The following is a 111,420-nucleotide window of genomic DNA, read 5'->3' as shown; positions in this document are numbered from 1 at the left end:
GAGGGCTCCTGGCTGCAGGATACGGGGCCATTTTCACACACCCTTCTCCCAGCGCTTCCCTTTGGGTTTGCATTCACCACTGCAGCTGCCTGAAGCCGGGCGAGCGATGCGCCTTCTCTCTTGCAGAGAAAAGCAGGAAGGGTAAATAGATTTTTGCTGCTTTTGTGCTACCGGGCAAGTGTCCTTCACCTGAGCAGCGAGTGCTGTGAGCTGGGGCTCAGCTTGCAGGCTCCATGGCTTTGCCTCTGGCTCTCGGGCTTTCTTTTCTCAAAACCTGCTTGGAGATGAAAGTCCTGGCTCTCGGAGCGCAGGCAGGAGCAGGGGGTCCCTTTCCTCTCCAGGCTGACCACCAGCCTGCGGTTGGAATAAAAATAATAGCTTAAAGCTGCCAGGCTCGGCGGTGGGGAGAGGATGGCTAGGCATTAAGTTTCATGCTTTATTCACACTGCAGGCTTTTATAAAGGCAGTGTAAATCATGCAGGGCAGCTGTGGGCTCTTCAGACAGCATCGTTCAGGCTCTCAGACACATTGATCTGCGTGCTGGAAGCTGAACCTGTCCCCTTCGCCCTAACCCAAACCGCGGGGAGAGGCCTGGCAGATGAGGATGCCGAGATGCTGCGCTGCATATCAACTCTCCTCCACGTTTGTGGAGCGCTGGCTGCCTCCCCTGTGTACTAACCTATTTTTTTCTCAGTATTTTGGGCTTCAGCATTGTTATGGTAAGGTTTGCACAGCACAACGTGTTTTTTCCTCCAGTTGATTTTCTCTTATTAGCCCATTTTTCCTCTTGCCCTCATTCTGTTTTTCCCCACAGTACGCGAACACCGTTTGCTGAGAAACTGTGTCAGCCTTCCTCGTAATTAAGAGTCTGGCAGGAGCCAGCGCGACAGTCATTTTGGAGATGACGCTTCCAGTTTGGAGCTGACAGTAAGCTGGGGCGCTGCGGCAGGGGCTCGGTGCTGGGGATGAGGGGATGTTCTCCGGCTGAGCAGGGCAGGGGGACCCACGAAGATCCCGGCGCAGGAGGAGTGAGTACCCTGGGTGCATCTCAGCTGGGGAATTTAAACTGTCTGTGTCCCTTGAAAAGCAGCTCCAGGGATGGTTAAAGTCTGGATTATATCACAGGTTTAGCCCTTTGGGAGGGAATCTGCATGTGTGTGTATAGGACAGGAACAAATTGCAGTGGCCCTAAGTCAGCTGCGTCTCTCCAGCTCGGAAATAGTTGTAATGTTGGAAAGTAAGATGGAGAGCTCGACAATCAAATGGCCTAAAAAAGGGTAAATAGAAGTTATTCAATGGCACTCTGTAATTTGGCTTCAGACTCCGTAGTTGTGTTATTAGCAGGAAGGCTCAAAGCAAACAAAAGGAGACAGGGGCTGGGGATCTGCTTGCCTCAGGATTTTGAGGGTGCTAAAAGCTTAGAGGTTCAAAGAGCATTTTGCGGTAGAAAAACCCATCAGGGTCTGTGAAATCAAAGCAGCCATCCCTGGCTGAGAAAGCTGCAGGCTGCTGATCGCGGGAGGGTGAGAGCGAGTGTGCCGGGGAGGTACCCCAGGTGTCCGTCCTGCTCCTGTACCCCCTGCAAGGCGCTGGGATTTTGGTCCAGCGTGGTTGGCTGCCTGTGTGCTTTACGTGGACGGTTGAGGGATTTAATGTCGTGCCTTCTCACAGTTTCTAAACTGTCTGTTATATCCACAATTGTATCTCTTCTTCCGCTCCTGAGACAGAAGATGCTGTGGAAGGTGCTACCAGCCCTTGCTCAGAAGCAGCCTAGCAAGGTGTATGGGATCAAATGTCTTGTGTGGCTGAAGAAAACCCAGTGACTTTTTTTGATCTTTCTGATGACACTGCAAGGGAGACTAGGAAAACAAGTCGTGTGGTTCAGGAGCTCCAGCAGAACACAATAACATCCAACCAACCACATGCCAAAGCTGACCTCCTTCCTCTCCCCTCCCACCCCATCCATAGGTGTTTTCAGCGAGTGGCAAAGTAAAAATAAGGGCACACAAGGGCATTTTTTTTAAAAAAAACCTTCCTATGTGGTTTCTTCAGAACAGAATTCAGCATTTTCCCTCTCTAGTTGCTGTGTCAGATTTGCCTCTTGGGGGCAACCTCACCCCGCTCCAGTTGGGAGCGTGGCTTCTCTCGCTGCAAAGACAAAAGGGAGTTCAACGCGCTCGGGAGATGAGGACTCACTGCGCATCTCTCGCTGCCTTTGCATTATCAGGTCATTTTTGGCAATCGAGGTCATTATTTACTGAAAGGATTTAAGGAAAGTCGTCGAGGTTGACTCTTCGTAGCTTTTCAGAAATGATGCGATCGGTTCTTGAAGGTCCGTTTCCAGGCTTGGAGTCCTTCAAAGTTTTCCCTGCCCTGCTGTCCTTTGCAGAGGGGAGGGTGGCATGGAAGGACGTGTGTTTTGCGGCTCTAGTTTAATGGATAGTGCGTAAATCTGAGTGAGGAAGATTTACAGTGATCTCCCTGGTCGTCTTTTGCCCAGGATCCCTTGGACTATCACTAAGCCTATCAGCCCTGCGGTTGCTCTGACTGGTATATAGGGGAGGCAGCAAACTTACTGCTCCAGCTCCGTTTTAGCCCTGTGTTCCTGAGCAGGCATCTCATACAAACCCCGTCCATAAATAACCATTTGCATTTATTTAAAGGGCATTGAGGTATATGGTGGAATAAAGGGAGTATTATCCATGCTTCGTGCTGTGGTTCCTAATGGTACTTTACACACTGATATGACCTACAAAGCTTGTTGTTTCGTGCCTGCAGTGCTCTGATGTTCTTACCCTGAGGGTCAGAAATGACAAGAATAAACAATCATGACGGGTGTCTTGCAAATCCCCGCTCCCTCGCCTTGGAAGTGTCCTTGCAAGGGAGCAGCTCGGTGACATTGCTGGCACAGGCAGAGGGGGAGGCAGCGGGCTCGTCCAGCCACCGGAGGCAATCGGGGTGGCCTTCGCGTGAGATGCGGGGGCAGATCGATTTATCCGTATTCCTGTTTCACCTCCCTGAAGCGCAGGGATGCAGCTGGGGCTGGATAGGGAGGTTGGCCCCCGCCCAACGCACGCGGGAACCCTCGCAGGAAAACACCGGCGGAGGAGGCTGGAGCGAGCGGGGTTAACCACGGACCCTGGAGCTTTAGGGGGTAGCCAAAAGAGGGGTGCGGGACTCTGCAGCCTGTTTCTGCCCCGTGAAGGACTGAGTCAGCCCTGCTGGGAGAGCAGCTCCTGGCTCCAGCCAGCCTGGGTGCTCGGACGGCAGCGACCGCGCAGCTCATTAACCCTGCCCTCCGGCGCTCGCTCTGCTGGCTTTGACACTGTCCTTCTTAATAGCTCCCTCTTCTTGTCTTCTTTCTTCTTTTTTTTTTTTTAATAAAGGTAAATTAGCTGTATGGATATGCAGGAACATGAATCAAAGGAATTCAGCTGACTCTCAAACGTACCATTTGTACAGAGATGTGCTAAAGCACCAGGATGTGATGGATGCAGCCCGCTCAGAAAACACCTGAGGACAAAAACTGCTTGTAAGGCATCTCCCCGCAGCTTCCCAAAATCTGATTACGTGGCGGGAAGGTGGGGGGAAATCAAGCTTTGGAATACATTAACTCAGTTGAACGGTACAGGGAGACGGTACCAGCAAGAAGGAAATCAATTCCCGAAGGCTGCAGAGAAATTTCACTGACTTGGAGCTTCAGAGCAAGGTTGGCTACACTTACAAGAGTTATGTTTCCCCTGAAATATTTAACACCGGGCATCTGAAATGCTCCTTATGAGGAGATTTTAGAGGAACCTTGGGCTCATGCAATGCTTTCGATCGGTTAACCCAGAAGTTTGTGGGTTTTTTTTTTTTAAAACTCTGGCCTCCCTCACAGGGAAGCAAAAATTACCATGTAATGAATGCTGGGCTGCTTTTGGGACATGTGCTGATAGATCTGTTGTTAGGAGGGAGATGTTTCCATGGCAAAACCATCATCCTAAATGACACTGTAACTCAGCAGAGATGCGGCGGTGGCCCCAGGGACCATCTTCCCGGTCCATTCCGAGCATCCTTCTGGAAGAGGTGGGCGCGCGATGGCCAGGGGACTCAGGCAGCTCACGGTGATGCTCTCCGCACCGTGCCGCTGCTGCAGTGCCAGGGCTCTGCTGGGGAGGCTGTCAGCTCAGCGTTTTTCAGTCCTTTCCAACTTTAAAAGAAAACTACACCAAAAGGCAAGCTGGAAATAGCTCATTTTATCTCAGCAGACAAATAACTTGCTTTGAGCATCATTGTCACTCAGGCTAAATTACTTCTAGATGTTTTTAATGACTGGGTAACATTTTTCAGCTGCTGATTCTGCGGCACCCTGCTGGGGAAGAGTCCATCAGTAAAGACCAAGGACTTTGATATCGTGGTAGTTCTTCCTGACATTCGTTTGGCTTTATTATTTCATATGTGATTCCCTGCGGTAGAGATGTTTTCAGCTAAATCTACGGTTACAAGCTCTTTTCTTTGCATAAGGGGATCTGTTTCCAAATGGAGCTGAGAGACTGGCTATGCGTGGAGCAGTGGGAGGTCAGGGATGTAGAGGAGAAACTCTGGGAGATTGAAGGTGACAGTCCAAATCCTATCTGCGCTAAGGTTGACATTACCATAGGGCTGGAGGGATTTTAACCCGTCATTTGTTACCCCTACCTTTCATTTCACTTGCAATGCACGGCACAGAGAGCTGTGACTTGCAAAATGATCCCAATGGGGACACCATTTGCAACATCAGCCATGCTGGCCTCCCAGATCCCTCTTTCCGAGGCAGGCACAGCTTTCACATTTGTTCCCGAAGGCAGCTTTTAAGCCACTCGCCTTTGCCATCTCCGGGTTTTGCAGCACTTCTAGGAGATGTATTTTTAAATCCGAACTCATAAATTTTGGAAGCTCCTCTCCTTCCCCCACCCCCTCGCCCCTATCAAAGTGTCAGAGCCGAAGAAAAACCGTGAGAGTGATGGATGCGCCCGGCTCTGCTTGCCAGCGCTCTGTCTGTGCGTGGGGGGTTATTTACTGCGCTGCTCGGGCTGTTTCTTCTTCGGTGGCAGCGATGGCAGCATTGGTGTTTGGTGCCTGGGAAGGAGAGGCAGGCTGGCCACGGGTCAGCCGAGCTTTGGGCTGGAGCAGGCAGGGCTGGGGAGAAGTCACTTGGGCACGGGGGCTCAGATAGCCAAAAGGTGAAGCTGTGGGGATCCTGGCTGGCAGCTTGGCCCAGAGGGTGGGGGCTGGGGGCCGTTACACTCTCCTGGCTTTAGCGCTGGGGGGTGCGGGTTAGCTCACCCAAAAGGGCAGCTCTTAAAAGCCACCGGTATTGCCCCAGCCCCTGTGCGTCCCCAGGGCTGTGTGTTGCTGCTGTTGGCAGTGTGTGCCAGGGACCTGACCTGCCAGGCTGGGGAAAACGCAGGGGGCTGCAGAAACACAGGGGGAGACCCCCATGCTCCCCGGCCAGGCTGGAGCCTGTCTGCTTTTACTGGGAGCAGCTGGGATGGGCAGAGGGGTTGCCGATGTCCAGCCGAGCCAGCCACTTCTCCTAGGGCTGAAGCCACGCATCACCTCTGGGGCTGGAGCTGTCTGCCACCGTGGTCCTGCAGCCACCCTGGTCCTGCTCCTGCCCCAGAACTGGGATGAGACCCCTCGTTGGGCCCCGAAACGCCACCCTTGCCTCTCCCACGGCATTCCCAATGGCTGCTGGCGTTTGCCCCCCATGCTGCAGGAGCATCCCGAAGCAGCCCTGCCTGGTTGAAAGGCAGGTCAGGAGCCTGCCCTCCCGCAGTCTCGCCAGCCCTTCCCCGCAGGTGCGCTGCCGACAGATCCCGAGCCAGGGAGATGCTTTCCGCCAGCTCGGAGAGGTTTGCAGACGAGCAAACCAAACCCCGCCGGCTCCCCGTGCAAGTGCCTGTCCTCCATGAACTCCTGTGCGTCTCTCGCAGCTGGGCTTGTGGGAACAGATCGGAGGCTGCTGTGACTCAGCTGCTTCTCCCCTGAGAAAATCCGCCCTGGCACCATGCTAGGCTCCGCGGCTGGGGCTGCCGGCACCTGGCAGCCTTCATCAACAAATTGCCTTGGGCAAAACATCCCAATTTCCACTGCCAAACACTTACAGGGGAGAAATCCAGCATCTGATCTTGCGGGAAGTCCAGGCAGCAACTCTGCTGCTCTACTGAGCTGGGGGGAAAAGTACCATCCCTACCCGAAACCGAGCCCTGGGCTGGAGTGGCTGCAGCATGGGCTGGCTGTTCGGCTGCCTTCTGGCCTGCCCCTGCCTTTTTCCAGCTCGTTATAACTTTCTCAGACAAATTCTTCTGCAATTGTAATTTTCCTTGCTGGCTCTCAGCCCGAAGAAACAGTGGTTTGGAAAGTTTGCTCAATGACTCGAAGGGAAGAGGCTCCTGAGCCTTTCATGCTCTGTGCCCGCTGGAATATTTTTTTTTTCCCGGGGCTAATCTGTGGAGCATCACGCTTGGCTTGATGAGTCCATGACGCTCTCAAGAAACAAAGCCAAGCCTGGCGAGCGTGTGCTTAGCTGCTGGGAAGCCCTGAGTGCTGCCACCGGGCTCCAGGCATTGCCAGCGGCTCTTTCTGCTCCTCTGCTTCACACAACGCTGCTGGCCCGGAGCCTGGGCAGGCTGGTCCTGGGGCAGGCAGAGGGGACCACTGGGGTGATGGATGCTGGAGCAGTGGCACCGACCCTGTGGTGTGGGGCTGGGGTGCTCCCCACTGGGCTTTTCTTCCGCAGAGGCAGGCAAAGCGGCGATGCCGGTCTCGCAGCATGGTTAAGGGATGGAGGGGCCTGGAGAAAGGCTGGGTTGCTCGCTGTTGCTTTCTCATGTCAAAACGGAAAAGTACCTGGTTTTCCGTCGGTGGTTTTGACACTATAACATGCCTCTTGGCACAGTGCGGGCTGGCACAGCTTTAGCGTGAGTTTCACAACACTTTTGCAGGTTTCATAAATCCCCAACTCCTGGAGTGCTGTGATTTTGTAACTCCCACCTGGCTTTCAAACCTGTCTGGAGAGCAGCTTGAAACGGTCGGCTGCCTGCTGCCCCTTGGACCACAGAGGCTGGCAAACTAAATCCCAGATGCTGGGGTTTTATCTTGCTTTCCTTGCTCGGGGCGAGGGAAAGGCAGGCTGCAGGCACTGCTGGGGAGGAGCCAGACCTGCCCCGGGAAGCAGTTTCCTACCAAAGGCTGCAGATCCAGTCAGCCCCATGGGCTTGATAGGCACCGACACCCCATCAGCGCTGCAACCCCAAAACTGGGGGCTTCGTGCCACACTGTTGCCATGGTACTAGCGTATTTCTGATTTAATGCTGGCTGTTATTCGATCCTGCCAAGTTGTTTGTATATATGCCGCTGTGATCCATAATGAAACCTTCTTCCCGGCCAAACCTGGTTCCCAGCGGTGGGAGCAGGGGCACGCAGTGGTGGGGAGGGCAGGGGTCTCCTGCCAGCCACCTGGGACACTCCTGTGCATGGGGTATCCCCTATGGTCCTGGCCTGTGGGATGAACTTGAGAGGGGGCATGGAGGGGATGGAGTCTGGGGGCTGGCATGTGTCAGGGCTGCAGGCAGGGTGGGGGTCCCTTAGGACCCAGGGTGGCAGTGGGTGCTGAGCTACCACCCAACCAGACAACACTTCATCCCCAGCAGAGCCTGAGGCACAGGGGTGTCGTGCATTAAGCAACGTAATGTGCTGCAACGGGGTCCCCCACATCCCCCGCGGGAAGGCTGAAGGCTGGTGGCGCCTGGAGAAATGTCTCTTGCTGCGGGCCGGGCAGGGAGCTCCTGGCAGCGCTGCCGCCCCAGGCACTGAGCTGCAACCCGAGTGCATGTGGGTCACCGGCTCCCAGGCTCGGGGTGAGTGCAGCATGTGTGCTGGGAAAGCTGATCCGCGCTAATCCCATCAATATTTCACAGCGCTGTAGCCCTGTTATAATTCCTTGCGTCATCTGGGATGCCGGCTGGGAGGGGGGTGCAGTGCCAAGTGAAACATGAGAGCTGCCGTGGCTTCACCCCGGCCCCTTGGGCATCAAAGGGGCGAAAGGGGCCGGCCACGGGCGTTTCTGTCCACTGCCGTGAGTAGGGGTTATCTGGCAGAGACGGGCGAACCCGAACATGCCAGCTGAGCGTGGGCACCGTGGGCATGCGCCTGGCTTGGCCGTGTGCTGGAGCGGTGGGGCTGTGCCGTGACGGGCAGCTGCCAGCGCAGGCAAAGGGCAGCTGACCCTGATGTGGACGGGGCTGTCCCATGGGACAAACCCGCTCTGCCCAGTCCTCTCTCCGTGGGACACGGTGTTTAAGTGACAACAAGAAGAAATTAAACAGTAACCAGACTCTGGGCTGGTGATCAGGGCACTAAAGCGTTTCCTTTTCCTGAAGGCCTTTTGGATTAACGGGGAGAAGAGAGTATTAGGGATAAAATCTCCTTGCGTGGCCGTGGGGAGGGCGGTTTCCCAAGGCGCTGTGGCACGACCCGAAGGGCCCTCTGCAACGGGTCGTCCGGGGGGCTGCAGGGCTGCTCCGACGGGAAATTCCCCTTCCAGCGCCTGGGCTGAGGTTGGAGCACAAGCAAGGTTGGAGCAAGCTCTGCGGGGCAGAGGGTCGCAGGTGCGGGAGAGGGTCGGGTTTGGTTCTGCTCCTGCCTGCTGCTGCCTGCATCCCGCTCTGGCTCTTGGGAAAGCTGTGCAAATAAGAGCAAGGCCCTGGCCTTCAACCTCGCGGGGCCCTAAATTCCTTCAGATAATCTCACGGGGGCAGCAAAGCAGGAGAAGGCTCTGAAAATAGATCTGTTTCCAGCTGCTGATGACTCGTGTTAATTAATTAAAGCCTCGCAAGCTCAGGCCTGTAAATACGCAGTGCTGAATGCGCCAGGCTCTGCTCACTCTTTGCTCATGCACTAATTACCCCACTGCGAGGCCAGGAGCTAACGCAGCTCCAATTTGTGCCGGGTTCGGCTTGCAGCCACGTGGGAGGGCGCCTGCCTGCGCTGCCCGCACGGGCAGGGAGTATTGCTGCTGGATGGGATGTGTACAGCGCCCTGGAGAGGGAGGGAGCCTTGGGCAGCCCCATCCCATCCCTGGCACCCCCATCCCCAGTTCTCCCCATAACTGGCCCCACAGCCTCCAGCTGCACCTCTGCTAAGGCAGGGGATGGAGTTTGGAGCAGCTGCAGGGGACCGGCCGCCTCACAGCACCCGAACCCCCCAGCCCTGGGTAAGACAGGCTGGCCAAAATCATCCCTGCCTCGCAGACAGCGTCTGCTCCTTCAGCCTGCCCTCCTGCTGCCCGAGCAGCGCTCCGTGTCCGGCCGGGCAGGGCTGCGGGTCAGCCTGGCTCCCGGTGTGTGGGCATCCCACTTCCGCGGGGTGGGCGGAGAGGTGAGGCGAGGCGCGGCGAGGCGTGGAGGAGACGCTGGGGTTTTGCCCAAGGACAGGAGGAAACGGTAATTAGCCGCTGGAGCGTACAGGAGGTGAGGGAGGGAGGACGGGGAGCGCTGGAGGAGGTGGGTAGCGTCTCTGCTCTGCTCTCCCGGGGTCCCTGGGAGTGGGGACAGTGAACAGGCCCCGGCATCTCGTGCTGGGTGAGGGGATGGTGGCTGCTTGGTGAGCATGCGCGAGGGTGACAGGAGCAACCCCATCCGCAGGAGCACCCAGATGGGTCCCTCCTTGGCTGAGACCCGTCAGTGCGTGGGGACTGGGGGGATTCAAGCCTCTGCTGCTCTCCCTCCCACGCACAGTGTTTTTAGGAGGCAGGACCCTGGCACTTAGAGGCCCTGAGAGTGGTATGTCACCCTGCCCCTGTTGCCCTTCCCAGGTAAAAGGTCCAGGTGATGGGGAGGGCTCAGCTGGGGCTGACCCTCATCCCCGGATGATGTTGAGCAACTTCAGTGCAACCACTCAGCACTAACCCCTGCCGTGGGTCTGGCTCTGGGTCTGCAGGGTGTGGGGCCGGGGAGACCCTCGTCCCCTTCCTGGAGACCTCACCCCTTGTGGGGGGCAGGTGTGGAGCGGAGGGGATGAGCCAGCACCCGGGGGTGCCGGTGCTGGGACTGGGCACCACATGGCTTTGTAACCATGGGCTGGCAGCACCCGGCCACCCTGCCAGCTTTGGGAGCTGTAATCCGGCGTGTGCACGTACGGCATCTCCCCACCTCCTGCTCCAGCTGATTTCTAATTGCCCTAGATCCAACCTGCTGATTACATCCAGCGCTCGGGGTTTTGCTTTCGGGAGGCCTGCCGCCTCCTGCGAGAGGTGAGGAGGGAGGGTTGGCCAGGCACTGAAAGCTTGCGAAAGGAAAGCAAACACAGGCCTGAACCTGGCAGCTCCTGCCTGTGGGGAGGAGCCGCAGAAGCCACCCAGGACAAAAAGGCTCCACACGGGGCCCTAGAGAATCCATTGCCTGCCCATGTTTCCAAACAAGCTTCCACCATGGGTAAACGCAGACTAAATGGGGAGGCACGTGTTATAGGAGGGTGAAGATGGGGCACGGTGCCCCGGCCAGGTGTGCGATGCGGGATGTGAGGAACCTCAGTGGGGCACCGCGGCACGGCTGGGTGGCTGTGGTGTGATGACACCACCCGTGCTGTGTTGGCAGATGGGATGATGCTTATCTGCATTCGGTAACGCTTTTTTATAGTCACAAGCCCAAGTTACCAGCCCTTTGCCTCCCTGGCCTTGCAGAGGGCTTGAACACAGGCTCCTCTGCCAGGGGCCTCTTTGGGGCTGTATAACCCAAGCCGCCCGTGCTGAGCGACCCCCCCCAGCCCGCCCGATGTGCCGGGTGCTGACCATCCCTGGGCCGGGGGGGTTGCACGGCGGCGTCTCTGCCTGCCGTGGCTCTGCTGAGGGAAACGCTGCCACCCGCCTCCCCGCATTTGCTGGGGAGACCCAGCGCTGCCTGCGCCGGCAGGGGTACCCCGGCCCCGGCTCCCTTCCCTGCCGCTCCTGCCCTCCTCCTCCGCGGGACCCGTGCAGGCTGCCGGGTGGCCCCGCGCCGGGGCCGGGCACCGCGGCCTCCACCTCCGCGCACCGGAGCCTCCGCGCACCGGCGCGGCCGGCAGGGGGCGGTGCGGTGCGGGCGGCGCGGCTCGGCTCGGCTCGGCTCGGCTCGGTACGGCACGGCGGGGCCGCGCACAGCCGGGCTGCGCCGGGGCTGCGCTGCGCCGGGCCGTGCCGCGCTGCGCCGGGCCGTGCCGTGCCGCCCGCACCGCACCTGCTGCGCCGCCGAGCCGAGCAGCGCCGCACCGCACCAGGCAAGTGCCGGGGAGACGCGAGTGGGGACAGCCGCCGGGCGGGTGCTGGGTCCGGGTCGGGGTGCTGGGTCCGGGTCCGCAGGCAGGGCCGGGAAGGCTGGGTCTGGGCGCCGCGTCCACAGGCAGGATCCGGAAAGCTGGATCTGGTTGCGGGGTCCGGGTGCTGCGTGCACAGGCAGGGGCTGGGTGCTGAGTCCGCAGGGCAGGGTCGGGGGTGCTGGGTCTGAATGCTGAATCCGCAGGCAGCGTCGGGGGGGGTGGGTTTGGGGTGCTGGGTCTGGGTGCTGAGTCCACAGGCACGATTGGGGGTGCTGGGTCTGGGTGCTCGGGTGTTGGGTCTGGGTGCTGAGTCTACAGGCAGGATCTGGGGTGCTGGATCTGAGTGTTGACTCCCTTGGTAGGGCCTGGGGTGCTGGGTCTGGGTCTGCAGGCAGGGTTTGGGGTGCTGGATCTGGGTGCTGAGTCCACAGGCAGGATCTGGGGTGCTGGGTGCGGGTGCTGCATGCACAGACAGGGCCTGGGCACACAGGCAGGGTCTGGAGGAGGAGGAGCAGGGGTCTAACCTGCTGGGGTCGAAGTCCAGGGAATGATGCCTTGGGGGAAACAGGGGGGCAGAGCCTTGGAGTCAGGACGGAGAGGGGTTCAGGGGAGGTCTGGTGCAGGTGAGGATTTGGGGGTGACAAGCTGGAGGGGAGGTGGGGACATGCAGGATCTGGTGGCAGTGCAGGTAGCTTGCTTTGGGGACAGGTGTGGGGTGAGGTGGGGCTGGGGAACCTGGGCAGGAGTGATGGGGGGACATGCTGAGAGGATGAGGGAAGATGATGGTGGGAATTGCAGCCAGACAGGACACCAGCTCCTGGAGGGAGGGCTAGATACAGCCCCCTCCTTCCCCAGCAGATCGGGGGGATTGGGGGTCTGTGGGGATGGGCACTGCTGGCAGTATTTGGAGAGGCTGAGTATTACCTGGGGGCAGCTGGTGTTTCAGCCAGCTGGGACGAGATACTAAACCGATGCAGGTGGTGCAGTGCAATCCCTGCCTCCCCCTCGCTTCCCCTCGGGAGGCGGGGGGCCATGGGACGTGGCTTGTCTGAGCCCTGGCTCCTTGGGATTCATCTTAGGATGCATCACTGTGGGGGCTGCGGATGGTCCCAGGTGGAGGGGACCAGCTTGTGCTGGGGGCTTGTCTGCGTTGGGGTCGAGATTCATATCTGCTGATCCGAGGGTAGAAGAGACCTGCCGTGCAGCCAGGCAGCTCTGGGATTTGGGGCTCTCTTTGCTCTCCCCACCAGTACGCAGGGGGGCCAGTGGCTTGCGCCTGGCTTTTAAAACCAAGAGCATGAAGTGGGAGGGGGAACCATGAAAGGGCTCTTCAGGTGCCAAGAAAAACAGTCTCCAAAGACAAAGAGACTGCCCAAAATGGATGAGGAGTGCAGATTCCCTCAGAGGCAGGGAAATTATTAATAACAACGATGGCATTTTTTGTGCTAGTTGGCCTACCATGGCGGGAGGCTGCTTTGCCTCCCTCCGCGGCAGGCGCAGGCTGGGAGCCCCTGCCTGAACCCCGAACCCAGGTGGTACGGCCGCGGCGATGCTGCGCGCGTGTCCTGCGGGACACGTCTCTGCTTCATCTGGGTTTGGCCGGGCTCGCTCTGCCCGGAGGGACGAGGGGCAGGGAGCTGCCCCCCCAGCACGCCGCGATCCCTATCTTGACTTTATTTTTGTGTTGCAACCGGAGGGGAAAAAAAAAACCAAACCCCAACAACCCTTTCAGTTCCTGCAGATGAAGACTTTGTGTCCTAGACTTGTTCTCCCCCCCTGCTTTTTCCAACATCCATTTGAACCTTTCACCACTTTCCCCGCCAGGAATGCAGCGGGTTTGCCGGTGCCGGGAGGTTTATTCAGCAAATCTGGCAGGTCGTGTGCCGGGAAAAAGCATCCAGGTGTGCTCGGCAGGGCCGGCGAGGGGGGCGGCCGGCACCCCATGCAGGAGGGCAGCGGTGGGTGCGGTGGAGACACGGTGCCAGCCTCGCCTGGCTGCGTGCGGGGAATTTCCCTCCCTGCGCTTGCCCGCCGGCTCCGCTTGGCATCGTGATGGGACTTGTTGGGAAGCGGCTCATGTGATGAGCGGTTTGGTGAGGGGGAGCCAGTCCCAGGGCTCCCTCTCGGGGAGCAGGGGGACGACACCCCCAGAGTTTTTAAGTTCCGCTGCTGGGAAAGCCACCCCGGCAGTGGCCGGCTGCTGCTGCGGGTGTTGGGCGGGCGCCTGTTCCTGTTCAAAGGTGAGAGCTCCCGGCCCCGCTGGCGCTTCGGGAGGAAACGCTGCCGCCGCCGTCCCTCCCTGCCTGGCTGTGCCACCGCTCCTGGTGATTTACAAGCACGAGGGCTTTGCCATAGCAAGGTCATCACCAAACCCACCCCCTCCTTCTTCCCGGGGCCCGAGCTCCACCGCTCGGAGGCGAAGGAAGCCAAGGGTTTCAGGCACCGTCTTACCGACCGGCACGGGAGCCAGGATGCAGCTTGGCGATTCAGGTTGTGCTCTGGGTTGTGCTTTTCTTGTTGCTTAAAAGCTCCCCCCAGGTACAACATCACCTCCCATTACCTGATGGAGGGCTCTCATTTGCCTGTTGCAAAGCCCAGCCCGTGCAAATAAGGAGGGGAGCTGATTTTGGGGCAGCAAAGCCGGCGGTATGCAAACGGCTGTGGGAAAGGCCAGGTGCTACTGCCTTGCGCCGTGCAGTTTTGAACATGAAGTTGAATATCAAATTGAGTCTGACCCCAAATTTGAAGCTTTGTTGGAGGGAAAGCGAAGAAAACAAGAAGAGATTGTTAAAGCTGGAACCCATAAAACCGCTCCCGTCATCTGGTTTTGCTGGACTTTTGAAAAGAAAACAATTTATCTTTGGAATAAATAAAAGGGAGAGGGACAGACTTGCGGCAGAAAGCCCCGCGTTCACGCCAGGCGAGCTGGGTTGTGCTCCGGGCTTCCGAGGGGACCCCAGGTCGTGTGGGATTTCTGAGCCTCGGTTTCCCCTCAGGGAAGCCCCGCGCCACGCTGACAGTGGGAACCCCGGGCATTGCCAAGAAATGGCTTTGAAACTCAAACCTGGCTTTGGAAAGAAACTGGAAGACAAACCGGCTCTAAACAAACACCCGAGTTAATTCCTTGTCTTGCATTGTACGAGCCCAGTGAAATGAAACAAAGTGCAGCCACGGGGACGAGCAAATGGATTCAGATGCGTCAAAAAGCCCTGAAATCTGCTGGCTCTGAAATGTCCCTTTACATTTAGGGTTGGGATTTTTTCTCGTTTTCTTTCTAATTGTTCCTGGGAATTTAATTCTACAATTATTTTCCTGTTTCTGCCATGGAGACAATGTGCTTCAGCCACAAAGCCTTTGAAGGCTGAATTTGCAGATCGTATCCAGCGCTGAGCCACTTGGATGCGAACGCCCCCTCGCTGGGAAGCTTTGCTGTGACGTGGAGGGCTGTCCGTCCAGCTGTCCATCTGTCTGTCCGGTCCGCCGGCAAGCGGCGAAGCCTGGCCTGCTGCACCGGAGACAGGAAAGGATGGAAAATGTTGGGGTTTGGGGGTGATGTTGCTAGTGCCTCTTCCCCGCGATGGAGGAGGTGGGAGCCCCGGGGGTCTCCGCTGTGCTGCCCTGTGCACCGAGGGTCTGCACCCCACATCCTGGGGCTTGGCAGCCGCACTCTGCCTCCCCTGTGGCCTGGACGTGGGGGCGGGCTGGCGGAGGGGTGAAGTCAGAGTCAGGCCACCACGTCTCGGCATCCTCCGGTTTCACTTCCCGGTTCCTGCATGGCTCCTGCTGGGCTCTCAGGTGCTCCCGGGCTGCGGGGTCAGCCCATGGCTGCTGCCGTGGGGTTTCTGCAGGGGGAGACGTGCTGGGCGGGAAGCAAAAGCTGCAGGGACTGTGTCCTCACCGCCGTCTTGCAAGAGCCAAACAGCCTCCAGGATGCGGGGAATTGCTCCTTTGAGGGGAGATTTGCTGCCCTACCCGGGGGTGCTGGGTCTGGGCTGGCCGGGGCATCCCTTAGTGCTCCTGGTCCTGCTGCTGAGCTGCAAGGGTTTACCCTTTAGCCTCCCCTCCTTGCACCCTTCCCTCCCGGGCCAGCGCTGAGCAAGGCTTTTGGGGCGATGGAGCCAGGCAAGGAGCTGTTTTGACTGATAGCTGGCGTTGGTGGGTTTTCCATACGGATGGGGAGCGGAGGAGCTCTGTCCTGCCGTCCCAGGCACCGTGCTCTTGCTGTCTGCTTGCGGCGCTCCGGGAGCTGCTGGAGAGAAGCCATCCCCGTGCCTGGCAGGTGGCTGCAGGCAGGGGATGCCTGCCCATGGCACAGGCTGGAGCAGCTTTCCTTATTTTCTCAGTTGGGTTTTTTTGGGTGGGTTTGGATGGGAATGGCAGGAGAGCTCTCACAGGGACTTGGCAGTGAGCTCTGTCACTGCCTGGCAGCCCCTTTGAACCTCCTGCCCCGCATCAGACCTGACCTGACGGAGGAGAGGAACAAGTTCTTGTAAGAACAGTGAAAACAGGGAGCTGAGGAGAAGCTAAAATGCCCTGATCCCTGCAGCTGTGCAGGAGGACACGGCTGGTCCCTGCCCCTCGCTGGGAGGGCGGCATCCCCCGGGGGGGTGCTGCAGGGGGATGGAGATAAAGGCACGGTGCTGGGGGGCCAGCGGGGCAAATCTGTCAGAAATTGGGCTGTTATTAGTTTTATTGCTGACGGAGCAGCTTGTCTTTTCAGGGATGTTTAGATGTCGAGCGTGGTTTTGTTTAAAGAGAGCAACCAAAATAAACTCGGCGAGGGGCTCCCGGGAGGTCACTGTGCTCCTTCCCTCCCCGTCCCCAGCCTCCAAACCCGGCACGGATCCCCTCTTCCCTGAGGGCTTTCAGCACGTTAGCATTTTTTTCTTGCTGTTGTTGACAAAAATCCTGGCTGGTTGAGAAATATCCATGCGGCAGCACCAGCCCAGTCCCACGGGTCAAATCCTGCCTCTGCAAATCTCTGCCGGGAAGGGTGGCTCGTCCCGGGCTGGCCTTTGGGGATGCTACCAGGGAGGACCCATTGCAGGGCACCCCGGGCACGGGGTCATGAGCAGGCCCCTGTGATGGATGGACGGATGGACAGACACCATGGGCTTGAGGTGGACCTGATGTTTTATCGTTTGCTGGTTGGGCTCTGCAGCAGAAGCAAAGTGCTGGAAGTTCGTCAAGGGCTGAATTAAAGTTGCCTGGCAACCTCCATCCCTGCTCCTCTTCCCGCATCTCGCAGGATTTCCCACCCAAGGTCTGCCGGCTGCGGGGAAGGGGGGCCCGAAACGCACCATGCTCGCAGCCAGGCAGGGGCAGGCTCGCCTCTCGCTGGATGGCTCTTTTCCCGTAATTCCTTGGCTCGTTCCCACGCCTGGGAGCCGGGAGCTCTCCCCGCCTCATCCCCTGGGGCGGGCGCCTTCCCCCCCCCACGCCGGGAACGGGTCGGGCTGTTTTGGCTGAACCCGAGGGCAACTCGCGCGGGTCCCTGGGGAGGTAAAATGGTGCTGGGCCAGTGGGAACGCGGCTGGGGGAGCGAGCGGCGGGGGAGCCGAGGGGGCTGGGGGGGTCACATGCCGGGCTTGGCCCTGATGAGTAAAGCCGAATCGGCCGTGCGGGGCTTGGAGTGCTGGGCTGCGCTGCCATAAAAAAGCAAGACATAAACGGTGGCTCCTGGTGCAGTCCCTGCCGGGAGTTTTGTTAAGGCTGTTTTGCAACCCCGTAACCCAGGGGAGACCCGCTGGAAATCCTGGCCCCCGCTGGGAAGCCAGCAGGGCTTGCTTGTAGGAGTGCACGATGCCAAAGGGGGGGCAGCCCACGAGGAGGGGAGAAAGGTCCAGCAGCCATTCCGGGAGCCTGCTTGGGCTTTACTAGAGCAACCACAAGCTGTCCATGGAGCGGTGGGATGGGGAGGCATCCGATCCCGCCCTGCAAATCTCTGTCCCGCCATCCAGGATGGATGCTGGGGGTGAGCTGGAGAAGGGCTGCTCCGTCCCGGCGTTTCCATCCTTTCTCCTGAGTTCCCTTTAAATTAGAAAGACGGCATTGCTTTCTGGGTGTACCGCCGAGCAAACAGACACGAGGGGCCCATAAGACCCCGTCTGAGGTCCCTCCATATTTGCCAGCCCCACTGACAGTGCAGCTTCTCCGCACTGTGGCTTGTGGCCGGCTCTTGCTCCCAGGTTTTGCTGCCTCATGGCTTTGAGGACCACGGGGCAGCAGGAAGGGGCCACCGTGGCCAGCAGAAGTGCCCGGCACAGCGGCCATCGAGGGGTGCGGCAGCTTCATGGCATGGCTGGTTTCTTTGGCCGGATCCAGGGTGGTGAGACCTGCCGCCAGGAAATTCACTCATCAAAAGCTTTTTGTGCCTCCAGAGACGCTGGTCATGGGGATTTTAAGGAGGTGCCAACCGGGCCGGCTTGTTTGGGTGTGCTGTGCCGACTGACTGCCGGTGGGAGGTTGAGGCCGGCACAGTCACGCTCGCACAGCTTCCATCGTGACCCAGTAAACCCAGTCAGACCTGACCGGGGCTCGCTCGCTCACTCGCTCCCCTGCGCGCTCACGCACGCCTGCACGCCTCCGTCGCCCCGCTGCTTTCCTGGCGTTCCCTGGGGACCAGCAAACCTGTCCCGCCGGCAGGAGCTGATGCCTGGCTCTGGCTCGCCCGGCTCCATGCTGGGAGCCATTGCTGCATCCCACGGGAGCCCCGGTGGCCGGCGGTAGGAGGGTGGGCTTTGGCCCCTGTGGGTGTTGCACGTTGTGATTAGAGCAGCTGGTTCCTGGCTTCGCCCCCTCTCGGGGAGGCCCCCCACGGCCGGGTCCTGCCTCCACCATCCTTCTCCTTCAGTGTCGCTGGCCGGGGTGGGAGCTGGGGCCATATTTTGGGTCCTATGTCGGCCCTCCCTGTGCTGGGAAGTAGGTGAGGCACCAAGGGGCTTGGGAGCTCGCTCCTGGGGATGGGATGGGCTTTTCTGGGTAGTTTTTCATCGGAGCTGCTGCCACTTTTCAGCCTCTTCCTCTCCCCCTTTTGTCTCCCTCCCCCGGAGGAGGCTCCCTGTGGCATTTCCCCTCCCGGCTTTTCCCCGTTTCCCATGGAAGAGCTGGGCTTGAGCAAACCAACCGCCCCCAGCCCAACCGGCGGGTCCCACAGACCGAGACCCCCTCTGCCTCCCGCCCTCGCCTTCACCCGGAGCTTTGAACTTGCACCCTGCCCAGGGGGGGATGATGGGTTTGGGGGGATTTGGTGTGGCTGCAGCCTGGGGTGATGATCTGAACGGGGCCAAGGATGGTTTCAGTTCCTTCTTGCTTTTTCTCCCCCACCCTAGGTATGAAAAATAAAAATAAAAAGAGAAGCTCGGAGCAGCCCTTCCCTTCGAGTAAAATATTAACTGGCTCTTACAGCTAACTGATTAAATGTCCTTTAGGACAAAGTTACATCTGATCTTGGGTGAGGAGCCTTTGGAAATGGATGTAGCTGCTCCCCTGGGAAAAGCAGAGGAGCCCGGCCCCGGCAGCAGGGGTGGCTGCTCCCCCCTGCCCCTGCCCGGCTGGGAACCCTGCACAGCCCCACAGCTTCATTTATTTTTATTTTTTCCCCCCTGTGCTGGCTCAGTGCTCACGCTGGTTAAATGTTAGCCGGGGTTGGCTGGCAGCGCGGCGCTTGCCCTGCGATAAGCACCATCCCTGCCTCCCTGCCCAGCCGCGCTCCCGGCTCCAATCCCCGTCGCACCCAGAGCTGGGCAGTAGGCAAAGTTCAGGGCTTGTTTGTTCGCGGGAGATAAGATGAGGATGCTTGGCAGCATGCAGGCAGCTCTCGGGGCTGTTACTCATTTATTAGAGATCGTTGTTTGCCTTGTCGTAAGAAGGTTTCTCCTCCCCTCTGCTTTCCCAGCCCAGGTGCACGGTAGCTCTTGTGGCTTGTGTGTGATTCTGGGCTCGTGTCCCCACACGGAGGCCTGGGGAAGGGTCCCCGCAGCTGCCGGGGTGGCCCCGGTCATGCTGGCGGGATGGAAAGGGGTCAGCATGGGGCTGGCCGGAGCGCTTTCGCATGCTTTGGTGCTCCAGATGTGACCCTGCCACTTGCATTGCCCAAAAAGCTTGGGTGAGTTTGGCTTGTGCCAGACATGGTGCCACCAAAGCAACTTGTTTCCCGTTGACCTCCATCCCCACTCACCCGCTTTGCATCGCCCTGCCAGGCCCATCGCTCGCGGACAGACCCTCGGTCCGGACAGGGCTTGTCCTGGGAACAGGAGTTCCTTGGAGGGAGGATGCTCCAGGTCGCCATCCTCAGCTCCCCAGGGAGTTCAGTCCTGCAGGCAGCACCCTGCCTGCTCCCGGGGTTGGGTGCTGTACGGGTGCTCTGCGCTGGGCCGGCACCTGGGGGACAGTGAGGCAGGAGGGAGCAGGGGGGGACATCTCCCCTCTGCCCCATTCCCCCATGCTCTGGGGCAGCGGCCAGTGCAGGCACGAGGTCTGGGTCTGAACCTCCCGCAAAGGAAACAGCGGTTTAATGCAGGCTCTAGGACTATGGCTGGATCCCACATCAGCCCCTCGCTTCTCCTTTTCAGCCCCAAAGCCCTTTTCATTTTCGTTTCACCCTCTGCCTGAGACCCGGCGAGGTATTTGCTTCAGGGAAACCGTCTGCAGCAAGCGTGTTTGAACAGCTTCTCTACAGGCCAGGTATTTGGTTTATATATATATAAAAAAAACCCTAAGCAAACATATAGGTACTGTTTGATTACGGGGAGCTCTCCTGGAGATACCCAGTTGTCTCCTTGCTCCTTAGTGCCTGCAAAAGGAACCGGTGGCTTTGCTCGATGCAGCCGGGAGAGGCAGGGGGTTATTCGGGAGGGATCGGATGCGTGAAAGCAAGAGCTGAGGTAGATGCTGAGTTTCAAGGCAGCTTGGGATGAAAGAGAAACTGGGGGGAAAACTGTTCTCGCTTGAAAAGACTTGATGAAGATGCCAAGTATGGGTTTTCCTTCACCCTGCGTTGCCGCGTGCCTGAAGCATCCTTCCCCACGCCTCTGTCCTCCGGAGTCTCGTCATTTCAGGAGAGGCAAAACTTTTGGGACAAGTATCTTGCTTGGCAGGAGATGGCCAGCTGTGCTTTTGGGGAGGAGCGGAGCCTTTGGGCTCCCCGGGAGCCCCCCACCGCCCGTCCTGCTGCAGCTGCTCTGGGGAGCTGGGGTGGGGGTACCCCAATGGGCCAAGAGACCTGCAGAGGGGCTTGGCCCTGAGCCCCGCTCTCTGCTTTTGGGGGTAAATGTGCCTGCTTTTCCTGTGTGAAAATGCAATGGGGGATCAGCTGGCTCTGCCGAAGCATAGCCTTTGGTCAGGGGGAGCTGCAGGAGGAGGTGGCTGGGAGTGAAGGAGGGAGGAGCCTGGAGCAGACCTGGAGGCAAATGAGCCTCCGAGCAACCGAACCCAGTGCTCAGCAAGCGACCGCTGCGATGGAGCGGATGCTGAGCAGGGGGATGCTGCGGAGGGTCACTCCGCTCAAACTCCCCTCCCTGCCCTGTGCTGGCTGCAGGCTCAATGCCTTGCACCGTGCCTCAGTTTCCCCTTTGGCAAATGAGGATTTGCTTTTCCCTGAAGCCGCCCCCGGGCTGAGGCCGTGCCCGGTCAAGCGTCCATGCGTGTGCGCAGCCGGCTCCTTTCCAAGCCCGCTTGCTCATGAGGTGCTGGGGACAGTGGGAGCATCTGACCCGGTGCTCTGTGTTTCAGGAGGGTTTGGCGGTCGGCCCTGTCCTGGGGAGCTGGGGAGCCCATCCCGAGGATCAGCTGTGCCGGCCCGGCAGCAGCGGGCTGGGCGGTTGCCCTCGCTGGGGGAGCGGGAAGATGAGCGGAGGCACAGCCCATCTCCTGACGGCTCTCTTCGTGGCGGCCGCGGCGGCAATGGGCTACCCATCACGGCGGTCTGCCACCGACCTGGATGCCACCCCCAGGACAACGGTCACCTTTGATGGTAAGGGGGTGTGGGTCCTGGTAGTGGCAGTGAGGTTTGGGATCTTGCCGGTAGCGGGTTTGGTGCATCGTGACTGCGTCCAGCCTTCGCCAGCCCCCGGAGCAGGGGGCTCAGCATGGGGGGGGTGGCTACAGGGGAACCTCCTGTCCACTGGGCTCCAGAAATTGGACCCCACGTGGCTGTCTGGCGTTGGGTGCCCGGTGTCGATATGCCCCAAGGGATGGAGCAGGGCAAAGGCATCTCCCCAAAAGCCGGGGGGGGACAAGGACGTGCGGGAAGCCAGCCTTGGCCAGCCCCTGGCCCTGCCCAGCAGCCCTTGGAGGGTGTGCTGAGCCGGGCATCACACCCGGGCTGGGCTCTCATGGCCCAAATAGTCAGCAGGGAGCTTTCTTCCATGATTTTCTCTAATTGCCACTGGGCTCTTGGCCTCCAGCCTCTGCGGTGTCAGCCAGCCCTGCAGTGTCATCGTGCCTTGGGCATCCACACGACTTCATTGACCTCAGTAGTGAAGCCCAGCTCAGCAGTTGACAGCGGGAGAGGGTTTCATTTGCAGCCGGGGTGCCCATTTCTCCCCAGGCAATGCCTCCTTTTGGAGGGCTCATTCCCTCCCCAGCTGCCCCCAGGGTCCCAAGCCCCATGGGACTTTCTCCTCCTGCGGTGGGAGGGTCTGACCCTGGCTTGGGGTCCCTCTGGCCAGGGCTGAGTCCCACCTCACACTTCTCAGCACCCCAAATTGGATGGTTTCTCTGGCTTGGTGGGCAGAGAGCACCCAGCCTCGCTGCAGAAGCCCTCCCCTTGCACGGCAGTTTTGGTTCAGGTTTTTTGCATCCTTCCTTTTGGGCTGGCTGGGTTTGGTTCGGAGCTGGGGTTGCTGCAGCGTGTTTTTGCTTCCTCCAGCAGTTCCCCAAAGAGCGTGGCAGGTCCATGCTGGGCATTGACGTTGCAGCTCCCACCCCTGAGCTGCCGTTTTAATTAGCAGGGAGAAATTTCCCCTGTGAGCCTGAGAGCGATTAGTGCCTTTCGTCTTCTACCAAACCTCCCCTCTTCCTTTCCTCCTGCCATAACTACTGGCACCCGGCACCACCTGCCTGATAACCTCGGCGGGTGCCTTCCCACCCGCTCCCGGCTCCATCCTCTGCCTTTTCCCTGGTGGCTCGCCCCGTGCCTGCCCCGGGGTCCTCCCTCAGCCCCCTGTTCCCTTTGCAGAGCTGTCGGGCGTCCGGCGCTTCAGCGCACGTGCCCTCAACTACAGCACCCTGCTGCTGGAGGACGACCGGGGCATCCTCTACGTGGGCGCCAGGGGAGCCATCTTCGCCCTCAACTCCAGTGACGTGGCTGACGGCTCCCACCGCACGGTGAGCCTGGCCTCTGCCTGCGGCCGGCTGGTTGTCCTCTCTTGTCCCGTGCTGCCTGGTCACTGCCTGAATCGTGGCCACTCTATCCCTGCTCATCCTCCCGCTCGCCATCTCAGGTCTTGCCTGGAGGTGCTGTCCCCAGGTCTGTCCCCAGGTCTGTCCCCAGGTCTGTCCCCAGGTCTGTCCCCAGGTCCCCTGTGGACGCCTGGTCCTTCTCCCCAGCCAGGCAGCGTGGGGACAGCGGTGGCAGATGTCCCCAAGCTCAGAGCTTCAGGGACACCCCAGCAGGACGAGGGGCAGGGGAAGTGTACCACTTTGCTCCCCCCGGGAAGGACACCCCAGAATCCTCCAGGCTCCTGCGGGTGCTCTGGGGTTTCTGCCCGCAGGTTGGGGTGTGGGACCGCTCTCGCCCCGGGCTGGGGGGTGCGGGCAGGGTGCCATCTCGTGCTCTGAGCAGCCATCCCCTCTCTAAATAAAAGAGAGGATTTTAGCATCTCTGACGGCTCTGGCAGAGGCTGGAGCCTGCAGTCACGGCGGGACCACGCAGTGATGGGGGATCACGCAGTGGCAGTAGCTCTTCCCCTTTCAGATCCACTGGGAAGCCGCCCCGGAGAAACAGATGGACTGCCTGCAGAAGGGCAAAAACAACAAGGTAGAGCCGGTGGGTGGGTGCTGGGTGCCGGGGGGGGGGCACTGCTTTCCCTGGCTTGTAACGCCTGTCCTCCCCCTCTGCAGACTGAGTGCTTCAACCACGTGCGGTTTCTGCAGAGGCTGAACAGCACCCACCTCTACGCCTGCGGGACCTACGCCTTCCACCCGCTCTGCACCGCCATCGTGAGTACCGCTCGGCCCCACAGCTGTCACCTGTCCCCTGCCACCATGTCACCCCAGGGTGGCGCAGCCCCCATCCTCTCCCACCACCTCCACCCGCAGCCCCACTCCCTTTCTGCCCCTGTCCCAGCCCCTCCCCAGCTCGGGGGGGAGGCGAGTGACCGCCAAGCTGGGGTGGGTTGGTTTGGGGACGCAGCCACCGTGACACAGACGCCGAAAGTCCCCACCCTGGTGCCGGGGCTGGACTCTGACCCCACAGCGAGATGGCGGGGGGTGACACGTGGGCTCAACGGGGCCAGCGGGGTGGGACATGCCAGCGCTGGAGCTGGTCCCCAGCCCCTGCTGTTGCAGGGTCCCTTCCCAAAGCAGGGGCTGCCGACTGGCTGGTGGCAAGTGTGCCCTGGGAGGGTGATGGTGGCAAGGCTGACTCAGTGGCCCCTTCCCAGGGATTTCCTGGGCAAGGCTGGGGGTCCCCGCGTGGCTGTAAGTCACGGCAGAGCAGCCGGGGGCAGCCACGTCCCCCGGCAGCAGGACTTTCACCCCCGTGTGGTGGCTCCTCAGTGACTCAGCTGCCCTTTGCCCACCTCCCTCCCTGTGCTGGGGGGCAAAGTGACCTGGGGCCATCTCCCCAGTGTGGCCGGGGAGCCCCGGAGGGGCCATGCCCATTCCCACGGCCGTGCCACCAGTCCGGTTTGGTCATCGCACGCCCTGGGAGTCAGGCGGAGGAGCCGCTGAGCTGGAAGGGCCCCGTCATTATTTGACGCACTTTGAACTGCAAACCCCAAAGAAAATAACTCCTGCCGTGACGGGGATGTCACCCAGAGGGACCCAGCCCGACTGGGCAGCGTCTGCCGGCCAGGCACAGCCAACTGTGCTGGCTGGCTCCTGCCCGGTGCCCACGCGATGCCAAAGTGGGGTGCCGGGGCTCCCCTTCCCCCCTGAGCCCTCTCCCCGCTCTTGGCTGGGGGCTCTGGCTGTCCCTGTGGTTTCTGACTACCTGGAAGGTGCTGAGGGGATTTGTCTTGCCTGGACAAGGGCACGGCCGTGGGCATCGCTTTGTCCCTGCTAGCAGCCTCTGCAGAGAGCCTGTGGCTGGCCTGGACAGGGTCTGTCCCCTCCTGTCTAACCTGGTCCCCTCTCCCCCTGAAGGATGCTGACAGGTTCACGTTGCCAACCCACTTTGAGGAAGGCAAGGAGAAGTGCCCGTATGACCCTGCCCGTGGCTACACCGGCCTCATCGTGGGTAAGCGGCACCTTTCCCAGGGCTGGTGGGGACATGCCGGGTGCCATCAACCCTGGCCCAATCCCCAGCGCCCCCACGGGGGGTCCCCAGACGAGTGGGCTCTGCGTGCGGGGGCCTTAGCAAGCCAGGACTTGGTCCTCCTCCTCCTCCTCCTTTTCTGCCTGGGGCACGGGGATGTTGGTGGCTTTTGGGGCTGTCCCCAGCGTGCGGGGCCATGCTGACGGGTGCCTGCCCTGCCTGCCCTGCCCAGACGGCGGCTTGTACACGGCCACGCGCTACGAGTTTCGGAGCCTCCCCGACATCCGGAGGAACCTGCACCAGCGGCCGCTGAAGACGGAGGAGTCCCCGCTGCACTGGCTGAACGGTGAGATGACCCCATCCCCCTCAGGGACCGGCGTCACGGGCCGTGGGACGCCATGCATCCCCTCAGGGAGCGTGGGGCAGGGGTGGGGGGTGGCCCTGGGGTCCTGTGTGGTTTGCTGTAAGAGGAAACCGAGGCAGGGAGGGATCCCCTGTCCCATGATGGGTCCCCAATCTCCATCTCTCGCTCCGCATCCCCCAGATGCCGAGTTTGTGGCCTCCGTGCTGGTCCGGGAGAGCAAGGACAGCCCCGTGGGTGACGATGACAAAATCTACTACTTCTTCATGGAGCGGGCGGGTGAGGAGACCACGTCCTTCTTTGACAAGAGCCAGGTGGCCCGAGTGGCCCGGGTGGCCCGTGTCTGCAAGGTAGGCATGTCTCCAGCCACAGGGAGCCGAGCGCTGCTGCTCCCCACGCCGGGGCTGCGTGCCTGCACCTTGGGGGAAACTGAGGCACGGGCAGAGGGGGACACACACCCCCACCAGCCTGTGCAGAAATGCTCCCTGCACCCTCCCAGAGCGACGTGGGCGGGAAGAAGATCCTGCAGCGCAAGTGGACGTCCTTCATGAAGGCGCGCCTGGTCTGCTACATCCCCTACTACGAGGTGCTGCGCAGCGTCTGCAGCCTGGACGGGGGTGGCTGGGCCAGCACCGTCTTCTACGCCGCCTTCACCCTCTCGGCGCAGTGGTGAGCGGGGCAGTGGCCAAAATGGCTGGGGCTAAAAGTCTGTGGTGTGGAGGGGCACTGGAGATGCTCAAGGGGACGCGCAGGCGGGCGCTGAGCACCCGGGGGTGCGTCGGTAGAGAGCACCCGTGTGTCTGCCCGGGCTCAGGCGCGGCTCTGCCCCCCAGGAGGACCATGGAGGCCTCGGCCGTGTGCCGCTACAGCATCTCGGCGGTGCAGCGCGCCTTTGAGGGGCCCTACATGGAGTACCAGGACTCGGCTCGCAAGTGGTCCCGCTACGATGGTGCGGTGCCCGAGCCCCGGCCCGGCTCCGTGAGTGCCTGGGGGTGCAGAGCAGGGGGAGTGTGGGGTGGCCGCATTCCCCCCTGACCCCCGTCTCCCCCGGGCAGTGCATCACGGACCGCTCCCGCAGGAAGGGCTACAACTCCTCGCAGGACCTGCCCAACAGCGTCCTGGACTTTGTCAAGCTGCACCCGCTCATGTTCGAGGAGGTGAAGCCGGCCGGCGGGGAGCCGCTGCTGGTGAAGAAGAGTGTGGCGTACAGCCGGCTGGCCGTGGACAGGGTGCGGGCCCTCGACGGCCGCTCCTACGATGTGCTCTTCATGGGGACGGGTGAGCGCGGGATGAGTTTGCTGGGTCTCTGCTGGGCAGAGGGGGACACCCCACACTCCCTCCTGACCCCCCGCTCTGCTCTGCAGGGGACGGCTGGATCCACAAGGCCGTGGTGGTGGGCTCCAGCATCCACATCGTGGAGGAGGTGCAGGTGTTCAGGGACCCGCAGCCCGTGGAGAGCCTGGTGATCTCCCACACCCAGGTGAGGGGTGGAAGAAGTGGGGGGACACCACACACGGGGCATGTTTGTGCTGCAAAGCTGCCATTGGGCTGTTTGGGGGATGGGTGGGACGTGACTCCTGGGTCGCCCCAGCTCGGGATATGTGCCAGAGCCCAGCGGGGCAGCCTGGGGAAAGGAACCTTGCCAGGTGCCAGCTGCAGCCGTCGGCACTGACTGGAGCTTGGGGGCCCTTCCCCGTGCGCCCCACCAAGGGAGAGCTGTGGTGTGGGGCTGGGATCTCTGGGCACCATGGGGCATCCCACAGCCCAGCCGCCCCGTGCCAGGGCAGCGCTGAGCCCGCCCTTTGCCCTCAGAGGAGCCTGTACGTGGGGGCAGCCAGCGGGATCCTGCAGGTGCCCCTGGCCTCCTGCGCCAGGTACGCCTCCTGCTACGACTGCATCCTCGCCCGGGATCCCTACTGCGCCTGGGACGGCAGGGCCTGCCGCGCCACCGCCACCACGGACAGGTAGGGACGGGCTGCCCGACCCCGGCGCGGTCCCCGCGAGCCGTCCACCTGCCCCATCCCGTCCTGTTGCACATCACCCCGTGGCACAGTCACCCCAGTGCCACCCCCGAGGGCTTGGCATCCGGCGGCGGGTCTGCCGGTGGCCGTGACCCCATAAGGGTGGGCTCAGCCGGGGCTGTACGGCTGAAGCCCCCCCCGTCTTGCAGCACAGGGCTGGTGCAGGACATTCAGAGCGGCAACGAGGGATGCCGGAGCAGCTCCGGGCGGGGTGAGTCTGCGCCGCCCCTCGGGACCGGAGGGGGTGCCGGTGTTGGGCGTCCCTTAGGGTGGCCGGGACGGGTGCGAGGCGGTGCGTGTCCCCGCAGGCTCCCTGCCGTGGAAGAACCGGACGGTGCTGCAGGGGGACGACGTGCTGCTGCCCTGCGACCAGCGCTCCAACCTGGCACGAGCTGTTTGGCTGCTGAACGGCAGCGAGGCGCCGGGCGCGGGGCAGGACCGGCTGCGCGTGGGGGTGGACGGGCTGCTGGTGACGGACACGCTGCCCCAGCACAGCGGCGCGTACCGCTGCTACGGGGAGGAGCGGGGTCTCCGGACGCTGCTGGCCGCCTACAGCCTCACCGTGCTGCCCGAGCTGCCCCGCGGCCCCACGGCCGCCCCCCGGCCCCACGCCGCCAGCCAGGCGGCCGGCGACATGAAGGTGGCTTACGTCTCTGCCATCGTCGCCTTGGTGGTGCTGTGCGCCGTGCTCAGCACCGTCCTCCTCTATGTGTCCTGCCTCGAGAAGCGCAAGGGCAAGTACGTCCTGGGGGAGCCGCGGCCAGCCAGTGTGGAGCTGCAGACTGTCTCGGCCAACTGCCTGCGCAAGGGCCGCCGGGAGGAGGAGGAGGAGGAGGAGGAAGAGCTCGCCTACCCCGACGGCTGCCTGCGGATCATCCCCGGCGAGGCGCCCACGGCTGCCACCTCCCCGGTCAAGGAGCTACCAGCTGCCATGCCCCCGCTGCCGCCGCCACCGCCGCTGCCGGCCGAGCTCACCAACGGCGTGGGGGCTCTGCCCAACGTCCTCCGCAAGATGAACGGCAACAGCTACATGCTGCTGCAGCAGCAGGAGGAGCCGCTGGCCTCGCCGCTCTACAGCGCGTCCTTCACCGAGGAGCTCAGCAAGATCCTGGAGAAGCGGAAACACACGCAGCTGGTGGAGAAGCTGGACGAGAGCTCCGTGTAGGGGCTGGGGAGGGGGTCCTGCCAGCGGGACCCTCCTCCCCTCCGGCCCCTTCTCCCACCCCCTGCCAGCAGTGTTACAAGACTCAGGCGAAACTACCTCCTGGATGGCAGAGCCGGGCCGGGCCCGGGCTTGGCCGTTCATTTGGCTTTTCACTCACTTTTGAGACTTGCTGTACAGAAAAAAAGAAAAGAATCTATTTAAATTTGGGAGCTCTATTTATGTATAAAAACCCACCGACGGCGGCCACGAGCTGCAGGCAGGAGCTGGCGCCTGGCTGAAGGTGGACACCGGGGGGAGGGAGAGTGTCTGTCTGTCTGTCTGTCCAGGCGTGAGAGAGAGATGCTGTTGTGGACGCGTGGACTCGGCCTGCCCCGCTGGGCGTCCCTCGGCGCACGGGAGCCAGACGGCTGCTGAGAGGTGGGTGAGGAGCAGGTGGGGGGCTGGGGGCTGCTGCACGGTACCTGTGCATCTCGCAGAGTGCGGGGTCCCTTCCCGGCGCAGGGCTGGGGGGGTTTCCCCAGCTCGCAGGCAGGAGAGGGGCCGTGGACACCTCTCGCATTGCGGGGGGTGGCCTCGGTGGCTGCCAGCCCCTGCCCGCTCTCCCACGTCTGCCCCCCCAGGATTTCCTCTTTGGGAGAGGACGATTCGGCGAGGGACGGAGCCGGGGCAAGGAGCCCACGTCCCCGAACGCCCCGGAGCAGCGGGTGGAGCGGCACGTGCCCTCTGTGAGGAGGCCCCAGGTGAAATGTGGGGCTGGGTGCCCTGGGGAGGTGGCACCCCCGGGGCCTCCGACCCTGACAGAGCTCTGCCCCCTCTCCCCAGGGCGCTGCAGGGGAAGAGCGGGATGCAGCAGCAGGCAGCAAGATGCACTGGCAGCAGGATGGGCAGCCACCGCCATGCCCTGCAGCGTGGCAAGGGACCAGCGCAGCACCCACATCCCCCCAGTGTCCACAGTGACCCCGTGGCCCCGGGCACCTGTTTCTGCCCTCCTGCGTGGTGCCCTTGGAGACCTGGGGTTCAGGAACAGCCCTGTCCCCCGTGGGACAACATGTGGGAGGGGAAACATCCTCACACAGCGAGGAGGAGGAGCCCTGGACAAGGGCCTGCCTCCCTCCAGGGCCTCCTGCTCTTCATGGCACTTTACAGGGGCAGCCACTGTCCCTGAATCCCCCCAACTACCTCTGCTCCTGCCGCCTCCTGGGGAATCCGAGGGACTGGGGTGACAAGAGCATCTCACATCCCAGAGACAGGGAGGTGACACCAGGGAAGCAAGGGAGGGACAGACTTGCTGGGGGGTGTGTCCTCCCCTCCGTGTTCCTTGCTGGCATCTCCAGGAGCAGGACATCGCCCGGAGCAGCCCTGCAGGGGCGGCAGGAGTGGGGGGCAGCCCCAGGGGTCCATAACGGGCTGGAGCCCAGGCCCTCCTGCCCCAGAAGAGCGAGACTTAGTGGGAAAAGGCAAGAGCCGGACGCCTGGGCTCTCCCATCCTGCCCCCACCCTTGTTTTTGCTGCAAGGGGAGAATGAGCCACCCCCAAGCACACCCTTCCCCCAAGGAGGGGCATCGCCCTCCGTGTCTGGCACCCCTCGTGCACAGCCCCCGTGCCCCCCGGCAATAAACGCGGCTCTGTCTGGATGTGGCGTGGCAGCATCTCTCTGCAGGCACGGGGCGGCGGGAGGAGAGATGGATGTGGAGGCGCAGGGCGGAGGCTTTATTGGGGCTGCAGGCGTGGGCCCCGGACAGTGAGGGCGGAGGGTTTGTTGGTGAGGGGGTGCCACTGGCCCTGGACACTGGGGTTGTTGGTGTGGAAGGGCTTGCGGATGCGGATGATGTCCAGGCCGGACTGGCGGGCCAGCTTGGTGGCCAGCTGCACGATCTCCTCGCTTGTCTTGCTGGCGATGAGCTCCTCCCGCACCGTCCCGTTCACTGCGGCAGAGCGGGGCGGTCAGGCCGGGGCCCCCTCCAACCCGCAGCCCCCCCTGGGGGGGGAGCCGGCCCCAGCACCGCCTGCCGCTGGGCGGAGGCAGCACAGAGCCGGGGCAGGGTGGGCCCCGTCCCCATCCTGCGCCCCCAACCCTCCCGCCCATCCCCCGCACTCACAGTACTCGGCCAGCAGCAGCGGGGCCGGGCCAGCGTGGGGGCTGATGTAGAGGACGACGTCGGGGTGCCGCCGGGCGAAGTCCAGCGCCGCCTCCTCCACGAACTGCCTGCGGGGGGGCGGGGGCCGTCAGCCCCAGCGGGGTCAGAGGGTGGAGGTCACCGTAGGCCCCGCCCCAGGGCAAAGGTCATAGGTGGGGTCACCTCCGCCCCAGTGCCCTGCCCACGGGAGGGGTCACAATGCAGAGATCGGGGGTCACAGTGCCACCTGCAGGTCAAAGGTCACCACCCAGCCTGCCCCTGCGCTGGGGGGTCGGAGATCAGGGGTCAGCACTGCCGCCTTCTAGTCCCTCCCCCATCGCATAAGAGGTCAGGGGTCACTCCCCGCCCCCCATCTCTGTGGGTCAGAGGTCAGCAGCACCTTCCCTATACAGACAGGTCAGAGGTCACCGCAGCTTCTCGTAAGCCCCTCCCCCCAGGCCAGAGGTCAGGGGTCACCAGGCCTCCCCCCCATCCCAGGCGGTCAGGGGCTGCGGGCGGCTGCCTCCGACGGTACCTGGCGCCGCGGGCGTCGGCCGCGGTAGGGCTGAAGAGGAGCTGGAGGCGCTGGAGCTGCCGCACGTAGCGGCCCACGCCGTTGTGCAGGACGGCCGCCAGGAACCGGCTAGGCGCCCCGCGGCCCGTCATGGCGCCGCCCTCACCCGGAACCGGAACGGCGCGGGGAGGGGAGAACATCCGCTTCCGGGCCCCGCCCGGAAGTGACGCGCTGAGCGCGGCGGCGGCGGGGTCAGGCAATGGCGGCGTCCGTGGAGCTCCACGTGAGGGGGGCGGCCTGAGCGGCGCCGGGCCGGGGGGGCCGCGGGGCCGCCGCCGATGTGGATCGGGCAGCGGCGCGGGCGGGTGCCGGGGCGGCCCGGGCGGAGGCGGGCGCGGGCAGGATGGCGGTGGTGCCCCTGCGGCCCTGCAGAGCCGCCGGCCGCCTCCTGCCGCTGCTCTGCGGGGGGGCGAGGAGCAAGGGAGCGTCGCTGAGCCCCGGGGTGCCGGGCCGCCTCACCCAGCGGCGCTACAAGAAGGACGTGCTGCCCTCCCCCGAGGGGCCCGTGCCCTCCGTCTCCATCACTGAGATCCGGCAGTACCTGCGCGCCCAGGGCATCCCCTTCCACGACGGGTACAGCTGCCTGCACACCCCCAGCCTCTTCACCGACGGCCGGCAGGACCAGCCACCGCCGCTGTCCGCCAGCGCCCCTTACACGCTTTTCATTGACAAGATGACGGGCAGCTTCTTGTGCACGGCCACCCTGGCCGAGGGCACCTGGCAGGACTTCCAGGCCAACGTGGAGCTGCGGCACCGCGGCATTCCCCGCCCCAGCTCGGGGGAGCCAGAGGAGGACACGCGACGGGCTCGCGAGGATGCCCGCTGCATCTGGGACCGGGCACTGCCGCTCTGGGAGCTGCTGGATGAGGATGAGACCAACAAGACCAAGGCCATGTTCGGTATCTCGCTGGTGACGGATGCCACCCTGAAACGCTTTGGGGTGCGTTATCTGAGGACTGCCAAGTCCCTCGTCTTCCCCTGGTTCAGTCCCCGCGATGCGACCCTGAAGGGCCTGAAGCTTGTGAGGGTGGAGAAGAAGGGGGATGCGATAGCTTACGTGGAAGAGACTTTACCTCGCTTCGATTCCTATCGCAATCTCTTTGGGCTGCCCCTGATCGGCCGCCGAGACACAGAGCTGGTCTTAACTGGGTGGGAGCTGGACGCCCTGGCCCTTCACCAAGCTACAGGGGTGGCCAGCCTGGCCCTGCCGCGGGGGTCCACCTGCCTGCCCCCCGCCCTCCTCCCCTACTTGGAGCAGTTCAAGCGCATCACGCTGTGGCTGGGTGAGGACCTGCGCTCCTGGGAAGCCGCCAAGCTCTTTGCCCGCAAGCTGAGCCTCAAGCGCTGCTCCCTGGTACGCCCCGGCGACCTGCAGCCCCGGCCCTTGGAGGCTCTCAACCAGGGTCTGAACCTCACCAAGATCCTGCGTGCCGCCCTCCCCGCCAGCCACAAATCCATCGTCTCCTTCCGGCAGCTGCGCGAGGAGGTGTTTGGGGAGCTGGTCAACACCGAGCAGGTGGCCGGCATCAAGTGGGCGCGCTTCCCTGAGCTCAACAAGCTCCTCAAAGGGCACCGCAGAGGGGAGCTCACCATCTTCACAGGTGATGGGCAAACGGCTGGTGGACAGGGGGAGCAGAGAGCTCTTTGGTGGCTTCACCCTCCTGGGGGTGACGCCTCATGAGTCTTCCTGGTCCCTTTCTGCTCATGGCTTCAGCTGAGCCTGTTGTGGCGGTGCGTGAGAGGCTGGGGTGTCTTCCTGGCTGCGGTGGGGCCAGGCGCGCCGGCGTGAGGATGGGCTCTCCTGGGGTGTCCCTTCCCCCTGCTCCCATCCGCTGCCTCTTGTCTGAGCCCTCTGTGCCCCCCCGCTGGCTGCCCAGCCCATCCCTGCACCCCGCAGGGACCCGCTGCCTGCTGGAGGTGACACATGTGTGCCCGGACACGCAGCCTGGCGTGACACACTGCTTGTTTATGGTGGTATCACTGTGGATGGGCCACTCTTAGTCCACTCCCCAGCGCTTCTACCTCTGAACAACCCCCTGGTGCGTCCAGGACAGGTCACGTCTTCTCCCCCAGCTAATTCCTCTCATCGTTGTCCTTGTGCCAGGCCCGACGGGCAGCGGGAAGACGACCTTTATCAGCGAGTACGCGCTGGACCTGTGCATGCAGGGGGTGTGCACGCTGTGGGGCAGCTTCGAGATCAACAACGTCCGCCTGGCCAAGATCATGCTGACGCAGTTTGCTGCCCAGCGCCTGGAGGACCAGCTGGAGCTGTACGACGAGTGGGCCGACCGCTTCGAGGACCTCCCGCTCTACTTCATGACCTTCCACGGCCAGCAGAACATCAAGTATGGTCCCACACCTTTGTCCCCGGTGGCGTTTACCCCTCACAGTGTGTTCTGCAGGGCCCCGGGGAGCCCGGGCTCTTCTCCTGCAGTGGGTTGTGGATTTGGGGCTGGCAGGAGGCACGCTGGGGCTGGTCGAGTCCTGGGATTGGCACGTGGGGACTGCGTGGCTCAACTGGCTGCATCCCTGCTGTTGCAGGGACTGTGACAGCCTCCTCCGCTGTGGGGATGAAGGGAGGAGACCTGTCCCTGTGCTAGTGGCTGGTCTAAAACCAGCTTCTGCCCCTGGCAGGATGTGTCCGCCCACACCCTGCTCACCTGGCAGCGCTGCTGTTCGCTGAGGAGGGAGGACAGGCACCTCCAGCTCCTTATATTCACCAGGCGCGGTGGTGCCTGCACGCATCCCCGTGCGCCCTGAGGGTCCCTGCGGGCTGGGGGAATCGCGGGACGGTGGGCAGGGGCTGTGTGGGCAGCAGCTGGGTCCTCCTGATCCAGCCGCCCTTACCGGTGGGGATGGGGCTGCCCCCATCCTGCGACGGAGGAGATGTGGAGGTGGGTTGTGCCCAGGGCCTGGTGGTCAGCGGCCAACTGCTGTTGGCACCAGCCTGGTGCCTCCCCGCTCTGCCTCTCCTGTCCCTGTGCCTGACTTAGCATCCCCATCCTTGCCTCTGCTCATCCCTGTGGCTGATCCTGCCTGATGCCGGTCTCCCCCCGCCCAGGACGGTGATTGACACCATGCAGCACGCCGTCTACATGTACGACATCACCCACGTGGTCGTCGACAACCTTCAGTTCATGATGGGACACGAGCACCTCTCTGTGGACAGGTAGCCCTTCTCCAAGCCGCCCCCTCCTTCCTCCACCACCCTTGTCGCTGGAGCTGGCCCTGTCGGGTGTCACAGCAGGAGCTGGGGACCCGCACAGGCTGTCCCCTTTAGTCCTGTCTGGCAGCCCTGTTTCATTAAAGGGCGATCACTGCCCTGGGGAGGAAGAGGTGGGAAAGGGTGAGCCGGTTACCGGAGATCCCTGTTGCGCCCCATCCCGTCACCCGCGTGGGCCCGGCTGCCCCATGGAGTGTGAGCCTGGACCCCGTGGTGTGGGGGCTGTGGGGCTGAACCTGGCAGCACCTGGCTGTGCCAGCCCCTCACCCCGTTCTTGCTGCCGTGGCAGGCTCGCTGCCCAGGACTACATTGTTGGTGCCTTCCGCAAGTTCGCCACGGACAACACCTGCCACATCACACTGGTCATCCATCCCCGCAAGGAGGATGATGAGAAGGAGCTGCAGACGGCCTCCATCTTCGGCTCCGCCAAGGTGAGCTGGGCCAGGGTGGCCCTTCCTGTCCCTCGGGCACAGTGTGTTCCCAGGAAGGGGCTGGGATATGTTGGGCAGCCGTCCCCAGCTCCCACCAGCATCCTGAGTCATCACTGGGGATCTGAAAGGTGCTGTGAGGGGCAGGATGTCCCCAGGACTGCTGTCACCTGCTGAAGATGTGCAGAGTCCCGATTTGGCCAGGCCTTGGTAGGGAGACATGGAGCAAACTCTTTGCCAGCTAAAGCTCTGTTGGGACTTTAGGTGCAGTTAAGTAATGCTCATTGACTGTGAGTGGGAGTAGTATGAGATAATTAAAGAAGGAGCCAGGGAGGGTGCAGGGATGGGCTCTCCGAGTGCTCCGGTCTCTGCTGTGATGCTGAATGACCCCGCAGTGGTGGGCAGGGGATGCTCTGTGAGTGTGCGCGGCCCTCCCGGGCTCCCTTGTTTCCCCAGGGCGTGCTGGGGCTTCAGCCCAAGCTGGGGTGTTCCGGGGGAAGACAAGGGGTTGGTGTCCGGGAGGCGCTGGAGTTGCCGTGGCCTGGGATGCCCCATAACAGGGCTCGAAGGAGCCGGGCAGGCAGCCCGTGATCACCTCCGAGCCCTGTGACTCTGGCTGCATCCCCAGCACCCTCCTGGAAATGTTTTCCTCCCCCCAGGCCAGCCAGGAGGCCGACAACGTCCTCATCCTGCAGGACCGTAAGCTGGTGACGGGGCCAGGGAAGCGCTACCTGCAGGTGTCCAAGAACCGCTTCGACGGGGATGTGGGCGTCTTCCCCCTGGAGTTCAGCAAGGCCTCGCTTACCTTCTCATCCTCCGGCAAAAGCAAGGTCAAGCTGAAGAAGATGAAGGAGGAGAAGGCACTTTTAGCCAAGAAAGCTCCGGAGGGAGGTTCGGGAGCCTCCAAAAAGCTGTGAGCCTGGCAGGTCTCTTCCTTGGTCCGTCAGGAGGGGTGGGGACTGGTGCTGGGAGCATGGGGCTGGGGTACGCCAGCCCCTCTCCCCTGGGGGCAGCCGCCACGTGCTGCTGTGGCCCTTTCTCCTCCTGCATGAACTCTTGGGTGCCAGCGCGGTGTCTCTGAGACGTGGGGCCACCGTGAGAGGGGGAGTGGGCTCATCCCAGAGAAGAGCGGCCAGGACGGGGTGCTTTGGCAAACGAGAGCTGCTCTGTACTGGTGCTGAGTGCTGGGAGCACGGGGGGGAACGGAGTCAGCGTGGGCTGGGTGAGGGGGGGCAGTGACCTGCAGCCCCGGGACTTGGGGATCTCTCAACCTGGGGCAGATCGTTAAATTATGGCTAAAATGGAGCCGAAATCCTGGGCTGTTGCTGGTGGGAGGGACTGTGCGGGGGGATTGTGCAGAGGGACGCCTGGCGGTAACCCCCCATCACGGGTGGAAGTCTCTGGGCTCAATCCTGGCTGGGATGGAGCCACGAGGGGAAGGTGGTGGAGGGAAGTGTGGGAGATTGCGGATGGCTCTTGCCCCAGAGCTGTGCGGACGTGGTGGGAGGGTGGGAGCTGGACCCCCGTGGTGTTGCTGCTCGCGGCGGGCTGAAGGCAGCGCTGGCGTCCTCCTGTGCTGGCGAGTGCGAGGTGGCGCTCGCTGGCTCTGCCCGCTCCGCTAACACCTGACCCAGCCCCCTTTGGTCAGGGTCTGCCCCGGCCCCTTCCTCCGGGGGCATCACCAGCAGTAAAACCTCAGGGGGAGCAGCCCTGCCTTGCTCCGCAGGGCTGGGGGGGGCAGCCACCCCCCTGCCCTCTGGGCTGCGGGCAGCAAATACTGTGACCTGGCCAGTCCTCGCCGTGGTCGGATGAGTCCACGGCCGGATCTTGGTCTAATCCCTTTGGGTTTTTTCCCTTCCTAGTTTTATTAAAGCATAAATGTGAGTGCCGTTTCTGTGCTGCTGGCCCTGTGACCAGGGGACCCTGGGGTGACCCCCAGAGGACTGGGGGGCTGCGGTGCCAGAGGAGGTCCCTGCTGCGCAGAGCATCCCGCCCCGGCCCTGGCACACGCGTTATTACCAGCCTCCGCGCCAGGCATAGTTTCAACCTGAGCCATAATGAGGGGACGGGGTGGGCGGGCAGTACACACCCAGCCCCGGGTTTCCGGGGTGCACCGGCTCTCCAGGGCCAGGAGGGCACCCTTGGGTGCTCTTGGCACAGATGTGAGCCCCCCGCCCAGGGCAGGCTGGGGGTGATGGCGGAGGAGGGCCCCGGGGAAGCGGAAGTAAGGCGGGGGGAGCCAGGCCCCCAGCACAACTGGGTCAGGGTTTGCATGGAGGCGTGGGTGGGGGCTGTGGGTGTCCCCCCTCAGCTCAAGGGCCCGGTCCGGATCCCTGGCACCCATTTCCCCCCGGTCTAGCCTGGGGCAGCTGCTGTCATGGGACTGTGGAGTGGAAGTGGGGCAGTGGGAAGCCTGGGACCTCGATGTCCCACCCATCCCTCGTTGGGGCTGGGAGGGGGTGATGGAGTGGAGCCTGAGGGGGGACCTTGAGCAATCCCAGACCCCTGTGGGGCAGGTGGGTACCCACGGCTTCCTGGGCTGCGGGTGGGTTGATGTGGGCTTTTCCTCTCTGTTTTCCCCCAATTTGTGGCTCTTGGAGAGCCAGGGGTGGCAATAGCTGCAACATCCCATGGCGGGACGGAGCCCCCCCCAGCCGCCTTGGCAGGGTGCTGGACTCCCCAGACAACTTTGGGGGGTCAAATCCTCGGGGGCGGCCTTCACCCCGTGGGTCTGGGGAGGGAGAACCCTAGGGGGGGGCTTGGCCGGAGCAATGAAGAGGATGAGCCCCCTGCCCCCTCAGACAGGGGGTCTCCCGGGATCGACGTGACTGGGGCTGTGCTGGGCGAGGGTGACCCACGCGGGGGCTAACCCCCCCCGCGGCTGCCCCACGCACCCCACAGCCCCCCGTATCCCCATCCCCTTCCCGCTCGGGGGGCGGGGCCTCGCGGGGCGGGGGCGGAGCCTGGCGGGGGCGGGGTCTCGGGGGGCGGGGCTGTAGCGGGGCGGGGCCTGGGGCGGGGCGGGGCGGCGGGGCGCGGTGCGGCGCGGGAGGGCGGCAGCGGGGCCGCGGTGAGTGCGGGGGCCGGGGCCGGGGGGTCCCGCGGGGCCGGGGGGGCTGCGGCGGCGCTGGGGGCGAGCCGTGGGGCGGCCGAGGCGCGGGGGTCCCGGGGGCCGCTTCGGGCTGGTGGTTTGGGGGCGCTTCGGGGGAGCCGCTGGCGCTTGGGGTGTTGGGGGGGCCGGGCCCCCGGGGGCCGCTTTGGGGGGGGTCCGGGGCGCTGTGGGGGGCTGAGGGGCAGCGGCGGCCCTGGGGCGCCGTGGGGCGCTTTGGGGGTGTTTCAGGGGCACTTTGGGGGTGTTCTGGGGATGCAGAGGCCCAGGGGCTCCATGGCGCACTTTGGGGGGTCGCGGGGCACTTTAGGGGTGCTTTAGGGGCACTCTGGGGGAGCTGTGGGGCAGTACAGGCCCAGGGGTCTCGTGGGGCACTTTGCGGGTGTTTTGGAGCACTTTTGGGGTGCTTTAGGGGCACTTTAGGGGAGCTGTGGGGCAACAGAGGCCCAGGGGTTCTGTGGGACACTTTGGGGGTGTTTTAGGGGCAGTTTGGGGGAGCAGTGGGGCTGCAGAAGCCCAGGGGCTCTGAGGCACTTTCGGGTGTCGTGGGGCACTTTGGGGGTGTTGTGGGACAGTACAGGCCACGGGGCTCCGTGGGGAACTTTGGGGGTGTCATGGGGAACTTTGGGGGTGTTTTAGGGCACTTTGGGGGAGCTGTGGGGCAGCGGGGGCTCAGGGGTGCCATGGGGTCGGGTGGGGTGGAAGCACCGTGGGGCAGGCTGCGCGCTGCGGGGCTCAGTGGGGCAGTGTGGGGTGGGGGGCGTGGGGCGGACAAGGGAGGCAGCATCACCCAGGGAGCCTCGGGATGGGGGGCGGGTAGAGAGGGGGCACAGCTAGGCACGGGGGGGTATCCACCCCACATGGGCCGGGTGCGTGGGGAGGGATGAGGGGCTGCTTCCCCCTAACCTGGGGGGGCCCTGAGCCGCTGCCGAGGCGCGGCGGTCCCTAGGGGCCCAAAGCACCCAGCAGCTCAGGGTAGGGGTCCGGTCGAGCAGGGGCCCAGCCTTCCCTTGCCATTTTGGGGTCGGAACGGTGGGATCCGGCTTCGCTGCACTCCAGCCGGAGCAGCTGGCGGTGACGCCGCCCCAGTTGCTGACTGGTTTTACTGGGTGGCTGGAGGGAGGTTTCACAGGGCGCTGGCAGCCGGCCGGGCGGCTGCCCACGCCCGCCCCGGGCGCTTGCCTGCCTGGGGCAGCGGTGGGACCCTCTCGGCGGGCTGAGGGGGCTTGCGGGAGTGAGAAGATGGAGTCCCTTCCCACCGCCTCCCAGCTGGGCCGCCGAGCACGGGGCCCTGGCGGTGGCCGCGTCCACTCCGAGGCTGTGCGGGGACCCGGCTGTCCCCAGGGGCGTCCCCCTGAGCCACACGTCCCGGGGGAGTTTCGGTGGGGTGGGGTGCTGCACCTTGCCTGGCTGCAGCTGGAGGGGACTGAGATGTCCCTTTGGGACAGGGGGCCCCATGTCCCTGCCCGGTCCCTGATCCCTGCTCCTGCCCCTCCAGCAGCGTCAGGTCCCCACAGGCGGCCGTTGTCCCCGCCACCCCTCCCGGTGTGGCCGCAGCCCTCCCTGGGTGCTGGGAGCAGCGTACCTGCCACCGGGCTCCCCTGCCACCCCCTGTGCCACGCTGGCATCGCCTTCCCCGGCTCTGCTGGCCAGGGGGCTTGGGCAGGGGCGGCTGTGGGGGGCACAGGGACCTCCGCTGCCGTTTGGCACCCTGACCTCCTCCTCTTTCTCCTTCCCGCTTCAGGGGCCGGCAGAGCCCTGTTTGCAGTGCGGGGGCCCGAGCGGACCGGACGGATGGGCAGCAGCTGGCGAGGTGAGCCGAGGCGGGGGTCACCCACCTTCCCATCTGGGGGAGTCACGGGCTCGGTGTGAGGTCACGGTGCCTGGGGATGGCACGTGCTGGTGGGGGCGACAGTGGCGGCGGGGCTGGCTCGCTGGCATCTCTCCCCTGCTCACCCCCCGCCCTGGGCGCTGGCAGCTGGATTGATTTCAGGTGACAGCTCGGCGGGCGAGACCATGCGGGCAGTGCCCCCCCCCCGCCCCCCCGCCCTGTGCCAGCTGCAGCCATGTGCGAGATCCGATGAGGCAGCGGGGGACGGATCCGGCCCGACGGCTGCCTCACGTCACACGGGCGTATGGTGTGGGTTGGGGTGGGGGAGCTGCAGTAGGGTACTGGCAGAGCCCCCCCCGGCTGGAGGTGGGGGTGCGGGGCAGGAACGAGGGGCACCCATGTGTCAGGGCTGGGAAAGAGCCTGGTGCCCGCATCCTGGACCAGCCGCCTGCCCTCTCCTCAGTGGAGGGGGTGGCCAGCGAGAGTTGAGTGGAGGGTGCCTGGGGCAGAGCCCCCTGTCCTGTGCTGCTCCACGTGGGCTCCAACCCACCTGCCTGGTACCCTGGTAGCAGAGGGGGCTGCGTGGTGCGGCCCCCCCATGCTGGTGGTGGGTCAGGGGAGAGACGCCCTGCCTGACTCCCCGGGCAGCGGGGCAGCACGGTGCCATTGGTGAGCGGATGGGCAGGGGCTGGCGGTTCTCTGGGGGACCCTGTGCCCTGCTGTGAATGGTTGGGGGTGGGGGGCACCCTCTGTGGGGTCACTGCAGAGAGGTGGGGGCTGGGGAAGTGCCTGTCCCCAGTGTGGGGGGCTGCCCCCCACTCTCCGTGGGGGCTGCGCTGGCGGGCGCCACGGGGCAGGCAGCGCCGTGGGGCAGGCAGGCGGGCAGGCTGCCCGGGAGCCGGCTCTCCGCAGGCCTCTCGGGATTCGTCTCCAGACCTGGCACACTTCCCACAACGGGGTCACGCCGGGGCATGGCGGGGGGCAGGACCGCATCGCCGCTGCCTCACGGTGCCATCGGCACCCCACAGCCCCTGGCACCCCCAGGCTGCTCCCCTGGGATGCTGAGCCCGGCTTGGGGGGTGCTCGTGCCACCCCCCTAGCTAATCCTGGTTTTATTCTGGTTCGTTTGGCATCTCCTTCTGCCTGCTTCCCCTCGGGCTGGCCCGCACCCACGAGATTGGGGATGGCAGACAGGGGTTCAGGGGTGCCCCGGAGATGCTGGCAGCTGGCGGGGCATGACCAGTGGTGCCCGCTGCTCTGACACCCTCTCTTCCTTGCCTGCAGGCTGCCCGCGCGCTCCTGCCCGCCGGGGGCCCCCCCGCCATGGCCATCGTGCAGACGCTGCCGGTGCCCCTCGAGGCTGCCGCTGAGGGGGCCGCGCAGCTCCGTGCCACCGCCCGCTCGCCCCCCGCCACCATGGGCAGCGTCGGCAGCCTCCTGCCCGGCCGGCCCCGCCACGACCGCGCTGGCCAGCCCTGCGATGGGGGGCCCCCCGCTGCCTCCTTCCGCAAGCAGGAGGGGCTGCTCCAGGCCACTCCCCGGGACCCCCTGTCCCCTGAGGAGCCCCATGCGGCCGTGTCCGGTGTCGCCTATGCCAATGGGGGCTTCTGCGGCGACTGGCTCGATGCCCCCTCTCCTGCCAGCCCCTGCAGCGACTCGGATGAGCCCCGTGATGACCGAGCTGCGAGTGGCCACCTCCAGGGGCCACCCCCCAAGCTCGTCCCTGTCTCTGGCAAGCTGGAGGAGGTGAGGCAGCGGGGTGGGTGGGTGCTGGGGTCTTGGCTTTGCTCCTTGTCCCACGCTGGGGCTGTTGGCTTGGGCATGTGAACTGGGACCACATGGCCACATTTTTGGTGTTCCTGGGGATGCGGTGGTCTCCGTGCGCTTGATGTCCCCTGGGTGCGTGTGGGAGCCCACCTGAGCACCCCATGGAGGGGGGATGGAGCGAGCAGCGACCGGCCCTTGTCTCCTCTCGGGTGCGAAGGCGCTGGGGCTGGGGGCCTCCCTTGGTTACTGCCACAGGCAGCCCCTCGGGAGGGCAGCAGGTTCCCCCTCAACCCCCTTCACTCTCCCCTCTTCCCCTGGCAGAACATGGAGAAGACCCTGATCCGCCCCATGGCCTTCAAGCCAGTGGTGCCCAAGCTCCGGAGCACCCAGCCAGGTGCGCGTCCGGGGCTGTCGGAGAGCCAGGTGAGCCTCACCCACTTGCTGGGTGCCGAGAAGCCCAGCTCCCTGAGCTGCCGTGCCAGCACCCTCTCGGACTCGGGGCGCAACTCCCTCTCCAGCCTGCCCACCTACAGCACGGGCTGCAGCCAGCACCCCGAGGCGGGTGCCTTGCCAGCCACCCCCCATGGTCCCCCCGACCCCCCGGGGGGCTGCCGCCCCTCCAACTCGGACAGCGGGCGCTCATCCTCCAGCAAGAGCACGGGCTCGCTGAGCGGCCGGGGCAGGCCCTCCTCGGAGAGCGGCTCCTGTGGGCGCTCGCCCCTGCCCGGCGAGGAGGCCATGCTGGTGCGGGAGCTGGAGGACAAGCTGCGGGAGAGGGAGGCCGAGCTGCAGCTCCTGCGTGACAGCCTGGACGAGAACGAGGTGGCCATCTGCCAGGTATGTCCTGTCCCTGTCCCCCTTGCCCTCCCTGGGGCACCTTGTGTGGATGTCCCCCCGGGTTGGAGGGCGGGGGAGCCCCTTTGCGAACCCGTGTATGGGGATACTTTTTTCTGTGGGTCTGGGAATGGGGATTTTCCCCTCTCGTGGGTGATCCTGTGTAGTCCCTGGGGCACCCTCGTATTGTCAGGGGGGCACTGAAGCACCCATTGACTGGGGTGCCTCGTCTTGGTGCACCTGGAGCTTCTCCCCGCTGATAGTGGGGCTGGGGGAGCCCTATAGACTCTGGGGGTGCTGACATGGGGGGACCAGCATGCCAAGGGATGGGGAGCACCACGACATCGCACCCCTCCTGGACCCCTCCTCTGCTTGGGGGCGGACATGCCGCCCCCCTGCCTGTGGGCAGAGGGTGCCCATCCTGGGGAGGGCAGCAGAAGTGGGGGGGTGCCATGCTGCCCCCCTCCAACGTGCCCCCCCCCCCAAGGTGTACGAGGAGAAGCAGCGGCGCTGCGAGCAGGAGCTGGAGGGGCTGCGGCAGCGCTGTGCGGCTCAGGCACGGCAAGCGGCCCAGGCGGCGCAGCGAGGGCAGCAGGTCCTGCAGCTCCAGGTGCTGCAGCTGCAGCAGGAGAAGAAGCAGCTGCAGGAGGACTTTGCCCAGCTGCTGCAGGAGCGGGAGCTGCTGGAGCGTCGCTGCGCCTCCTTCCAGCGCGAGCGCACCGAGATGGCACCCCGGCTGGAGGAGACCAAGTGGGAGGTGAGTTGCCCAACGGCACTAGGTGAGTTGCGGGGTGCAGGCTCCCGCTGGGGGGTCCCGGCCGGTGCCTGAGCCCCATTATCCCCGCAGGTGTGTCAGAAGTCGGGGGAGATCTCGCTGCTGAAGCAGCAGCTGAAGGAGGCGCAGGCGGAGCTGGCGCAGCGGGGTGCCGAGCTGCTGGGGCTGCGGGCTCAGCTGCGGGAGGCGCGGGCCCAGCTGCAGGTGGGTGAGCGGCGGGCGCAGGGGCTGCAAGAGGCCGCCCGCCTGAAGGCACTGGAGCTGGAGGTCTGCGCCAACGAACTGCAGCGCCGCAAGAGTGAGGCCGACCTCTTCCGCGCCAAAGCCGGCCGGCTCGAGCAGGAGGTGGCGGGGCTGCGGGAAGCGGCCCGCGGGCGATGCCCCCTGCCCAGCGAGGGATGCCCCCCAGCCGGCGAGGGTTGCCCCCCACCCGGCGAGGAGCCCCGGGGTGGCACGGGGCTGCGGCGGCAGCTGGAGCGGCTGCGGGCGGAGGTGGCACTGGAGCGGCGGCGCGGGCAGGAGCAGCGGGACGCCTTCGAGCAGGAACGTGGCACGTGGCAGGGCGAGAAGGAGCGGGTCATCCGCTACCAGAAGCAGCTGCAGTACAGCTACATCCAGATGTACCGCCGCAACCGGCGGCTCGAGCAGCGGCTCCAGCATCTCCGGCTCCAGGGCGAGGACCCCCCACCCGAGCCTTGCGACCCCCCCGGCCCCGACCCGTCCTTTGAGGAGATCACGGCCACCGAGATCTGAGACGCTGTCCGCCCTGACGCTGTGCTTGGCGGGTGGAGGGGGCCTCCAGCCCCTGGGATTTTGGGGGCTGTGGGGGATCCCTGCTCTCCCCCTGGCTCTGCAGAGACCACTGGCACTGGGAGGGGGCAGAGAGGACCGCAGGCGCTGCCCCCTCCCCAGCCTCAAGGTGTTGGGGTGAGGGTGTGTTGGCACCCACCGTGGCGGGGGGAGTGCCCATGAGATGTGGGGCCAGGTGGGTGCCGAGTCCCAGCCTCAGGGCCGCCCGCAGCTGGTTCCCGCTGATCCTCTTAGCGCCCTTGGGATTAGCAGCACTGGCTTCAGCCAGGGTCACCTTGGGCAGGGGGAGGGCTGGCTTGTCCCCTCCCTCTCATCCCTGCTGGCACTGTCACCCAGCCACTTCCAGAGGGGATGGCACATGCCCTGTCCCTGCCCGTGCCAGCCTACCCCCCCCGCCCTCCGTGTGTTTGTCAGGGGATTCGTTTCTGTGCCATTTTAAATAACTCTATTTTTATAGGATCTACCAAAACATATCACCCTCTCCCAGCTCACCCCCACCTGTCTGTGCCCCCCTCAGCCCTGCCACGGGGCAGCTTGCCCTCAGTGCCTTTCCCATGCCCTTGCCCCTGGCATTCCTCTGCTTCACTCGCCCCAGAAAAGCCTGGCCCATGCCCCTGTGATGCCCAGCCTGTCAGGGGAGAGGGGTGTGGTGCCGGGGGTGCCAGCTGGGGACACCCTGGGGACACTCCCGGGGTGGGCAGAGGTGGGGGGCCCAGCTGGGCACCCAGGTGGGGTCAAACCAAAGGAAAAGCCTGGCCGTGCCCAGCTCTGGCTTGGTCACCCCCGGCTCCAGGGGGGGGATTTCTGTACTTTATTTCAGTTGTGTCCCGTTCCCAGAGCCCGGCTCGCCCGTGTACCACCTGGAAACGCCCATTAAAAACAAGCCCCTGGCTGTGGTTTTTTTTCAGGGCTGCATCTATGTGTCTGGAGCGGGGTCGGGGCCGCATGCCCCCCTCCTGCATTGCCAGCATTGCCCCCCCTTGGGTCCTGCTGCAGGCAGTTCCTCCATGCCCATGGGGCGGCTCTGGCTCTCGTGCCCTTTGGCTGTACTGAGACCGGCCACAGCTCGGTGCAGGAATGAGCCATCCGTCTCCTCTGGACCGCGAGACAGCTCCTCAAAGGGAGGGTGCAGCATCACTCCGGGGGGGCTCCAGCCACCCGCACCACCAGCTCCATGGGCTCCTTGGCTTTGTTGCGGTAGGCCTGGCGGATGATGTCCACAGCCCGCTGGTGGGTGACGTTCTGCAGGCTCTCCCCGTCCACCGACACCAGCTCCTGCCCAGCCTGGCCCCAGCCAAAGAAGGCAGCAGGTGAAGTGCAAATGCTTTTGGGGTGCCAGGGGCTGCCAGCACCCAGCAGCACCACGGGATGGGGGTATCTGGATGCCTGCCCACCCGCTGGGATGCGCTGGGTCCCCCCCGAGGTCCCCCCATACCTTGAGGACGCCACTGAGGAAGGCGGCTCCCCCAGGAAAGATCTTCTCGATCTTCACCACCGGCTGCGCCCTCGACTCGATGCCGCCGGAGATGCTGATCCCTGCAAGGCAGCCGTGAGACCCTCACACCCGGGTAGGCTGAGCCCCCCACCCTCTCCGGGCACAGCATTGCCCTCCCCTGGGCAGCCATGCCTCTGTCCTGCCCTGTTTGGGTAGATCCTACAGGGATGAGGGCACTGGGCAGTGGCAGCTCCTCTTCTCCCCATCTTTTGGAAGAGTAGGTAGGGGCAGTGCTCGGGGTTTGCCCCCTGTCCCCTAAATGGGGTGCCCCTTGCCAAGGGTGTCCCACCCATCCCAGTGATGCTGGTGCTCCCCGCCCCATCCCCACCGTACCCCTGGGGCCCCACCCGCGTGCCACCCACCCAGCGAGTGCTTCAGCTTGGAGAGGGTGACAGTGAGCAGCCGGTACTCCTCCTCTTCTTCCTCCCTGCCAGCGTCCCCAGGGCCATTGGTGGCTGCCCCAGCCTCCGTCTCACCCCCTGGCCCCACAAAGAGGGGTGCGAGGCGGGGCCGTGCCCGCCGGGGCTTCCCCAGCATGTCAGCCCCTCCGTCGGGCACTGACCCAGGGGGCTTCTTGTGCCAGGTGGGCCGGGGGCTGCATGAGTGCCCACACCCCTCGCATGGGGGGGGCTCGGTCAGCAGCCAGTTGGGGGGCCGGGGGCTGGCGGCGGGCGGGGGGCGGCTGGCGCAGGTGTAGGCATCCACTGGCACGTCGGGGAGCGGGGTGTAGGTGTGGGGGTGAAGCCGTCGGGGGCTAGGGGAGGCCCGCGGCCGGGCTGGGCTCGCCTGCAGCCCCCCGGCTTCCTCCGGCTCTGGGGCCCCCGCCGGCTTCAGCAGGAACCCGCCCCGATAGTCTGCAACGAGAGGGGCTCAGGGATCTCCCCGGAACCCACAGCCCCTCTCCCTGGGACCCCTGCCACACAGGGGTCCCCCCAGGACCCCAAAGCCCTGAGACTTCCACCACCCAGGGACCCCCTCGGCACCAAGGGCCCCAGATCCTTCTCCTCCAGAGACACGCAGGCACCCCAGCTCCAACCCCTAGGACCTCTGACACCCAGGCACTCCCAGCACCCCAGCTCTCTCCAGGGACTCCAGGTCCCCCCACTCCAGCACCCAGGGTCCACAGATCCCGTTACCCCAGGACCTCCCAGCACCCAGCACCAGACCCCCCTCTCCCCTGGCACCCCGTGCACACAGCTCACCCCTCCTTGTCTCCCAGCTCCCCTTCTCCTTCCCCAAATTGCCCCCATACTCCCTCCACCACCGGGTGCCAGGCAGACCCCGTGGGGTGGCACTCACCAGGCACTGGTGTGATGAGGTGTCTCTTGGGGGGGACATCGTGGTGGGCCGGGCGGAGGGCAGGCGAGCGCACTGCGGGCAGGGAGAGCCAGCGGTCACCCCCTCCGGGTCTGTGCCCACCCCTGCCCACTGCCCCCCGACCCCAGACAGGTCCCCGGGGCGGCCCGGCTCTACCTGAGCGGCTCTTCAGGGCGTCGAAGGCTTCCAGCTCCAGGGGCATCACCATGCTGTCAAACCGGCCCAGGTCCGTGGTGGCCACCACGCTCCTGCCGGGGCAAAGAGGAGGGACAGGTTGTGGCCACTTCTGGGATGGAGCATGAGTGGGGTCGAAGAGCAAATGCAGCTCCAGCATCCCACCCCGCTGGGTGGTATTGGGGTACCCCCTGGCATCACCCACCTCACATCCCGCAACAGCAGGACCTTCTCAGGCCGGTCCAAGATGGCCAGCAGTGGCCGCACCAAATCCTCCACGCTGCCCTCGTGCAAGTACTGCAGGCACAAGAGGGATGTCAGCGGATGGGTGCACCCCTCGCACCTCAGTTTACCTCCCAGAGCTTAACGTGGGCACGTGGCGCTGGTTGTGGTGACCCTGGGATGCAGGACTGCCCAGGCACTGCCCTGCCTGCACCCTGCCCGCACCCTGCCCGCAGCGCCATACCCGGGAGCAGTGGCGGAGCACGGCCGTCACCTCGTCAGGGCTGAGGAGGCGTGCAGCGGTGTCCTGGATGTGCGGGAGCCGGGCCTCGGGCTCGCTGCCGTTGGGCTGCATGGCGGCGATGCCCGCGGGGCCCAGGATGCTGGCACGCTGGCTTTTCTCTGGGGAGCACAGCAAGAGGGGGTGGCCAGCGGGGCAGGGACAGCCCCGGGCACCCCACAAACCCCCCCACCCCAACGGCTTGCTCCACGCCAGAGTCAGACAGACACACGCAGCGCAGGGCTAGACGCATGCAGAGCCTGCCCTGCAGCCCCCCCCGGGCACACGGGCACCCCCGTTACCCCGCTTCAGGCTCCGGATGACAAACTTCTGCACAGCACCTACTGCAAGGGAGATGGAGAGGGGTGAGCACCCAGCGGCATCGCTGCCATCACCAAAATTGCATGCCCGAGGACCCCTTTTCCCCATGACCCCCTCATGCCAGGGGTGCCATAACGGGGCTGCGGCGCCCATGGAAGGGGGGGACTGGTCCCAGATTGGGTCCCTCTCCACCCTGTCCCCCAGCCCGGTACCTCTGTCCCCATCAGGGCGCCCCAGGGACTTGGCGCGTGCCCGGCGGTCGGAAGTGGGGGGCTCCTGGCTGGGGGGGGCCCAGCTCTGGCTGGTGGCACGGCCCCCCTTGAAGAAGAGGTTGACGAGGGTCTTGGAGCGGTGCAGCCCCGGGGGGGCACCCCGTGCCCCTTGTCCCTCCGGCTTTTCCTTCTTCCGCTTCTCCTCTGGGGACAGAGCAGGGGGCTGGAGTGAAGGGGCCAGGGGATGCCACCCCAAATGGCGCTTTGGGGCTGGGAAGGGGCCTGGGCTGGCAATCTGGCAGGGCAGGAGGCTACTGGGGGGCACTGACTGGAAGAGAGACCTGCTACGGGGTGCAGGGGCTCTCCAGGGGCCATGGGGCTGGGCTTTGGGGTGCCCTGCAAGCCCTGAGGACAGGGCTGGGGCTACGCAGGGCTATAGGCTGCCCAGGGCTGGCAGCCAGGGGTCCATATGGGGTGGGGGCTGTAGGGCGCCAGGGTAGGGGCCAGGGACTTGACTATAGGATGCCCAGGAGCAGGGGTGAGGTGTCCGTCTGGGTCAGGGGCTATAGGATGCCTGAGTTGGGGACAGGCTCCAGATGGGTCAGGGGCTGAGCTGTGGGACTCCCAGGGCTCGGGGTGCAGGGTTGGAGGGGTTCCCCAGGCCAGGGGTGAGTCCCACGTATGGGGCCATGCCCCGGTGCCTACCAGCAACAGTGAGGTCGCTCTGGGAGCGCGTGATGGGCTGCCGGGGCCGGCTCAGCGCCAGCAGCAGCGCCGTCTTGGGTGAATGGGCGAAGGTCCGGCGCGGGTGGGTGCCGGGGGGCTCACGGGCGCCCTGGCCCCGGATGGCTGTGTCCCGCAGCAGCTCGGGGGGACGCACCGTGCGCCGCGTCTCCGGCAGCCCCTCGGCAGCCGGCTCGGTCTGCATGGCCCGCTCGGCACGCTCCCGCGCCCAGCCCCGCCGCGGCCCGTCCTCTGTAGAGATGGCCACGTCCACGGTGCAGGCGGGGGGCCCCGGGGCGGCCGGCCCCAGCCCGTTCACTGCCCCTGGCGCTGGCCCCGAGGAGTAGGAGGAGATGGAGGAGCTGGTCTCCGAGGCCTGAGACAGCTGCTGCAGCTGCCCGTTGGTCACTGCAAAGGCACGGTGGGGACACAGGGTGACACGGGGAGCTCTGCATCCACCCTGAGGACAGGGGACATGGGGGGACCCATAGAGCCATGGGGACTGCAGAGCTGCTGGCAGTGACATGGGGAGCTCTGTGTCCCCTATAAGGGTCACAGGAGACATGGGGTCCCACAGAGTCATGGGGATCAGTGGGCTGCTGGCTATGGCATGGGGCTCTTCATGTCTCCTCCAAGGATGGGGGACAGGTAGGACCCTGCGAGGCCATGGGGACTGTGGGGATGCTGACCGTGGCACAGGGAGCTTCATGCCCCCTCCAAGGCCATGGGACCCCATGGCATGTGGACCTTCTCCCTCCCCACCGGGGCCAGATACCCCTTGCAAGGGGGTCCCAGCCCCTCCACGCCCCAGCCCAGTGTCCCTGCCAGTATCCGCGCGGCGCTGCCCTTACAGCGACTGAGCCAGCAGTACTCGGCCACCATCTCCTTGTACGCAGGGAACCGGCCGGTCTCCTAGGCACAGGGGGAGAGGACGTGGGGGTCAGTGCGCGCTGGCCGCCCTGGGCGAACCCGATCCGGTGCCAGCCATGAATAATACATCCCCCCCTCCCACCCGCCTGAAACCCAACCAGCCGGCAGCCGCACCAGCCCCACGGGCGCCAGGCTGAGCTGGGGCAGCGCCAGCGCAGGGACACACCGACCCCCCACCTCACCCGGGGGTCCCGCGGGGCCGGGCGCGGGTACCTTGATGGTTAGCATGATGTGGGTCTGCCCCTTGAGCACCTCCACTGCCTTGCTATGGCTTATGTCTTCGAACTTGACTCCGTTGGCTGCAAGGACTTGGTCTCCCACCCGAATGCCGTTCTGCTCCGCCAGCCCCCCGGGGTCCACCCTAGGGCAGCGAGGGGGGCAGGATGGGGCCGAGCCCTTGCCGGAGCCCTGCTCCTGCCCCACACCTCCGCCCGGGTGGCCCTGTGCCCCAGCACCCACGGTGGTGATGCCCACAGTCTTATGAGGGTTGGGGGCTCAGCCAGGGATGGGGTGCCGAGCCCCAGCGTGGGCATAGCCGGGATCGGGGCACCACGTCCCCTTCATGCCCCCCAGCGTAGCCGTACTTGGAGACATAGATGCCGAGGCCGAACTCCCTGCCGCCGCGGATGTTGAAGCCCAGGCAGTAGTCGTCGGAGGTGGTGTAGAGGTGGACGATGCGCCGCAGCCCGTCCTCAGAGCCGCTCTCTGACAGCGTCGAGCCACTTTTCTCCACCACCAGGCGCCTGTTCACCACGTCCACCCTAGAGCATGGGCACAGTGTTGGGGGGGACTAGGGAGTCTGGCTCTCATTTTCCAGTGGGATGGGATATTGGTGTCATCCAGCAGACGAGAGTGATGGGGATGGAGGATGGCGAGGATGGGGCTTGCACCCACCCTGCCTACTCCAGACCTTCCTATCCCACCCTGTGCCCCACCTTGGGCTCTTCCCACCTTCACTGGAGACCTCCAATGGCCCCCACCCTGGGGGTTCCCCAGGACCCCCCACCAAGCCTCCCCACCATGTCCGCCATGGAGCATGGAGCTGGGCTTTGGGATGCTGACACTGGGGACACCCTGCTCACCACGCCGTCTTCTCCTTGGAGAACTTGATGCCTGGCACACGGCCCATCCGCCGGACCACCATGCGGAGGCGGTTGTTGCCGGTGAGGACCTTGACAGCGCTGCTCATGGTGATGCTCTCCAGGCTCACGCTGTTCACCTCCGTGATCTTGTCACCAACACACAGCCCGGCCTGCTCTGCAAGGGGCACATGGCTCGGCTGGGCACTTGACCTGGCACTGATGACCTTGTTTGGCGTCCCCTCCCTAAATGTGTCCCAAACCTGATCCAAACCCCATGGGAACGGAGGTGGGGATGCCCAGCAATTGCACCGAGGCTGTGGCAGGCATGGGGGGCTTGTCACCTCGCTGTGGCTTGGGGATGGAGCTCAGAGCCATCAGCACAGGGCTGCCCACTCCTGTCCCCTGCCCTTCTCTGTGGGAAGCCTGAAAACCCCATGGCCAGAGGTGGCAGGGAGCAAATGGTGGCTTGCCACCATGAAGGGTGTCATTGCTGCTGTGGCACCATGTCACTGGGAGCTCCCCGAGAGAGTCTTGCTGGCACGTGCCTGTCCCCACCGGCGTCCCTCACCCTGTCCCACTTACCGGCAGCGCTGCCCTCCTCCACCTTGCTGACGAAGATGCCCAGCCCGTGCTCGGAGCCGCCACGGACGCTGAAGCCCAGCTTGCCGTCCACGCTCTTCTCCACCGTGATGGCGTTGATGATGTCGCTCTCATTGCTGCTGGCTGTGGGGATGGGACGTGTCACCCGGGCTGGGTGCGAGCAACAGCGGGGGGTGTGTCTCTCTTGCTGGGGATGTCCCCAGTCCCAGGACAACTCTTCCTGCCCCCAGACCCTGGGAACCCAGGCGTCCGCCCCCTGCCCTGGGTAGGGGAATGGGAGGGCACCCCACGCACCTTCGATGGGGGTGTTGATGAGGATGACGCGGCCCATGGGGGAGGTGGCGCGGCTGCCCCGGGTGGTCCCATTGAGCAGGCGGCTCTGCTTGCTGAGGAGGCAGCGGGGAGCCAGGCTGGCCTCGCTGCTGGAGCTCTGCGACCGGCTGCCCGCCGTCATCCCCGACAGCCCCACGTCCCAGCCCTGGGCCATGGCAGCGCTGGGCACCCCGGCGTCCTGGCGTCCGGCTCGGGGCTGGCTGCGTCCTCACGGGGCCGGGGCTGCCCGCCGGCCAGGGGGGGACATGGCATAGTCCAGCCGCACATGCCCGGGCTCGGGCACCGCTCCCTCTTAGCAGCGCGATGCCAGGGCCGGCTGGCGTGGGTGCTTGGCGCTGGCAGGATGGGTCCCGGGTGCAGTGGCACAGCCTGGGGGGACAAGAAGCTTCGTGACGCCCTCTCCAGCCCTGCCCCCTCCCGTCCTATAGCACCCGGGGGCCAAACTGCTGCGGGGCTCCTGGGTACCACCATGGGGGCAGCGGGCACAGGCTGCCCTGCCCTGGGGCAAGGATGCCTGGGTGCAAAGGGGCTGTGCCTGGCAGCGTAAATCCGGAATAGGGGGGTGCAAAGGGGCTTTGCCTGACAGCGTCAATCTGGAATAGGGGGGTGCAAAGGGGCTTTACCTGGCGGCGTAAATCCGGAAAAGCTCCGGAGAGGGGACACGGAGACTTCAGCTTTACGCCGGAGTGCAGGACCTACCCCCCGGCCCCCCCCGGGGGAGGCTTCACAGCAGGAGGGGGGGAGAGCCCCTCCGGATTTACACTGCCGGGAGCTGCCGTGGGGCAGGGGACGGGCCCGCTGCCCCCCGGGGCAGTTCCCGCGGGGATTTTCCAGGCGTGGGTGAAACGTCACCACGGGCCCCCCCCGCTTCGTCCCCCGCTCGCCCCAGCGTGACCTCAATAAATAAGTGATGGCCCCGGCCGGTGTCCCCGCCGCCTGCCAGCCCCCCCCCCGCGCCCCCCGCTGCCCTCCCAGCATCAGCCGGCGGTGCCCCCTCCTCGAAGGAGCGCTGGGGACCCCCCTACCGCCGTCCCTCCCCTCCGCCCCGTGCCGTCCTCACCTGTCCCCATGGTGCCACCTGCGAAGGAGACACCCGGCAGCGCGGGGGGGTGGAGAGGCCGGGGGGGGCAGCACCGCCTCCCGCCCCCCCCGCCCGCGGGGATTGGCTGCCCCTGCGGGACCGGCGAGGCCATCGGGCGCGGGAGTTGTCAATCAAGAGCGGCCAGGGCTGGCCTTGCAGCTGGTGGGGGGAGCCCTGCGTGTGTCCCCCCGCAACGGGCGCGGCGTGGTGGGGCTCGGGGGGGCGCGTCCCCCCGCGGGGCTGCGTGGGGCGAGGGATGTGGTGTCCCCCCCGAGCCCCTCCCTTAGCGCGGAGCGTCCCGGGCGCACAGAGGGGAAACTGAGGCACGGCCAGGGGAGGGGGCCTGTCGTCGTCCCCCGCTCACTCCGGTGATGCGAGCCGGTGTCCCCCCGCGTCCCCCTCCCCGGGGGGCATCGCCTCCGCCCCGGGCTGGCCGCGGCCCCCCGGCGGGGCCCGGCACCGCCGGCGCGAACCCGACACCGCGGCGGTTTCAGGTGATGCGCGGCGGCCGGGGGGGCTGCGGGGGGGCTGCGGCCGGGCGGCGGCGGCGGTGACCGGGGCGGGGGGCACCCCCCCGGGTTGAGGGCTGGGGGGGCACGGCCGGTGTGGGGACACGCACCCACACACATATACACCCCATGCACGCACACGTCCACGGCATGCGTGTTTATACCCCTGCGCACGCACACGCCTGCAAGCCCAGCCGTGCCGCCTGTGCGCACACTCACAGACACCCACGGAGCGCCGCTGCACGCGCAGCGGTGCACACGCGTGTACACGGCCCTGCTCACGCACACAAGCACAGCTGTGCACACCCGTGTGCCCGCACCACCCTACGCACAAGCAGATGCCCACTTCTGCAGAGGCGCTGCCGTGCACACACTCGCACGCAGTTGCCGTGCCACGCGTGAACACCAACGCGACACGTGTAAGCACAACGTTACAAGCACACGCACGCGTGGCACAGGCATCAAAAGCCGCGTGAGCCCGCGGATACACACGGCTGAAACGGGGACACCCTTGTTTGCACTGCCACGCGCAGAAACACGCACGTGAAAACACAAACGAGCACCCGAGTGAGCGAAAGCCGACGTGAACGCACACGCACGGACACAGACACGCATGTGAGCGCACACGCGCGCACCCACGTGAGCACACACGGGCACACCCACGTGAGCACGCGCGCCCACGCGCAAGTACCCCCGCGCACCCGCGCGCGCACCCCCGCGCGCAATCGAGGGGGGGCAGACGCCGCGTGCGGCTTGTCACGTACCGCCCCCCCCGCCGCCGGCCCGGTCCCGCGTAGCCCCCGCCGCCCCCCGCGCGGCGCCGCCCGGCTCCCCCCGCCGCGGGGCCGCCCCCCCGTGACGAGGCCGGACGTCAGCGCGCCGGGCGGGAGCGGAGCGGCGGCGGCGGCGCGGGCACGGCGGGCGCTGCCCGGGAAGCCGTGAGTGCGGGGGGAGCCCCTGGCCCGGGTCGTTGTGCTGGGGGGGTCACGCGTGGGGGGAGGGATGCTCGGCCCGGGGTGGGGGGGGAGCAGAGCCCCGCTTCTCGCGTGGAAGGGCAGGCGTGGAAATGGAGCTGTGCCGGGTGGGGATCTTCCGCCTTCCCGTGCCCTTCCTTCCCCCCCCACGAGTGGAAGCAGCGCTAGCCCCGAGGCGGCAGGTCCCCACCCCCCCATCCGTGGCCGGGTTGCCCTGCTGGGGTGGGGGGTCCCTAACTGTTCTGGTGGCTGGTAAGCCGGGTTGGGGGGCTGACAGATTGCAGGGTGAGGGGGGTGCAGTGGTGGAGTCACCCCACCCGGGAGCTGCCCCATCTGCTGGGTGGGCTCGGGGGTCCCCGCTCGGCTCCATTGCAAAGGAGTTCCCAGTCCCCCACCCGTGTCACCCCCAGGCTGGGGGAGCTCCAGAGCTGCCCCAGCAGGGATACGGCAGGGGGGACACAAAGGCACCGCATCCCACTTAACTGCCCCCCCCAGAAGATGCCACCGTCCCTCCCTGCCACAATCAACATCCGGGAGCCCCGCTGGGACCAGAGCACCTTCCAGGGCCGGGCCAAGCACTTCTTCATGGTGACCGACCCCCGAAACCTGCTGCTCTCGGGGGCCACACTGGAGGAGGCCCGCCGGGTGGTGGAGGACTACAGGTACCTGGGGGGGGGGGGTACCCCCAGCACCGCTCCCAGGCAGGATATGGCCTTGGGGCCAACCCCAGGAGTGGAAACGGGAGCGGTGCTGGCCCCCCCTGGCCAAAGCCAGCCCTCCAAATTGCCCTAAGGCATCTCCTAGCTGCCCCACTTGGGGTGGGGGACCAGGTAGGGCACGGGTACTGGCAGAGGGTCTCCCAATGGGTGCTACCCTTACCTGGCAGAGCAGGCACTGTACCCCCGGGGCTGACGGAGGACCAGCTTTGGCGGGCGAAGTACATCTATGACTCGGCTTTCCACCCCGACACGGGTGAGAAGATGCTCCTTGTAGGACGGATGTCCGCCCAGGTCCCCATGAACATGACCATCACTGGTTGCATGTTGACTTTCTACAGGTACCTGTCCCCTCCTCACCCCAGGGCTAGGACGGTGCCAAGGGTGGGGGGAACCCCTCCCCAGGCACCCTCCTGGCCCTGGAGTGAGAAGGGGACACATGTCCCATACGCCACAGTGCACCTGTGCCACAGGAGCATGGGTGGCATCCCCCGGTGCCACCAGCACCCTCCTGTCTCTGGTAGGACCACGCCGGCCGTGCTGTTCTGGCAGTGGGTCAACCAGTCCTTCAACGCCATCGTCAACTACACCAACCGCAGCGGGGATGCACCCATCACCCCCAGGTAAGCATCCCTCTGACCAGGTCCTCGGGGCACCCCAAAATGCCAGGCGGGTGCCTTGAATAGCTTCTTGAATAGCAGGGGGCTGTGAAATGGGACAATGGGGACCTGGTGCAGCCAGAGATGGACACCAGTGGGGCTGTCAGGGTTAGTGGTAGAGGAACCCAGGTGTCCTGATGCTATTGAAAGGCGTGCTGCCCCCTCCTTTGGGGGGGTGGTAGGATGGGGGGACCTTGGCTTATTGGTGTCACCTCCTGCTCTTGCAGCCAGCTGGGGACAGCCTATGTGAGTGCGACCACGGGGGCAGTTGTCACAGCACTGGGGCTCAAATCTCTCACCAAGGTAAGGTGGCCCTTACTGGGCACCGGGGCACCTGGCCTGGGCACCTGGACCCTCCCTGTCAGATCTCCCTGAGCTCTGAGCTAAGCAGGAGATTGCAGGGGAGAAAATGGAAGAAAGGGGTTTCCTGGGGGCACCCACACCAGGCAGCCCCTCTCCCCAGCAATGGCTCCAGAGATCCCTCCAGCCTCCCTCCAGCCCTGCTCAATCCCCAGCTGGATCCCTCCAGGCTTCTTTCACCCCTCAACCTCCCTCCAGGGCTGGGAGAGGACGTGGGACCCCCTGGACCCCCCTGGGCTGTGCAGCTTTCACTGGCTGGGCATTGCAGGGGAGGAGGGAACGGTTTTCCCCGGTGGGGCTGGGACTCACCAGAGTCTTGCAGGGGGATGGTGGCAGACCCGGGGACAGCCAGCTCTGCCCCCAGACCCCTCTGCTTGATGTGCTCCCTGCTTGCCCCCCCAGCACTTGCCAGCCATCATCGGCCGGTATGTGCCTTTCGCGGCCGTGGCTGCTGCCAACTGCATCAACATCCCACTGATGAGGCAGAGGTGAGCCCCTGGGCTGCGATGGGGTGCTCGGGCTCGTGTCGGGGTTCACCAGGCGCTGGTGGGGACGCGGTGAGCAGTGCCCTGGGCTTGCAGGGGTCTTCTTTCCTGGCCTTGCTGGCATCCCTTACTCTGGGGGGTTGGTTTGAGGGTACATCAGTTGCATCCCAAGGGGTTATCGGTTAAGCTGTGAACTCCCCATCCCCATCCAGTCCTGTTGAGGACCCCCCAAGTGTGAATGTGGGTCCAGCTGGGACCCCCCCGACTTACAATGCAGGCAGTGGATGAGAAATACAGGAGGATGCCAACCTCCCTTGGAGACGTGCCCCTGTGTTGTGTCCCTGCCCTGTCCCTTGATCCCCCCGCCCACCTGCCCTGGGGCCCCCTCACTCGCACTCTCCCTGCAGAGAGCTCAAGCTGGGGATCCCCGTCACGGATGAGAACGGGAACCGCCTGGGCGAGTCCACGGCTGCAGCCCAGAAGGCCATTTTCCAGGTGGTGGTGTCCCGCATTGGCATGGCAGCCCCAGCCATGGGTGAGTGTCCCCTCCTCCACCCATCTCTGGGGGCTGCAGCCGGACCCTGGCAGCGTGGGATGGGGTCCCATGGCTGGCGGGGGGCTGTGAGCACTGGGAGTTCATCTCCTTCCCCTCTGCCCCAGCCATCCCCCCTGTGATCATGAACGCGCTGGAGAAGAGAGCTTTCCTGAAGGTACTGGGTGGGAGGGTGGGCAGGGGGACACCCCCCTAGCTTGTCACAGTGCTGGCACCCCGCGGGGCTGGCACCCTGTCAGGGAACAGACACCTTCCCGCCCTGTCCGCCCCACTGACGTGCAGCCTCTCCCTGTCCCCGGCAGCGGTACCCGTACTTGAACGCTCCGCTGCAGGTCGGCCTGGTGGGACTCTGGTAAGTCACCCTCTGCTGACGGGCACTGCCGCCCCGGGCACAGACCAAGCCCGGGTATGGGGGGCAGTGCTGCTGGGGGGTCTGCTTGGCAGGGGAGGCGAGAGCCGTCCCAGAGCAACTCGGGGGGATGCTGGGGATCGGCCAGGCTGGTGCCCCCCCAGGCAGATGGGATGGGATATGAGGTCCTGGGGCCGGGAGCCGTTTTGCTCCATCTTGATGTCTCTCAAGCCTGCCATAGGCTCCTGCTCAGCGTTGGTGTTCCCCCACACTGATGGGGACAAGCTTTGCCCCACTTCAGGAGCCGAATGCAGAGTCTGGAGCTTGGAGAGGGCATCTCCTTACCCCTTTCCCGGCTGAGCACCTGGCACGGCTCTGGGCGCCTCCTTGCTGCTCTGGGGTCAGGCCATGGGTGGGAGCAGGTGATTTATGCAGCCCAGCTTCTCCCCTCCGTGTCTTTCCCTTGCAGCTTGGTGTTCGCCACCCCGCTGTGCTGCGCGCTCTTCCCGCAGAAAAGGTAAGGACGGGCACCTTGCCTCGTGTGTGGCTCCCGTGGGGCAGGGCATGGGGTGCAGGCGGGGGGTGCGTGCGCTCCTTGTGCTCTCTGACTCCTAAGAGATGCTTTTGCTCCTTCGAGCGGTCAGAGGCTTGAAACTGTGCACACACGTCCCTGTGCGCACGCAGCGGTGCAGACCCAAAGGTCTGTGCTGGGCCATGGGGACAACGTCCCCGTGGGGTGCAGGTGGGGAAGGGGTGGCAGCAGGTGGTTTTCCAACCTGAGGCCACTGGTGGGTGTCCCCTGTGCCTGTGTATCTGTATCCATGTCCTCTTGGCAGCTCGATGCCCGTGAGCCGCCTGGAGCCTGAAGTCCAAGCTCGGATCCGGGAGAAAGACCCGCAGCTGGAGACCGTCTACTTCAACAAAGGGCTCTGAACGGGGGGGCCCGGGGCGCCCAGGGCAGCTGAGGTGCGTGCTGCAGAGCCGCCGGGCCAGCGCATCGCTGCGCTTTGCCCCTTGGATCCCTTTGGGGCCTCCGCCGCTTTCCCTTGGCCATCATGTGTCCGTAGGTCCCAGGTGCTCAGCCCTGCTTCCCGGGATGCCCGCAGCCACCCGGCACTGCGCCGCCCCGCACCCTGTCCCCACGCCTGGGCTCAGTCCCACTCTGGGGACCTGCTGGCTGGCACCCCCGTGCACATCTCCCCTGCTCACCCTGCGTGTAGCTGCGTGCAGTGCACAGGGGAGCATGGGCAGCGGCACCAGGGACCTTGCGAGCGGGGATGTGGGGTGGGGAAGAAAATGGTGCTCCCCAGCTTTAGGAGGCAGCGGACAATCATGGCGATTGAGGGTTGAACCCCTCTGTGCCGAGCCCCCACTCTCATCTCCCGTGGTGCCAGGCATCTGTGTTCCCCAGCGGTTTGGCGGCTGGCCCCTGGGGATAGCAGAGTGGCTCCTGGAGAGGAAAACTTCACCCCCAAAAAAACAGGGGTGAGTGATTTCAAGTGCACACAGTGGCTCGAACCCGAGGGGGGCTCTCCCAGCCCGGGTGTGCGCTCTCAGCTCACCCTCGGCTCTCCTCTGGGCTGCTCCAGGGACTTAATCTGGCTTTCTGCTCCTTCCATCCCCACAGCAAATGGCACATTTTAATCCCAGCAGAGTCTCCCCCTTTTTATTCTCATTTTAATGCCATCTCTGTTCAAGGCTGGGCTCCCCCTGAGGGGTCACTGTACCCCCTCCTGGAGTGCTTGCTTTCAGGTGGACCGTCCCAAATAGCTTTAAGTGCACTGTGGTTTCCTCTAGTTATTTTTGATATACATATAATGTACCTATATGTACCAAATAATAAAAGGCAGGTTGTTTATACAAAACCAAAAGCAGAGAGAAGCGTGTTGCTTGCCAATTTGTATACGGTGGAAGGGGACTGCCATCAGGGTGAGGATGGGAGCAGGAGGGATGGGCAGGTTGGCTGCTGGGGTGCCCCTGAGCCCCCCAGGGCCGGATTCTGCTCCCCATTTTCTAGCCCGCTGCCTTTGCAGCGGTGCCGGCTGGCTCGGCCTGTGGTTAAGCTCATCCAGCTGTCCGGAGGGCTTTTTTTAGCACTGAGGGCTTTGTACCTCACCGCCACACAGAGGGCTTGGCTAAGCTGCTGCCCTGGATGCTGCTGGTTTGGAGAGACCGGAGCGTCCCCCCCGGCTCTGCCCATGCTCCCACCCCCTCTTGCAGCCCGCTCACAGGACAGTCTGCTTCAATCCTGGCCCCAGGCCTGCTCCTGCCTCTCCAGCGAGGATATTTTTATCCCGCTTTCTATGCACGGCTATCGGAGAGCTCGTCGCTGCTGTCACGGGACCCTGGCAAGCCTGCAGGCAGCGGCTGTGTCACTCACAGGCCAGGGCAGAGCGAAGGAACGACGGATATCAATGCAAGGAGAGGAGGGATGGAGGCAGCCACGCTCCGCAGAGCCCCTGCTCCGAGCTGGGACGGAGGAGCGAGAGTCGCTGCAAAGCCAAAGATGGGCAGATGCAGCAGCTGGCGAGATAAGGGCCAGGCAGCCCCGAGCCACTCTGTGCCGTAGCTTCCCTGGCGGGCAGTGGCTGGCAGGGGCCGGACAGGGGGGCTCCCCCTCCAGGGGCAGCCAGGAGGACACCTGCACCCAGCACTCACCCAGGGTAGGGGAGCGGATTGGGACAGGCGCATCAGGGATCCGTCCCCCTCCTTCTGCCGGCCCCGGCATATTGCAAATATCTCCCCTGAGCCAGCCATTGGCGGCTTATAAATAATGCAGCCCCTCGCTGCGCAATAAGGGCTTGTCAGTAGCTATTCTGCTCTCATAAATTAAAGATGAAAAGGTACAAGGCTCTTGCCAGAAAAATGAAGACAAATTTTTAATAGCTTGCCAAGACACAGGGAGATGGAGCGCTCGGGAAAAATGAATTACGTTTTTATTATGTGTTTTATTGTGGTGTAATTGAACGGGATTAGCTGAGAATACAATATATTTCCAGGGCAGTGCAAAGAAAACAAAAATAATGATGACACCTGCCCCCCCCCCCGCACCACCAGCCTGTGGGGGCAGACCCTCCGTGTGTGCACCGGCTGGGAGCGGGCCCTGAGCTACTGGCCGCCGCGAGAGGCAGAGATGGGGATGGAAGGGACACCGGAGGGGACAGGAGACTGGAGACACGGGGCTAAGGGTGGCTGGGTCTGGCCAGATGGCCAGGCAGGGTCTGGGCTCACCCCAAGAGCCCCCAGAGCTGTGGAGCCAGGGTGCAGGGCAGAGTGGCATGGCAGCACACGGCCGCACAAAGCCACTGGGTGCCCTTCGCCGGTCCCCCTGTCCCCAGCTGCTTTCATCCAATCCCTGAGATCTCCTTTGGTTTGTCCCTCACCCGCACAAGCTGGCACTGCTAGGCTGAGACCTGAAAAACTCAACTCTGGTGGGGAGCAGGTCTGGGGTGCTGCCCTGCAAACCAGCCACGCTGGCTGTTCTCTCCCAGAGTTGGCAGCACCACTGAGAGCCCACGGACCCCGTGACTTCACTGGGCTAGAGGGGACCTGTCCCCATGGGTCCTCTGATAGGGGAAGAGAGAAACTCACTCCGGCCAGTGAGTTTTGGGGGGTTTACAAGCCTGAAGGCGACACCGCTGCCTCTGCAGGGGAGCCAAGGATGCAGCAGTGGACGCAGGGGAGCAAGGATGCTTGGTCCCTTCCCGAGCCGGCTCATCCCAAAGGTCACAGGCCAGTCCCCGAAAGGCAGCATCTGGGTGTCCCCAGGGGTGCCAGGGGTGCTAGGCGGCGCTGGGCTGGGGACATCGATTGGTCGCTGGCATTTTTAATGAGCTGCCCGACCGCAAGCTTTAACCTTGCCCATAATGAGGGCGAGCGGCAGCAATTCCTACCACCACAGCCGGCTCCCCCAGCCTTAATGAGCTAATCAATACTTGTTCTCAGCTTAATTTCCAGCTAATTGCTCTTTAATGACGCCTGGAAATAGGCAGCCTCTTGCAGGGGGGGCAGGCAGGCTCCCCCTCCCCAGCGCCCGTCCCCGGTGGCAGGGGGTGCCGGGGCGCTGGCAGTGGGTCACCTTCCTTGGCTGTGTCCCAGCCCCCTGGTGCTGCTGGAGGCTGGGGAAAGGGAGGGTGGCAAAGGGGACAGCGGGCACAGGCATCATGCCACCAAGCTGGCAGCACCCTCTGGAGCACCCACCCCAGCTGGGCGACTGTGCAGCCCTGTGCACCCAGGACAGGCTTGAGCAGAGGGTCCCCACACCCCAGGAGGGTCCTGAAGCCCCTCAGGACACTACGTTGCGGTAGGGGTCCCCAGGGTAGGCTCATGGGAGGGGGGTTGTTTTGGGGTGCAGGGAGATGGGGGGGGACTGAGGTGGCCATGCATTGCTCCAGGATCTGCAGGCCCCAAGTTCAGAGTGTCACGGCAAGGAGACGGGGACGAGGCCAGCAGTGCCCTGGAGGTGGCAGCAGAGACCCCGCAGCCTGCTGCCTGCACCGCCTGCCTGCACCTCTCTGCCGGGCCAGCCCCTCAGTGCGGGGCGGTAGGGACGTTTAGGGGGTGCTCCTGTTTGCCGCGGAGTGAGGGGTGCGGGGGGAGCCTGGCATGTCGCGGGGCGGTGGGAACCGCGCTAACCCGGCCCCGAGGTGTCAAAGTTGGCATGGCCGTGTCAGCCGGGGGGGCCGGGCGGCGGGCAGAGCGGGGACAGCCCCGGGAATGCAGCCCCCGCCGCCCGTTTGGTTCCTGGCCCCGGATTATACGACCTGCTCTTGGACGGGGCTGATGGAAAAACCCCAACGAAAGCGGGGGGATTCCTGCGGGGAAGGAGCCGAGCTGCATCCAGCCCCGCCAAGCCCGGCCTGCGGCCGGGGACACCGCGGCAGCCTGGGGACCGGAGCATCCCTCGCCACCCGGCCACCGCTCCTCGGGGCCGGCCTGAGAGCCCCCTGTCCCTCCTGCTCACAGCTGCAACCATTTCCCCAAGAATTTGCTGACGGATTTGTTCTTGGGAGGAATTTGCTCTGGAAAAGCCTGGAGAAACCTGAGCCTGGCTGCTTCCCAGCGCGGGTCCTGCCTGGCACGCTGGCGGGAGGGACCGGCCTGCTGCCCGTCCCTTGTCCCTGTGGTGGACCCCCGGGACATGGCTAGGACCCCCGAGAGCTGCGTGGCCTTGGGGTGGGCTGGCTGGATCCTGGCTGTGTCAGGCTGCTCTGAACAGCAGGAAATAGAGAGGAGCAGTGGGTTTGAGCCGAAACGAGGGAGATTTGGTTTATTATCAGAATGAGACCCCCCATGGCCCCAGGCAGTGTGCTGGCAGCACCCCCTGTCCCAGCATCTCCCAGTGACATTTACTTCTGCCGTGACATAACGCATATTCCTGTCTCCACCAGCCCCGACACCGCCCGCCAACCCTCCCTGACATGACGTGCATTGAGTCACTTGGCCCAGAGCTTTTTTTCCAGGGTGGGTTTTTTCCTTGGCCTCGACTGCTGGAAGCCCCAGATCCCCGTGGGGTGGTCCATGAGATCAGCCCAGGGCCAGGGGAGGCGGTCAGTGGGGCCAGGAGCAGTGGGGCACCCCGGACTGGCTGTGACGACTCTGCCATCAGGGGCACATCCTGATGACAGAGCTCTGGAGGGATGCCATGGCTGTGGGTCTGCCGGGAGCATCCACAGACTCCTGGCTTCAATGGGACCATCACAGGCGGGGGAAATGGTGATGGGGAGCAGCCTGCCAGGGAGGGAGGAGGGGGCTTTGGTGCTTGAGGCTCGCTGCACCTTCAAAGCCCAATTTCAGGAGCTTCACTGGGCTTGGGGCAATTGAGGAGAAAGAAGGGATAACTGGCCAGCATGGGCCGGGAGCCGGGAATGTGATTTACCCCAGTGCCAGGCCACGCAGGGCTGCGACCACCCTTTTCCCCCCAAATCTGCTCCCAGAAACAGGAATTGCAAGCCCCGGGTGCAGTTGGGGGTCGCGCTGATTGAATTGAGGTGTGATTGAGCACAGCTCCTTGTTAAGCACAGGTTAGATCTTCCACCCCTCATTCATACTTGCTACTATTTATTAGCACATTCAATAGTCTCATTAAGCAGGAGGTTTAATTACCTGCCAGGGTTGAGCTCCATCTTGCTGCACTGTGCTGCCCATGGCTTCCAGGTGCTGGGCTGTGTTGCACCATGGCTGAAGCTTTCCCTGCTCAGATCTGTGGCTGGATTTCACCTCTGGCCAGGGGATCTCCACCTGGAGACGTGGCCTCTCCCCACCTTGCAAGTGGCAGATGCTGCAGTGATGTTCGGATGAATCCAGCCACCCAGAGGCCCATGGTAACCCTATGGGGACAGCGACACACCAGGCGCCCGGGCCATGGCACATGGAAGAAGGAGCCAGGGCTGGGGTCCTTGTGTGGGGAAAGACAGCAGCATCGGGGCCCGTCCCGCCTTGCCCCCCTGCCAAGGGCAAGAGAAGCAAGTAACCGGGGACCATCGCTGGCCCCACTTTTCAGCGGTGCCTGGGATTTAAGCTCTGCCTCTATTTCTGTGCCGGCCAGGAGCTATGTGGGCTGAAGGTGGCATCTGGCGCCAGGCTCGCCTCACTGCTTTGCCCCCTGTGTAGGGCAGAGGCAGGCGAGGGTGCGCTTGGTGCAGAGATGCCCAAATGCACAGGCGATGCCTCATCCCAAGGCGGGGAAGTGGGGCATGGCTCAGCACCCATGGCTGGGTCACCTATAGCCTGTCCCCTCTCTGCTGAGGCTGTGAACCAGCTCTGAGGGTGTGTGTAGGAAAACCTCAGCCCCCCTGACTTTTTCCCTGCTCCCAAAGCAGCTGCAGCCCCAGCTGCTCAGGGACTCATGGATGCGAGGCCCAAAAACTTGTGGCATGCTGGGACCGTGCTCGACGGGCCGGGCGAGGGGAGCTGGGGAGGGAGACAGCCCTGAGCCAAGGGGCTGGGGGCCATGGAGGGGGGAGCGGGAGGCGAGGCTGAAGGCAGAGCTGGCAGGAAACCCCCCTCTGCGGCGGAGGGCTGGAGGGGGGGTTTGGCCGGCAAAGGCGGATTCAAGGGGGACGAAGCCTGGCGCATTTTCCATCGTTAGCCACGGCCGGATTTGCAACGTGACCGAGCGAAAGCCCCGCAGCCCGGAACGAATTTGCAGGAGGGTGTTGGAAAGCAAAAGCAGATTTTTGCAGCGTGGTGAAGGAAACCAGATCCTCCAAGGGGTCCTGCAATGGCTTTGCTTTGCCTGAGCTTCACTGGGGAAGCAAATCCCACAAATTCCTTGCCTGGAGGAGGGGAGCGGGCTGTGGAATCCCCCGGCACAGAGGCGGGAGCAAGATGCAAATGCACAGTGTGTTTGTGCTGCAAAGGCACGCCCGGTCCCCTGTTCCTCGGAGCCAGGGAAACTGAGGCAGGGATCAGCAAGGCAGCTTGCTGGGGGGGCTCTGGAGCCGCAGCCCCGTGCATGTGGGTTTTGCACTGCTGTGGCGTGGAGCAGCCCCACCACTGCTCCCAACGGCTCTGCTCCAGCCAAGGTAATGCCATTGCTTGCACCCTAACATCCCCTTCGTACCTGGCTCCCGGGGGGGGGGGGTGAGTGCAAAAAACCCCCAGGAATTATCACCCTGTTTAATTACAGCAGCTGTTCAGTGTTTCAGCCTGTGTTTCCCACCCAAATTTCAGGTTGAGAGATGCTTTTGCCCGCTTCCCCAGTCATGCCCACCCCTGGCTTTTTCCCTCCCGTGCACTTGTCCCCGCGGACCCCTGCAAAGCTGGTCTCTGCCCCCCACACCGGTCCCCTCCTGCCCCATGGGTAGAGCTGAGCATCAGCCCAGGTCCCGACACACGGTGTCAGGGGGCTGGAGCGGCAGAGCCCCGGGGCTAGGGTGCAGGGATGCAGTGGGTGGCGGGACCCCGGCAGGGAAGGGGTGCCCGCCAGCCCGGGTCCCGGTCCAGGGATGGGCCGCGGGCCCGGAGAGGGGCGGGGGGACTCACGTTTCGCTGACATCACGGCGGGTGCCGGAGCAGCCGGGGCCAGCAGCCCCGCCGCCACGGCCGCTGCGCACCCGCGCCTGCCCGCCGCGGCCCCCCGACACCGCCGCTCCCCGGCACCGGCACCGGCACCTCCGGTAAGTAGCGGCTTACGGCGGGGTGGCTCCCGGGGGCCCCAGGGTACGCCGTGCCCCTTCCCGGGACTCAACCAGGACCCCAGCGCCTGCACCCCGGACTTGGGGAGCCAGAGACCAACTTTGCAGTTATCCCTCCCCTTCCCTGGCCATCCATCGGGGGCTGGAGCCTTGCTCCGTACAGCCCGGGGTAGGGGGGGGGGGGGGGCTCCAGCACCGGGACCCCCTGCCCTTTTCCACCCCTGGGGGCTCGGTGGTCTCCGGTAAACGGGTCAAGGCTTCGCAGTTTGTTATCCGGGGGGTGCACGTGTGTGTAACCCACCGACCTGGCCATCCCCATCACCCCACCCCAGCTCTGGGCTGCGTTAGCCCCGGAGGGGTGGGGGGTCTGCGGGGTGCAGCTGGGGGGGCTGCAGCCTGCCCTTCGGTGCTGTTCCCAGCAGGAGGGGAGGGGGCAGCCCGGCCGCCTGGGTCCCCTCCCCAGCTCCACTCACTCATGCTGGGTGGCCCTGGGGCAGAGGACTGTAAATTCACTCCATCTCAGGGAAGGCAACCAGGGTGTGACCGGGGGCCAGGGGGCTTTCACAAAGGGGTTCTTTTCATCATCACCCCCTCTGGGGACAGGCTCCGAGACCCCACGTGTCCCCCCAGCAGAGATGGGAAGCCCGGGGCAGATCAGCCTTTCTGCTTACCAGGGGTGGGGGGGTAACACAGGCTTGGGGTTTGGGGACAGGGACCCCGCTGTGCCGGTACAGGCTGACCACACTGCGCCTGCTGCCAGTCCACTGACTGCCCACTTGTGTGCTGAGTTCCCCCGTGCTCAGCCTGAGTTGCCTGTGTGATGACTGAGGGGATCACAAAGCTTTATTGGAGGCGAGTTTCTTCCCCGGCTCAGGCGGGTGGTGCCTAAAAAAAGGGGTTACGGCGCAGGGAGAGGAGGAGGACAAAAGCCAGGCGCGATCCGGAGCATCCTCCTGGCTCGGCTCCTCTCGGCTGGCTGCCTCCAGCGCGGAAAGAGCCCCTCATCTGCAGGATCAGCCGCTCCACTGCGCTTGTTTGGATGGTGAGGGAGGAAAACAGGGCTCGTGACTCTTGCAAAGCGATGGGGAAAGGAAAGGGGCACCTGGCTTGAGAGCGGCTTCCTGAGAGGAGACAAGGAGCAGGGTACAAGCCGGCTGAGCCATGAGGATGTAGAGCAGCCTGTCTGGCCACCTGCCAGCCCTGTGGCTCCCCAGGCCATAGTGGGGTCAGAGCAGGCTGTGCTCTGCCTGCTGGGCTGCCAGGGAAGAAGGATGAAACCTGGTGGGTCTGGGGGTCAGCAGCCCCATCCCACCGGAGGATGCTTAGCGTCTCAGGGCAGGAGCTGGTTGGGGAGCCCTAGAGTGGGAAAGACATGGCTGCAGGGCTGGGGGTGAGAGGGGCTGGGACCGACCCTCCCCTGCATATCATGCAGCGCTGCCGCTCAGGGCAAGCGAGCTGGGAGCCAGAGGGGTGGGAGACGCTCCCTGCACGGGTAACACATGTTCTCCCTCCTCGCAGGCCAGGATGGCTCCTCGGATCTAGCCAGGGAGGCCAGAGCAGTGCCGGAGATCCCTGTCCAAGTGATGGTGGGACCGGGATAGAGGAGCTGCTGCGAGAATGTCTGAAGCCAAGACCCTGAGCTCCTCTTGCCTCGTGCTTTCCTTGTTCTCCTTGCACTGGGCTTTGCTCCAGCTGGGCCAGGCTTTTCCCAGCACCTCTGACTACCTCCAGCGGGGCTGGCAGCGGCTGCTGGAGGAAGGGGAGGGCTGCACTGAGTGCCGGCCGGAGGAGTGCCCGGCGCCGCGCGGGTGCCTGGCTGGCACGGTGCGGGATGCCTGCGACTGCTGCTGGGAGTGTGCCAACCTGGAGGGACAAATCTGCGACCTGGACAACACCAACCACTTCTATGGCAAGTGCGGGGAGCACCTGGAGTGCCGGCTGGATGCCGGGGACCTGCGGCGCGGAGAGGTGCCAGAGCCCCAGTGCGCCTGCCTCTCCCGCCTGGCCCTCTGCGGCTCCGACGGCAAAACCTACGCCCAAATCTGCAGGTTCCTGGAGGTCGCCCATGCCCACCCCGACACCAACCTCACCGTGGCCCATGAGGGTCCCTGCGAGTCAGGTAGTACCCCAGGAATGGCTGTGCGGGCAACAGGATGGAGGCTTGTACCTATCGGGAAGGGACAAGCAAAGGAGTCTGGTTTAAATGTTTCACCTGGCAGCAAACCCACAGCATCCATGGCAGCACCAGAGGCTGGGTACAGAGTACCCACCCTCTGGGGTCCCTCTTCCCCTGTCCCCCCGGCTCTGCTGCTCCAGGGCAGCCCCTGCGGATCTGGAGCCCAGAGAGGTCTGGAAGCAGCTTTACCAAGTGGGAGCGGGGTTTAAGGGAAGCAGTAAATCCTGCTGGAGCAGATGGGGAAGTTCCAGGGAATTGTTAGTGAATTCTTGGCGGCAGTGCTGGGTTCACGCTGGCCCGGCGCTCCCGAGAATTGCGGCTGCCTCCTGCAAATAGAAACCTGGGTCGATTTGACTTGGCTGCACGGTTTCCGTCTCCTGTTTAAAACCCAGCGGGAGGCTGGGGGGGCCCGGCAGTGGTGGGGAGGCTGTGCCCCAGCCTGCCTAGTCCACACAGGTAGCTGTCACCACAGCCTGAGCAGCGTCAATGTTGACTTTATTTTCTGTAGATCATCATGTCCTTGAGTTTTTCCCCCAGGTATATTTGGAGGTGGAGGCCTTCCCTTGACCTCTGGCTCATGCTATGGGCCAGATCCTGGAGCAGGTGTGGGTAGGAAGAGTGGTCCTCCCTTCATCCCTCCAGGGAAGGGATGTGGGACCTGGAGGTATTGGCTTCATATAACAGTCGGGGACCTGACGGCTCCCTTAATTGCTGGCACGAGCCCAGTGCCAGAGCAGAGGCCTCGTTTCTCTGGAAGCACATCCACCTCGTCCATCCGCACCAGCCCCGGGCTGGATGAGTGCCCCTCGGCCTTCTCCCCCGCAGGAGGAGCGTGCTTCGATTGCGCAGGAGAGCTTTGTAGCGTTGCTGTTGTTGAACTGTACCGGCTGCCCGTGTGTCCCTGAGCATCACTGCGCAGGCGGGGAAAGCGAGGCCAGGAGGGATGGCAACTCCCCATGGGCCATGGGGGGCTGGGGAGGGAGCCCCCAGTCCCAGCTGCGAGGAGGGACAGTGTCCTGGGGCAAGGTGAGGGTCTGCTATGGGTGGGAGAGGAGAGGGGCATGTGGAGGGTCCCAGCATCTCTACATGAGCCAAATGCTGCCACCCTGGAGGAGACCAGACCAGGAGAGTCCATGGGACCTGCTGAGGGTCCATGGGACCTCTTCTGAGCCCATCCTACTCTCCTGTCCCCGCTCCCCAGAGCCCCAGATCACCTCTCCTCCCTACGACACGTGGAACATCACCGGGCAGGACGTCATCTTTGGCTGCGAGGTCTTTGCTTACCCCATGGCATCCATCGAGTGGAGGAAGGACGGCATGGAGATGCTGCTGCCTGGAGATGACCCCCACATCTCTGTCCAGGTGAGTGGTGTGCCTAGGGTGTTGGACACAGCCCCAGGGTGACCCAGGCCTTCCCAGAGCTCGTGTGTGACCTGAGGGTAGTCATCCTCTGGGGTGGCCAAGCCTCGGGATGAGAAGGGGTGACTGGAGCCTGCACATCGTGAGGACTGGCTGAGCCAGGACTGGTGTCTTGGTGGTAGGACCCATCAGCATAGCGCTCTCCTGCAATTTTCTCTAGTAGTTTTTGAACTTATGAGTATTTTTTAGGACCTGCAGAACCCTGCAGCAGGTAATTTCCCACCTCCCTGCCTTTAGTTTGTTCTGCCTGCTGGCTTCACTCGCAGCCCTACCGGCAGGGCTGGAGGAGAGGACCTCCCGAGGCCCCTTCCAGCCTGGGTTATCCTCTGCTCCCACCAGCAGACGCGGGCAGTCCTTGCCCTTTTCTGCCCGTCCCTTCGAGCAAGGCTGCCCTCCCAGAGCTGGCACACCCAGGGGTCAGCATCCTGCCCGCAGCCAGCCCCAAATATAGTGCCCAGCTGGGCATACCCAGCTATTAAGAGGGTGTGGGCAGAGGCACAGGGGCCGTGCACTGCAGCCAGGCACCGGCGGGAAGGAAACTGTGGTGGGATGGATGGGGGGGGCCAGGGGAGCAGCTGGGACCCAGCACCATTGCGGACCTTCCCCCCAAGCAGGGCTACCCTGCCTAGCTGGAGGAGGCTCTGCTGTCCTCCGCCCCCAGCCACCGCACCATAATAGCAGCCTGCAAACACAGCTGCAGCCCAGCTGGGTCAGGAAAAGGTTATTTCTTGCTGGGGACAAACAGAAAATAGCACGGTTGGTGCCAGAGCAGTCCTGGGACCTTGCTGCCTGCCGAAATGGAGGACTCGAGGCTCCTCTGAGCTATCCTGGGCTGGCTGTGCCCCTCGTGAAGCCCCCCGGCAGAGTTTGCAGGGTCCTGGTCCTCCCATGCTGCGTCTGCCTGTGCAGCTCGGCTGCTTCTCCCGCCCTGCCTCGTCCCATCCCCGCCTGTGCTGCTCCCCAGCGTGACCCCGAGCCCCCAAACCATCCCAGCTGCGTGCCTGCAGCACAGCTGCCCCCTTGCTTCAGCCACCCTGGCATCCACCCACCATTCGGGGACCACGGGGGCACTGGGGGCACAGCTGGGAGTCTGGGGCACGTCTGTGGGGTCCTGCCCAAAACAGGCCTCCCAGGCCTTCCCGGGGGCAAGAAGATGCCCATTCCCCCCACCTCCCCTGGGTAGTGGGGAAAAAGGGGGACCAGCATCCAGGGGGTCTGCGCCTGCCCCCAGAGTGGTACTTATGTGGGGGGACAAAGAGTTTCCCTGGGCTTGTATCCCCCTTCCCATCCATCCCAGCCCCACACAGGGCTTTCCTCACCCCAGGGCTAACCGAAATCCCCCCCTCTTGCAGTTCAGAGGCGGCCCCCAGAAATACGAAGTGACGGGCTGGCTCCAGATCCAGGGCGTGCGGGTGACGGATGAAGGCACCTACCGCTGCTTCGCCAGGAACAGGGTCGGGGAGGTGGTGGCATTAGCCAGCCTGACTGTCCTCACGCCGGGTAAGCACCACGTCCTTGTCCCCACGCTCTCAGGAGACGAGGGAGGGGATGTTTGGGCAGGGTGCTCCGGTATGGTGGGAGCTGCCGGTGCATAGGGCTGTGCTGGGTTTGGCTTTGGTCCTGGTGGGGAAGGGGACAGGCACTGGAGGGGGCAATGTCACATTGTCCCTGCGTTGCTGTTTCAGACCAGCTCAACCTGACGGGCTTTTCCCTGCCGAAGCCCCACACGACGCCCGAGGACTACGGGGAGAGTGAGGAGGACTATTACTAGCCTGGAGACGGGATGTCCAGCTGCAGAGATCACCTTGCCCACGGTGGCTGTTCCCGGGGGTCGGGGACATGTCTGGAGCAAGCACCCCTCAGCCCAAAACTCCTTCTCTGGACAGTCCTGGCACAGCAGCCTCTTTTTTGGGGGTGGGGGACATGGTGACACATCCCTTTGCTGGGGGTGTTTGGGGAGGGGACACTGGCTGGTTGGTGGCACAGGTTTGGGACTGGGGGAGTTCTGCCTGGGGCAGGGTGGGCCTGTCCTCTGGCACTGAGCAGGGACATGGTGGCAGGTGGGATGCTGCGGGGACAGCCACACTGTGTGTGACAAGGACTTGGTGCTGGGGGTGGAGGCAGACCCCCCCAGGAGAGGGAGGCCTGGGCAGGGGCATCTCAGCCCTGTGCAAAGCATTTTGTGGAAGCCAGAGCAGAGGGCTGGGACCTGGCTGTGACATCCAGTGTGTCACCCCCAGGGCCAATCTGTGTCCCCCAAGGCAGGGACAGCCAGGTTTCTCCCCAGGACCTGGGGAACTTGCTGCCGAAACATCCTTCTTTCCTGGTTTGTTTTTAACCAGAAAAGTAGTGATTTGAGGAAACCAGGCACTTGTGGTTTTCAGTGCTATCTTTGCTCCCCTGGACAACGTTGGCCCAGCCACCCGTGTGGTCAGAAACACTTTGGCCTTTTTCGACCGACTTTGTATTTTCCCTTCCAAGCAGCTCTTTACTTTGCCATTTCAGTTAATGTTAGTTAAAAATATACGCATAGGTCAAAGCTGACACAGACCCGGCAACTGTCCTGTATCCACAAGGATTATTCTGGGGGTGAGGGAGGGTGCGAGCACTGTGGATGCTACCTTGTCTGTTGTGGGAGTACTTGGGTTGAGGAGCCCTCCTGCCCATCCTGGTGCTCACAGCTGGTTCTGGCGTGGGTCCTGCCCCTCCCACCCCACATGGGGATGGGGCCCGCATGCATCCCCTGTGTGGTGGGGATGCATCAGGCTGGCTCTTTGCACCCCTATCAGTTTGGATCCCATTCCACCTCTGCCTGTCCTCATCCTGGCGTCCTGTGCCCCGTGGCACCAGGGTCTCCACCCAGGTGACCACAGCCCTGCCAGTGCGGAGGGGGCAGAGCAGCTCTGTGCCTGGCTGGGGAAGGACGGGGAGGCTCCCATTTCCACTGGAAATGCTCCATTTTTAAAGAAAACCCAGCTACCTCCGAGAGCTGGTGATGTAGAGCAAATCATCATTCTGGGGGAGGGTGGGAAAGAAGGCCAGAGCTGTGCTGTGCTGCTCCATGCCCAGAGAGGGTGGCAGGACCCCTTCCCGTGGGCATCCTGGGGCTGAGCTCCCACTCAAGGCAGGCTTTGTCCCCCCAGATCTGCAGCATTTAAAGGACTTTTGAGACTCAAAACCTCCCCGTGGACCAAACCACTCCTGATTACGCAGTCCCAGCTCCAGGGAGGTCCGGAGCTGTGGCAGGGAGCCAGACCCTGGGAGGAAGGAGTTGGCCTATCCCCAGGCAGGAGCAGGCAGGATGCGACGAGGCTGGTGGCTCGGACGCCACGCTGCTCTCCTTCCCTTGTTTTTTCTTTTCTTTTCTTCCTCTTTCTCTTGAGAGCTGGCTCAGACGATGCAATTACAGCGTTGAAACCTGAACAAGCAAATAAAAGGGATTTGTCTGGAGTTGGCAGCGGTGCAAAATTCCTGCAGCCGGTGAGGCTGGGCCAGCCCCAGTCCCTGTGCTGCAGCCTCACAGGGCACAGCTGGCAGCGCTGCCACCCTGCCTGCCTGCCTGCCTGCTGGGCTGCCTGTCCTCTCTGGCAGCAAACCCCTTCTCGGCTGGGGAAATGCAAAAGCTACCCGTACTTTAGTTTTTTCTTCCATCTAACAGTGTAGTAGCATCCTCCTGGGGCTGCTACATCAGTGTTGGAAGGTGTTTAGGAGAGACCAGGGACAGAAATGTGCTGTTGGCTTTTATTTTGCCTTTTTTGGGTGCAAAACCTGCTTTTGGATAAGCTGGGGTGTTTTCACCCTTCCTGATCCCCTCCTCGTTTCGCACACAAACTGGCTGGTGGAACTGGGCCACGCTCAGGCTGAGGCTGCTGTAGGGAAACCCGAGAGCATCCGGGCAGTCGAGAGCCGCTCCTGGGCTCCCCGCCGGTGCCTGGGGCTGGCCCCTGGCCAGGGCTGCCATGCCAACCCTCCCCAGGACCGGGCTTCCCCTGCCCACGCTGGCGCAAATCCAGGTCGCGCTGGGTGTGGGTGCAGCGCTAGGCTGGCTGGGGGGAGTCGAGTGGGTCGGACCCCCGTCCCTGGCTCTCCCTGTGCTCTGTGGGGTGATGCCCTGCCTGGGCACGAGTGGGCATCCACATTTTGGTCTCAGTCCTTGCCCCCCTCAGCTCTGCACCCAGTCCCTGTGGTACTCCCTGGGTATCTGGCAGGGGATGCTGTCGGCTCCCGCTCCTGCCCTGCAGGGAGGGCAGCGGGGACGTGGCGGCTGAGAGAAGAGGGAGCTTAAGCAAGAGCCCTTGGCCAAAATTAACAAAACTGGGGGCTGTCTCTCCTGGTTTGCCCAGATCCCAGTGCGGGAGAGAGCTGTCTGAGTTGCAGGCTGGCAGCTCAGCCAGTATTGGGGCTCCAACTCCCCCCAAGACAAGGGGCAGCAGAGCAGCCCCAGGGGCACGGAGGGGCCTGGTGTCCCCCCACCCCAGCTCCCAGCCTTGCCATTTCCAGCCACTTAAAAATTAAAGGAGCCAATATCGTTGCACGGCTGGAATCGGTCACTGCCACAGAGCTTAATTGAGGTTATTTGTTGGCTCTAAAAACGTTTTGTCAGCTCTGCCGCTGGCTGCTTGGATGCTTCCCGCAGCCCCTGCCCCACGGAGGGGGTCCCCCCGGGCTCTGCCGGCGGCAGATGCTCTGCTCGGCTCCGGGCACCTGGAGGGTCCTGGAGACCCAGCCAAACCTCGTCTGGTGTCAGTGTGGGGACAGAGATCGTGCCACAACAGTGTGCAGCACCGAACCCCTTCACCGACGGATTTTTGGGGTGGTTGCTTTCTGGAGGCGGCAGGGGCAGAAGGGCCCCAGCGGCTCCTGCCAGCCCAGCTGCCTGCGCTCAGAGCAGCAGTTCGGCCCAGATGTCGGGCTGACGTCAGGGACAGGGTCAGCTGGACCGGGAAGTGCTAACGTGGCCGCTGACCCTGGGCACGCACCGGCCCCAGCAGCTCCCGGGGTGAGCAGGGTGTGGGTACTTCCCCGGGCACCGGAGGTCGCTGTGAGGCTGGGGACAAAGAAAGGGGGGACTCGTCCTGCCAGCACCTGAAAGACCCTGAAGACACACGCTAATGGAGCCAAAACCGTGCGGTTAAAAAAACACCAGACCCCAGTCCCTGCGGGGACACGCACAGGGCCGGCACTGCCCTGCCACCGTCAAGTGTTTTGGCCACCCCCGTCGTGTACTTGCAGCTCTTCCCCCTGCTCCGGCCTCCAGTGCAGGGACACTGCACCCCTGGCGCCTCCCCCATCCTTGCCCCCCGCCAGCGCTGCCCAGAGCTCGCCTGGCAGCAGGCACCCCAAGCAGCCGCCAAGCCACAGGGTTTTGTGGTCTGCAGGGAAACCCCACCAGGTTCGGAAGATAGAGGTGAAGCACCAGTGAAAACACGCTGTCCCTGTCCTTCCCTGCCCTCGGGGGTGCCGGGACCTGTCCCCGGCCTGGGCCCGGGCAGGAGGCACATCTGCGCCTCCATCCCAGAGTCCAGATTTGGGCCACCGGCGCGATTAGCCGCTAAACAGTGCCATCTCCTGGCAAAGCCACCGGCCACGCCGAGCCCTGCCACCGTGTCGGGCGGCCGGCGAAGGTACATGGGGCCTTGGGCCCCCCTGGAGCACCCCGACCCCCCAAATCCAGCCCTGCCTGCTCCATGCCCTCCCCCTGCCCCTGGCAGCAGCTCTGCCTTGCTGGGAGGGGCAATGCCATCCCGAGGGATGCGGGTGCTAAACTGTCCCTCGGGATGCTCACGGGAGCCAGAGCACCCTCTTAACACTGGCTTTGGGTGGCTGTGCCAGGCACAGCTGGGATGGGGCAGAGCTTGGAGATGTTCAGCCACTGTCCTGGGGTGTGTGCTTTAAACCGGGGCTGCAAAAGGTTCAAAACACCTCTTGGCTGCCCTGCTGGTCCCCCTGTGCCGTGGGTGTCTCCCATGGGAGATGGATGGCTTCTGGCAGGGGTCTCGGCAAGCCTGAGCTGAAGGCTGGTCATGCCTGGATGGAAACTGGCAGCTCTGTAACCTCGCTCTGCTAACAGGTAAACTGAGGCACAGAGCAACCTGGGGAGCTCAACCAGAGCCAGGGAGACAAGCGGAGCAGAGTGGCCAGTTACACCCAAGACTTCTGTCCCCAGGCTGTCCTCATCCCTGGGAGGGTGGCATTTTCCCTTGTGCTCTCTGCACAGCACCTCTTTGCCCTGCTGTGCTGGTTCAGGGAGAAAATAAAAAGAGCAAGATCGCTTCCCTGCCTCCACCCAGCACTTACACCGTCTGATAAACAAAATGGAAATAAATCCTCCTGCGTTTGCAGCAAATAGGTCTCCACGGGGGGTTGCTTTCAATAATTCAAATGCCATTGCAGAGCAGAGCCCACGCCAATGGGTTTTAATAAACACAGCCGTAATGTGACATGCAATTTATTATTAAGCTTAAAACAGGAGGCAAAGAGTTTAATAAAAGCACCAGGTTCCCCGTATCAGTCACGGCAAGCGGGGGGATGCTGGTTGTGGGGGGATGCTGGCCGAGCTGGCTGCAGGGGTACGCAGAGCCAGGTTCGCTTTGCCACGCACTCCCCAAGCTGGGACCGCGGGGACCCTGGGGAGGGCACAGAGATGTGAGCCAGACCAGGGGAAAATGGGGATTACTGCACGGACAGGAGTAAGGCTTGAAACGCTGCCTGCTCCAGGCTGCTGCCTGCACCCTGCCTGCTGCATCCCTCACAGCCACCCAGCCACCTAGGGCATCTTGACAGAGCTCTGCCCTGGCATTGCCGCATGCTTGTGAGGGCAAATTAAAGCCTTGGTTTTAGTCCCTCTGCCCCAAGACTTTCTCACCCATATCTCTTCCTAACTCAGCTCCACCTGGGCAGCCCTGCCCTGCTCCACCCTCGCCGCCCCTGGGGCTGCCTTTAAAAGCAGGCAGAGGGGGCAGCTGAGCTCCTGGGGAGAGTGTGCCTGTGCCAGGTGAGGTGCTGCAGGGTGTGTGGGACAGGAGCTGGTGGCTGGTGCTGCAGCAAACGTGTGTGCTGTCCACTGGGCTGCATGGACGTCCCTTCAGGCCCTGGGTCTGCTCAAGGGCTGGTGACAGTTGCTCTGTGAGGAGGTGGCTCAGCTGAAGGATGGAGCTGGCTGTGAGGTAGCTACATCTGGAGGCACCTCTGTGCACAGATGAGGGGTGAAAGAGGTGGCAGCATCCCATGTTGATCACCTAGCAGGATCCTGGCACTGCTTTCTTGCTGTCCCTGCTGTGGGCTTCCCTGGGCACTTGAATGTTGACACTTCCCCCAGGGATGTGCCTTTTTTGCCTCCTCTGCTTGGTCTTGCATCCTAGCAGCACCCTTTCTGTTTGGGAAGGGTTCTGGCAAATGCCAGTACCTAATCCTTCAGAGACCAGCACCGCAGCTGGAAGAGGGGTGAGAGGTGGTGCGGGGACTGCCTATGCTGGTCCCCTATGGAAATGGGGTTTCTATGACTGTGCTGCACTCTGGCTTGGGGGAATGGCCTCAAGGAGAGGCAGTTCCCTGGATGCAAGCTTTGCTCTTGCTGTATTAGACAACAAAGAGTTCCTTCCCCACCAAGGCAGTGGGAGATGGGGGGGTTTGTGCCAGTGCAGCCAAGCAACAACCTGGGGCTGAGCCAGGGGCTCCAGGACACCTGCGGCTCCTTCCAGCAGAACAAGCAGCCTCCTATCTTAAGGAGGGCTTTCCAGCCAGATAAAGCCACGCAGGCAGCCTCCTTCTTCCAGCTTGGCTGAAGTGCTGGCAGGGCTGTGTGTGGGGCGGCTTTTGCAGGCTCTTTAGCTGGTGTTGACAGCAGAGGGTTCATGCTGGGATTGATGCTGGGTAACACCCTCCAGCTTCTCCCAGCACTGGTGCCTGGTGGAGCCTGTAAAAGGCTTTAACTTGATACTGCTTTTTTTTTCTCAGCTGTGTTTGCTGAAAGCTTCACTACCTCTGGCTTTAAAAGCCCAAGGCCTGCTGATGTGACTCTATGCCTGTCTGCTACCGAGGCTGCGAGTGGGATATTGAACCTGGATCCAGTGAAAGGACATGGTGTCTTGCCTGTCCCCTTGAGGTGACTATCCCTGAGCAGGGCCATCAGGAGTGGCACCAGACCAAGTAGGGCTGGAAGGCCCCCACAGCTCTCCATGTGAAGGAATGGGGGGGTCTCCTTGGAACACAGATCGTTTTTGGCCTTTATCCATGTTCAGCTGGGAGAAGGACCTACCCTTGGTGGTATGTGGAGATGATCCTGGTTATATCTCAGCTTGTGTACTCGTCTGATGTCCTGGGGCTGCTCCCTGTGCCCAGCACCACTCCCCTTCATCTGGGCTTTCCCCTCTGTGTGGGACTGGAGTGTGGGACCAGTGTTTGACCCCATGGAGAGAGGGGAATGAACTGGAGCGGGGAAATAACCTGTGCCTGGGCACAACCTGCGGAAAGCACAGGTACCCTTCAGAGAGCGCCTGGGGCGGGTTATCTCGGAAGCAAGGAGGTGCTCAGCAGGGACCTGCCTTATCAGAGCGCTGGTTGCTGTCTCTCCTCGCAGCCCTTTCTGCCCCGGGGCTGCTCTCTGTCACTTCTCTGCTCCGTAACAGCCGGAGGCAGGCGGAAATGGGAGCCCCTGTGCCTGGTCCCTGCCGGAGCGCACTGTTTCGGAAGTGGGGGGGTATCTGGCTTGCAATTACTGTGCCTTTGGCTTGGCAGGCCTGAAAGTGTGAGTGATGGGGGTCTCTGCAGATCAGCCCCTGAGCCCCAGCGGGCTGGGGAGTGCTCAGACCCATCAGCAACCCCCCTGGCTGCCTGGGCTCAGCTGTTTGGGAACGAGGGAGGGGAGCATGGGAGCAACTAGTGAACACCCCAAAAATTCACTTGGCCTACATCCAAAACATAGCCTGAGCCCTCCCTGTTAATAACCTCCCCCTCCCAGCCACAGCTGGGAGGAGAGGCAGAAGCAGCATCTCCTGTTCCCAACTGTCCTTCTTGCTTTGCAGCTGTGTGTTGCTCTATGTGGTGGAGGGCTGGGGCGGCTGTTCAGCATCTCTCCAGGGCATCTACTGGAGCCCATCCTTCCCTGCCGGGAGAGGTCAGGTAGGGAGGAAAAAAAAAACAGGAAAAAAAATCTGTTACTGCATCTTGACTGGGATCAGTGGGACCAAGAGGGTCTTGGGAGCCCTGGTCTGAGGTGTCCTGCAGGTAGAGCTGCAGCCAGTGGATTGAAGCCCCCATGTCTGAAGATAACAAACCATCAGCCACTGGGCTGCTGTGGTTGCAGGATGGGAGCGGCAGCTCCCCCACAAGCATTTTGGTGGGGGGAGCTCTGCTGCCTGTCCTGCCCAAGGACGGAGGAGCCAGAAATAAGTGCTGCTGATTCCAGCTCAACAGGGCTCACTTTAAACACAGGGAGAGGGCCAAAAGCACTGAGCACATTAGGATGGTGTCCTTGGGAGTCATCCCAAAGTCCAGCTCTCTCTCACCGGCAGCTTGCACTGGCCCTGGGGAAGGAAGGGTTAAGCTGCAGGCCTCGGCAAAGCAAGTGCTCTCCAAAGAAGCCAGCCAAGCTACCTAAATGCTGGCCTCCCCTCTGCCCCCACCCTTATCCATCTCTCTTATCGACCCTGGGCAAGAGCAGGGCATTTCCCCTCCTCGGCCTGACGAGGACCAGAGCTGCCGACAGGCGAAAGCCGGCGCTGGCCGCGTGCAGGACTCGGGGAGGCTGTGGTGTCCTGGCTGCGAGGTGGCCTCTGTAGCTGCAGGTCAGAGACGTGGAGGGGTGGTGTGGTCCACCATGGGGCTGGACCCACTGAGGGGGTCCCCTGTCCCTGGCTGTCCCATACAGGCTGTCTCATACCCCAGAGACCTCCAGAGGAACCTCATTTCTATAGTATGCATGTAACGAACTGCTGGATCTCAGCTCCTCTGGAGAGCAGGGCTCACATTGCAGGGGATGGCAGCTCTGGGCATTGATATCTGAGGGCATGGCAGCCTGGTTTGGGGTGGCATCATGCAGCCCAGGCAAACTGGGGCTCAGCTCTGCCTGTGCTGGGGATAGAGATGGGGGGGGTCCAAATAGGCCAGGTAGGGGTGTTTCACCCAGAGAGGGCTTGGAGTGAGCGAGGTGCCAGGGCATCTCCAGCAGCATAGTGAGCTCTGCCGACACGAGGCAGGCTTGGATGGGCTGTTTAATTAAATGTGAAGGGCTCTTGCACTTCACAAGCTGCAGCCCTCGCTGCAGCCTGAGCGACTTTGGGAAAGAGGACTTTTATTAAAAGAGAGAGAGAGACTCTGGCTCTGCCAGGCAGCCATCAAATGGCACATTTAATTGTCTCTGCTCGTTTAGCTGTCGTGTGGGGAGGGATGTGCTCTGAGCTCTCCAGCCTTCCCTATACATCCTCCCCGCAGGCACACGTGCTTGCCGGCATCCCGGGTGCTCCAGCTGCCCGCCAGGAGGGCTGGCACGGAGGAGGTGGGAGATGAGCCTCCATCCAAGGACAGCACTGGGGACTTGCCAGGGGCTGGGCAGAGCCCTGGCTTGCTCGGTGCTCTGATGGCCCAGCCTGCCTGGGGCTGAGCACTGGGGTTTGAAAGGGCTTGGGAAAGCAGCTGGGGAGATGGGAGACTCCTGGGGTCGTGGGAGCTGTCTGGAAGGCGGGGGGGAACTAAATGGCAGCTTAAAAGCATCTTCTCATTTATTCCCATGGTATAAATGAGGCAGAACACTTCTGGTTCTGAAGAGGCCATCCTACCCTGGTTGCAATGTGGCAACCTCAGTGTAAAAGCCACGGGGCAGGCTGGCAGCAGGTTAGGATAACTGTGCTACTCCTCTCCTCTAGGAACTTAGGTCCTTGGAAACATCTTCTGGGCTCTGCACCCCCCCTGCATTGGGAGCTGGCCTGTTCAGGGTGCACATGGAGGGAGAAAGGACCTCTGGGTATCTTTGCTTTAAACCTGCTGTCTTGCTGCTGGGCAATATGGAGGGATTGAACTTGGGTTCAGCTGCTGGTACCGAGCCCATCGTCCTGGGGGAGAGGTTGTTTGGCTGAGTGAGAGGAGATGCCCCTGGGGGGGAGTCACAGCCTTTCCCTTGGCTGTGCGGAAGCAGCCATGCCAAAGCTCACCATTTGGAAAGGGGGAAGAAAAAAAGATCAAGAGGGAGAGGAAATACAGGCTTTTATCAAAACCTCCTACTTCAAAGTTGTCCAGCTGAAGTGCTCCCCTTTGGTTTAATTTGAAGTGATGTTTCCTTCAGCAACTGCAGCTAAATGGCATCAAACGAGGCTGAAACGGCCGGAAAGCCTGGAAAGGAGAGGCACCATTTGGGAATGGCTTGAGGCAGACCTTCCCATTGGGGTCATCTGTGAAAGCCTTTCCGTGGGGATGAAAACTGCCAATGCTGGCATTTCTCATCCCTCAGCTCGTGGCATGGGATAAAAACCAAACCCTTTTGTGAGTGGGAACGGGGGTAATTTCCCATCCTGGGTGCCTGGGGGTGGCTCTACCCCTCTGAACCGGCTGCCGTGGCAGCGCTCATGAACAAGGGGAAGGCAGGAGATGGAGCCCTGCTTGCTGCTCTGCCCCGAGGAGCCAGCACATCTCCCAAACTTGCGGTTCCCAGCCTGCAGCCTCCCTGAAGCCAGATGCTGAGTGCTGCTTTGGCAGCTCCTCCACACAGACGAGAGCTAAACCAGATTGTGGGGAGCACAAGGGGAAGGGGCACAAATCCATCTTCCTGATGAACCCCTCCAAACCCTCCTGGAGTGGAAAAGGCCAGCCCCTGCTCCAGCTGCGTGGGGAATTCCTGCACGGGGGCAGCGGGGAAAACCAGCAACAGCGGGGCATGTGCTCCCCTGTCACAGCATCCCTTAACTACCAAAAAACCGCCTGGGAGGCAAAGCAGCTGGCTTTTCCTGGGAGAGCCCGGCATGCTCCTGTCTGCTATATAGGAGCTGATTTTCCCCATCTGGCTGGAAAATGGAGAGAAGTCACTTTGAAGGCAGCTGTGTCCTGTCCCCCCTGGGGACAGTGGGGCCTGGTGCCTCCTGGGCAGTGGGTCTGGTCACTGGGAGGACAAAGGTGGTCAAAACAGGCCAGCAAATCTGAGAGCTTCTCTGAAGAGAGGGACATGTCCCGGGAAACAAAGAAAGGTCATGGTCATCTCTTCCACCTCCAGCAGTGAAAGCAAGCTTTTAATGGCAATAACTACGCTAGCACTAAAGCCACTGGCCAGGGAGGAAAGCAAAGGACAAGTCATCTGGCACTGCACATGGAGGAGGGATGCTCAGAGCTATCTGCCTGCTAGGGACTGCTTGTAACAGCACCTCCAAATCTCCTTCCACCCAAAAGACTCTAGTGTTGTTCCAGCCAGAGGCTGCTTTACAGAATGAGACATCAGAGACCTGTGATGGTGGCAGAGCTGGGACCCTGATCCCAGGTTTTCTTGCATTAAATCTCAAGGGGGAGATGCTCAAATATGTGTCTGTGCTTGCAGTGATGGGAGCTCCATAGAGCAGAAGGCATCTGACCATGTGCTCTTTCTCATGCTCAATCTAAATCCTTGATGTTTGGGGAAAGGTCTCTGCCAATTTTACATGAAGTCTTGAAGCTGCACGAAGAGGCAAGGAGGGAAAAAAAAACCCTCTCCCATAAGAGTGGGGCAAAAGGAGCTGTAATTTCTCTTCTTCCAGTCCAGCAACCCCACGTCCCCCGCAGCAGATCCGTTCCAGCGCTGGTAGGGTTGCTGCTTTCTCAACTCTCCCCCCTCCTTGCCCCCTCCTCTGCCTCCCCCCGGCTCCGCTCCACGCGCTCCCAGCTGCTCTAGGATGATACAGGCGGGCGCAGAGTTCATGGGAGCCGTACCTGTGCTTTGTCTTCATCTGTCACCCCTCCTGACAGTCAGATCCATCTTAAACTGGGAGCGAGAGGGGAAGAGAAGGAAGCAATAATTAACCTCTGCGCAGGCCACTCCCGAAATGCTGCAGTCTGGTGATGCACGAGGAGACATCCCTGACACTTTTATTGCTACTCCAGCGCCGTGCTGCGTCTGTAGGAGGTGATTTGGTCAGGCTGGGATACCTGAGACTTTCATTATGGTTGAAGAGCCGCTGGCACCCGCAGCCCTTCCTCGCTGGGTGCGTTAGCAAGGGCTCCCCACCACCCTCACTTACGGAGCTGGGGGGCAAAGCTCGTTCGGGGTGGTTGCAGGCAGGCTGGGTCAGGGTTTTCATGGCACAGTCCTCGGGCGGGGTGTGTGTGTGTGTATGTTAGATTTAGGGATTCAAGTTGTCTCTGGTGTGAGTGGAATACAGGTGTACAGAAGCAGAGCTGGTAGTGTGGTCCGGGATGTGTAGACCCAGCCGCAGGGTGAGCTGTTGGTGAGCGCAGCCCCGGGGCCGGGATGTGCCTGAGGTCTAGGGCAGGACCTGGGTGTTACAGAGCCTGAGCTCCCATTACCCATGACGGATCCTTGGTGGCAACCCTGTCCTGGACTGGAAAGTTTCCTCCATGGGACATGAAGTGGGGAGAGGGGCTGGGGCCTTTTGGGCTCCCTCATGATGTTGTGCTGGACCATAATGTCACCTTGGCAAGGGACGGTGCTGGACATCCCCCTGGGTCCCTGCAGCTCCCTGCCCCAGGTGCCTGTGGGTCCCTGCGCTGGCACCCTTGGGGTGGGGTGGTCCCGCAGCCGCCTCCCAGTGACCCTGGGACAGCAGTGACACTGGCACAGCTAACAAAGTCAGCTACACACCTGCCTGCTCAGGACCTGCTAGCAAAGGAACCTGGCAATTAAAGCAGCATTAGTGGCCAAGCTCCGTGAGATGCAAAGACAACAGTTGTTCTTCTGAACCTGATGGAGCCCAGGGACAAACACAGTCTGATCCTGCATGGAAACCGGGAAAAGCTATCTAGGGGTTGGTGTCTGGCTTGGTTCTTTGCTCCTTGGTTCTTCTGCAGGATTGCTGGCTGTCAATCAGAGTGGTGACTGTGTTTCATTACATACCGATGCCCGTTCGACAGGTGTTGCAGCCTCATCTCGTACAAGCATGAGAGAAAACCAATGCCAAAAGCACTTGGCAGCCAAACCCTCGGTCGTGCTGATCCAAAGCAGCTCATGGTCAGGCTGGTGATGTATCAAACTCCTGGTCCTCCGTGCGGGTGTGTGGAGGCTGGGGAAGGACAGGGCAGCACTGGCCAGAGCTGGGGACCGGGTGTAGGGTCAGATCCTGGTGTGGAATGTGCTGTTGTGCAGTGTCTTGCAGTGCCCTGTACATGGAAGGTCCTCTATCTGGGTAGGAGAGCGGAAAGGGCTCCTTGGGATGTGTCTTTGGGATAGCACCAGCGTGTTGTGTTTGCCCATGAGATGGGTTGCAGCGGCTGTTCTTCCCCCAAAATGGTCCCAAGCAACAGGACTGTTAGCGGGCAGGAGCCCAGCATCAGGTCCCACTGTTGTCCCCAGGGTCTGCAGCAAGCGGTGGCCATCCAAGAGCTGTCAGCTTCCCGGGATGGAGGGTCGGTGGGTCAGTGCTATCTCCTGGGTGGGAGGATGGAGGTGCCACTGCAGCTGGCACAGGGAAGAGCCATGGTGGGACTTCAGGCCCAAAGAAAATGCCTTGTAGGGTCTGGTGGACTGACCTTATTAAAATGAGCGTGAGGGCCCCTGGTCACTTTGTGAGGAGGAATTACCAAGTGCCGAAGGACTGGCTCATGAAACTAAAAAAGGGAAAATGTGAATCTGGACCTGAGTTCAAACCAAGAAAAAAACCATTTAAAAATAAGATCCATTTTGTTTTCCAGTTGTTTTAGCAGTGAGGGGGGCTGAAATAAGCCCATTCACCAAGGTCAGAGGTGGCTTAGCCTGCTTTTGTTGTCTGCAGAGCAAAATGGGATCTCTTTCCATGTGTTTTTGTCATAAAGATGCTTTAAGCAAACCCGAGTTACAGCTGTCGGTGTTCGGAGGCAGGCTGATATAACCTGGCCTGGGTAGTTTCAGGGGCAACTGCAGAGGATCATAACACCTTTCCTAGTCTTGAATTCTCTAGCTGCAGCCTCAGTCCCGGCAGGTTTCTTACTCCATGTCCTGGCACCCATGTCTTATGAACTGTCAGCCCTATTGGTGTCTAAGGGGTCTATGAAAAGCCACCAAGAAAAGCAGAGGTGGCTTCTGCACAGGCCAGAATCTGGGGCAAATTCCTAGTGGGAGACAGTCTCTGCTTTAAAGAAAATACAATCTCCTCATGTAAGAAGCTGTTGCTCATATCAGTTGGAGATGGAGAAACTGTGGCATGGAGGATGAGACTGATTTTTTCCCAGCTGAGGCAGGGACCTGGTAGCAAGCCTTGAGATGACTCGAAGTCCCGTACAGCTTCCCTCTTCTAGCTGCAAAAGCATCCACCGGGAACAGGTCAGCAGACTGAGGAAAACCAGCCCCAGACTTTCCAGTTCAGCCTTCAAGGGGTAGTTTGCCAGGGGTAGAGGGGAAAAAGCTCCTGAACACCTGAAATGTCCTAACAGGCTGCAGATGAGGCCATGCACAAGTGCTGCCAGCTCCCTGGCTTTTGAGCGGCGGCAAGACTCGGCCTTTCCCTGCACAGATGGGGGTTTAATCAGGCGCAGTTTAAGCACATGGGTGTTCAGCACTAATCCAATTTCCCTCCATTCATTAGGGTGGTTATTCATCACTTGGGAATGATGAAAGGCTGTGAGTCCGCGTGGATGCTGGAGAGCAGCGGCGCTGCTTGATGCCGGCGTGTGTGAGCCCTTCCCTCGCTGCAGTACCAGACCGCCGGTGGGGATGGCAAGTGAGTTGGTGAATGATCCCAACCCCTTCACAACACCAAATGACAAGCTAGTGTTGCTCCACTGAGCTCTGGAGACCAAGTCATCTTAGGCTTGTCCAGTAATTGGATGGGAAACTGGCTGAACTGCCAGGTAACGCACGCAGATGGAGAGCTGCTGGGTTGGGAGAGGACTTGAAGGGATGGAAACTCGTGGCCCCGCTCTGCTCCACCAGACCCTTGCATTGCTCCTGAGGGTTGGTTACTGGGCAAAGCCAATCTCCCACTGCTCCATGAACCTATAAATCACTGTGTTCAACAAGCTGGACCCAACCCTACAGAGAAAGGCCACGATCCGTGAGAGCAGAGCTACGGGGAGGTGGGCAAAGGGATGGCCTGTGCGCCGGGCTGGGGCAGGGCTTGGGTATAACATCAGCTGGAACAGCCATGGCGGCGGCTGCACGGGGAAGGCAGCTGCTTTGGGTGCACGTTTGCTTCTTCCGAGGGTTTGGTAGATGCACTCCCACCTCTGCCACCCAGTGCCTGGGCAGATGGGTCAGGGGGCTGACAGAGCAGGTCCTGGCTGTGTCCTGGGATCCTGGCACCCAAAAAAAAGACAAGAGATGTGTCTCCCTCTGTCCCTTTCCCCCATACCTGGAACTCAACAGACCTTAAATTTCCAGACAAACAGCAAAGTTTGCACAAATGTCTAAGATGTTCACTCCCAACTCCTGTCTCCAGTGCAAATACTCTGGCCATTAAAGGCAAAAAAAGTAAATTACTCTCCATGGTTGGCGTAAATTTTGGTGTGAGGTGAATAAAAGGGGCTGCAACAATGGTACAGGAGGAATCAAAGGCTGTTGAGTGGATGCAAGTTTTTCCTTGCTGCATTTATTCCCCCGGTCCTAGTAAATGGCAGTCGGTAGCGTGGCTCATGGGAATAAGAATTACTACCCTGCCCCAGAGAGCTAAAGGGTAACTACCAATTAGCGGCTGGAGAGTTATTGGATAATTCTGATTATCATGAGGTGTCTGGGGAACTCCGGGTCATCACCACCGGGCACCTGGGCTGTGAGCAGGTATTTAACCGTGTTCCGGAGTAAACCAAAGTGATTTCCACGTCGTGGCCAGGGCTGGTCCTGCAGACCCCACTTAGGGGTCCCAGAGCAGAGCCTGGGAAGGGTGGGAGGTAAGAGCTGCTTACCACCCATGGAGCTGAGCTCCCGAGCTCCTGGCCAGTCCATCTGTCCATCCTGTGCCTTCCTTGGCTGGGAGCTGGGTACTAACGCATCTGAGATGCCCTTCCTGTGGACCTGGAAGCTGAACACACCTTTGGGACCCTGAAGGCGCCTTCAGGCTGCCTGCTGGCACGGGCTCTCCTTTGCCTGCCCACTTTCCCCCTTTTCTTTCCTCTCCTCTGCAGGATCCTTCCTCCAAAGCACTGATCCTTCAGGCCCACCACCTGAAACCCTCATTCATTCAGTCTCCAGCTCATGGCATCCTCCAAAAACCCCCTGGCATCCTCTCAGCCCCCTGCCTTCCCCAAGACCCTCTCCCCTCCCTCCGCAGCACCCCGCTTCCCAGACCCCAGCCGAGCAGCGAGGCGCTAACACCGGCACCCCTCTACCTTCCGAAAGGGGCTGGTGGTTGTGTTTGATGGGAGCAATCCATCTCCATCATTGTAATGACCGTTCCCATTAATCGGCCATAAACTAATAAAGTAAGCACTTTCCCCTCCATCCCCACCACCCCCCCAAACTTCATTAAGTCTTTAGTACATTAATATGTCTTACGTAGTGTCTGCTTTGGCCTCTGTTTGGGGTTTTTTGTTGTTTTTTTATTTCTTTTTTTTTTTTGCCAGGGGTAGCATGGGTTTACCTGATGATGTTATTCTCTGCAGCCCCGAGGAAGCTTTGACAGCCCAGGTCATCCCTACGGTGGCGGGAGCAACACACGTGCTGGCAGGGGTGGGGGGGGTGGAGGGAGGGAGGAATAAAAGATCCCGTACACCTCCAAATTAAATTTGTGATGCTTGGCATCAGATGGGCCCGCAGCCAGAGATTAATTCGACTGATCAAGTTATAAAGAGCGCTGAGGCGGGTAATCAATCTTGGAGCTGTCAGGCGAATCGGCAGCAGTATTAACCTGGCAGGACTCGCACACACACATACACACGCACACACGCAGAAGCCTTTTTAATTCCTTTCACATTGACTATTCTTTCCCAGGCCTGTTTATTTTGGAAGGGCTGGGGGCAGGCGGGGGGCTGCAGTGCTTTGCTCTCTCCTCCTCTGCCCCCGGCAGCGATAGCCCCATCCAAGCGGAGCATCGTTCTCCCCCTCTTGCACCCGCCACCTCCACGTGCGAAAGGGAAGCCCTTGGCCGTGAAGTTGGAAGCCTCTAGGGTCAGTTTTCCAAAGGACAATACCTGATTTTCTGCCTGATACTGAGAAGACTCAGGCTGGGTTTCCTCCTCTTCCCAGACCCGTGGTAGTGGCATTGATTTTCCCTGCTAGCCCCTGGGCTAGGACTGGCCCTGGGCTTGTGGTGCTCAGCCCAGGGCACACCCCGGGCAGGTACAGTCTCCATGTGTCCCTGGAGGATCGCAGAGCCATTGAGCCCTCCAGGTCAGCTGCAAACTGGAGCTTCTTGGAGGTGAGTCTGCACAGCCCATAGCAGATGAAGGCCAGGAGCTCTCTTTGGAGGTCTTCCTCGGGAATGGGGTGCAAATGAAGCAGCTTAGAAGTGGTGAGAGCTGGACAACTCCCTCTTTGCTCTGCCTTGGGAGTGACAACCCCACAGGCAGCAGAGGAGGGCTCTATCTGCATGGGCTGGAGACCCCTGTGCTGGCTGGTGCTGTGCAGAGACCTTGTCTGGTCCAGCCACAGAGGTGGATGGGGCAGGTCCTACAGGCTGAGGGTTGAGAGTCTAAAGAGTCTCAGATCAACTTCACAGAGAGAATAAGACTCGCAGGCGAGAGCAGGGGCAAGTCCAGCTGGGGACTCGGGAATGGGCTGTTTCAGGAGGGAGCTGAACTTTGGCTACTTGGAAAGACAACAGACAGAGCAGGAGCTTGGGGTGCTCAGCCAGCACTGTGGTGGGTCTGGAAGACCCCCAGTGCCCTGTGGAATCATTGGCTATAAATGTGCAGCCAGCTGCTGGCTATTCATAGCAAATCACCTGTAACATTAGGAGGCAGCGGGACCTCCTTACGTGAGAAGTATGGGATACCGTCCCCTGCTAACCCCCCTCTGGCTGGGGACATCTTCTCAGGGGATATAGTCAAGGAGCAATGTCTCCATGCAGAGGTCACTGCGAGCAATGACCAAAAGCTGTTGGGTTTTTTTTACCAGGCCAAATGCATGGTGCCCCATCTGGCATCCTGCAGGAGCTGGAAGGGGACCTGGCCAGGTAAACCAGCTCATACTGGCCTTAGCTTTGAACCCAAGGACTGAGCATGGCCCAAATGCCTGGGGACTGGGGGCTGGCTCTGCAGGGTCCTAATCCTGGTGACTGGTGGCCATGTGGACCCCATCCGAGTGTGAATGCTGGTTTAATGAAAAGGCTGTGGGTGCTTCACTGGCATGAGTCCTCCTTGTACCACAGTTCTTCTGGTTGTCCCAGCTGGCCAAGGGGCCGGGACCCCACGCTGAGCCCCTCTCTGAGGGCTCAGAGCTGTGATGCCCCATGGCCTGGGCAGGCTGGAGTTTTGCAGTGGCCCTGGAGTTCTTTCCAGTGCCAAAGCTGCAAGCCGTCAGCGTGACACAAGCAGGACACATGGCTTGGGCTGCTGGGAATGCCATGGCCTTTCCGGGATGCTCAAGTGGGTCCTTCCAGGCTGGAACAAACTGCGTGGGCGGCCGAGGGGTCTCTGAGAAATGCTCTGGGGTGGGAGCCAGCATCCCTGCGAGAGGAGTTGCTTTCCAAGCAAGGTCTCCTGGTCAAACATTTCAAAATCTTTTCGCTCCCACAGTTTCCCTGCACGTCCCCTTCAGGGGCTGTCAGTCAGGCCACGATGGCCCCGCTGCGAGCCAGGGCATCCAGCACGGCTGCAGCTTGCAGCCAGCTCCCATGTCTGTGCATTCAGCACTCACATGCATGCAAGGGTTGTGCCAAGAGCTGAGGAGGGGCAGCCGCCTTTGGGATGCTTGGAGTCGGTCCCCAAAGGGGGCAGAGGTTAGGGAAGGATTGCTGGATGACGTGCTTAGTGCCAGCACTCGTCCTCCATGTCCCTCCCTCTCCGAAGGGGATGCGGGGCTCCCCAGAGCCTCCTTGTGATGGCCAGTGTGTGCCCCAGGGATGTCCCCATCCTCCCTCGTGTCCCCCATAGAGCAGAGCAGAGGTGCTGGGACTGCTCTCGTCCCCCGTGCTGGGCAGGTGTCCTCTCCGCTCAGAGCATATGGCCGCAGCCATTCCCCCATCTCCTGTCCCTGTAGCCCCATTCCTGCCGTCCTGCAGAGCTCTGATTGATGCCACAGCTCCTTCCCCCGGACCCACCAACAAACACCTGTATCCTCCACCGGCTGCGCCGACCCCGCCAGCTCGCAGGGCTGCAGGCAAGAGGACCGCATCCCAGTGCCAAGCCGCTCCCGCTCAGCTCACGCCAGCCGATTTTGGAGCTGTTCAGTGCCAAAGTCTTCTTCAATTAATCTTCCCCCTCCCTGGCTCCCTCCCCTCCTTGCTGGGCCATGTCTTGGGGAGGATCCATCGATCTCAGAAGCGCCCAACAGAGCATCTGGAGCTCAGGCTAGGCTGCATTTCCCGGCACCTTCTCCAGGTTGCTGGGTACCAGCACGGATGCTGTCTTCATATTTGATGGGATTATTAGCACGGGGGGAGAAGGAGGGGGGAAAGAAACCACTAATTGATCTGGTAATAAAGTTAATAGAAGCTCTTATGAGCTTCCCCATTAAGAATAATTAAGGAAGGGTGAGTGAGGGGAGGAGAGTGAAGGGAAGTCCCCCGAGGCTGGGGCGGGCTGGCTTGCGGGGGTTTACAGAAGCCCTTCCACCCCACACCCTCTAACCTTGGCCTTCACCCCAAATCCTCTCCTGTCCCTGCTCCCGAGGTCCCAGGCAGGTCCGACTTCTCCAGCTGGGACTGGGGCAGCTGGGAGCGCAGGTCACTCTGGACCTGGGACGGATGAGGCTGGGGTCCTCCCTGTCGGTACCCAGGCAAGGCTGGGGTCCCATGGGAAGTTGGGAGGGATGGGGACTGGAGATGATGGGGGGCTTCTTCCAAAGATCTCCCAGCAAAAGGTGAGCACCAGTTTTTGTCGGGCTTTTCAGGGATGCCGGGGCTGCTCTGGCTCACCAGCTGGCTTGGCAGGAGCAGCATCCCTGTGCTGGGCTGTGGCCGCCGTGGACCCTCCAAGCTGGGAAGGGCCAGGAAGCATGCCAGGCTGGAGACAGGATGGCTGAGCTCTGGCATGGAGAAAAAAGCTATCCTCCAAGCACTTGGTAAACACAATTGTCAAAAGAAGAAAAGAGCAGCTCAGCGGGGTCAGGGGTTAATACGGACAGGGCTACTACTACAAACAGCAGGGAAAACAGGTGGGATTTCAGCGGCTGATAACAGGAGGCAGCGGGGACAGGCGTGTGGCGGGGCTGTGAGCCGGCGGAGGCGGGACCAGTCCGGCTGTGGGGCAAGGGGCTGCCAGGTAACTTGGGGGCAATGGAGAGTAAGTCCTCGCTCCTTCCCTGCCCATGGGACTGCAGGCAGCATGGCACAGGCTGCCCATGACATGCCCTCCCCGAACTCCCAGAGACACTATCCCCTACCTTCCCCACCTTGCAGAGCTCATTGTAGGTGTGTGCCCAGCTTGGTCGATGCTGCCAGCTACCAGCACTGAGCTGGATTTCAGGGAGCTGGATGGCATATGCCAAATAAACAAGGAATTCAGAGGATGAGCGCAATGCTGCAGGTCTGTCTGCAGCAAATAGCCATGTCCCAGCTGCCGGGCAGTAAGAGGACCCAGGGACCCTCAGCAGCGCTGGCCCCAGCCGCCTGCCCAGCCTTGAGATGGGGCTGGAGGCAGAAAGTAGGGACCTGCCTTCCCCTGCGGCTCTGCCCCGGCAGCAGCATGCAGGCAGCCCGGGCTCGCTCTGCCTGCGAGCTGCCCCAGAGAGGGGCAAACCCCCTGCCTGGCTCCCAGCTCCTCTGCCTGCTCCTGGCCGGCTCCCAGCCCATCCGTCTGCAACCAGCCGGGACATGCAGCCAGAGCCGGGCTGCAGGGCAGGCGGATGCAGGGTTGCTTTGAGTGGCAGGTGGATTTTGCCGTGAGCACTGAAATGCAGACGCCAAGCAGTGGGGCTGGACCGGCTCTGCGCGACACTCTCCCCCAGCCCAGACCCCTCCACGTCCCCCTGCCCTTGGCTTTGCAGCTTGGCTCTGACCCTCTCTGCCTATCCCTCGAGCACCCTGTGGATGCAGCACCGTGTCTGTGGGTCTCGGGGCAGCCCTGTTAACCAAACCCACACGTGGCATGGACTTCTGTCCACACAAAGGGTGGCTTCGTCGTCATGCAAGCAGCACGCCAGCCCTGAGACCCCCTGCCATGGGGAGAGACGGACTGACTTCTCCCACCGGTGGAATGCAAGGAGGAGCCTTGGCTGAGGAGGGGAACGTGGTGGGTGCAGCCTGGAGCACCCAACCCAGCCCAGGGCTGGCTGCATGGAGTGTCCATGGGAGCACAAAGCCTGCCCGCCTGCCCTGGTGCCCCCCAAGCGGTCGCAGTGGGCGATGCCGTCTGTGTTTGTTTGCTTTGAGAAAAGGAGTGAAACCAGATCCAGCTGTGCTGCTGTTTGCGGCGAGGCCCTGACCCAAACACGGGGGACACGGTAAACAGAGGCGGGAGGCCAGCACTCACCGGAGAGACTGTGTGCCTCCTGTGAGTGCCTTGGCCACAGGGAAGCGTCCCCATGCTGTGTCCCAGGGCACCCATCTCTGCCCCTCCTAGCCCCACCTGCAGCCCTCCTGTGTCATGTCTGGAGCAGAAAATCCCATTTGCTGGCGATTTTGTAGCATTGCCATGTGATGTGCTACTAACATGGGCATGAGGACCAGGCTGGTGGTGTGACCCTGGAGAGGTCCCTGGACTCTCTCACTGCTTCAGCCGATGTGACTGGCAGAGGGTCCCCGCGAGGAGGTTGGTGACATCTTAAAAGCTGCTGCAACACTAGCCGGTGGCTTGGGAACACCCATATGCTCTGCCAGGCCCTGGGGAGGGCAGCCGGGGCCAGCAGGCTCCAAATATTGATCATGGCTGGGATGCTCACAGAGCATCTTCCAAGCCCTGCTATCGCGGAGAGCCACGGCCAGATGTCACCGCTTTAAACACCCTGCGGGTGGAAAGAAGTGGCGCCTGCTCCTCGGAGCCCAAATAACCCTGATCACCCCCTGTGTCTGTCATCGCCTGTGGGTGATGGAGCCACTCATTGCCACAGCAGTCCGGGCATGTCCTGTGTGACCATGAATCACCTCTGCACGGGGGTGACATCCTTTCTCCCCTGCGAATAGGGGCTAGCTAATGGGGCTTGGGATCCTTTGTGGTAATCCCGAGCAATGATTTACATTTAATTAGCCAAATGAATATGAAAATAGACTCTGCCCAAGAGCCTACTAATAACTTTCTGAGTTAATGGCTTAGGCTAATACAACTCCTCCCTGGCAGATCGCTGTGCTGCACAGTGGGGAACAAGAGCCCGGCCAGGCTGCAGGGGCAGCTGGAGCCGCGTGTGCCACAGAGCGGGGCAGGGGCTTTGCCACCGAGAGGTCTGTGACCACAGCCTTTCCCCTTCTTTTTAATGGGTGCTGCAGGTCTAACATGATCGAGGTTCTCAAATATATAGTTATAGCCTAACCGCACTGAGATGGCTCAGCAGTGGCTTTCTTGGTCCTAAATTTGGTGTTGCGTTGGTTAGCAAGGTCTAAATCTGAATTTTTATTGAGGTCAACAATATGAGAGGAAAGAGTCAGGTATAACTACAGCAGAGAAATCAAACAGCAAAAACCAGTCACTATTCAGGGCCAGCCCAGAAGCTGGATTCAAACCGCATCACATTGCATCTGACACCTGTGAGCTTGGTAAGGGCTTGGCTATAAAACCCCCCAGAGCTTCCCCTCTCCAGGCCCTCCAGCAGATGCAGAAGCATCTCTGTAAGGCTCCTGGTCATCAGAAACAAATCAGTTGATACCTGCGGGGCACAGGAGGGATTCTGCCCCAAAAGAACAAAGCTCCCAGGCTAGCCTGGAAATAAGTGCGTTGCAAGAGGCAGCCCTGGATGAGGCGAAAAAGGGCATTTAGAGTCAGCTGTTACCAAGGAATTAAAATAACATTCAGTTTGTTAATTGATTAATGTTAATGAGTTATTAGTTAGTTAATTAATTAATTTTAATCAAGCCAGTATGTTGCCTTTTTAAATTATTTTTAAAATAGCCTCTGCACCCCGGGCTAGTCTGCTCCCAGGGCATCACAGGGCTGGCCTGATAAACCTGCAGACTCACGTGATGGACGTGACCTAAGAACCGGCTTTGATGGCTTTGCACTAAATCACAAATGCACGGAAATGTCAGAGTGTGCCTGATTTTCCTGTGTGTTTGGTTTCTTAACCTGTCTGAACCCCATTAAACCTGATTGAGGCTAATATGGGGCGGATCCACTCGAAATCTCTTGCAGTGGCCTGGGGTCTCCCCACTCAGTCTTGTCTCTGTTTGATTTCTTGCTGTCCGGGAGCCCCCCAGCATCTGTAATTGAATGTAAGGGCTTCTGTCCAGGCACTGCGTTAATCACTGCAACCTGGCGGAGCCCAGCCGATAGATCTCCCCAGCACGTAAAATAACTCATGTTAATCATTGCTTGTGATTTATCCTCTTCTCTGTCTCGTACATGAATTATTCAGGGTGGTGCTGGGGGAAGCTGGGGCAAGGAAAGCCATGAGAAAGTCCCGTGGCTGGTGCAGGCAGCCCCGCTCCCCCGGCTGGGAGGGCAGAGCGGGATGCGGTGGGGCTCTCCCTCCGGCCCTGCGCACGACCAGGCTGCAGGAGGTGCTTGGCTGGGGTCTTCGCTCTCACAGGGGCCACTGGAAATTAATTGCACGGTCGACAGCCATGTGTTGAACTCTCCGAGCATCTCCACCTGGGCTTCTCAGGACAGGCTCTCCTCCCATCTATCTTCGTGCTGGCTGCAGGGCTGTGTCCATCATTGGCGCCGCATTTGTTTTGCTGTGGGTATTTTTCTTTAGCCCCAATTACGCTCAGGCTTACACCAAAACAAACAAGCCCTGGGACGTGGAGGTACCTGGCTGGCTCAGACAGGCTGGTGCCGCTGCTGGCCCCAGGGCTGATAAAGGGCCCGCAGTGTCGCTGCGCTGGAGTCTGGGCTTGCCAAATGTGACATGGTTTCTCTTGACAATTAATCACTGGGGAGCGGGCGGCATCAATTAAGGGGTAATTGGCCTCATTTTAGGTCAGAGTTTCCGGTCTGGGCTCCTTTTGGCCCTCTCTGCTGCAGGGATGGGCATCTCCATCGCAGCGCCTGGATGCAAAGCCCTGAGGGAGCTGGCAGATGGAGGTGCGGGTTGATCCCCCAGTCATGGCAGCCGAGGGGGTTATTCCCCTGGGCAAGTGGGGATATTAGCAGCAAACCCCAAGATGGGGAAAATGGACCCAGCCGGGGTGAGGATGTGACCAGCCCCGCACTCATCACTGCCGTCTGTGCCCCAGCCAGGCTGGCAGCAGGTGTCCAGCCAGAGCCATGGGGTGTTTTGGGGCTGGACGCGTTCAGGGGTTCAGGTCCCTGCATGGCTCTGTGTGGGGGCAGAAGCAAGGGCTGCTGGCCTTGGATTTAGAGATGAACTGAGATGCCTCTAATGCCAGGAAGTGCAAATAGTTCTGGTCCACACTTGCTTTAAGGAAAGGCAGCAGTGAGGTGGCTGCTTGCAACACTTAGTGGGGAAACTGAGGCACTGAAGCAGTTTTCTTAAGACTGAAAAACCCCTGATGAAACAGGGCTCTCCCAGCCACCCGCGTGGCTTGGGGGGCAGCTCCCGGAGCATCCCCAGCCCTGTCCAGCGGAGCAGCCGGGTTGAAGGATGGAGATGCACATTTGCCTGCCCTCGGCAAGAGCCCTTCCCTCCGGCCCCGGACCACATCCCGCTGCAGCGTGGCTGCCCGGCGTCTCCGGTGAGCGCCGATCCGGGAGCTCCAAAAGAGTTCAGCGGAGAAGTACAGGATGGGAGAGTAATTCGATGCTCTGAGTGTCCAGAAGAGATCCTGCTAGAAATACCCATCTGACACGCTTCTTGAGATAAAGCAGGGGAGGCGGCTTTACTTTAGCTTATCGGACACATTTCCTCCAGAGAGATCTCCATCAGCTCAGGGAGGAAACTACTGAATTTTTGTGTTTTGGTGGCTTTTTTCCTTTTGAAATTTTTCAAGAGGAACAAAGATGGTTGGGAAAAAAATGTTTCACTTGGTCCTTTTATTTTGTTGGTGAGAAAGTTTTAAACTGGAAAGTTTTTGTCTCTGTTTTCTTTTAGTACCAGAAATAGAAGATTTTTTTTTTTTTTTTCCCCACAATTGAGATGAAGTAAAAAATACTGCCTGGAGAATGAGGTGGAAGAGAAATTTTCAAGCTGAAGAAGAACAAGTGACACGCTTGGAAAGCTGTATTTTTCATAATTATCCAATGGAGACAAAGCGAAGCACAAGCACAACATGGGAATTTACCCCACTACTTCAAAGCTGATTTAATGAAATTCCATTTTTCAGGGAAAGCAGCAGCTTGTCGGAAAGCATTTGCAGACATCTCCATCCCCAGAACCCAACCCCATCCCCGGGAGCCGACCCCCTGCCTGCAGCCCGGACCCTTTGCACGTGCTGGGGAGGTGCAAAAGGACATTGCGAATGCCCTCACCCTGTGAAGACCCGTGGGGGCTTTGCTTGGCCTCGCCTGCCATGCAATCTGCTTCACTCCCTGCATCTGCTGTCACCAGTCCTTGCTAGGCAGGTTTTGGGGTTTCAGTGTCCCCCAGCTCCCCCAGTCCTATTGCTGTGGGAGAGAAGTGGCTACCAGCCTGGTCCTCTTCCAGGGCCACACCCAGGCACCGGGGCTCCCAGCAGGGACCTCCCCTCCAGGGCGTCTCCTCCTGGGAATGTGGGGACCCCCATCTCCCCCACCTTCCAGCACCCCTCTGCCCCTCGCCAGCCCCAGATGTGCACGCAGTGGGGCACGAGAGCGGGACGCTGCGGTGCCAGGCAGGATGGCTGCTCGCCTGGCACAAGCCCAGGGAGCTGTCGTCTCACCGCTGCTGTGCTGCTAAGCATCAGGCATTCAGCATCAGTGCCCTAAAACCCCCCATCAGGGGATCCACCTTGCAAACTGCAAGCATGAGCAAATGTGTTGCAGTGCACCAGTGTCTCATAAAAACTTCTGGGAGCACATTAAGTACCAGTTTTGGTACGGCAGCATGCAGAGACGAGACCCTGGGGAGCACAGCCAGCCCTCAGGACCTGGAAGTCCCTTCATCCATTTGATCTTCCAGCTCCTCTTATCATGGTTTCTGAAAACTTTTACCACTTGCTAGCGTTTTGCGAGTGCCCCTTTGCACCCTTGGCCTGAGAAATGCAGCCCTGGGATCATGCTCTCCTCACTGATGTACCCTAGAACTGCTTTTATTCATTTTCCTTCAATTTTTTCCATTTTTTCCCCAAATCCCTGCTCTCTTTCAGTGAGAAGACACTTCTCCAGCCTCCCAGGTTTTCTGCTTTCATTTTCAGCCCTGTGTTAACCTGCCCCAGGCATCGCTGAACATGAGGTTTGAGTTTGTTGGTAGTCATGGGGCATTTCCCCACAGCCCTGGCGCTCAGGACCGTGATGGCCTCAGAGGCTCCTGTGTGCAACAGGCAGGGAAAACAGGCACTGGTCAGACAGCAGCCTGGAGGGAGGCATCAACAGGAGAAACAGCCATTGCTGTGGTGTGGGCAGGGCTGGGATGTGCTGGACCACCGGTGATCTGAGCCCCTTGCCAGCCTGGCAGCAGCATTAAGTCCTTGGAAAGTGAAGTTTCCAGGCTGTCATTGACCTTCAACGCCCAGCAGCGCTGGGTGTGTGGCCAGGGTGGGTAGTGTGTTAGTAGTTGATTGGGGTGGTGATGGATGGGCAAGGTGTTTGGGGCTCATTAATTTCCTGGCAGGAATCAGCTTGTCACATCCTATAACGCAATCAAAGTGGGAGCATGTCTCACTCAGGGAACACAGCGAGCACTCAACCGGCAGGCAGAGCACTGCCTTGCAGCATCCTCCAGCTGATAAAAACTCCCCACCACTGTGAGAGTTTAATCCTGCTAAATGCTGAGCACCTGGGGCATGGCTCAGCCTTGGCCCTATAACCCTCAGCAGGGGCAATGCTCCTGTTTGGCTGATTCCTCCAGGCTGCAGAGGGAAAGGTGGCTGTGCAGGGAATGCTAGAGCTCAGCTTCATGCTGCCTTGAAACCCCACCATCTCTGGGGTGCAGGCCTCCTGGGAAGCCTCTGCCCTGAAGTCTGGGTGGGCTGGAACCACAGCCTTCCATCCCCTGAGCTCGGCTGCAGCCAGGTTTGGGGCTTGCCTGGAGCAGGGGCTCGGCTGTTTGACAGGAGCGACCTCCCCGGGCCAGACATACACTGGGCGCAGCCAGGCTCCCCGGGGCATGTGCTGGGTTACAGCTGGCACTGCCACAGTCAGAGGATGCTGTGGGACAGGGCTGCGGTGGGGGGGTCAGGATGGATGAGCTTATGCTCCCTCCCAGCCTGAAACTCCCCAAATCCCCAACCTCCTCTCCAAGAAGCTGCTGCTTCCCGTCCTCCGAAGGAATGGGAGAGCACAGAAACAAAAATATTTAAAAAAAAAAAAAAAAAGCCCCTGTGGTGACAAACACGAGCAGCATGGCTCTGAGCCAAGGCACCGCTCACCCACCCTGGGGACAAGTTCAGGGGACGGGGGGTGGGGGGGGGACACGACACATGGCCCCTCTGGCCAGGCCTGTGGAGGGGGGAGGTTGGTTTTTCCGGCTGCAGCATTGTTCTGCGGGACCTGAATAAACAGCTGGCCTGGGGCACCCAGGCAAAGGGCACATTTCCCTCCCAGCACCCGGAGCCTTCAAGGAAACCCCTTTTGTCCCTGCCTTCGTCTGACCCTCAGAAACCACGTCCGCTCCTTGCAGCCAGCAGTCCCTGCAGCAGCGCTGCGGGTCCGTTCCTATTGGGAGAGGGTGGGACGGGGCTGTCCTCCGGCTCCTGCACAGACATCTGGTGCCTGGTCTCCTCTGAGAGTCAGGATCCCTCATCTGCTTCTTCAAAGCCCAAACCCTGCACAAGTGTGGATGTGCTTGAGAAGTAGTTTAATTTACCCTTTTAATATTAATATTACTCAATAGTAATTATTTGATAACTATTTAGTTATTAATACTGCTTGTTTGCTACTATCGAGTGCTTTGGTTTGATGTTACTTGCAGACAACAGGGGGCTGACGGCAGGCCCAGCCACCCCACAGCAAGCTGCAGCATCCCGAACGAGGGGAGAGATGCCAGGACTGGGACAGGACTGGGAAAACACCACTCCCTGGGCTTATGCAAGCAGACAAGATTTGAAACCTGCTGGTTTTGTGGCGAGCCATGGCTGAGAGGCTGTGGCTGCCCTACGGAGCTGCACCTCTGCTTTTGGGAGACTTTCTGTCTCTGAGCCACTCATCAGATACCCTGGGGGGTCCAGGGCTCAACTGGAACCCACCAGGCTCTCACATTCTGGGGATGCTCTAACAGCAGAGAGGGCACTGGGCAGGAGGAGTCTGCTGCTTGCGCTGGGCACAGAACCTGGAGCTGGCATGTTCCCCTGCTCAGCACGGGGCTCTGGCTTTGCCTGCTGAGCTTCTCACAGGTGCAGCAGCATCCGATGGCCCCAGGACAGGCCCTGGGTCACTCTGGGAGGGCAATGGCACAAGGACGCTGCAATGTCCAGGGACATTGATGTTCCACAGGGCAGTGAAGGACTTGATGCAACCAGTTCCAGAGACACCAGCAAGCAGGACCTGCCAGGTGATGTCAGGGATGTAACTTCCCCTACCATTCACAACTTTTAACCTAAGCATGTCAGTGCTTGGAAGCCTCTGCATCCCTCATTTACTCTATGCTGAATCAGACCTTGTCCCTGGGTAGGAAAGAGCAGCTGCCCGCCCAGCCTGCTTCCCTGTGCTGCACTGGTATTGCCTGGAGAACATGATGCTCTTCTCCCCGGCACAGGAATTGGGGAGCACAGGCTCCTGGCGAGGGAGCAGGTTAGCAGCCCGCTTTGTGTCTGTTATCCAACGCACTGAAAGGGCTGCAGATGAACTAAGTGAGGGACTAAGTAAATAAAGGATTGACCTTCCACCCTGGGGGCCAGAGGGCAGCTACAAACTAGTGCTAATGTGAAATAGAGAGGCAAACTTTGCAGGCTCTGGAGGAATTTGCGCTGGAAGCATCAAAGAAGGCAAAGGACTTGTGTATCACCCTGTTTGCATCAACACGGGGGTGATAGCCCTGCCACCCAGAGGACCAAGCTCTGGCCAGTGAGGGAGGCACAATGTCGGCTCAAGGGCTGAAGCAGGAAAGGGCTACAGGGAAATCCCTGAGTTGGAGGCTGCTCACACTTTCCGCGTGATGCTCTGTGGGCAGCTCGGCACAAGCTGCGTTTCCCACAGTGTCCTGCAAAGTCATGGTGGGGCTGCTGTGTGCCGTGCAGGTCGATGGACCTGGGAGCTGGTGCTTTTATGTTAATCTTGCACGTACTGGGACCGTGAACCACTGGAAAAACTTGGGCTGTGCAATACAGCGTTTTCAAAGGACTTTCTAAAAAGGGGCCACATCTAAATGTCTCTGGCTGGGCAACCAACATGTCCAGTTACTTTTGGCCATACACAAATGGGCACATGGCTGACAGTCATACAATAAAGGCAGAAGACCACGAGGGATGGACATGGCCACTGGAGAGAGGGAAAGACAAGAGGATAAAGCTTGGGGAGCTGGAGATCAGCAGAGGAGAGTTAAGGTTGGATGGGGGTATTTTGTTCTGGCTGAAAGAAGTTGGACCAAGGGATGATTTTTGTCGTTGCTTTTCTTGGTCTTGCATTGGCTAGGGAAAGAGGTGCAGCTCTGCCCGTTATTAATAGCTGGGGACACTTGGGCTGGCACAGAGCACTTCTGATGAGCCCCCAGGGCCCCTAGGGCTGGGTAATGCATGGCTGATAGCCAGGCAGTAATTCAGTCACAGGATCATGATAATGTGCACAAACCTCTCTAGGCCTGTTGCATTATGAAGTGCTGTGAGTGATTTACACCCTGTTAGCAGCTAACCGATCTGTGCCTTACCTACAGCACAACCGGACCCTCTGGGCTACAGCTCCACTTGCTATTTCAATTGATCCCTGGGAATGGCTCTTCCTCCCTTCTGACCGATGCCACAGTACTGCGCTTGCCTTCCCCCGGTGCAAAAAAAATCCCCAATCCCCCAAAGCACCCTGTTAAGAACTTCCACATCTCATTGAGCTGTTATTAATAGGGGGATTGTCTGGTGTCACAGCACAGGCATAAAATACATTAACATTATCACATAATCTTATTTAGCAAACACTTGTGTCGCTTCGCCCTTGGTAATTGCATTTGGGAGATGCAATATTTATGAAAGGGGAGAAGAAAATGTCTTGGCTCATCTCCTCTGAGCAGTAAAAGTCCTGGGGAAAAAAAAAGAAATATGCTGGGGAGATTGTGGAAGGCTGGGAAGGGGATGTCGGAGCTGCCGCTTCTCTCATAGCGAGTTCGGTGTTTGATGGGACTCTGTCTAAGCTTGAGCTTTGCCACTGAGCCGCTCCTGGAACTGGGTGAGGCTGGGCTATGGATCCGGGTTTTGCACGGGCTCTTCTTCCTGCACTAGGCTGTGTCGGACCCCAGAGCTCCCCTGGCACCTCTCTGCAACTACTGCTGCGAGCTCACTCGCTGCTTTGCGTTAGTTCTTGCTCCTAATTGCACCTGCAAGGCTCTCCCGGGGCTCACCTCCGAGGATGCTGCTCGCTAAGCACGGTGATTGATTAGGATTTCTCCTAGGACTGAACTCCACCCAACCAGCCCTGCATTTCTCTGTAGGACCTCACAGACCGATAGCAGGGTCTGAAGAGCAGAGTTTTGTCCTGGATACAGCATCCCCGACCCTGGGAGCTCAGGTCTGGGTGTGCATCTTTCCCCCCGTCTCTGAAGCTCCGGCTCCTGCCACTTCCAGTTTTGAGGGAGGTTTGCAGTGGGGTACGGGAAGTTGCTGGAAGTTGTCCGTGTTTCTCAGGGCGTGCTCAGAGCTCAGCTACAACAGCGATACGGAGGGAGATGTCTTGGAAGATTATTTTAGTGCCTCGGACAGCGCTATTCCCTCGGAGCCTTCAAGTCCGATTTGTCCCCAGAAATTAAAGCTCATTTCCCCACCTGCAACCTCCCACGTCCCTTCGTGCCCCCGGTGTCCATTGGTGACCCCACCGGCCAGTGAGGTACCGCGGGCTCTGCTGGTGTCCCGCAAGCTCCCGCTCCGCAAAGTCGCGGAGGGAGCAATGACGTGAAATAGCGGCTTTACACAAAACCCCGATCTCTCGGTACTGGAACTGGCAACTCAAAGCCTCTGGTGATGTGCATGGGACTGAAAAACCGGTGTCGCGTACTCTTCCCCCCGACTTTTGTTTACACACCCTGTTTAATTTGTTTGTTTTCTGTCGTGCTCTCTTCTTAAGCTGGTTTTCGGGATCCCACCCGGGCGATTAGAAACAGCGTCCGCAAAGCCTTTGGGATGGAGACGGCTCTGCCTTCTCCCCGTGCTTGCTCGGTGAAGTCCGGGAGGCTGTAGCACTGGAAATTACAACTAATTACAGGTGGAAAATACAATTAATACAATAGTGGAAAATGCAATTAATTAATTAAACTTAAAGTGTGGAGAATGCTATTTGCATAAATGGCCGATCTGTTTAAACCCGGATAATCCCTTGTACTCCCCATCCCCGGGGCATCGGTACTCCGGGCGGAACTCGCTTGGTGTTTTACCCCGCGGGGAGCGGGAGGAGTGGGGTGCGGTGCGGTGCGGTGGGGTGGGGTGGGCGGGTTGTGCCACGGGAGGAGGATTAGGGTTTGGAAACCCCGATCTTTCTATTTTTTAGATCTTTTTGTGTCACGGTTAGTCCCAGACACCCTCTGTTCCTGCGCACCCTCTGCGCTCCAAACGACGTGCGGCGAGATTTACAAGTGCCCTGCCAGAACTTGGATGTATTTCTGCCGCAGAAGGAAAAGCGTCTGAACCCGCCGGAGTCCCCTAACTTCGGGGATCGAGGGGACCCCGGGCAGGGCAAGGACTCGTCCCCGCAGCCGCCCACCTGTACGGCAGCTGCCTGCGGCGGGGGGGGGGGGGCGGCCCCGCCCTCCTCTCCGAAGGCTAATGCAAACAGCAGCAAATTAGATTTAAGTTTACCCATTGGTTCTGCCATAATTTGTATTTGCTTTTTGCGTGCTAATTAACCTCGGGGAGGAGAAGGGGAAAAAAAAAATCCACGAGGATTTACCGAGGAGGGTTTTGAGGTTTTTATAGCTAAGCCCGAAACAATGTTTGCAATAATTAAGACCATTATTATTGGATCTTCTTGTTCATTAGTGAAAGCTACTTTGTTAGCGGAGCCGGCAGGGCGTGCACGGGGTTTGCGGAGCTGCCTGCGCCCCTGCCCCCGAGGGCTGCTTTTAAGATGGGGGAAGACGGGGGGAGAAAGACACAAATCTGTTGGCAAAACAGGACTTTGTCTGATGGGGAAAGGCCCAGGGCTTGGAGCAGGCGGGAGACAAAAGCGGCCGCCGCTCCCCGGCGAGCGAACAAGCACGGCAGCTGCCGGCAGCCGGGGCCGGGGGCGGCAAGCAGCCCCCACGGGCGCGGAGGAGCCGCAGGATCGGGACGATATCACGACTGCCACCCTCTGTGTCGCGACAGGCCTGGCTGTCGCAGGGGCCAGCACTTCTCGGAGCGGGGGAGACCCAAGGGGAGGCGGCGGAGGGACGCGGGTGTCCAGCCCACGTCTGCTCCCTTACCGCACGACTATATTAACCGGCACGGGAGGTGTAATTAAGCTGGGAGTTAATAACGGGGCAGAGCCCCCGGTGTCCCCACTGCCGTCGGTGCCCCCGGGGGTGGCGGCCAGACGCCGTTCATTAGCGGGGCTGGTGCGGGGCGGGTGGCCAAGGGGACGGGGCTAATGGGATTACACGCATTTCTGCGCGGTGGAGAGAGGGGCTGGTGCCGCAGGACCAATAACTTATTGGCAGATGCTCCTCCGGCAACCGGCAACATTGAATATTCATGGGGCGCCGCCGGGCACTTCAGCCCCCACCGGCCACCAACCCGCTCCCTCCCCTCCCGCGGGTACCCCCGGCCGGGGGCCCCGGGAGGGATGAGAGCCCTGCGGCCTGTTGCACAGAGCTGGTCAGTCCCGAGGCAGCGGGAGGCGGGGAGGCAGCCGGGGGGGTGGTGGGTGCAGGCCAACCTGCCCTTCGGGGCTCCGCGGCACCCGCGTTGCGTGCGCCGCTAGGTGGGATGAGTTGTGAGCATTCTCTTCCCTCTCCTGAATCCATTTTCTCCAGGCAGCCAGCGGCTACAAGGAGGCGAGGGGGGAGTTTGCGGACTGCTCTAAATACTTATTTTTGGTAGATAACAACTGCCCCCGGGAGATGTCGTTGACAGAGAGCGGAGCCGGCCACGCTCCCCGCCCGGGTCCTGCTGCGCTCCCTCGGCCCTCCGCTCCTTCCCCGTCGCATTAACTCGTAGCTCCTCGGTCGTTTGTAACCATAAAGGGGAGAAATATTGTTGCGGGCGAAGTTCGTGCGATGCTGCGGCTCCTGCCCGCTCCCGCTGCGCCGGGCACTTTATACTCATTAAGTGCAGCGGTGCTAAGTCATTACTGTAATAAGGAGTTATGCTGAATACAAGGGGCCACGTTTCCAAAGCCATAAATTACAACTGTCAGTGCGTATTCGAGGGATCAACAGAGCTGGGAGTAATTATTTACAGCGTGCTTTATAGAGCAATTAAAAATTCCCCGAATGGTGTTAATTGCTTTTAATGCGCAGGAAGCGCGGCCCGCCTTTCCCGCGGACGCGGAGCCGGGGAAAAGTCGCTGCCGGCGGGCCGGGGGCTCCGGGGACTGTCCGTGTGGGGTGGGTCTCGGTGGGATATGCGGGAAACGAGATTCCGCGCTGGGAAGCCCTCACCGCCGCGGGAGGCCGGCTGTTTGATGCAAGGGTCGCCCTGCTTCGCTATCACCTACTGTCGCGACGTTTGCGACATAAGTCGGTGCGGCGGCAGCGCTGAGAGGCAGAGCCCCGACGGCAGCGGGGACGGCGTCCCCCGGCTCCGGGGAGCGGTGGGGGCTGCCCGGGGGGCCCTCCGGCGAGCTCCGGTGCGCAGCCCGGGCCCACATGGCCCCGCCCGGGCACCGGCTCCTCCGCCGTAATTGATTTCACAGGGGTCGGAGCGGGAGAGAAAGAGCTGCGGGAGGTGATGGATGTGCGGAGGGGTGAACAATCACCCGGGGCTGGGGGAGTCCCCAACTCAACGAATTAAACGAATTAAGAAGAGAGGAAGGGAAGGAGTCGGGGTGCACCCTTCTGCTGATGGGGTGGGGGTGTGTTTGCCGCCGTGCACCTGCCTGCGGCAGAGTCGCTCACCCTCCTTTTAGGAAAATGGGAGGATTTTACAGATTCCAGAAAGCGCTGCTCGAAGCGCAGGTTTCAGACTGAGCCCGGTGCGTTGTGCTGGGACCCTGCCAAGGTCCCAGACATGTCACTTTTGTCCCCGGTCCCTGCAGGAGGGCTTGTGTTTCACAGCAATCTCCCGGCCAGCAGCTGCGAGGCTGGGAGGCAGCTTGTGATGCCGAGCTCCCGGGAGCCCCGAGCCGTAGAGGAGCTCAGTGGCTAAAGGGAGCCCTGGAAAGCCAGCAAGACAGAAGAAACTGGGAGTGGAGGGTGGAGGTCAGGCCCTGGCTGGGCTGCCCTCTCTGCTAGCAGGAGGCAGATACACTGGATCAATGAGAGGACCTGAGAAAGGACCCCCAGGCCTTTGTGGGGAGCCTTATGCAGCATGAAAGGGCCCTCATCTCCATTGCCATCTCCTTGCACAGATACGCTAAGCCCCCAACCCTCAGCTGGGGCAGGATTGTACCACCACTTTGGAGATGAGCCTGTCCCAGCAGCTGCTCAGGGCAGGTGACGGGGGACAAAAGTTTCAAGGCTGGCAGGAACACATAAGTGGCCGTGCTTGAAGGAGGTGAAATGCTCTGGAGAAGTAGAGACCAAGGGCATTAGGCTCCCCAATGCACTGATTTTGCAGCAACTTGGTCCATGTGTCAGCTCCTGCATTGGAGGCCTTCTTCCACCTCTGAGGAGGGCTGATCCAGCTTGTTGATGCTTCCTGCAGAAAAGGATTTCTCCGGCCAGAAAAGAAACCCCACTGCTCTAAATAGCTCTTTGGGCAAACATCTGAGAATGCCTGTCTCCCTAGGTTCTGCTTAGAGTATGATCTCTGAATTATTTTTTGCAGGGCCTGACATCCAGAGCCCTAACAAAGATGGACAAATCCAGCCCTCGGCAGGTGCAATGATGCTGGCTGGGGATCTGCCTCCAAGCACCAGCCAGGCAGAGCCGGCTGGCCAAGGGCACCTCTGCTCCCCACCCCAGGGATCCATTTGTAGGATCATTGGATTCACCTCGAAGTGGCTGCTGACCCTTGTAAAGTCTCCCATCGGGATGTGAACCTAAAAGCACCAAAACTGGACCTGGTGTGTCCTGGTGTGTAAGCTTGCAGCACTGCATGCAAGTCCTCTTTAGCCCCAGAATTAGGGAGCTGGATGCAAAGGCTATAAATTAATTGCCAGCTCTCATGAGACAGGGTATTTCCAGAGCCCCATGCTCTGCTGCTCAAGCCCCAGCCCCGGAGAGCCCAAGGGGAAACTGAGGCCAGGAGCTATTTGAACCGGAGCATCTGAACCGGGTGTTGTCCTGGAGCTTAGACGTGCAGTGACCAAACTTCCAATGCCAGGAGCTGTGTGGCTTTCCCAAGGCTGCAGGAGAGGTCTGCAGCTTGTGCAGGGATTAAATCCTGGGGCTTTGCATCGTCCCAAACCCCATCAATAATTCCCATTGACTTCCAGGATTCTTGAATCCCAGTCGGAACCTAGCCCTGCCTGCCCTTCTCCTTTGTCCTCACTGAGCGCTGGGCAGAGAAAGACCTGACTTACCTGTAGTCTCCCTCCTGGCAGGTTTTATTGCCCGAAAGCCCCTACCTTGGGATCAGCAGCTGGGGGCTGTGACCCTCATTAGCCAGCCTGGCTCACTGGTGGTGACCTTGTGATTTCTCGGGGCCAGTCCCTCTGGGGCACTCGGCATCTGCTCAGCCTGGGGGATCTCTGGCGCAGGGAAGGCCAAAGGCTTTGCCCAGGATCGACTGGGGCCTTCGGGATGCGCAAGCAGCATGAGATGGCTGCATTATTTACTGGAGAGAGGGCACCTCCCGGGTCTTGGCAGCAGAGATGGAGTTCCTCTGGATGTCACAGCTTGCTGGCCGGGGACCCTGTGGCACTGCGTGGGGCTGGCACATCTTGCTCTGTCACTTTCCTGCAGAGGCAACCTGACCTGCTCAGGACAGGCTTTGCCCCATGTCCCCTGTGTAGGAAGGGGCTGGAGAAGAAGCCCAGGCAGGTCTCAAGAGAAGGGTGAAGGCAGCTGCGGCCCTGGGGGACAAGAAGGCCCACTGCTCGAGGGCAGCCCCCGGCCCTGGCTGGCCCCAGCCCTGGCTCCCTCCCTCCCTCCCTCCCCTCCCAGCTCCTCCTAACCACAAGGACTTTGGTTGATGGAGCTGGCGCCAGTGAGTTCCCTGAAGAGTTCAGAAGTCAAGAACTGAGGCAGGTACGGGGAGGGGGGAAACCCGACCCCGGCAGGCAGGCAGGGCTGGGCGGCGGGGGGGGAGCAGGCTGGCAGGGCACCGGCTGGGCATGGGGCTGAGGGGCGGCCGTGAGCTGCTGCCGCCTGATGTGCCCCCACAGCGTGCCTGGTGTGGGGCCGTGGTGGTGGGTGCGGTGATAGCAGTGGGTCTTGGGGTGTCACAGTAGGGTTGTGGCTGGGGTGAGGGTGGCAGGAGCCCATGAGCACTGGTGTGTCAGTGTGTGTGTCTGGGGGTGTCTGAATGCACAGGTATAGAGGTGCGTTAGTGCACATGGTAGGAGTGAATGTGCGTGTGTGAATGCATACAGTTGTGAGGGTGTGAGCGAGGACACGTGTGTGTGTGTGTGTGAATTTGTGTGGGTGCAGGGAGGGTTGTAAGTCTCCGTGGGAATGGGGTGTGTGAATAAGCGTGCACAAATGGAGGTGCGTGTGCAAGTGAAAGTATGGGACTGCGTGGCAGCATCGGTGCCTGTGAGCTCGTGAGGGTGTTTGTGAGCGTGTGTGCATCTTTGCGAGGGTGAGGCCATGTGAGTGGGGGTGTGTGTGAGGATTCGGATGGGATGATATGTATGGCGGCGAGTGAGGAGGTTTACCTGAATGCACGGGCACGAGTTTCTATATCAGTGCATTTGCATTGCATGGGGGATGCCTCAGAGCAGGCTGTCTTGCGGGACCCCCACGGTCCCCCATGGGCACAAAACCACTGGCACATTGAAGACATAGAGGGCAGCGTTTGCCCCAGCCAGGGAGGTAGGGGCCTGCCGGGCCAGCCCCAGCCGGGAGCGAGTAGAACGGAGCGGGCTGCCCGGTGCTGGCAGAGCAAAAACCAGCGGGGAAACCCTCGACGCCGCGGCCGGGAGCGTCGGGCCGCGCTGGGCAGAGCCGGTCGGCAGCAGCGGCGGGGAGGTAGGAGCCGGCTGCGCGGAGCGGGAGCAGCGACGGGCCGAGGCCAAAACAAGTTTTGCAGCAAATTATGGCAGCGGCTTTCAATTTTTAATTTTTTTAAACATTTTTTTAAATACTTTTTTTTTTTTAACGAAAACACTGATCTCCCCGCGGGCAGGCGCGGGAGGGGGCGGTGGCGGAGGCGCGGCCGGCAGCAGCGGGTGCCCCATTCAGCCCTCGGGGGGAGCAGTTGGGGCTGGCCCAGGGGAATAAGCCCCCTCCGGTGCTCCGGGGGCAGGTGTGCCCCAGGCGCTCACCGCCTCCTCTCATGATAGCCCCTTCACGGGCCTGGCACCCGTGGGAGCCCTCCAGACCACCCCCGTGTCCCCGTTATGGGGTCTGGAGATGGGGGAGCCCGCTCCTCTACCTCTACGGCTCTTTCAGAAGTGCTGACTTTTGAAACTGAGAAAATCCCTCCGGAGAAAAGGGGCACGGCGGCTCTGGGACCCCTCGAGGCGGGGATCCCCCGGCTTCAGTCCCCACACGGGATCAGCTGGCAGCCCACGGGGATTGCGGCCCCGCGCCATCCCTAGGGTCTGACACCCCCCATCCCCCCTCGCGGGGGCTGGCAGCCAGGACCCCCCTCCCCAGCAGCCCACGGCCACAAACTCCGGGACAAAACTCCACCGTCCGGTACCTGCCTCTCCTTTACCCACCCCAATGCCCTGCGCGCACCCAGCGCTGACTTTATAAGGCCGAGCCGGGTGGTGATTTTTTTTTGGGGTGGGGGGGGAGCTGGGGAAAAAGAAACTCCTTTTCTCGTGTGCTCTTCTCTGCTGTCATTCACTCGGCTCCTTTCAGCATCCAGCCAATGGAGAGTGAGGGCCCGGGAGCAGCAGGCCTTGGCTAGCGTGATTGATGGGCAAGCGGGGCGGCGGGGCGCTCGCACTCCGCCGCGGCCGCGCTCCGCTCCGCGCCGCTCCGCGGGGCTCTCGGCTCCCCACCGCCCGCGGCGGCGAGGGATCCCCGGGGCACCTGTGTGTGCGTGTGTGTGTCTTGGGTGAGTGACTCCTGCCTTGGGGTGGTTGTGTCTTGGTGGCGTGGAGGTGCTGGGTCTCATCGGAGTGGGACCAGTGTGCGTGGGTGGGGGTGTCGCGTCTCTGCTCCTGGAGGCTCTTGGGTCCAGGCGGTGTGTGTGGCGCGGTTGTGTCTCGAGTGTGCAGCTCCTGTGCCTCGGCTGGGCACGGCTGTCGCGTCCTGGACTGCGGGGTTGTTTAGCTCCCGTGCCTCGGCTGCGCATGGCTCTGCTGTTGTGTCTTCGGGCTGAGCGTGTACCTGGCGTGTCCCGGCCGTGCGTGGCTCTGCTGGTGTGTCTTGGCGTGTCCCATTAGCCGTGCTATGGGACTGAGCGTGTAGCCCGCGTGCCCCGGCTGTGCGCGGCTCCGTTGCGTGCCCGTTGCCGTGTGTCGGGGCGGTGCGGGGCTGTGCTGCCCTGCCCGGGGCGGAGGTCCGGCCCCGGTGCCCCGGGGCGTTGTGCGCGGCTCCGCTGCCGGGGCCGGGCGGCGGCGGCGGCTCCCGGGCGGCGGCATGGAGCACCTCGGGGCTCATCACCTGCACCAAGGCCAAGCCGAGCCCATCAGCTTCGGCATCGACCAGATCCTCAACACGTCGGAGCCGGGCAGCTGCATGGTCTCGCACCCGCGGCTGCAGGACTCGGCGGACTACGGGCTGGGCTGCATCGTGGGCAGCGCCTACAACACGGTCACGGGTGGCTACGGGGCGAGCGGCGGCGCGGCCGGCGCCTACACCGGCACCTCCTGCAGCATGGGCGGCCTGCCCGGCTCCTACAACGTGAATATGGCGGTGAGCATGAACGGCAACACCTTGAGCTCGGCCGGGGGGGTGATCCGCGTCCCGGCCCATCGCCCGGTGGCCGGCGGCGTGCACCAGCCCCTCTCCGCCGCCGTGCCGGCGGTGAATGGCATGAACAGTCTTACGGGGCTCACCTTCCCCTGGATGGAGAGCAACAGGCGGTACACAAAAGACAGGTTCACAGGTGAGTCGGGCCACCGGCACCCCCTTCTTCCCTCCCTGCTCCCGCCGCCCTGCTCCCTTCCCCGCCGCCCGGCCTCGGCGCGGCAGCCGGTGCCCGCCGGAAAAAGCAGGATCCGGCCCCGGGTGGAGAGAGCGCCCCGGATCGCCCTGGGAAGTCGATCCCGGAGGAGGCCAGAAGCAAGGAGGGGTGGACTATCAGGGGCATTCAGTCCGCCCTAAATGCGTTGGTTTTGGTTTTTTTGTTTGTTTGCCTTTTTTTCCGTTGTTTGTTTTTTGTTTTGTTTTGTTTTCTTTTTTTTGTTTTGGGTTTTTTTTTTTTTTTTTTGCTCTGGATGCGGCCCGGGAAAGGCGGGCAGGGACAAAACGGGGCGGCAAGCTCCGCACACCTCCCGCAAGCCCCGGGCACGGCTGCCCGCTCCCCGCCGCCCCGCCATCCGACCCAACACCCGGGGAAAGTTTCCTCTAAAACAGAGTTATTTCGGAGGCACAGCCCGGCCCGGCGGGAAGGAGCCCGGCGGCCCCGGCCCTCGCCCGCCCGGGAAGGCCGGCCCGTTGCCGGCCACTCGTACGGCTGTTTTTCCCGTGCGTACCGTAACCGGGCTGTGTTTTCCCGGCTGCGGGTTTCGGCTCAGCCTTTCCCCCCCGAAAAGGGACTTTTTGCAGCCCCAAGCCGAGCCGGGCTCGGGCTGGAGACGCTTTCCGGACCAGGCGCCGTTTCCAGGTGTATCTGGACGCGTCTTTCGGCGCTAACAAAGCAAAAACTCAAACAACGAAAAGAAAAAAAACAAACAAAAAAAGCAACGAAATTGCAACGGGGAAAAATCAGCCCCCGCTCCCGCGGCGGCCGCACCGGCCCCTCTCCCCGGCGGCGGAAACCGAGGCCCGATTTGTGCAAGTTCACGTTTAATTTCGACCCGATGGCGCTTGGCTCGGGTACGGCCGCGGGCGAACAAACGGGCCGTTCCTCTGGCAGGCACCGGGCTGATTTTCACGGAGTCCCTTCCCGGCCCTGCCCGGCTGAGACACGCCGCGAGTTTTCCCCAATTATTTTTTCGGGGGGGGGGGGGGGGGAGGAGAAAAAACAAAAATAATTTAAAAAACCAAACCCACCAAAACTGAATCGCAACTCCCGTTTCCAGCCCGGGAAGTTACTTCCCGGGTACGAAGCGCCGGGGCCGAGGACGGCGGCGGTTACCGCCGCGCCCAAACGAAATTAAACCGAGCCACACTTGTACGAAGCGCGGAGCCCCGGCCCGGCACCGGGACCGGCTGCCGCTACCGACCCCCCCCCAGGCACTTCGCCGGGCAAGCGGCCGCCTTCCCCGCGGCCAAAGCCGAGCGGTGCCCGGCGGGTGCCCGCGGCACCCGGAGAAAGCGCTGGGGCCGCCGCCGCGTTTTTGCAGCCCGTGCGCGGGTGTCGGCGGGGAAGCGGCGGCTTCGCAGCGGGGGGGTCCCCAGCCCAGCGCCCGGGAGCCGGAGCCCCTCTGCTGATGTGTCGCTGCTTGCTTCTTTGCCTCTCATCCCCCTCCTCCCGTGTCCCCCCCAGTGGCCCTCTCACCCTTCACTGTAACACGCCGTATAGGTCACCCCTACCAGAACCGCACGCCCCCCAAGAAGAAGAAGCCGCGCACCTCCTTCACCCGCCTGCAGATCTGCGAGCTGGAGAAGCGCTTCCACCGGCAGAAGTACCTGGCCTCGGCCGAGCGCGCTGCCCTGGCCAAGGCCCTCAAGATGACGGACGCCCAGGTGAAGACCTGGTTCCAGAACCGGCGCACCAAGTGGAGGTGAGGGGCTGGGGGCTC

At 61.9% G+C, this 111,420-nt stretch overlaps 8 protein-coding genes across 8 annotated transcripts in view; 6 read left to right on the top strand and 2 right to left on the bottom strand.

The window, feature by feature from the left end:
* The first annotated feature begins 11,128 nt into the window (after positions 1-11,128).
* SEMA4G (semaphorin 4G) lies at positions 11,129-28,460 on the top strand. The gene is made up of 15 exons (XM_075154913.1): positions 11,129-11,277; positions 21,049-21,289; positions 22,496-22,644; positions 23,234-23,296; positions 23,380-23,478; positions 24,625-24,718; positions 24,969-25,082; positions 25,281-25,447; positions 25,597-25,766; positions 25,931-26,075; positions 26,153-26,375; positions 26,462-26,577; positions 26,910-27,061; positions 27,268-27,329; positions 27,427-28,460. Exons 2-15 carry the CDS (start codon positions 21,163-21,165, stop codon positions 28,281-28,283), a joined length of 2,538 nt encoding a protein of 845 aa, XP_075011014.1. The 5' UTR covers positions 11,129-11,277; positions 21,049-21,162; the 3' UTR covers positions 28,284-28,460.
* Positions 28,461-29,972: 1,512 nt separating this feature from the next.
* MRPL43 (mitochondrial ribosomal protein L43) lies at positions 29,973-31,106 on the bottom strand. Its single transcript, XM_075154915.1, has 3 exons — positions 30,936-31,106; positions 30,383-30,489; positions 29,973-30,208 (listed from the first exon to the last, which is right to left on the bottom strand). The coding sequence occupies exons 1-3, from the start codon at positions 31,064-31,066 to the stop codon at positions 29,994-29,996; spliced, it is 453 nt and encodes a 150-aa protein (XP_075011016.1). The 5' UTR covers positions 31,067-31,106; the 3' UTR covers positions 29,973-29,993.
* Positions 31,107-31,234: 128 nt separating this feature from the next.
* TWNK (twinkle mtDNA helicase) lies at positions 31,235-36,509 on the top strand. The gene is made up of 5 exons (XM_075154914.1): positions 31,235-32,575; positions 33,079-33,319; positions 34,036-34,143; positions 34,487-34,628; positions 35,285-36,509. The coding sequence occupies exons 1-5, from the start codon at positions 31,318-31,320 to the stop codon at positions 35,540-35,542; spliced, it is 2,007 nt and encodes a 668-aa protein (XP_075011015.1). The 5' UTR covers positions 31,235-31,317; the 3' UTR covers positions 35,543-36,509.
* Positions 36,510-37,662: 1,153 nt separating this feature from the next.
* On the top strand, positions 37,663-44,658 carry LZTS2 (leucine zipper tumor suppressor 2). Its single transcript, XM_075154907.1, has 6 exons — positions 37,663-37,695; positions 39,479-39,547; positions 40,850-41,311; positions 41,654-42,169; positions 42,654-42,923; positions 43,014-44,658. Exons 3-6 carry the CDS (start codon positions 40,889-40,891, stop codon positions 43,692-43,694), a joined length of 1,890 nt encoding a protein of 629 aa, XP_075011008.1. The 5' UTR covers positions 37,663-37,695; positions 39,479-39,547; positions 40,850-40,888; the 3' UTR covers positions 43,695-44,658.
* Positions 44,659-44,806: 148 nt separating this feature from the next.
* Positions 44,807-51,594, bottom strand: PDZD7 (PDZ domain containing 7). The gene is made up of 16 exons (XM_075155388.1): positions 51,402-51,594; positions 51,090-51,230; positions 50,508-50,682; positions 50,010-50,186; positions 49,639-49,786; positions 49,347-49,407; positions 48,478-48,903; positions 47,773-47,976; positions 47,542-47,583; positions 47,204-47,361; positions 46,943-47,034; positions 46,720-46,811; positions 46,546-46,617; positions 45,609-46,100; positions 45,187-45,287; positions 44,807-45,035 (listed from the first exon to the last, which is right to left on the bottom strand). Exons 1-16 carry the CDS (start codon positions 51,592-51,594, stop codon positions 44,886-44,888), a joined length of 2,724 nt encoding a protein of 907 aa, XP_075011489.1. The 3' UTR covers positions 44,807-44,885.
* A 2,323-nt stretch (positions 51,595-53,917) lies between these two features.
* Positions 53,918-58,987, top strand: SFXN3 (sideroflexin 3). Its single transcript, XM_075154906.1, has 11 exons — positions 53,918-53,968; positions 54,500-54,666; positions 54,891-55,061; positions 55,245-55,343; positions 55,607-55,682; positions 56,142-56,227; positions 56,632-56,759; positions 56,885-56,934; positions 57,080-57,129; positions 57,596-57,643; positions 57,963-58,987. The coding sequence occupies exons 2-11, from the start codon at positions 54,503-54,505 to the stop codon at positions 58,057-58,059; spliced, it is 969 nt and encodes a 322-aa protein (XP_075011007.1). The 5' UTR covers positions 53,918-53,968; positions 54,500-54,502; the 3' UTR covers positions 58,060-58,987.
* Positions 58,988-65,110: 6,123 nt separating this feature from the next.
* On the top strand, positions 65,111-71,409 carry KAZALD1 (Kazal type serine peptidase inhibitor domain 1). The gene is made up of 5 exons (XM_075155473.1): positions 65,111-65,246; positions 66,783-67,383; positions 68,642-68,802; positions 70,212-70,359; positions 70,545-71,409. The coding sequence occupies exons 2-5, from the start codon at positions 66,882-66,884 to the stop codon at positions 70,628-70,630; spliced, it is 897 nt and encodes a 298-aa protein (XP_075011574.1). The 5' UTR covers positions 65,111-65,246; positions 66,783-66,881; the 3' UTR covers positions 70,631-71,409.
* A 37,741-nt stretch (positions 71,410-109,150) lies between these two features.
* Positions 109,151-111,420, top strand: part of TLX1 (T cell leukemia homeobox 1) — a 6,305-nt gene continuing 4,035 nt past the window's right edge. The window contains exons 1-2 of the mRNA XM_075155472.1: positions 109,151-109,619; positions 111,201-111,402. Of these exons, the coding sequence (XP_075011573.1) occupies positions 109,151-109,619; positions 111,201-111,402 (671 nt within the window). The remainder of the gene's footprint in view (positions 109,620-111,200; positions 111,403-111,420) is intronic.

Source organism: Calonectris borealis, chromosome 7, assembly GCF_964195595.1.
Source record: "Calonectris borealis chromosome 7, bCalBor7.hap1.2, whole genome shotgun sequence".
In the NCBI taxonomy this organism is placed as follows: Eukaryota; Metazoa; Chordata; class Aves; order Procellariiformes; family Procellariidae; genus Calonectris; species Calonectris borealis.
Note: the sequence above shows the minus strand (reverse complement) of the source record. Positions and strands in the feature narration are given on the sequence as shown.

Bases quoted from the DNA above. Each gene is read 5' to 3' on its own strand.
- SEMA4G (XM_075154913.1), top strand. From the start codon at position 21,163: ATGAGCGGAGGCACAGCCCATCTCCTGACGGCTCTCTTCGTGGCGGCC. The intron at 25,767-25,930 runs GTGAGCGGGGCA...TCTGCCCCCCAG, and splicing joins TTCACCCTCTCGGCGCAGTG to GAGGACCATGGAGGCCTCGG. The intron at 27,062-27,267 runs GTAGGGACGGGC...CCCGTCTTGCAG, and splicing joins GCCACCGCCACCACGGACAG to CACAGGGCTGGTGCAGGACA.
- MRPL43 (XM_075154915.1), bottom strand. From the start codon at position 31,066: ATGACGGGCCGCGGGGCGCCTAGCCGGTTCCTGGCGGCCGTCCTGCAC. The intron at 30,490-30,935 runs GTACCGTCGGAG...GCCCCCCCGCAG, and splicing joins GCCGACGCCCGCGGCGCCAG to GCAGTTCGTGGAGGAGGCGG. The intron at 30,209-30,382 runs GTGAGTGCGGGG...GCTCTGCCGCAG, and splicing joins GCTGCTGCTGGCCGAGTACT to TGAACGGGACGGTGCGGGAG.
- TWNK (XM_075154914.1), top strand. From the start codon at position 31,318: ATGGCGGTGGTGCCCCTGCGGCCCTGCAGAGCCGCCGGCCGCCTCCTG. The intron at 32,576-33,078 runs GTGATGGGCAAA...TCCTTGTGCCAG, and splicing joins GGAGCTCACCATCTTCACAG to GCCCGACGGGCAGCGGGAAG. The intron at 33,320-34,035 runs GTATGGTCCCAC...CCCCCCGCCCAG, and splicing joins CACGGCCAGCAGAACATCAA to GACGGTGATTGACACCATGC.
- LZTS2 (XM_075154907.1), top strand. From the start codon at position 40,889: ATGGCCATCGTGCAGACGCTGCCGGTGCCCCTCGAGGCTGCCGCTGAG. The intron at 41,312-41,653 runs GTGAGGCAGCGG...TTCCCCTGGCAG, and splicing joins TCTCTGGCAAGCTGGAGGAG to AACATGGAGAAGACCCTGAT. The intron at 42,924-43,013 runs GTGAGTTGCCCA...TTATCCCCGCAG, and splicing joins TGGAGGAGACCAAGTGGGAG to GTGTGTCAGAAGTCGGGGGA.
- PDZD7 (XM_075155388.1), bottom strand. From the start codon at position 51,594: ATGGCCCAGGGCTGGGACGTGGGGCTGTCGGGGATGACGGCGGGCAGC. The intron at 47,362-47,541 runs GTAACGGGGGTG...TGTGCTCCCCAG, and splicing joins CATCCGGAGCCTGAAGCGGG to AGAAAAGCCAGCGTGCCAGC. The intron at 46,812-46,942 runs GTGGGTGATGCC...TTGCCCCGGCAG, and splicing joins CTGCTGTTGCGGGATGTGAG to GAGCGTGGTGGCCACCACGG.
- SFXN3 (XM_075154906.1), top strand. From the start codon at position 54,503: ATGCCACCGTCCCTCCCTGCCACAATCAACATCCGGGAGCCCCGCTGG. The intron at 54,667-54,890 runs GTACCTGGGGGG...CTTACCTGGCAG, and splicing joins CGGGTGGTGGAGGACTACAG to AGCAGGCACTGTACCCCCGG. The intron at 55,683-56,141 runs GTAAGGTGGCCC...TTGCCCCCCCAG, and splicing joins GGCTCAAATCTCTCACCAAG to CACTTGCCAGCCATCATCGG.
- KAZALD1 (XM_075155473.1), top strand. From the start codon at position 66,882: ATGTCTGAAGCCAAGACCCTGAGCTCCTCTTGCCTCGTGCTTTCCTTG. The intron at 67,384-68,641 runs GTAGTACCCCAG...CCCGCTCCCCAG, and splicing joins TGAGGGTCCCTGCGAGTCAG to AGCCCCAGATCACCTCTCCT. The intron at 70,360-70,544 runs GTAAGCACCACG...TTGCTGTTTCAG, and splicing joins CCTGACTGTCCTCACGCCGG to ACCAGCTCAACCTGACGGGC.